Genomic DNA, 109,203 nt, shown 5'->3' with positions numbered 1-109,203 from the left:
CGCCCCTGCGCTCGGCGGCCGCGGCGCCTCCGGGAGGGAGCTCGGCTGGGGGCGGCCGCCGCCGCCGCCGGTGCAGCGTCACCCGCGCGGAGAGGAGCGACGACACTGTTTCCACCCTCTCTCTCTCTCCCTCCTCTCCCCAGCCGCGTCTTGTGCTCTGTGCCTGGCTTCCGGAAGGGTGGCCGACTGTGCGAGGGTTGCGCCTCAGCCAGAAGTTTGTCCCGGGTCGTGAGCCGCTAGTAGTTTGTGCGAGCGGCGGGCGGGACTAGCGGCCTGCGGCCCCGTGGGCGCGGCGAGGCAAGCTCCGTCCCCGCCGCCGGGGGCCGGACGGCAGCAGTGTTGCCGAACGGGGCCGGCTGCGCCCCGGCGTCGCAGGGCCCGCGCTCCCGGCCGCCGCGGGGGGGAAGACGAGCGAGCCGGCAGATCCGGGAGGCTCCGAGGGGCCGCGGACGGAGGGAAGTTGGCGGGCTCTGGGCGCGGAGCGGGAGCCGCGCGCCAGCCAGCCCGGCCCGCCTCGCGGGACACGCGCGCCCGTCCCCGGAGCCCCCGCAGCCGCTAGGCAGCCCCGCGTGGGCCGGAGCGAGCCGCGGGCGATGCACCGAAGGCGGGGGTCTCGCCGAAACGAGGCTTTGGACATAACCCGTGGTTTCTGATGGAGGTGCAGAGTGTTTGGGAACGGGTGAGGAGGAGGCGTGGGTAAATTAATCACACCATGTCTTGGAATATTTCACTCACCATTTTGTGCCTGGGATGACTATTTTATTAATCCCAAAGATTTCGGTTTTTCAGTCAAGAGGTTCGCTTTGTAACATTACCAAGGGGGGCAGGGGGAATGTGGTTCTTGTATCTCAGAACAAGCACGCTGAGCCAGCAGCACCAAGCAGCTGGAGACGCCACTCCTTGCTAAGTAAACGCAGTAAAGGGGCTTGGGACGAGGTTGCATTAGAAACCAAAGTAACTAAGGAAAGTAACGCGGTGTTCTAGCAAGGGCAATGACGCTGGCAAAAAGGCAAACCCATGAGGCAGGTGCGCCTCGGAGCGCCCCTGCGCTGCTTCCACCTGGTGCGTGTTTATAAAGGCCCCAAAAGTACATCGACCCCATGCAGACCTCCACTTGGCCTCCCATGGACCCCATCGACAGACAAGGACCTCTTTGGGGTAAATTTAGGGAGGAGAGGACTTTTGCTTTTGGTGTCCCAACCCAAAACTCCCCTTTCTTCAGGAACTCCACTTAGTGGATCCTTATCAGGAGTGCTCTTTAAAAGGCTCTGTGTTAATCATTTACTTCTTAATATGACTTCACATCATCTTGCTACCTCTCACGAATAGGCACTTGTTGAGCCTTATCTTTATTGCAAAATGAACGGTGAAGTATCAAAGAAGGGAGTCGCATACCTCAGAGGATCAGCAAGTGAGGATGGCCCAGTCTGCAACCTGGGCTTTCCGTTTACTGAGGTCATGTGTGCATGTGAGGGAGCCCAAATTTGCCGGTTTTGAATGGTAATGTGCTTTCCAATGGAACTTTTCTGCTAGTAGGTACGTGGAGCTTCCAAATAAGGAGGTAAATCCAATCTAGTTGCTTTCCTTCTGAGTAACTTCTTTAAAGTGGGTGAAGTTAATATTCGTGTAGGATTTCATTTGCAAACTATGTTAATTCTTTCTGCAAATATCTATTAAGGCCATACTGTATGCCAGGCACTCTGGTGCATGCTGGAGGTTGTCCTTCCTTAGGCTGGGCTCCCCCAGAAACAGACCTTGGAGGTAAGGATGTACGTACAAGTGGTACCTACTGGGAAAGTCATCCCAGGAAGCAGTCCAAAAGGAATTGGAAAGTGAGACAAGAGGGAAAAATAAAGTAAAATAAGCCAATGCCGGTGTATTAATGAGCAGGGTACTACTGTGGGCAAGTGGGACTCAACCGCCTGGAGACTTCAGGAGGAAAGTGTGGAACAGCCTCAGAGTGGAACACCCCCAAGGGGCAAGAAATGTGGAAGATGGCTTGGTGGTGGGTTGGAAGGCAGCTGCACTTACAACTTTTCCTTGTACCAGAAGAGAGAAAACCCTGCAGAGATTCCAGCTGCTTCTACCCTGGTAACCTGAGGACACCCTGTCCCTTCTTCCTGTTCCTTAAAGCTTGGTGGGAGGGTCAGTGAAGTTCCATTATGTCTGTTTCCTAAACATTACAATGATACTCTGATTCTATCCTTATTAGCCTGCAATCCACATGGCAAACAGCTGACAGGGGTTTTACACCAGCCGCTCCTTCCCTTTCCAATTCTTGACAACAGGTTATTTGCTCCCTCTTAGGGATAGGTAACTCGCCAAAGCAACTTTGAGCCCAAATAGAAGGCCTCTGTTGGAAATGAATGGATTAGATTTTCCCCGAGGAAGGGATGCTGTAGGAATCCTCCCAGTGGGACATTTGCTTTCACTTTTTTCAGCAGGAGAGATTTTTTATTTTAGTCACGCCACAGGATACTCGCGGCTCTCTGGGGACAGTAGTGACATTTGCAGAACGGCTGGTCTAGAGTTAGGGCTTTCAAGCCAGCCCCTAATATTCCTGGGCTTGGAGCAAAAGTATAAATGGAGACACATCATACTAAATATTGCAAAGCTATTAATCTAGCTAGCACGTAATTATATATATGTCGTATCTTCCTATCCTGACAAATTCAACAACAGTATTGAAAGATAAGAAAATCTATAGTTTTCATATGACAAAAGTCAGCAAAATGATTATCAAAGACATCTAAATGTCATTGTGTATATATAGATTTTCTGTTGATTGTATGGATAAGTGGTAAGAGCATAGGTGATTCATACATTATTATATATTTACCTTATAAAATTGACTTTCCCCTTTATTTTAGTAAAATCACTAATATGTTGCTATAATCAAGATTGTCACAGGGGCACTTGGGTGGCTCAGTTGGATAAGTGTCCCACTTAGGCTCAGGTCATGATCTCGCAGCCCATGAGTTCAAGCCCGGTGTCGGGCTCTGTGCTGACAGCTTGGAGCCTGGAGCCTGCTTCGAATTCTGTGTCTCCCCCTCTCTCTCTGATTCTCCCCTACTTGTACTCTCTCTCTTTCTCTTTAAAAAATAAATAAACATTAAAAAACAAACAAAAGGATTGTCACATAAGTTGTGTTCCAGTGTCAGCAATGATCTGATACTATGCTGTTCTGTATGTAGAACCTAACCACATCTCAGTTTTGTTCTTCAGTGACACAAGTGCTCAGTGGCCACATATGGCTAGTGGCCACTGAATTGGATAGCACCGATACAGAACATTTTCATTATCACAGAAAGGTCTATTAGACAACAATGCTAAAAGATTAGTGTATTTGAATTATACAAAATTTGAGTATATATTTTCATCAAAAGTGTAAATTAAAATTTCCAAATCAGAAAAATAAAATTACTGTCATGTAATTGTTGAAAGTTCTTTTCTCCCAAATGGCTCAAAGTTATGAGAATTAAAATACAAACTACAGATGCTGATCAGAATGCTGATATTTAAATAAAAATTTATCAGAAAAAGCTTAAAATTTTTACTTCATATTTAAAAATGCAATTATACCTTATTAAATTTCTTACTAAAATGGAAAACTTGTGGCAATTCTAGCATTCAACATCCCCCATATGTCAATGTAAAGAATCAGTATCATGTTTCACATATGTTATAACTACATGTCTACCATTTTAATAGCGATATTATTTAATTTTGTGACACGTTCCTCAATCACCATGTTCAACTATTTGCAAATACTATGCTAATGTGTGAGTCTTTCCAGAACCGTGGATTAGAACATGAGAACAAGCAAGAAAATTGATGGTTGGCACTCCCTGGAAATGCTACTCATTATTTTAGATGAATATACTTGCTATCTGAGAGAAAGGACTTGATTTGGAATTAATTTGACTTTTAACTAAATGTCTCCACCAGTAGGACTGTCCATCTGCCACGTTAGGGCACACCAAAAACCTTCACAGTGCTGTTTCAAGGCCGTGGGACACAGTTGTGATGTTTTTCTGGGGCCTGAACAGAAGTTCATTTTGAGATTGGATGTTTAGGGTTTTGTTTTATGCTCTCTCAGCACCGAGCACCAGATCCCTAGCGACCAAGGTGACCATGTGTCCCTTAATAAATTCATTTGTACACGTTGTGATACTCAGGGCCCTGTGAGGTGCACACCCCGGGGCAGGAGCTCACTTTGCCGGGTCTGCAGGGAGAATGGCCAACCATCCATATACAGTGATGATGTCTTTAGCAGTGATAACATGAGACGTGCCCAAACCCCACCAAAGTCAAATGTATATTAAAAAAAAGAAAACTTATCTTGTCCCAACTCATGTCTACCTATCTGAAATGTTATGCTGAATTTGGAGGTCAACCACATGCAGAAAGTTCCTAATCCATCCAAAGTGGCCACACTGGCCAAAAATCCTGGACAGAATCATTTAAATACTCCCCAGGGTCACTTAATTGGGGCTATCAGACCTCACAGAAAAGGAGAAGACTGACATTGTTTCTATTACTCATATTCTCATTTGTGGGCTTTACTACAATGATTAATTCCCATTTTTAGAGATGCATTTAGATTATGAAAGTATTTTGAAATAATAGGAAATGTAAATAAGCATGCGTGTATAGGTTTCCACAATGGTGTGCTGTGTTCTCTTCCATTGATCAAAGATAGCATGTCCTTGAAAAAAAAAATGAAAGGAAGGAAAGAGGGAGGGATGGAAGAAGGGAGGGAGGAAGAATGGACGGAGGGAAGGAAGGTGGAAGAGAGGGACTCAGAGAAGGAGAAAGCAGCTCAGAATTTGGAGTCCACTTTCATGGAGGCCCACCTGTGTGATTTAAATTAGTTACTTTCTGTCTCCTGGCTCGTAGAAATGGTATTACATGTGAAAGCTCTGTGTGAACTCGGAGGCACTGACCCTGATCACTTACTGCATTGATCTCTGGTTAAACAAGGCTTGAAGTGAGCATCACATTGCAGAGCCCTGTGCTGCACACACTCTACTTCTTTTCAGACGGGAGAGGAGCAGACACAACTTTTCACCCGGGACTTCACTTCGCAGGTGTGCTCACTTATGAATGTATATACAGAAGTCCCCCCTTATCCCTGGTTTCTCTCCATCATTCCAGTTGTCGGGGTCAAACCCCCCCACCCCATGGCCCCAGCAGAAGCAGATGATCCTTCTTCTGACATACGGTCAGATGGTCAGTAGCAGCCTAACACTGCACCACATTCCCATGCCCTTTCCTCACTTCATTCCGTCACGCAGGCATTTTCTCATCTCACAGCATCACAAGAAGGGTGGCACCATAAGGCATTTTGAGAGGGGCGCCTGGGTGGCTCAGTCGGTTAAGCGTCCCACTTCGGCTTAGGTCATGATTTCACAGTCTGTGAGTTGGAGCCCCATGTCGGGCTCTGTGCTGACGGCTCAGAGCCTGGAGCCTGCTTCAGATTCTGTGTCTCCCTTCCTCTCTGTCCCTCCCTCACTTGTGCACTCTCTCTTTCTCTCTCTCTCTCTCTCTCTCAAAAATAAACATTAAAAATATTTTTTAAAAAGATACTTTGAGACAGAGACCACATTCACATAACTTTTATGACAGTATATTGTAATAGTTGTTCCCCTGCTATTATTGGGTTTTGTTGTTAATCTCTTACTATGACTAATTTATAAATGGATTTTTAAAATTTTTTGAAATTTATTTATTTATTCTGAGAAGACAGTGACAGCATGAGCAAGGCAGGAGCAGACAGAGAAGGAGAGAATCCAAAGGCTCCATGCTGCCAGCGCACAGCCTGACGCAGAGTTCGAACCCACAAAACCATGAGATCATGACCTGAGCTGAAACCAAGAGTCAGAAGCCCAACTGGCTGAACCACCCAGGCACCCCTATAAATGGAATTTTTAACATAGGTATGTATACATAGAGAAAAAAAACATGGTATACGTAGGGATCAGGACCAACTGTGGCTTCAGGCATGCACTGGGGGGTTCTTGGAAGATATTCCCATTCCCAGAAGATAAGGGGCCGGGGGGGTTGCTGCTGTACCCGAAACTGGAGAGAATAGGATGAAAATCACTAGTTTTTCGCAGGGGTCAGAAGAAACCAGGTCATTTAAACTTTCACCAGTGAAGCCCTGTTCTCACCTGAACAGAAGAAAAAAGAACGAGGGCAGGTGCCCTTTTTTGTAGCTGTTTATATCCCACCTGAGGTCAGAACCTGTCACTGACAAAAGGCAAAGCTCATCCAAAGCATAGTTCAAAGCCACTTTTGTATAAAGGCTTAAATCACTAGGATGAATTTTTAGATGCCCCAGGAATTCCTTCTCATGGCCTAATTAAAAGGAGAGAAGTAATAGGTTTTCATTCTTTGCTTTGCCCACAATACCCTCGGAATATAAATTAATCTCCTGAAATGTTGATACTAGGGCAGTACATTTGCTTATTCTTTTTAAAAATCTTAACCCTCACACTGTTAGTCTGTGTGACATTGAGCAAGTCATTTAGCCTCTCTGTTTCTGCTTCCTTATCGGTAAAATGAAGATAATAATTGTGCCCATTTCGCAGAGTTATAAGAATTCAATGGTATAATAATGTGAAGTGTTTAATACAGTCCCTGCTGCCTTATTAGTGACATATAAGATGTTGTTAATAACCACTGACTTTTAAGATCAAAAACTAAAGAGAGTCTAGTAGGCAGGGAGTTCTATGCTGGGGTTCTGTGCAGGTGGAGATAGGGTAGAAGCATCTAACCAGGCCCAGAGACCAGTTAGCTGGGAAGACCTTCAACAGATATTCCTGTCCCTGCTTATCAGAGTCTTCTTTGAGCTTCCTAGCTGATAGATCCAAGAGCTGACTATGTGCAATAAAACTACTCCGTGTATCATGGCAGGCCCTTCCTGTGTGCTTATCCGCAAAATGAGAACAGTTTCTGTCCTGACTACCCTACTGCACTGTAAGGGAGTAAATGTCAGTGTGCACAAACATCCTTTATAAACGGGGCCCTCCGTGACTGGGCTTCAAGTCTCGTTGGTAGCCCTTCTACTCTGTTTTACCATCTGAGGCCAAAAGTTCACGATTTGCAAATAAGTCATATTTTTTTTAACCTATTTCTGATTGGAACGTTTACCTTTTTGCTATTTTATGTCAAAGAGGTCGGCAGGTTGATGTTCTTGACAAACTCCTCCCTCCTTCGTCATGGGGTCCGTAGCGAGGTGGACCCTCCATGGCCGTCTCAATGTTCTAGAAGATAGCATTTTTACAGCCAGGGCCAACCTGGAGGTCCCAGGAATAGCAGATACAGGAAGGGGCCCGCTGGGGAATCCCTGGGACAGTCTGGTCTCTGTGGCCTCTGCGGGTTGTTTTGTATACGGTGTGGGACACAGCTCAGGGCGACTTTCCTGCCCTGTGCGGGCAGGACACTAGGGCTACTTTACCCTGAGGCACACTCTGGGGAAACAGGTCATGCGGTACCCTTTCCTTCCGCTCCTGCATCCTGCTTGAGGAGAGACAACTGTCTGCCCACGAAGCACTCCTCTGACCAGAATAGCCTGTCAGTCCTGCCCCTCCCTCCGGGATAAGGGAGCCAGCCACTGGCTTTTTCCTGTCTGGTAGCTGGGCTCTACAGACCAGCGGCACAGACAACATTACAAACACAGTAACCACCCTCCCACCCACACATCAGGGGTGGTTGTCAGGCTGGTTCCTTAGATATGGAAAAAGACAAAGAAGGAAACTGATCTGCAAAGATTTCATCGCAGTCCCCTGGTGGTCACTCGACAGTCACTCTACTTCTTATGTGTAAGTCAAGAAGTCCTGGAAGAAAATGCTTTCTGTAATCTCTTCTCGGAGCTGAGAAGTTTCAGAGGTCTGCTAGCTCACTCAGAGAGCGTGAAATGACACTTTGCTGTCTGAATCACGGTCAGTTCAAAGGCACAGGCACCAGCTCACCCGCAGCAGCTACTTTCCACGTGGGGGTTCGTTAAAGGAGAGAGTGACTGTCTTTGTGTCCCTCTTTTTTTTCCCCCAGAGGCTTTGAACTAATGTGTTATATTAGTCCTTGTGCCTTCGTATTAAACAACTGTTTTTCTCAGAACACAGTTTGGAGGCTAGTGAGATTTTCCAAAACTTGGGATGGCAATCATGGTCCTGTGTCCTGTCCCCGTGGATTCTTATTTCCTTTTTATTTCGCTTTCTTTAAAACAAATCCTTTGAAGTCAATAGGTATGTTCCTTAAAGCTCTGCTTGACTAATACTATTAAGAAATGTTACGCTACGTTGTCAGTCCTACCTCAGATTAAATTATTGCAACAATGGAGTCCTAGGCCCTGTGATCTGTAACAAGGCTGAGTTTCCCGTAGAATATGAAAAAAACATTTCACTGCGAACATCAAAGAAAAGATCATCTTTTCTTTCTCTTCATCTTAGATATTTTAAAGTTTCCAAATGTTGCATTTGAATTGAAGATTTCTAGACAGTCATTACTGTCAAGTTGAGACAAGCCTTAGAGGAAAACATTCAAACTTATTTCAGTGTGATTTGGGGGCTAACATTTACTGGAGGCTTACTATGAAAAAAGTATTTTGCCAGGGCATCGAAACTCTGAAACCCATGTATGTTTGTTATGCCCGTTGTAGAGATGAGGAAGCTGAGCATTAGAAATGGAATGATTAGGGGTGCCTGGGTGGCTCAGTCAGTTGAGTGTCCAACCTCAGCTCAGGTCATGATCTTGGAGTTCGTGACTTTGAGCTCACGACTGGCTCGGTGCTGACAGCTCAGAGCGTGGAGCCTGCTTCAGATTCTCTGTCTCCCTCTCTCTCTGCTCCTCCCCTTCTCACTCTGTCTCTCAAAAATAAATATTTAAAAAAAATTTTTTTTTTAATAGAACGACTTAGGGGCACCTGGGTGACTCAGTCTGTTAAACATCCATCCAACTTCTGCTCAGGTCATGATCTCGAGGTTCATGAGTTCAAGCCCACATTGGGCTCGGTGCTAAAAATAGCTCAGAGCCTGAAGCTGCTTCAGATTCTGTGTCTCCCTCGCGCTCTACCCCATCCCTGCTGGCACTCGGTCTCCGTCTCTCAAAAATAAATAAAAAATGTTTTTAAAAAAATTTTTTAAACATAGAATGACTTAGATCTCACGCAGATAAGACAATACAAGTAGACCACGGTTGTTCAGCTACTAACTAGCAGTGCTGCGATTTGTAGGCAAATATTCTGATTTCCTGAGGTCCTTTTCCTGACCACTCTGTTGCATTTCCGTCTTCATCTGTGTCTCTTTTCCTACCATAAATTCATTATCAAAAATAAATAAATAAATAAATAAATAAATAAATAAATAAATTCATCATCAAACTGTTGTCTAACTTGCCATTCTTTGGCTGCTGTACCCATCTTTGTTTATATGATGATCTAAAAGCTTCCGTCTAAGTGTCATCTCTTCCTCAAAGATAATAAATAGAGTCAGGATTGCAATCATCGGTAGGTAACAGAGAACCCAGCCAACACTGGCATATAGAACAATGGCTAAAGGTAGAGGTTTGAGTAGCACACTGCCTGAGGTCCAGTCCAACTTCTGCACTCACTGAGTATCTTGGGTACATTTTTCAACCTTTCTATGGTTCAGTGTGCTCATCTGAAAGCTGGAATAACAATGGTGCTCACTTTTTTAAGCTCTTAAGAGGATTAACTATAAATTCAAGTCAACCTCTTAGAAAATGCTAATAAAATAAGTTGCCATTTTATAGTTTCTCACATGGGGGTAGACAGCTCCGGTGGTACAGCCACATCACCATGCCATCGAGGACCCAGATTCCTCCTGTCTTTACTGCTCATTCTCAGCCTTGCAAAACATAAGTGGCCCCCTCTGCATTCCAGGCAGAAAGAAAGGAAAGGCGCCAGATCAGATGACTTCTTCTTGTGGACTTTTGGATTTTATTTGGGAAGGGCGGGCCCCCTAAATGACTTCCTCCTATAGCCTGTCAGTAAAAATGGTGTTATATGGCCAGCCCTCACTTCCATGGTGGCTGGGAATTTTAGCTTTGAGTTTTCCAGGCTTTTTGGTGGAGGAAGGCAGGGTAGAATGTTTGGGAATGGTTGTTGAGTGGACTGACCCCTAATACCACCCAAAAGTCCCAGCTCATGCCCCACCTGCACATCTATCCTAATTAACAACTTCAAGGACATGACTTATACTATTCCTTTGCTATTATTTTATGGTTCTTTCTGCCTGGGAACCGTACATTTATATGGTTGGTTTTACCTGAGCCTTCAGGTTCCAGTTACCGCCTTCTCTGTGGAAAACAATTCTCTAACCACCCCAATAAATACAGGTCTCTCCTCTTATCTTTTTACGTAGCACGTTGTTTCCTTCAAAATGCTTCATTCATTTGGCAAGGTTAGAGGGATGATATTCTTTATACTCCCAATAAGCAGAGTTTTCTCCTTGCCTTTTCTCCTTGCCACACCACTACAAACCCTACTAAGAGGGCAGAATGGTGTCACCTCAGAGAGGAGGAAGATATACTGTGAAAATTCATGTCAAAGAGAACAGGAGGTGGAGAGCCAACCCCTTCCTGCCACAGCTCTGCTCTGAGAGCAGAGACGCCCCAAATTTAACATGGCACTAATCTAAGTGGGTCAGCCATAGTCACTGAGTAGCTACCCAGGAAAGTACTTCAATTTTGTTGAGGGAGTGAATGAATGAATGAATGAATGAATTGTTTTGAATAACAAATTTTGACAGGATGTGAATATCCCATATTTTATTGGGTTTGAGAGCTTGAGCTCACTACAGTATAACTATGACATGATGTTTTGTTTCCTCAAAAGATGACGACTCCTTCAGGGCAAAGATTGTGTTTTTCTTCTTTGCGTCTTCTTTGGGGCCCCCACTGGGGTACTCCATGGGTCTTTGTTAGTTGATTGAATAAGGGGCTGAAGATAAAAAATAACAGAATTAGAAAGCGACAAAGGATGATAGATTCCAAAGTTACCTGTATTTTTTTCCTCAGCAGAAAAGAGAGATCCTAGTTGATGTTGTCTGTTCACTTTAGGTTTCGGTGCTACTTTAATATAGAAGAATGGTCATGAAGGTACTAAGATTCCCAGAGGACAACTAAGATAAGGAAATCAGTATTTAACCTTAAGAAATAAGGCTTTGTGCGTAGATAACGGCTTATGTCATATGCATCCTCACCAGGGAATCCAATTGGGTGTCTTGAAATCTTGACTAATTTCCAGGTTTCATTCTGTTTCCCTAACCATCGATTTACCTGGAATTTTTTAAACTGTCGGCTTGAAAGAAGCTGGGATCTCTTATTCTTGTCAAATACTGTCATTTTTGTCAAATTATGTGGACATTTTCAGCTTCCAGAATAACTCTGGTGCTCCCTTGCTCTCCCTGTCCTCTGTTCATTCAAACAGCTCCATTAGGCCCTGTGGCACACAGAAGCTCTGCATCTAATGCCACCCCTTGCTGGCAGGGTGACCGCTGGGCACGTGCACCTCCACCATCCGAGGTTTCTGGGTTTTTTTTTTTTTAATGTTTATTTTTATTTTGAGAGAGAAACAGAGAGAGTGTGAGTAAGGGGAGGGGCAGAGAGGTGGAGGGGGGAAAGGGGGGAGAGAGAGAGAAAATCCCAAGCAGTCTCCACACAGTCAGCACAGAGCCCAATGTGGGGTTCGATCCCACAAACCACGACGTCATGACCTGAGCCAGAATCAAGCCGAATCAACCGACTGAGCCACCCAGGAGCCCCAATCCTAGGTTTCCATTTAGATAAAAGGACCAACAATATCTGCCTTAACTGACTCATGAAAGTATCAGGCGAATGAAGTGAGATTCATGTGAAAACTTTATATGGTGTAAAGAGGTATACAGATGAAAATTATTGTATCTTATAAATGGTATCACGAGCCTGTATCTCATTTCCTTTTTATAGGAAAACATATTGAGAGCAGAAAGGCCAACAAATTTATCAGTGCTTTGGGTCAAAGCTGTTATATCAAACTCACACTTTTACTTTTGCCTCTTCCCGAAGCCCCAAATAATGATAATCATAATAGACATAGGCAAAAGGGAAAGAAAATGGGATTAAGCCACAAAGACAATAAATGGGAGAACAAGCAATGGCAACTAAATTTTGAAAGTTGGGAAGCAGGAAGAAGGCCGGCAACTTAGCCAGCAGGACAAGGGAAAACAAATTGTAAGCTGGCATTTGAGAAACCCAAGAACCAACCCCAATCTGTACCACTAAAGACCCAATGGCTTCAAGAAGTGGGGTAAAGTGGGCTGCAAACAGAAGGATTGGTTAAGTTGGTTTAAATGGAGCTGACAGCCACCTACCCACGTCATCCTTTCCTCACGTAGCCAGCTGATCTGCTCTGGCTAAAGGCTAGAGGTTAATGCTCTGGCAAAGTCATGACAGTCAGTGTCTGCACTGCTTGGGGACATCAGGTACAGCTAAGGGTGGGAATTACCATGTTGAAGACAGAGCTTATGCGGCAGTGTAGGGCATGAATTTCGAAACCCATTTTTCCCATTCAGCTTCCAGAACATGGACAACGAGGCTTTTACTCTCCAGATAGAAGGTGGGAAGATTCTTTGAGGACTCTGACCAGACCAAGAGATAATTCCTGGGGTTATTCTGACTTCGGGGTTCCCACAATGAAACCATACAGTAGCTAACTAAAGGTGACAAGCTTCACCCGCATTCTTGGAACTTCCTGTCAGCTTCATAACCCCCCTTCTTTTTCTTTTGCCAGTTTAGAGCTCTACTGAGGTACAGTTTGCAATCCTAAAATAATGCCCCACTTTTATTTATTTATTTTTCCCCCAGGATTTATGCGGTTCATTTCACTGTCAGTCTTACAAGTAAGTCACTGAGGTTGGGCAAAGCCAGGGGATAATAACTTTTAAGTCCCAAGCACTTTCATCCAGTGACAACCCAATTAGCAAGACCCTGTTGCTGAGCGGAGGGCTGTGAGGCCACCCCAGGACCCACAGCACATGTACTGATGTTAAAAATCCTTTCCCAGAGGCATTAAGGGGGAATCAAATGCCCCACTTTTTTTTTTTTTTTTTTTTTTTTTTTTTGCTGAAAATAACTAAAATTTATTTAAATATTAAAGTTAAAAAAAAAAAAAGGTGAGGAAGATTCATGAGATTTAGTTTGGCCAGTCTACGGCCATAGCACCCTGAACGCGCCCGATCTCGTCTGATCTCGGAAGCTAAGCAGGGTCGGGCCTGGTTAGTACTTGGATGGGAGATTTAGTTTGGCCAAGTCATCCAGATGGTGCTGCAGAGCCGTTTTCGGGTTTCGTGATGAAAGGGGGTAGGGGGAAGGCTTTCCACCACACAACAAAGGAGCACATTTGTTACAAGGCTGAGACTACCCCCCCACCCCCCACCCCCACTGCAGCTAAAGGCCCACAAAGCAGTGAATCGAATGCCCGCTTTTAAATATGAGCAGAGAACCAGAGACTACCAGAAAGCTGAGGAAAATCTCTAATATGAAACATTATATTAACCGAAAAGAATAATAAACAGAAAACACCAACACCAGTTATTGGAGAAAGACATAAAAACTTAAAAAGAAGCTACTGCTAACATTCTTAGAGCAATGAGATAGAGCCTCTTTCAAATAAGAACAGGATGCTACCGTATAAAAGGAATATCCAGAGAACAAAAATGAATTCCTGGAAATTAAAACTACAATAGCCGAAATTAAAGATTCAATAAGAAGGATGGGAAATAAAGCTGATGAACTCACTTGTGAAAGGAGAACAGATTTAATTCCTATGGAAGAACGACAGAAAGACAAAGAGATGAAATAAAGGAAATGTATTAGGTGAGGAACATTTATCATCCAGAAAATGAAGTTCCAAAGGGAAAGAAAAGAGAAAACTGTGGGAAAGAAATCCTCGGCAAATAAAGCCAGAAAGTTTCTCAGAAATGAAGGACACAGCTCTCCAGATTCAAAGAGCCCTTTGAGTGCCAAGCATAATGGAGGAAAATAGACCTAGACCAAGGCACATGGTGGTGCGATTCCAGACCGGTGAGACAAAGAACAGATACCACAAGCTTCCAGAGAAGGAAAAAATGGCTTCAGGAAATGGATTGTGAAACAGAATGACTTCAACCTCTCAGTAAGCACTCAAAAGGCTAGAAAACAATAGAACAAAGCTGTCAAAATTCTGCAAGGGAATTATTTCCTGTCTGGAATTGCGTTCCTGGCCATACTACAATGAAGTGTGAGGGTGAAATTAAAACTTGTTCAAATATGCAAAGTTTCAGAACAATAAACTCCTTCTAAGGAAACTACTGACAGCAAACCCAGCATCAAAAGGGCATAGCATTTGAGATACACGAGATTCAACACAAGAAAGAGAATTCTCAGGACTATAACGTAGGGAGATCTCAGGATGACAGCTGTGAGGAAGACCAAGGAAGACTGGATGGAGTCAGCAGGTCCGTAAGAGGTGTCTCCAAGAAGATAAAATTAATAGAATAATGTGTTTAAACATACTGAGAGGAGATTTAGATATTGGTAAGTAGGGTTTGGAATAAACTAGCGATAGAAATTAGCTGATCAGAACAATAAACACTTATCTGACCAAAATGAGGACATAAGTGTGTTGAGAGAATGGGAGCACAGAAGTGTAGTGGTTCCACCGTGTAGGGGTAAAGGGGTGGTGGTTGTGAGAGGTAATGATGACAGAGAGCTGAATGTTTATCTTCCAAGGTGGACAATCAATAGCAAAGTCTTAAATTAGCAGTATGGAAACATGGTATTTAGATATGTGAAGATCAATATCAAAAGAAATGGCCAAGAGTTGAACGCAATTGCCCCTAAGAATAGGAAGTGTGTGTGTGTGTGTGTGTGTGTGTGTGTGTTGTCATAATGTGCTCATCATTACAGATTTTGTGCATATGGAACTATAACACAACTATAAACTCAATTCCTTAAAGTCAGCTAAATTGCCAAACTATATTTTTGTTGTAGGGGAAAACATTATAGTTTCTCAACCCTAATTTGTTCTTGTTCATTGGAATATACAATTTGCCCCATTTCTAAGCATTTGAGACACTGAATTTACAAATGGGCAGTGGCCAGACCAAATATAAAAGCAGAACTCTGACCCACAACCTGTAGCAGCCAGTCTAGGAAACCAACCCATGACCTACAGTAACCAGCCCAGGGAGCCAACCTGCTATAATTCAGCCTTGTAGAAAATCAGGCTCCAAATGGCCAGAACTTGATTAATAACTGACAGCTGTTCTAGTTTTTATTCCTGCTTCCAACTAGGACCAACCAGTGAAAGCCAAATTCGCACTCCTAACCAATCACAAAGGATGCCTCTCTTCTAGTTAGTCTGCTTATGGCTCCCCCATGCCATGATTCTCCAAGCAGGGCAAACCTGAAGCCATGTCTTCTTCCCACCATAAAGCTTTCCCTGTCCTCTACCCACCTTTGCGTCCTGGGCAAACACAAGTGATGGTACCTGCCACTCTTGCTACAGCAAGATCTTAATAAATACGCTTTATTCTCATTTGGTTGGTCTTCATTTGTTTCCACGCACTATTTTGAGGCATGGCAAATTTTCAAAGATTGAAAAGTATTTCATTTGTCAAGAATTGATGCCAGCTTGACATTGGCCTTAGCAACATGTTTCTGATATGTCATTTCAGGCAAGGGAAACAAAGACAAAGAGAAACTAGTGGGACTATACCAAAATAAAAAGCACAACAAAGGAAACGATTAACAAAATAAAAAGGTAACCTACTGAATGGGAGAAGATATTTGTAAATGATGTATCTGATAAGGGGTTAGTATCCAAAATATATAAATAACACCAAAAAAAACACTAATAATCTGGTTGAAAATGGGTAGAGGATCTGAATAGACTTTTTTTCCAAAGAAGATATACAAATGTCAAAAGATACATGAAAAGATGCTCAATATCACTAGTCATCAGAGAAATGCAGATCGAAACCACAATGAGATATCACCTTACACCTGTCAGAATGGCTGGAATCAAAAAGACAAGAAATAACAAGTGTTGGAGAGGATGTGGAGAAAAAGGAACCCTCAGGCACCATTGGTGGGAATGTAGATTAATACAGCCACTGTGAAAAAACAGTATGGAGATTCCTCAAAAAATTAAAAACGGAAATACCATATAATCCAGTATTTCCACTATTGGGTGTTTATCCGAAGAAAATGAAAACTCTAACTCAAAAAGATATAGGGGCGCCTGGGTGGCTAAGTCGGTTGAGCGTCCAACTTCAGCTCAGGTCATGATCTCATGGTCTGTGAGTTCGAGCCCCGCGTCGGGCTCTGTGCTGACAGCTCAGAGCCTGGAGCCTGCTTCGGATTCTGTGTCTCCCTCTCTCTCTGCCCCTCCCCTGCTCATGCTCTGTCTCTCTCTGTCTCAAAAATAAATAAAAACATTTAAAAAAAAAAAAGATATATACACCCTTATGTTTACTGCAGCATTTTTTAAAATAGCCAAGATATGGAAGCAACACAAGTATCCACTGACAGCAGAGTAGATAAAGAAGATGTGCTGTATATATACACTATGGGATATTACTCAGCCATAAAAAAAAAAAAAAAAAAAAATGAGAGCTTCTCATTTGGGACAACATGAAGAACCTAGAGGGTATTATGCTAAGTGAAATAAGTCAGACAGAGAAGGACAAAGAGCATATGATTTCACTTATATGTGGAATCTAAAAAATGAACAAAGAGAAACAGACTCATAAATACAGAGAACAAACTGGTGGTTGCCAGAGGGGCAGGCATGGTGGGGGAGGGGATGGGTAAAACAGGAAAAGGGGACTAAGAGACACAAACTTCCAGTAATAAAATAAATAAGTTGTGGAGATGAAAAGTACAGCCTAGGAAATATAATAAATTGAGGGCGGACGATGGTGACACTTGTGGTGGGCATGGAATGACATGTAGAGTTGTTGGGTCACTGTGTTGTGCACTTGAAGCTAATGTAGCATTGTGTGTCAACTACACGTCAATATTAATTAACCAATTAATGAATAATCCTAGGAAAAACAGTAAATCTCTGCTGTATCTTAAACACCTATAATGAGTATTCAATCAGTACGTATTGAATTAAATAAATTAAAAAATAAAGGGTCATTGTATCAATGAAAAAAAAAAGTGTGTCAGCTAAACCTACAATCCAAGTTCAAAAAGTCTTAACTTTTTGACAAGTTCTTACATTTATTCACTCATATATTGTACTCTGTCTCCACATGTCAAGAACTGCACTGTGTGTTATGTATTCTGGAAGATACGAATTAAATAAGTTGAGTATGTCCCTTAATTGGATTTAGTAATTTTCGAGTTTCTTAAATTCAGATAAAGTTATCTCAGGTTTGGATAAGTCACTTTAAATTGTATTTATGCTTTTGAGCAAATGAACATAATTTTAAAGAGCCAGTTGCCAAAAACAGAGATCAAGTTAGTGTTACACTGTTATGCTTTCTTATTTTACCTTTTTTTTCCCTTAAATTGCCCAATGTAAAATTTCTGACTGAACTGTCCTGGCATGTGTCTAAAGTGTGCTTTTTTAATTTTAAGCCCCTTGAAGAAATCTTCTCTTACGTTTACTAATATAAATATAAATGTTAAGTGTATTTCATTTACACACATTATCCTCTTTGTGCTTTAGAATTGAATTCCAGATGTCCTATTAAGGGGCACATATATGATTATGGAAAATTATTCTATTGAAAATAACAGTAGTTTTTATAATGATGTAACTCTGAGAAAGCAAAAGAAATTGAGGTTGGAAAACAGATGTAGTCACTAAAAAACTGTGTGCACATGGTAAACTGGTTTTTAGCAAGATTCAAATAATGCAATCAGTGGGAATTTGACTAGTCCGTGGAGTTGTCAAAGGCATGTGGGATGTACGAATAATAGCTAGAAATTTGTTGTGGACACGAGGCTATTAAGCTTGTCTCCTGCTGCATTCAATATGGTAGTAAAAACTATTATTAAATAACTGATTTTATAGCAACTGTTAAAATTATTTGGCCAAAGTATAAATTAAAGTTTATGACGGATGCAAATGTATGTCTTAAGATGTAAAATACTAATTTAGGTTCCTTTCCCATTTTAAAATAACCACTCAGACGAAAGAACAGTGATTACCAAAATAAGAGCAAATTAATAAGGCTGCCAGGAAGGCTTCACAAAAGTCTGAAACAGTAAATGTGACTTTGCTTTTCAAACACAGAATCCCACAATTATCAAGGATCTCTTCCCTAGCTGAGTGCATATAACTCACATCAGCAGTAATGGGGTTGACACACGTGAAATCCTGAGGACCAACTAAAGGGCACAAATGATAGATCTGATCCCCCAGACCTTTCTGTGCCACATGCAGATGTGTAGAGGGTCGGTGGACACCCACCACATATGGAAATGTGGAACTGATTTGGGCCGCCTGGGTGGTTCAGTTGGTTGAGCTTCGGCTCAGGTCATGATCTTGCAGTTGGTGAGTTCCAGCCCCGCGTCGGGCTCTGTGCTGACAGCTCAGAGCCTGGAGCCTGCTTTGGATTCTGTGTCTCCCCCTCTCTCTCTGCCCCTCCCCCGCTCAAGCTCTCTCTAACTCTCAAAAATAAAATAAACATTTAAAAAAATGAAAAAAGGGGCGCCTGGGTGGCGCAGTCGGTTAAGCGTCCGACTTCAGCCAGGTCACGATCTCGCGGTCCGGGAGTTCGAGCCCCGCGTCGGGCTCTGGGCTGATGGCTCGGAGCCTGGAGCCTGTTTCCGATTCTGTGTCTCCCTCTCTCTCTGCTCCTCCCCCGTTCGTGCTCTGTCTCTCTCTGTCCCCAAAATAAATAAACGTTGAAAAAAAAAAAAAAAATGAAAAAAATGAAAAAAAAAAAAAAAAAAGAACTGTAACTCATTAACCAAATGGTGTTGGTTAACCTTTTAGCCTTTGTTGATACCTAAGCAAGGCCTGAAATAAAACCTGTCCATTTACAAAAGACAAAGTTCTTTAGCAAATGAAAGGGCTCACTGAATGTGACATTCTATGTATCATTGAAGCTTTCCGGAAATGACAGATTCTCAGGCCCCACCTTGTATTTTCAGTCTCCAGGGCTGCTTGCTGGGTGTGGTATTTTCTAAAGTTCCTCAAGTGAGTAGAGGTTTGGGGGTCAGGGCAGGGTGTGAGAAACTGTAGCAATCCCCTGGAATCTAACTTGGTATTTGGCAAAAAGTAAACATATTATGTATATTTAAGGAGAGATCCATTATAAGGAATATTTTTAAGTACATGTACAGTTCAGGAAGCGAAAATTCTTAGGAGCATAAAGGAAGTTAGAAGATAGTCCGGAAGTCCTAGAATCTGAGTTTTAAGAATTAATCTGTCTGATTGTTGCCTGGGAGAGGTTTGAAAAGATTCGTGAAGGCTCTCACCTCACTACTGAATCCAAATTTCTGAGAATGGGGCCTGGAAACCGTATAGTTTAAAATTTTGAAAACACACTTTAAGATTTGAGAATTCTAATTTTTCTCACTAAACGTCCTTGTTCTTTCAGTACTGCCTCAAATGGCATGGTTTCCTGCCATTCATCACCAGGTCACTGTCTTTTTGGACCAAACATCGTTTACTTGAGTCTCACTGCAAGTACAGTGACCGCTCTGGAGATGAGGTCCAAGGTCGTTCCTGCAGGCCTGGACTCTGCTGATCTGTCCAAAAACCATGATTCAGTTAACTCTCAGGGTAACTTTTTCACATTTTTGGCTCATGTCGATCAAGAAATTAACCAAAATTAAGTTGTTTGTTTGCTTGTTTTTTAAGAAAGTGCTGTTAGTCCATAGTTTCCTCATCTTGGGTTTGTGAAGCTACATGTTAATCTACAGTAGAGGCCACTTCAAATTGGTTTCATTAGATTTAGTTCAAGATCCAGCTTGTCGGTTTCATTTTGGATTCGGTCATTCAATATATAATCTTTGTTTCTCCCAATTCATGTTGTTAGGATGTCCTTGGAACCACAGTAGAGGGGACGGCCATCTTGCCAGCGCAACCCAATGAAAAGCCCCTAGCAGCGTGCCAGAACGAATTGGAGGTCAACCAATCACCCAGGGACAGCACGACCTGACACGAAAAAGGCCCACCCAGACCTAAACCCGGAACCGCTGCAGCTTAAAAACCCCACCCCACCACACCTGGGGGCGACTTCCCTGACTCCTCTCTCTCTCTCAACCTGAGTCACGGAACCTCGCCCGAGACCTTAGTTCCCAAATAAAGCCTTTGACTGCTAAAATTTTTTAGCCTCTGACTCCTATCTTTACCCTGCCTTACGCCTGACCCTAACACATGTCACACTTGAACTTGACAAATATACCATTCTAGCCTGATTTAAGTTATTAATCAACATGTCAAAAGAAAAACAGCCTAGCGACCCCCCTCTGGATAAACATTGGTGGTGAGCCCCCTTAATCTAGTTTTCACCTGGTCACAAACCTGCCACACATCTACCTGCCTAGCCCAGATTCCTCCATCTTGTCAATAGAAATGCTGGAAGAAACTTTTTAAAGGCCATCTTCTAAAAATTAAATCTTGAAAGCTACATTGCTTCACATTATTCCAAATCTCTGTCCCTGCAACATATATTTTACCGTATATGCTCAGAATATTTTATATCACAAATATTCATTGTCAATAGGTAGAACAAATACAAAAGGTAAATTAAGTCGTCAATGGATAATTTTTTAATTTTTTAAAAATTATCTTCTTATCCTATAGAACTTTACCAGTGTGAAATTACTTACGATTCTTTTTTCTAAACTTTCACCAACGTACACGGTCTCCTCTCACGACAAGATTCTAGCTGGTCGAAAGGTTACGGTGTCTGACAGTAATTCACTGAGGTACCACATTTCAATTGCTTCGGCACATTTCAATTAGGAAACCTTTGAAGTGAGAAAGGAAAAGAAATCGAGTGGGAGTCAGGTGATGTGGAAAGAAAAACAGCATGAAAGGAGAGAATAAGAAGCATTTCTGAACAATGGAAAAAGTAAAAAAAAAAAAAAAAAAAAAAAAAAAACCCAACAGAACTCAGGAACAACTTGATTCTACCTTCCACTCAGAGTCAGTGTTCCTAAAAGGCACGCACATGTATTCCAAAATATTGGGTTTAAGTAGAAATTTTCCAATCCCCTGTGATTATGAAATGGGCCTAATGCGAGGTATTTTTCTGGAAGATACACTTTAATAGTGGAGATGCAATTTATGCTAGTCCTTCTCTAGGCAAAATTTAAAAAAAAATCTGGCTTAAGCAAAAAGGGAATTTACTAGCTCAAATAACTTGATGTCGAGAGGCTGGCCTACCTGAGACCCTGAGAGACACCTGAAAGTATATCGTTAGGTCCCCACTCCTTCTGTATTGGGCTCCACTTTCTCCTTCTGGTCCTTCTCAGGCAGGTATTCCCTTGGTGGCAATATGTCTGCAGGATCATACACTCAGCGCCTGAGTCCAGAATAAAAATGACGTTTCCTTTCATTACTTCTGCCCAGCTGTAGTAAGCTGAACAATGGCCACCCAAAGATAAAAAGGTCCTAATTCCTGAGACCAGGAAATACTATTTTATAATGGAAAAAAAGTCTTTGCAAATATGATTATGTTAAAATTTCTTGGGGCGCCTGGGTGGCTCAGTCAGTTGAGCGTCCGACTTCGGCTCAGGTCATGATCTCACAGTTCGTGGGTTCGAGCCCCGCGTCAGGCTCTGTGCTGACCGCTTGCTCAGAGCCTGGAGCCTGCTTCAGATTCTGTGTCTCCTCCTTTCTCTGCCCCTTCCCCGCTCACACATTGTCTCACTCTGTTTCTCAAAAATAAATAAATGTCAAAAAAAATTTTTTTTAATAAATAAAATTTCGGTTTTTTTTTGAGAGTGCGCGCGCACACACACACACACACACACACACACAAGCAAGTGGGGGAGGAGCAGAGAGAGAGGGAAAGAGAGCATCCCAAGAAGGCTCCACGCTCAGTGTGGAGCCTGATGCCAGGCTCAATACCATGACTGTGAGATCATAACCTGAGCTGAAATCAAGACATGGATACTTAGCCAACTGAGCCACCCAGGTGTCCCACGAATCTTGACATGGGAAATTACCCTGAATTTTCCAGGTGTACTTTAAATACAATCACAAGTGTCCTTATAAGAAGAAGGTAGAGGGAGACTTTGCACACACAGAAGAGGAAAAGTAATGTGACCATGGAGGTAGAAATGGAGGTGATGTGACCACACGTCTGGGAATGTCGGCAGCCGCCAGAAGCTGGAAGAGGCAAGGAGCAGATTCTCCCCTAGAGCCTCCAGAGAGAGCACTGCCCAGCTGACACCTTAATTTTGGCCTTAGGGAGATAGATTTCAGAGGAACTGTGAGTGAGTTTTCTGTTGTTTTCACCAGGTTTGTGGGAATCCTTTAGAGCGGATGCAGGAAACCAATACAACAGGTTCACTTTGATTTGACCATCCTGAGTCACACGACAAACGGAGCCAATCACTGAGAATGGACAAGTCGGTCCGGGTCATCCCTTTTGTTCTTAGAACGTGGGCAAATGAACTCCAAGTGCAGGAGGAGGGGAAGACTGCTCAAAAGCAAAGCATGTCTGCAAATAGACACTGGTTGGGGAAAGGAGGCCAAAAACAGCAGATATCCATTTCAGGTTTGAAAAGAGAAGACAGAAGGAGGTGCAAATTAATATTTATATGAAAGACTATTATAACAGTGCCCTTGAACTTGTTTTGTTGCTGTGATTATGTTGTTAAGCAGCATACAATCACAGATACACTTAGTTGAACAGACATCACTTCCTAAGAGCAGATTTGTTTTTCCTGCCAATCACTGGACCTTCTCCAGCTCCAACATATCTTTTTTGGAAGAGATGTGCGTTACGATCACACATATTATACTCCATATAGAAAAATACTATGATATTAAGATTAAGATTTATTTGCTTTCAAATATTCCGTCAGATTGTGTCTAAAAAACTGTATCAACAGTGTTTGCTAGAGTAGGAGCTTGTTCCAGAGTATGTGGTGTGAAGTCTATGATACTTTCCACACCTCTTTGGGGATTAAAACTGACAGGCCTATGAAGACAGTTCAAGGATGGCTGGGCCTCTTATTAGCTCTCTGACCTTGGCTACATGACTTACACTGTCCTAATCCCAATTTCTTTATATGTAAAATGAGAATACATAATTGTGCAGGATCTATTTTGAGAATTATTTTTAAAATAATGTGTGGAAGCATCTAACAGGGTGCACAGCACGAAAGAAGATTCTAATAGAGTTCCCTGATAAATCTGTAACCTGAGCAGCACAGTTTAGGTCACTATTCCTATAATTTGTACTTCCTCACCCAGACTGAAGCTCTCCCAATGACTCATTTCAGCTTCAAAAGATCTACCTCTCATTTCCATTTGGCTTAGCAAGTTGATTCATAGGAGAGCCCGATGTCAAGTGCACCTTTAGACATTTTACCATATTTCCACCTTTTTGAAACTTTGTAAAATTTAAAGTAAGATCAGTTTCAGTGCTGAACCATGCAGAGCTCTGCCAGCTTATTTATTCCCAAACTGTTTTCAGCGCTAACGAAATTTCTTTGCTAGGACGGAATATCAGTCTCCCCAACCCGAGATGGCTCATTTGCCTTTCTTTTGAAACAGCCAGATTTTATTTTGAAGGTTTAAATTAACTGAATCTATTAATTTTCCCTTAGCCTTTTCATTATTTACTCTCAAAAACTCTTGTGGATAAGTCAGGCAAAATTTCCCTTTGTGTAATTTTGCTGGAGGGCAGAGGAAAACTGGCATTGTTTGATCCATGGGGAAGAGATGTCCTCACTTAGGGCACAGATTAGCCCCTGCATTCATTTGTTCCTCTGCCTGTGAGCCAGCGTCTCCCCTAGTAAGCAATACTATGGCAACTCTGAATTTGCCCTTGGGCCATTTGGGGAAATTGTGGCCAGTTTGGGCAAGTTTGGGAGTTCGTATTACTACATCTTTGCCCAGGAAATTTTAGGAATTAATTGCCAGGCCCTCATAAGCATTTGATTGCCAACCACTGTTAGCTGATGAATATCTGTTTGTATTCAGAGCCGTCGTCATTTCAAACATAAACCATATCTAAAATGACTACATTTTACTGGGCTTTAGGGACTGAGGGAGACACAGAGGTGGAATACAGAAAGAAGACTTTTATAGACATAATTTAAATGTTTGCTAAAATTCAAATAATGGAAGCTAGAAACTCCTTAATGAGAAATGTTATCTACCTAATATTTATGATTTGCACCCTGTTGAGTATCACGATGTTTCAACTGTGAATACCATGCATTCTGGAAATAAATAGGCCAGCACCCCAAATTTTACAAGTGACGGGATTGTGAGCAATTTTCTTTTTTTTATGAGCAGTTTTCAATTTCTTCTTTTTCCCTAAGCATAGTGCCTAACATTTTCATATTTAACAAATATATTCACAATATGAAAAACAGGCATACCTCATTTCTTGTGCTTTGCCTTTCTATGCTTTGCAGATATTGTGTTTTTTAAAGACTGAAGGCTTGTGGGAACCCTGCCTCCAGCAAGTCTGTTTGCAGCATTTTTTTGCCCGGATAGCATTTGCTCACTTTGTGTGTCTGTGTCACGTTTTGGTAGTTCTCATACCTCAAACTTTTTCATCATTATTATATTTGTTGTGGGTGATCTGTGAGCAGTGATTATGGCTTACTGAGAGCTCAGATTATGGTTTGCACTTTTAACAATAAAGTATTATAAAGTTTTATATTCATACAATAAATGCAATTGTCCCTTACTTAACTAACATTTGCATTTATTTTTTTGGTGGGAGGGGAGACACTACCTTAGAAATTTATACCCATTTTCCCAATCATCTTTTTTTTTTTTTTTCATCGTTTGGCCAACAGGCCATCCTTTTGACTCACTTCCAGTCCTCACCAAAAACTGTTGTATTCTAGTACCCAGATGGAAGGCTTACATCAATGGGAAGCAAGAATGATGTTAACTAAAAGAACACCAATTTACATTTTCACTTGGCTCTTCTAAGAGTCTGACTTTACTGCTAAGAGCCCAGTTGAGACTGAGATGAAAGAGCCCTTTGAATGGTGAGGAATTAATATCATGGACATAGAGACATTCCAACCGTAGCCCAAAGTGTCTGGAATTCACAAGTGAATGTGAGTTTGAGAGGGTAGAATATTCATAAGTATGTTATCTCTAAGGTTAAATAATACAAATATGGTTCAAAGGGGAAAAGGGCAGGGCAAAACTCCCTTAGATAAAAAGGGATTCTGTAAAGCACTGTGAATGATTGTAAAATATGGGAACTTAGGATTTAACAAAGCAATTGCCATGGTTAAGTCCGTTTCCAGTGAATAAGTGATACACTCATACGGTTACCAAGGAAGCAAGCCAAGTAGAAGGACAGTACCATTTCCATGGAGGGATCTTGGGGTTGTTGCCTTCTTAGCTGGGTAGAAAAATTCCAAGCCCTAGAAGAGAAGATATCCAATGTCTTCTGAATGTCAGCCAGTGTCATCTGAGACCATGACAAGAAGGACAAGATTAGCCAGTGGCAAGCACAGATAAGAAACCATGCACAGTAATTAAAGTTAGCAGATAAAATAGGCTTTGTTACTTGAAGGCACAACAGACCAAAATGACAAATTTTTTTTCTTTTTATTTATTTAAAAAAAATTTTTTTAAGTTTATTCATTTTTGAGAGAGACAGAGAGACAGAGCATGAGCAGGGGAGGGGCAGAGAGGGAGGGAGACACAGAATCTGAAGCAGGCTCCAGGCTCTGAGCCGTCAGCACAGAGCCCGATGTGGGGCTCAAACCCACAAACTGTGAGATCATGAACTGAGCTGAAGTCAGATGCTTAACTGATTGAGTCACCCATGTGCCCCCAAAGTGACAATTGTTTATATCCTATCGCTCTAAAGTCTTCCAGTGTATGTAATGACTGAGCAGAATGGAAAACTTTTTTTACTTTTAAGTTTATTTATTTTTGACAGAGACAGAGACAGAGAGAAAGGCAGAGACAGAATCCCAAGCAGGCTCCACACTATCAGGGCAGAGCCCAATTCGGGGCTTGAACTCACAAACCATGATCATGACCTGAGCTGAAATCAATAGTCAGAAGCTTAACCAACTGAGCCACCCAGGTGCCCTGAAAGGTTCTGAGCAAAAATGGAAACTCAAACTGATTGGAGAGTTTATTTTCTATTTAGTCATGATGAGAAAAATAAATTTCTATTAAATGTATTGATCAAAGTTTGATGATTATAAAATTTACTCTGCCTTGGTGTGAGTATTTTTTAATGTTTTCCCACTTTTATTCCAATAAATTAATATAAACAAGTATACATATTTATATCATTATTTTCATAGAGTTACATACATAAAGAAAGATCACAACTGGATACATCATGTACATTATTCTTGCTTATTCTTACCTGTCCACACCTGAAAAATCTTAGTCGGTGATCTTTGTAACCAAAGCCTGACTCCATCATTCACCCAAAGGGAGTCTGGGCCACATATAAGAAATGGAGTGTAGTTAATCTTCCTGGTTTTATCAGTGTGGTCTCTAAGCTAGCAAGCCCCTTAGGAAGGGATCTAAGTAATTCATTCTCTGTGATCTTTTTAATCAGAACTAAAAGACTTAGACTTGAAGAGAACGGCATAGAATTTTTAACCCACTTTGGCCATTTTTTTACATTGTTCTTATATCCTTTATATTCTGACTCAGAATCTATTCCTTTCCATTCGATCGGGCTGCAAACCAGTAGACCTCTAATGTGAAATAAGAGTTCACCGCAGCATGGAGATAAAGCTCCAAGTGTGGCATGGTTCCAAAGAGAAACTTCTATTCAGTTTAAATATCAAAAGAGACTAAACTTGGCTTCCACATATACCACATCTATAAAAGACACACTTCCATATTAAGTCATCTTTTGTAATTTTAGGTGAAATTCTTTGTTACCGAAATAGGCTCAGAGTTCTAACACTGGCCTTACAGAGGGCCTTTGTTTCTTCCCAGGAGCTGAGTCTATAACCCATATGGGTGCCCTTGACTGCAGAATGATGCCTCCTTTAGGATGCACACACTCTCAAGGCCTGTTCTAGCCATGGGTAACAGGGAGGACCACTAATGTACCACCTATAGATCTACTTAATCATGCTTCAGGTTTTTCGTTTGTCCCTGTCCACACTTCTTTACCTCCTTTCCTTTCTCCCTTTGTCCAACTGGCTAGGAGTAAGTCTTTACATAGTAGGCATACCTAAATTAGGCCTCATTTCCAGGAATGCTTATAACCAACCCTCTACTACTGAGCGGTCTTCTTACCATATGGTTTCTTCATAGAGACAGAGCTGTTATCTTTTTAAAACTGTAAAAGCATTATCATCAAAATAAATAGATAGATAGATAAATAAATAAATAAATAAATAAATAAATAAATAAATAAAATCCGAAGGGTTTCCTCTTACCTTATTATTGAATGTTATCACTTTTTGGAGGTGATTGTGTCCATTTGCTCCTTTCTTTTTCGTTCCTACAATATGTGCAAATACTGGGAAGACACATACAAATAAGAGTAACACAGGTTGAAAAGTGATATGAAAAGGGCATGACCAAGCGAAAGGAAGGAGAATTTAAATTAGCAGAGGGAAGACAGAATTGATGAGAAAACCAAAAGGGGTCACTTGAGGTAGGCCTTAACAAATGGATAGGGATATTTAAGTCACCATCTGTCTTTGTATTTTTCTGATGTCAATGTTGGAAACATAAACGGGGTGTGTGTGTGTGTGTGTGTGTGTGTGTGTGTGTGTCAGGGTATAAACGGTCAAACTTTACACTTGATCTTAGCTAAAAGGCCGAGAAGCGATAAAACGGTCAAACTTTAAATTCAAAAGCTGAACTGTGTTGTTCTTTCATCTCCCCAACTCCACAATAACCTCAAAAACGAGCTGCCTTATAGGCCCCAGGGGAAGCACACTGGATTTGAAGCCCCTCATAAAGTCCTATTCTCCTAGTTTTCTCCCTTTTTGACTTGTCTCTCAGCTTCCTGGAAAAGCCCTATTCACAGGGTGTTGCCGTTATTTTACCTGACACAGAACCCCAAGAGCAATTTTCAAAAATAACCATCAGTAATTGTCTAATATCACCTCTACTTGAGGCTGTGATACTTCATAGTTGGGGCAGACAAGAGGTGGCAAAAAAGTGAAAAGGCCGTTCTGGGGAATGAGATGTCCAAAGGGGCTTTGAAACACTTTGTCATGCCCTTGGGGATGTTGAAGGCCACACACAGGGGTAGGGCTGTGAGCATGTCTAGCAAAGATCTGAGAGAATGGTAGTCTCTAGCCTGTGGTTCTTGAGGCTTTGCATAAGCAGAAGAACAAGGCTAAGGCAGACTGGTGGAGGTGTTCCCAAAAGACACACACACACACACACACACACACACACACACACACACACAGAGCCCCTCATGAAAGGGTGGAAAATCTGTTGGTGCAAACCAATTGTTTCAAGCCAATTGGCTGAGAAAGTCTCTGACCAACATCACCTGAGCACTAAACTAATTGAGCAGAGATTTCAGTGGCTGTGCCTCACAAGGAATACAGAATTAGTCCAGGAAAGTCATTAAACAAGTAGAAAAAACAACAATGACAAGTACAACAAAAAACACTTTGTAACAACATGAAATCCTGCTGGGAGTGGGGGGGATAGCTTATTTCCAGAGTTACCAGATTATAGTATATAAAATGTGCAGGTGTTGATAGAAAATTATAAAACAGGAAAAGAAACAGGAAGGTGTGGCTGTACATAGAAAATAAAGCAGTCAACAGGACTGCCCCTGAGAGGGCCTAGATGTTGGCCTTACTAGACAAAGACTTTAAATCAGTTACAGTAAGTATGTTCAAAGAACTAAAGGAAACAAAATCTAAAGAATTAATGTAATGTATGACAACTATATGTCAGTACATAGAGAATAACAATACAAAGAAATTATCAAAAGAACCAAACAGAAACCCTGGAGTTTAAAAATACAACAAATAAAATTAAAAATCCATTAGAGGGTTTCTACAGTAAATTTGAACTGGAAGAAGAATCAGTGAACCTAAAGATATGTCTATTGATATTGTACAGTCTGAGGGACAGAGAGAAAATAGAAGGCAGAAAAGTTAACAGAGCTTGAGAGACCTGTGATACAGCAAGAAATGTACTACAATGCATAATAAGAATCTCAGAAAGAGAAGAAAGAGAAATGGAGCAGAAAGAATATTTGAAGAAATAATTGCTGAAAATTTCCAAAGTTTGATTTAAAAGCTAACCTTCACATCAATAAAGCTCAGTAAATTCAGACTTGATAAATTCAAGGAGCTCTATACATAGATACCTGGTCAAATTGTTGAAAGACAAAGACAAACGTGAGAATCTCGAAAAGAGCCAGAGAAAAATGACTCATAATGTACGACGGATCCTCAATGTGATTAAGGGCTGTCTTCTCATCAGAAACTATAGAAACCAGAAAGCCCTTGGAAAATATATTTATGTGCTGATAGAAAAAGATTGTCAATGCAATCTTATATCCAGCAACACTCTGCATCAAAAATGAAGGTGAAATTAACATATCTTCAGACAAACAAAAACCGAAAATTTGTTGCTAGTAGACAACTTCCTGCCCTGCAAGAAATAATAAAGGATGCCATACAGGCTGAAGTGGAAAGGCACTCAACATTTATTTGAATCCACACGAAGAAATAAAGAGCGTGAGTAAGTGTAATTGTATAGGTAAATATAAGAGGCAATAAAAGTGTATTTTTTGTAACTCTTTTCTTCTATCTGATTCAAAAAACAACTCCATAAACAATATTTACAAAATTGTGTTGCTGGATTTATAATGCATAAAGATGTAATTTATATGCCAATTATAGCACAAAGGAAGGGAAAAGGAATACAGATATATTTGAGCCAGTTTCTCTCAATTTTATTGAAACCGAGTTAGTGTTAAAACTAACTTGATTTAAGTTAACATCGAACTTATGGCATATAGTCAAAACAGTGCTTAAAGAGAAATTTATAGCTGTAAACACCTATATTTGAAACAAAAGAAAGACTTCAAATCAATGACCTAAGTTTTCACCTTAAGACACTGGAAAAAGAAGAAAAAACTATACCCAAAACAAATACAAGGAAGAAAATAATAAAGATTAGCACAGAAATGAATGAAATAGAATATAGAAGAATAATTGTGAAAATCAACAAATCAATAGTTACTTTTTTGAAAAGATCAATAAAATTGACAAACCTTTATCAAGACTGACAAAAAAAAGGAAGGAAGGAAGGAAGAAGACAAGAAAGAAAAAGAAAGAAAGAAAAAGAAAGAAAGAAAGAAAGAAAGAAAGAAAGAAAGAAAGAAAGAAAAAAAAAAAAAAGAAAGAAAGACTTAAACTACCAAAATTAGTAATGAAAAAAGGGACATCACTGCTGTCCTTACAGAATTAAAAAGGGTTATAAGAAGGGGTGCCTGGGTGGCTCAGTTAGTTAAGCATCCAGCTCTTGGTTTCAACTCAGGTCATGATCCTACAGTTTGTGAGTTCAAGCCCCACATTCGGCTCCACACTGACAGTGCAGAGCCTGCTTGGGATTCTCTCTCTCCCTCTCTCTCTGCCCATTACCTGCTCATGCTTTCTGTCTCTCTCTCAAAATAAATAAATAAACTTTAATTTTTTGGGAAAAAAAGGTTTTTTTGTGTTTTTTTTTAATTCTAGGAACTATGGGGTGGGTGACAGTGGATGACACACATGGAAACAGCGTGGACAGAAAACTGCATGATGATGGGGGGCCCTCCTCTACACACACACACATATATACACATTTACGTAGCATAAGGCTCAGAAGCTTGATTCAACATGGGGGTTGCTCCAGACTATTTGAGGTAGAGCCCGTGCTAGATAGGGCTGATGCTTCTATTAGAGTATATGAGAAAATAAATAATTATATTATTTCTTCCACATTTGAGACCCACACATATTCCATTATTTTTACAAATGAAAATTCCAAACAATAAAGTCAATATCACTCATAATGATAACACCTAGAGTGATAGCTACCATCACTGTTATAGAATATCTACTTCCAGTCTTTGTTCATGTGTTGTGTGTAGAAATCTCAGATATGCAAGAAATGCAATTTATTTTCCATAGTTCACCTTAATTTTTATTTCTCATTCTACTGGTAGCAGAAACTAATCTCAGTCAATTCATGATTTTTCCCTGCCCTAGGATTGCATCTAAAAGTTCCAGGGAGCCTGCATAGAATTATACTCCTACCTGCCAGGTTCTCAATTGTTGGTCCTTGTAGGAATCATGACGACAAAGTCTCTCCCGGTCTGGCTTCTCCCTCAGGAAACTTGGGCAGGTTGCCTGTGATGTTCTGGAGTTTTCAAGACCTGTTATGGTCCAAGGTCTTTCACCACAACTATGTCCCACCAGGGATAAGGGAAATTATGCTTCTTGATTTATACTAGAACTTGGCCCAGATTCACCATGTTGATATTTCTTCTTTTGTTTATTGGGCAAGGAAAAATTTGGGCCCTATCTAGCTCTCCCAGGTTTGGCCTGATTTGGGGACACAGGTTCCCTGTGAAGTCAGATCTCCAAACCTGTCAACGAGTTTTGTCATAAGACATCATTTCATTGTATGGAAGAAGCATAATTTGTAACCATTTTCGTATATATTTATATCGTTATTTTTTTACTTTACATTCATATATGTTCATTTGACTATATTTGTAGTGAAAGCTTTATCCATAGCTGCTGTTATTTCTTTTTTTTAAATATACATTTTTAAGATTTTTTATCTTTTAAGTAATCTCTACACCCAATATGGGGCTTGAACTCAAGACCCTGAGATCAAGAGTCACACATTCTACTGACTGAGACAGCCAGGTGCCCCTCCATTGTTATTTCTTTCAGAGAAATTCCTGGAATGACAATTTATGTCTTAAAGACTATACATATTTGGGGGCTTTTCTATATGTTGCCAAATCACACTCCAGAAATTTACCTTTCAGTAGCAGTGTATGAGAATCCCCACTTCCCCACAAGGTAGAAGATTTAGCAATAAATTAGTTACACAAGTCATATCCTTATTATATATTTGTGTGCAATTTCTGTCAGCTATTTATGATTCTATAAGCTAAAAAATACACTTTGATAATTTTTTAAATAACCAGTAGAAAACTACTAACATAGTTCAGGGTTGGAAATGAGTTTTGCTTTTTGTTTCGTTTTGTTTTTAATGGCTAAAATGTGAGGTTGTTCATGAAACCTGTGGCTAAGAGGTCACTTCTTGGCAGGGCTTCGACAAGGTTACTGAGCAGCCCTCCTCCTCCAGTCATTGAGATAGAATTTATTGAAAATAGAAAAGGTCCATAGCAAAAATAATTACTGTTGGCTTTGGTAAGCAGAATGGCCCTCCAGAGAAGTTCACACCCTGGATGTGAATGTGTTACATTCATAGGGACTTTGCAGATATAATGCAGATTATGAACCCTAAGATGGTGTGGACCATTTCCTGAATTATCCTGGTAACAGGAAGTCGGAGAGATTCCAAGTATGAGAAGGATGACTGCCCAGTTGTTGGTTCCTATATGTAGAAGGCCATAAGCAAGGATCAGAGACGGATATCTAGGAGCTAAGGGAAATCTCCAGCTGGCCGTGAGAAAGAAAGTGAAAACCTCACTCTACATCTGTAAGGAACTGGATTCTGGCAACAACCTGAATGGGTTTATAAGTTTACAAGATTCTTTTCTGAGCTTCCACATGAGATCCTAGGCAGGTGATACTTTGATTTTCACCTGTACTTCTAACCTACATAATTGTAAGGTACTATATGTGTGTTATATTAAAATACTAAATTTGTGATATTGGTTACTGTCGTGGTAGAAAACTAATACATAGGCTGGATAAATAGATGAAAGAATATACATAAATGTATGCAAATGAATGAATGAATAAATGAAACAAATGTTGTGGATTCCCAGATGCATTTTACTTCCAAAGTCCTTTGAATCATTCCTTTCACTCTGCAGATCCATGTCAAAGTTTTGTCCCATCAGTGGCTTCCAAGAGGAGACAATTATTTCTGACCTGTTATGATAAGATTTATTAAAATTTCTAGTATGTAGTAGGTATTTTGTGCTTGTGATTTCTCATAATTATCATTTGAAGAATGTGAGCATTTCCCATCCAGTACACAAACCATTACTAGTCTCACCCAGTGAATTCAGAATTAAGCACCTGCATACATTCATTTTTTTTCCCCAACAGGTATTTACTAGATTCCTGTTCTACGTATAATTTTCTGCTAGGCTCTGAAGCCATTACAAAAGAAATATAGATAGCTTCCAAATGAAAAAGTGACTTATGTTCTAGAAGTCTATTTCTAAGGACTTTGACACTCAGAACATATTTCCACATAGAAACTATTCTAAAAACATTGATTCTGCACCTAAATCAGCCTACAAAAGCTCATTCAACTCAAAACTTACTTGAACTAAACCTAAAAGAATTTAGCCGGTATTTATTTTTTCCATGGGGGGAAAAAGTTTCAATTCTTCAATTTGTAACGTTAGGAGCCCAACATTCTTCCCAGAAGAACTGACTCTGTCAGCAGTGATATTGTGCATCACAAGTTCTATTGAATAATTCACTTAGAAAAATCTTTGTTATATGTTTGCACCATCTTATTTTGTTTTGTTTGTTTTAGTTTTCTGTATCTATATAACCAGTTATCCTCATGTTGGATCACCTTGTTCTCTCTTCCATGTCCACTATCTTCTCTCTAGTTGCTTTTATTACCTCCAGATTCTGTAATTATCATTGTTAATTCTGACTATCTATACATCTGACACCTTAGATATTTCATTTCCTAGAAATTCTAAATGAGAAATAAATGAAAATTAGTGCTACTGAGAGGTCAGTGCTCAGACACAGATTCCAAGTTTCCTTTACTTTTCATGTATTACCATTGGTTAAGGTGGTGATACTCATCAGAAATTATCTGTGATAAGACATCCCAAACATGCCAAGCAATGTTTTCCTACTTGGAGACAAGTCATGTACGTGTACCTGGACATTCCAATAGGTAGGTTGATACATAACCTACAAAATGTGGTATATAGAGAGAGGTGATATGGTATAGACAGAGATATCAGTTACATACTAAACTTGTGGAACGGACAACAAATATTTTAGGAGTTAAGAAAATAACTTTTAGGAGTTAAGAAAATCAAGCTTGTGCTTGATTCAACCACTCAATAATCCCCAAATGTATGGAAAATATCTTTGCCTATAATTTTATCTCTTCCTATAGACTGCTTTTCCCCCATCTTTGCCATCCCTATATATATATAAATCTTACCTGCCTTTATGACCCAACATATATGCACACTTTCTAGGAAGCATTCTCTGACAGCCCCATCTTGAGGTATTCCTCTCATTTCCCCTGGCAACTCATCACTACTTTTCTTACCATGTAGTAGAATGCAAATGGATAGATGTGTTCAGAAAACTGCAAGGATGGACTGTAAAAACAATTTTTTAAGCAAATTATGAAGTAAGTTGAGATTTCTATAAAAGAAGCAGGGAGAACACTTTAGATGTGATGAAGGTGGTAAGAGAAGATGTTGACAAAGGCATTGAGGCTGGAAGTCAGAGGGGTGGCTTTCTGGGAACAGAGGATTCCTACTGAAAATGGCAGGAGGTAAAATGTTCAAAAGTAGTTGGGGAGCAGATGGTGTGGGGCCTTTCACAATGCCTCAGGGATGAAGAGCTTGGACTTCATCCTGAAAGCAATAGGAAGTCATCAAGTGCACTGTTAAAGTAGGCATTTAGGAAGATTAATTTGACAGTGGTATGTAAGATAGAGGCAGGGAACTTATTAAAAAGATATTTTAGTAATATGAAAGTAGCAGGTACAAATTCTAAAGGTCTTAGTCAAGTGTGCAACAACAAAAACAAGACCCATAACTGTCTTCATTTTCTATAATTCATTTTAATTTCTGGAGCTCAGCTCCATTTTTCTTGCTGGATAAAATTTACTCGAGTCACTTCCAGGTAAAACAAGTCTTATTCTGTGTTGTTGTTGTTTTTTTTTTTTCAGGGTGTTTAACTCCATCATTTCAGGATAGGGTGAAAGGAGTGGGCAGGTAGACAAAAGAGATGTTCCATTTAACTTTCTCCCCACTATGGTGAAGCCTGTTCACGATTTCACTCATCTTGTGGTCCTCTACATAGGCATGGGACAGACATTGGGAGCAGAGACTGTCCACAAAGAATCTTCCTTCTGAGATGTGCCCTTATTCAGATGGTGAGGACCTTTGCAGGTCCCTGTCTTAGACGATCTCAGTGTTCAGAACTAGAGGGCCATGGGAGATTTCTGATACCATCCACACCACTCCAGCTCATGACACTAGGTAGACTGTCTCCGGCTAGCATCTAAATGCATCCATGTCACCATTTTCACCTGGCAGGTTCTTCTTAATGATGGCAGCATGAGAGGAGGAAGAGAGGAATTTGTCCCCACTCTTACTGTCTGCTATCTCCCAGCCCTACTCCAACAGAACAACTTTCTTTGCATGGGTCCCCAAACATAAATAAGAGGATTGGCAGTGTCCTTTCTCAGGCCTCATCGTGAGGGGGCAGAAGCAGGGCACCACTCTTACACTTGTATTTATTTCTTTTTTTCTGGTAGCCCCTCCTTTGATTGCCTTCTTTTCCAGCTTGGAGATTCTTTCTTTAGACTAGGTGGGAAAGTCACACATGTGGATTGAATCTATCAGTATCACCTCTAAGGTTTTGAAATTAAGAATAATGACTTTCCACTTTTGCTGGTTCTGCGTTAAGTCCACAGTGGCAATGGGTACCTGTCTAACGCTCATCTGGGGGGGGGGGGCTCTTAGGGAGTAAATGAGTGACTGAGGTGGAATAGGAGTGGGGCGTGTGTAATCACATCAATTTGTACTTGGAAATACTTTGTCACCACATAATTGTGATATCTTCAAGGCCCAGACTTAGGTGAAAGGAAGAATAAGAAGGAAAAATTAATTGGATGGGATTATTGTTAGACTATGATGGAGATAATTCAAAGAAAGTTTTTATGATTTCAGGCCTGAGTGGATGGAAAATGAACAAAGTTGAGGGGATTAGGAAAAGAATGACAGACAGACAGACATACTAGTTGTTTATGTCTCATGGCTAACATCCCTGAATCTGAATGAGAGCGACGCATGTAGAATGTACATTAATTTTATTAGTGATCTAAGATGAGCAGGCTCTAGAGTCTTAGTGAGTCCCCTAAATCCAACTCACTAAGTGGTTTAGCCATGAGCATATCCATTCATTAATTTACCTTGAGGATAATATCTAACAGGATGACCATTAGTAGTCATTTGTGCCTGACTACTGGGCCAGTTCAATGGGAGTTTGTGCTTGGCCAACAGTTGGATCAGCAAGTTAATTAGTGAACATAGAATAAAGAACAGACTCAGCTGCAATTAGGGGTTATCCAACTACCAAATGAGACAAATTGCTCTCCTCGGTCCTAGGAATATTGCTAAGATATCCCTTACTAGCCTTTAGAATCAGCAAGATTCCTTCCCTAGAGATTGTGAGGACACACTGGCAAATTCTACTGTACTATTCATTTTCATACTTTTTTATCTGTCATCCAAATCCTCTATCATTTCCTTATGACAGTTTGCGATTTCTTAAATTACTACTAATCTTCTACTAGTTACATTTTAAATTGATGGCTTCCCTTTTAGGGAAGCATGCTAAGACCCCTGGTGATATGTAGAAAACACCCTTGAATTGCTAGCAATACATTTGTGAATCATCTCTTGGGTGGCTTATTTCCTGCCATGATTCCTGCAGATGGCTAATCATACCCATTTTGTGTTGATTCCTGTTTGCACTAACCTCTAAGCATGATAATATCTGACTGTGTCCTAATTTTAGGTAAAGCTTTTGGGGTTTTGTTGTTGTTTTCGCTGTTACCCTTAGTCTTCCTTTCTAAATTTCTTATTTCTCGCATTTGCCAGAATTTTAAAAAGAAGGTGGTGGGGATTACTGCTTTCAGTTAAGGGTATATTGAGAATTTGATATGTATTCCATATTGAACTACTTAAAATAAGAATATGCTAATTACAGTCCTGTTTCTGCTCATACCACACTATCCATCAGTTATAACGTATTGAATGTACTCACTGGTGTTTCTTTTTTCCCTACTAGACTTGGAGCTTCACAAAGACTGTTGTTCATCTCAGTGACTTACTTATCACAGGGACTCAATATATATTGAATAAACAAATATTAATCAATTCTACATTAAACAAAGAATATGTTAATTGTAGAGGCTTAAGGGGTTCAATACATAATGGATTGAACATTTTTCTTTCCTTCCCCAGTTTTGTTTTCCTTCCCTAATGAAGCATTAATACCCAGGAACTGGACAGATAGAGATAAAAATAATAGCTTCATCACTCTGTCCCAAGTGCTCAGAAGAGTTGGAACACATAAGTAGTCAATGAATATTTGGCTAATGAACAAATTCGTAAAAGCTAGGTTGAAGAGGGACGCCTGGGTGGCTCAGTCAGTTAAGTGTCCGACTTCGGCTCACGTCATGATCTCAGGGTTCATGGGTTTGAGCCTTGCATCGGGCTCTGTGCTGACAGCTCAGAGCCTGAAGCCTGCTTCCGATTCTGTGTCTCCCTCTCTCTCTGCCCCTCCCCTGCTCACGCTCTGTCTCTCAAAAATAAATAAATGTAACAAAAAAATTAAAAGAAAAAAAAAGTTAGGTTGAAGAATGCAGCATGATAGACAATCCAATTGGCTTCCTGGTATTTCATTTTAGAATTCAAGTAACCCATCCAGTTCAAGGAAAATCTGGACACCCTGAAACATCTCCTGTAGAGATGGAAAGACTTCCACAGGAGCCTTCTCCAGGCCAGCTGGATCTGAGGGTGAGTGAGAGCTCGCCTAGCAGGGAAAGTCATCTTTCCTCTCAAGGAAAGGAGTGGGTGAGAAAGTGGGGAGAAGTCCCCTCATAGAATAAAAATAACTTAAAAAAAGAATAGAAGTCCCCTCATCAAAGGGGGATGAAGCGTCCTTTGTAACATTTCCAGCTTCTGGTTCCTGTAAGTCACTGCAAGTTAAGTGTATGATGTGTCCAGTCCTGGGGGACATAGGCAAAGAAACTGGAAGGAACTTGTTTTTTCCATTTACTTTACTGTGTTAAAATATATAACATAACATAAATATAACAAAATACATAACATAACACAAAATACACATAACATAAAATTTACCCACCTAAGTGCATTCATTTTGTTGTGTAGCCATTACAATCAGCCATCTCTAGAATCCATTTCATCCTGCAAACCCAAAACCACATATCCATTAAATAATAACTTCATATTCGCCCTCAGGCACAGGCCTTAGCCACCACCATTCTACTTCCTGTCTCTGTGGATTTGACTGTGGCAGGAGATTTAAAAAAATCAGTATTATCACAAATAAATACTGGATTGGAGGGGTTAAGGGGCTATGGGGATGCCACTTAGATGTGTGCCTACAACAGGCTTCTTAACTCTAAATAACTCCAGAATTAAACTCACTCAAGCACCTGCCAACCACAGGTCCCTCCCATGCTCTTGGCCTCCCCGAAAGAAGCAGAGCAGCCTGGGATGTGAAGGTGCAGGTTAACCCATTCAGTGGACAGGCAGACCCTGAAGGACGTCCAGAGGGGCCTGACGTGAGCATGTCAATCTTTCCCTCAAGCTATCCAGCGAGGTGTGACAAGTCTTCCCATGGAGGTGAAGGTGGGAGAGGCCAGGAGCCCAACTCTGATGGAAGTCCCTCCATGGGTCCATAAGGCCAAAGAATGTCAGGAAATGTGGACAAGAGACCTGGGAACATGATCCTACCCTCACTCTAATCTTTGTCCAACCAGAAAGAGGAAGCCAAAGCCGAAGCTAGGATGAGTTGGGAGGGCAATGGCATTTAGCTGGAAGTTACATCACGCTACGTTCATCCATCTAATGCTATAAATTAAAAAAAACAAAAACAAAAACAAAACTGACCACCTTTGAAGTTTATTACTGACAACTTTCACCTATGTTTGTTTCTAAGTTGACTTTTTTTTTTTTTTTTTTTTTGGTGTTACAGAAAGAGTGAGTCACAATTCTACAATCACAGACTAAAGAGATTACTATCCTCAAGAGGTCACTTTTTCAACCCAGAGTGAATCAGTGGCCCGTGTCAGCTGCTGTCTAGATAAGCTATGGTAAAGCATTTGCAGAAAACAGCGACAGAGCTGGGAGAGGGAGGGAAGAAGCCAAGCAGACTTTCCTTCTCTATTTTCAGGCCTTCCTTTCCCACCAAGAGTAATGGATACCTGAAACACTGCCTCGCACATCTTCAAAGTTATTCAAGATTGAGGCTGGAAGCTGAAGCCAAGAGAAGACATGCTCGGGAAAGGCATTTTGTATGGGCTCTAATGAAGCAGGCATCTCTTTGTTTTAGAAAAGCTGATTGCTTCTGTTACCAACACACTGAGAACGGATAACCTAGGCCTTTATTTGAGTTTTGCTTTACTTTAACAGGCTGTCACTTTTTTCCGAAAGCTTTTAGGGTCTTAAAGATTTTTTTACACTTGCATTAGTTGGAATTCTCTAAAAGTCTAAGGTTGGGAATCTGACAAGCCAGCAGTGGGAGGACTGACTTTTCTGGGAAAATGCCCAATGACCCTGTATCTCTCAGACAATACTTGCACAGGTATTTAATCAGCTCTCCTGAGGTTTTTCTCGCCTCTTCTCAAAAGATTGTATTGCATTTGGCATTCCAAGAATCTTAAAGAGAATAAGTACCTTGTTGAGGCAATGATGTAAAAAAATATTTTGCATACGAGGAAGGCTGCTTCCACGAAATCCACTTTTGCAGGCCACCCATGGTGTCACAAAAAGATTTTCCTGACTGGTGGCCCTTAAATATAGTTCTTACACTCTTCTATAGAAACAGAGGATATTTTATCTTTACACAGAAACCAATGCTTTTATACCTTGAACATAACCCTGGGGCAATAAGAATTCTTGCCTAAGACCTACTTTAAACAAAACCAAGTAGAGTTTGCAGCTTCTCTGCTGTTCCATGCAGATTTTCTGTCCTCCCCCTAGAGGATTCAGCTCTGTCAGCCTCTTTGTTCATTTCTCAGGCTGGGGAGGGAGGAGGGAGTATAATCTGATGAAGAAGCCCCTGCTGGATATCCTTCCTCCTATCCCAGAAGTAGTTTCCTGTTGCCCATCACCCGCTTATTTTCCAAGCCTTAGGCCCTGCTTATCGTTCTTTGGGCCCTTCTTAGGAAAACTCTAGAAAGCTGCAAGGATGCTGACCTGGTGGGTCCTGCTGGCAGATGCGTGTTGGCTCGGTAGGCCTGAATTTCAAAACTCTCGGAAGACAAATCTTCTTAGAAAGCATTTTATTCTCTTTAGAAGTACTGATTTTGTACAATTCCCTTATTCCCAATAAGGGATTATTTCACCCTTAGTGGACTTGTGAAGTGATCTGTAATTCAGCTAAATAAATAAGTGGTGATAGAAAGCAGGCTTAACACACGTGACTCTAGAATCACATTAGTCATTTGAAAACTGTGGCTTTTAGGAGCGTGGCCTTTGCATTGATGTGGCCTATCAAGCTGAGACCAAAACTCATAAATAAGTAAATTGAGTAAATCAATAAAATGATGTCACTGATGACATCGTTTTAACTGTATAAGGTATATTTTTTTTTTCTAGGCTTGGATCTATTCTTTCTTTTGCAGGTAATTAAAAGTTGTCATTTAATGTGAACATTATGCTCAGAGGGTTGGTATATTTGGGTCTCAGCCACTTTCTGCTGACTGTCATGGAGGCAGGTGACTTTTTGCTCTGATGAGCTGGAATAAGCATGGCAATTTCAGTAAAAAGAACGGCTTTGAAATTTTGCCAGTTTACATACTTTCTGTGGATATCAGTTTCCCTATTACTAAAATGAGGAAAGCAGGTTTTTCAAGAGTTAAATGGTATAATACAGGCAAAAGCAGTTAACTTCACTTCATAATCAAATCCAATAAATATCAATTCCAACAGTGAACCGGGAGTCAGTTTTCCTGTTCTACTGGCCTCTCTTCTACTTCCTCACAGTGTGACTTTCAGACTTAAACATATTAAGCCTCCGTTTCCTCACCTGAGAAATGGGAACCTAGAAATGAGATACTGTTAGGCACAAATTGTTAGTGTAGGGGTGCCTGGGTGGCTCAGTTGGTTAAGAGTCTGACTTTGGCCCAGGTCACGATCTCACAGTTCGTGTGTTCGAGCCCCGTGTCAGGCTCTGTGCTGACAGCTTGGAGCCTGGAGCCTGCTTCGGATTCTGTGTCTCCCTCTCTCTCTGCCCCTTTCCAGCTCATGTATTCTCTTATCCTTATGCTCTGTTCTCAGCAATACCTAATCTACTGCCTGTGCCTACAGATCTTCCTGTTCTAGTCATTTCTTAAGAATGGAATCATGTAATATGTGGTCTTTTTTGTGTCTCTGTGTTCTTCCACTTAGCATACTTTAATCAAGATGCACCTAAATTACAGCACGTATGGGTACTTTAATCAGGCAAAAGAATATTTCATTGTATGGATATACCACATGTTGTTTAACTGTTCTCCATGTATCCATTCAAATGTTGGGTTGTTTCTACCTCTTGGCTGTGATGAGTAACACTACCATAAACACTGTGTAAAAGTTTTTTTGTGGACATATGCTTTATTTCTCTTAGATATATACCTAAGGAGTGGGATGGCTGGGTCATACGCTAACTCTACATTGAATAGTTGAAAAAACTGCCTGGCCGCTTTCCAAAAAGGTTGCACCGCTTCACATTCTCACTGGCAATATGCAAACGTTCTTAAGGGGTTTGGAACAAGTCGCCCAAGAATGTGCCACTTTGGCACGTGGATTATTTTGAGCAGAAGACAATCAAGGCCCAAAGGGCTCAGGAAGAGCTTTTAACCTCCCTTTTAATTGCCTAAGAGAATTTAGATAGAGGGCTTTGTTCAGGAAGAGAGCTATCACCGCAGGTAACTGCAAAGAGTATATGCTAGGGGTGCCTTGGTTTATTAAGCATCTGACTTCAGCTCAGGTCATGATCTCATGGTTTGTGGGTTCGAGCCCCACCTCAGGCTCTGTACTGATAGCTCGCAGCCTAGAGCCTGCTTCGGATTCTGTGTCTCCTTCTCTCTGCTCCTCCCCCACTCATGCTCTGTCTCTCTCTCCTTCTAAAAAATAAATAAACATTAAAAAAAAAAAAAAAAAGAGTACCTTAAGCTGGAGGAGCTCCATAGGGCCTGTTTGTTAAAGTCCTTTCTGTGTCCCATTGTCTCTGCAGGGCACGGCAAATATTTGCTTGCCAAACATTTGCCCTTCCCATCTTCCTGTGAATTGTCTTCCTTGCCTTTGAAGCCCCAGACCTCTTTACCCTTCTCCTTAGCTCAGGATGGCCTATAAACCTTAATTGCCTCATTGTCTTTGAACCCCTCATGTCTATGTGAGGCTCCCATACTTACAAATTTAAATTTGTTTTTCTCCTCTGTTAATTGGTCTTGTGTCAATTTAATTAATAGGCCAGCCAAAAGAATCTACAAGGGAAGAGAAAAATTTTTCCTCCCCCACAGCTCCAATATCTTCACATCCTTGTCACCACTTGTTATCTGACTTTTGTGGGTTCAGAGGGGTCTCTCATTGTATGTACTCTTAATTTGCATTTCCCTGATGATCAATACATCAAATATCTTTCTATGTGCTTATTGGCCATTCTTCCTTGAAGAAATGTCCATTCAGATACTTTGTCCATTTTTAAATAGGGTTATTTGTCTTTTTGTTATTGAATTATAAGGATTAATCATATATCCTGGATATAAGTTCTTTATCAGATATATACTTTGTAAATATTTTCTTCCATTTTGTTGGTTTTCTTTTTACTTTTTTGATAAAATCCTTTGAAGCACGAAACTTTTTGTATTTGATGAAGCCCAATTGATTTATGTTTTTGTTTGTTGCTCATGCTTTTGGTGTCATATCTAAGAATCGTCTGCCAATCTAAGGTCATGAAGATCTGTCCCTATGTTTTCTTCTGAGAGTTTTATAGTTTTAACTCTTACAATTAGTCTTTTGATCCATTTTGAGTTAATCCCTATGTATAGTGTGATGTAAAGGTCCAATTTCATCCTTTTTATAGGAGTATCCAGTGTCCCTAGCATCATTTGTAAAAAGACAGTTTTTTCCTCATCAGATTATCTTGGCACCCTTGTTGAAAATCCATTGACAACAAATGTATGGGTTTACTTCTAGACTCTCATTTTTACCCCGTTAATCTATGTGTTTACTCCTGTGTTAGTACCATACTAGCTTGATTAATGTTGCCTTGTAGTAAGTTTTGAAATTGGAAAGTGTGAGCCTTCTTAATTTGTTTTTCTTTTTCAAGGTTTTTGTTTGTTTGTTTGTTTTGCTATTCTGAGTCTCTTGCAATTCCGTATCCATTTTAGAATCAGCTTGTCAATTTCTACTAAGAAGTCACCTGGGATTCTGATTGGGATTGCACTGAATTTGCAGATCAGTTTGAGGAGAGTTGTCATCTGACAATATTGTCTTCCAATCCATGAACACAGGGTGTTTGTCCAAGTATTTAGATTTTTAATTTCTTTCAACAACATTTTATAGTTTTCAGAATATAACTCTTGCTTTTCTTTTGTTAAATTTATCCCTAAATATTTTTTTATAACGCTGTTATAAGTGGAATTGTTTTCTTCGTTTCATTTCAGATTGGTTAAGTGAACAGAAATACAATCAATGTTTGTATATTGCTCTTGAATCCTGAAACCTTGCAGAACCATTTCACTGTTTTTTTGTTTTATTGTGTTTTTTAGTGGATTTCTTAGGATTTGTTTTTTGTATACAAGATTATGTTGACTCCAAGTAAAGACAGTTTATGTCTTCCTTTTCAATCTAGATTATTTCTTTCTTTCTCTTACCTAATGAGAATGTCAGGTATAATGTTGAATAGAAGTGGCGAGAGCAGACATCTCGTCCTATTACTGACATAGGAGAAAAGATCCAATCTTTCACCATTAAGGATGATGTGGGTTTTTCATATATGGTCTTTATCATGTTGAGAAAATTTCCTTCTATGCCTAGTTTATCAAGTATTTTTATTATAAAATGGTGTTGAATTTCTGTCAAATGCTTTTTCTGCAACTATTGACATGATCATGTGAGTTTTTAATTTTTATTGATACGATGTATCATGTCAACTGATTTTCAGATGTTAAATCAACCTCACATCCTTGGGTTAAATTCCACTTGGTCATGGTGTATAATTCTTTTTATGTGCTGCTGTATTCAGTTTGCTAGGATTTTTTGTGTCCATATTCATAAGACATATAGGTTTTTTGTTTTCCTGTGATTCCTTAGCTTGGTTTTGGTATCAGGTAATATTGGCCTCATAATATGATTTGGGAAGTGTTCTCTACTTTTGAGAAGAGTTTGTTGAGAATTCATAATAATTCTTTAAATGTTTGGTAGAATTCAGCAGTGAGGTTGCTGCTGGGTATGAGCCTTTCTTTGTGGGTAGTATTTAATTATCAATTAAATCCCTTCACTTGCAATAGGTTTATTCAAATTGTCTATCTTTTTTTAAAGTCAGTTTGAGTAGTTTGTATCTTTCAAGGAATTTGTCCAAATTTGTCCAAATTTAGTTGGTTTATCTAATTTGTTGCCATACTACCATTCATAGTATTACTTTATGATCCATTAAAACAATTCTGTAAGGCCAATAGTAGTGTCTTCTCTTTTATTTCTGATTCTAATAATTTGAGTGCTTGCTTTTTTTTTTCTTGGTTAATCTACCTAAATGTTTGTCAATTTTGTTAACCTTTTCAAAGAACCAGCTTTTTGCTTTCATTGATTTTCCCCTTTGTTTTTCTATTCTCCGTTTTGTTAATTTCTGCTTTAATTTCTAGTATTTCCTCTTTGCTTTAGTTTTCTCTTTTTTTTCCCAGTGTCTTAAGGTGAAGGTTAAGGTCATGATTTGAAATCTGTTTTCTTTTTTACTATAAGCATTTACAACTATAAATTTCCCTTTAAACTGTGCTCTAGATGCATTCTGTTAGTTCTGACATGTTGTATCTCCATTTCCATTAATCTCAAAGTGTTTTCTGATTTTCCTTGTGATTTCTTCTTTGGCCCATTGGTTATTTAGAAGTGTGTTGCTTAATTTCCACATATTTGTGAGTTTCCCTAATATTTTCCTGCTATTACTTTCAATATTATTTCATTGTGATTGGATTGTGATTGGATTGTGATTCTTTGCATTTTATTACATTTATATACTTTGTATTATTTCTATCCTTCAATTTGCCTTGTTTTTACTTCAGAATACTATCTGAGATTGTGAACTGTTGAATCTTATGTCCCAAATGATTACAATACCTGTTTTATAGCCGAGCATATAGTTTATCTTGGAGAATATCTTATGTGCACTTGAGAAGAATGCATATTTTGTTGTTATTGGGTGGGATTATGAAAAATGTCCATTAGGTCTAGTTAGTTTATAGTATTCCATAAAGAAGTCTTGTTCAAGATTTCTTGACATGAACAAGACATGTTCAAGTCTTCTATCTCCTTGTTGATCTTCAGTCTAATTTCCTACCCATTATTGAAAGTAAGATATTAAAATCTCCAACTATTGCTGTTGAATTGTCTCTTTTTTCAATTATGTCAATTGTTGGTTCATATATTTTGGGTCTCTGTTTTAGATAGATAGATATATATATATATATATATATATATATATATAATTTATATTTCTTCCTGATTCATACATATCATTATAAAATGTCCACGTTTATCTCTAGCAACATTGTTCTTATTTTAAAGTTAATTGCTCAGTATTGTCACTCCATCTTTCTTGTGATTGTTTTTTGCATGTTATTTCTTTTTCTATCCTTTTACTTCAATTTATTTGTATCTTTGAGTCTAAAATGTACATCCTAGGGGCACCCGGGTGGCTTGGTCAGTCCAACTCTTGATTTTGGCTCAGGTCATGATCTTGCACTTTGTGAGATCAAGCTCCATGTCAGGTTCTGTGCTGACAGTGCAGATCCTGCTTTGGAGTCTCTCTCTCTTCCTCTCTCTGCCCTCCCCTGCTCATGCTCACTCTCTCTCCCTCTCAAAATAACTAAACTAAACTAAAATTTATATCTTATGGTTAACATATAGTTTGATCATGCTTTTTAATTTTTTTTAAGATTTTGTTTTAACATTTGTTTATTTTTGAGAGACAGAGAGAGACAGAGCATGAGCAAGGGAGGGGTAGAGAGAGAGGAAGGTACAGAATGCGAAGTAGGCTCCAGGCTCTGAGCTGTCAGCACAGAGCCCTATACAGGGTTCAAACCCATGAACCGTGAGATCATGACCTGAGACGAAGTCAGGCACTTAACTGACTGAGCCACCCAGGTGCTCCTGATCATACTTTTTAAAATTGAGTCTGGCAATCTCTGACTTTTGATTGGATTCTTTAATCCATTTACATTTAACATTATTATTGATATAAATGGATTCATGTCTGCCATTTTTGTTTTGTTTTTATGTTTTGTGTCTTTTTCTTCCTCTAGCCCTCCTCTACTGCTTCCTTTCATTTTGTAGTGTAGCACTTTCATTTGTCACTATATTTCTTGAGTTTCAGGAGTTGCTCCAGGGTTTACCATATACATCTTAATTTATAAAGTGACACTAGAATTGCAGTGGTTTTGATAAGGCTCTATTACCCATTTCCCTGACCACACCCAGTTGTTTACCTTTAGTAATTGCTGATTCATTGCTATCGTGCTTTCAACAATGCCCTATGGCATAACAATTTTGCTAGTAGTTTGAATCTTCTTTCCAGTGTCTTTTACTACAACTTCCACTGTTCTTGGGAGCAGTTTAGGCTTAAACTTTTCCATCTTTGTTGCAAATGAAGTCAATATATTTAGGAAGAGATTGAGACATATGGGTTTTACAGCCTGCTTTTCTCCCCCCTACGTAAAATCTCTAAAATAGGGTTCTGAAACTTGAAGTGGGGATTACGACAATCTTCTCTCCGATTCTGCTGCTCCAGGAGCTGAGTGCTGGGTGAACTGAGAAGTGTGCAGAGAGGGGCAGCGGCCTGAACTTCTCTTGGCTTGTTTCTTCTTTCATGGAGCCACAAGGTGAAGCAAGAGCTATCAGGGCTCCAGAATTCTCAGTGAGCTGTGTCTAAGATACAGCTTCCATCCCATGCGTTAGAGCTGTGAACAGGAAGGGAATCCCTACTTCCTGACCACACTTGTCTAGGATCTAGCCTCAGCAGCAGGCAGTGAGAGGATGGGGAATGAGAAATACTGAGGTTCTGCTCCTCTTGGTAAGAAAACTCTCCTACTGGGAGCTTCCGGGAGAGACAGCCCTGCACTCTTGGCTGCAGCAGACTAGAGTGAAGTCGCCTTGCTAAGCAGGGAGACAGAAGGGAGAAGAGTCTTGGTTCACACAGCACAGACTCTCATCTTTCTTAGCAAAGTTTCATAGATTTTCTTGCATCGATGTTTTGTTCATTTGCTCTTTGCCCTTAGGACCATTTGCAGAGGCTTTAAATGGTTGTCTTTTCATGGTAAGTGTTTAATAAATGATAGTTAGCCTTCCCTTTACCCCTGTTTCCTCACAAAAGACAGAAAGGATCTTGGAAGCCTCTTCTAGCCAACAACATTTATTTTAGTGTTTTGTAATTATTAACTGCTTTATAAAGACTTTTTTGATCATACCTTATTTTCCTGTGATGCCACTAGGGATCAGCTTCCTCCTTTATACCAGGTAGAATCAAGAACACGGCAACAGATGATGAGGAGAGCTGATTTAATACTATCTTTTTCCTGTGGTCCAGAATCCTCACTATCCTCTTATCCTTTTCATTTTACCCAACTCCTGGGGGTATTTTTAAATAAATAATGACTCACTGTTGCTCCTGGGTCCTCTCAAAAGCAATGCTGGTTGGTTATTTATTCATAATGGCAAATTCTCAAGAATCTTTGTGAACCATAATAACACTCCATAAGTGCCTTTTCCTTACTCCAGTGTCACCAGATTGTTTTTTTCCAACAGTACAATTAATACCACTTCTTTCCCACCAATTCAGGTTTCTGCTGATGTTATACCAACATCTAAAGTTTGTACTTTGGTGTATTCGAACTGCTGATACAATTTTCCTACTCTGGCTGGGTGGTTTCAAGTTCTACTCATGCTCTAGTCCTCATATCCACTTTCTGCACAAACGTGGGGTCCCATTATTATGTGAGGAAGCCATAGCTCTGAGCAATGGTACAGCTCATGTAAAATCACATCACTGGCATTCCGTGTTGGGGGTATCTTTGGATTCCTGCAAAACACTTTGATGTCTATAACAGCTCAAATGGGGCTATTGCAAGTATTCCCTTTCTCACCTCCAGATTTGACAATTTGTCATGTGTTTGCTTCAGAATATCATGAAGACTACTTGAGATTATGGACCGTTGAATCTTATTTCCCAAAGGGCTACAATTCAAGGATCCATTACAATTGAGAATGGGGAGAAACATAGAAAGTAGATTTATACATGGTTGGTAGAGATCCAGTCTCAGAAAACAAGTGTAGTTCAGAGAATAAAAAAAGAAAGGAAGAAAGCTCATGAATAATAGAGAAAGAAAATGTTATATCAGCTGAAAAGCTAAAATTAAAAACAAAAAACCTCTGAAATTTTATAATAATTTTTAAAATATTGTGAAACCAAACCTCCTGTCAGATCAAAATGAAATCCCTTGTAATATATACTGCACGATCACTAATGTTTGTTTATGGTATTTATCTTTATGAATTCATTGAGTTCATAAGGGAGGAAGGCTAAAATAGTATTGGCTTTATCTTACTTCTCTTCATGAAGAAAAAATGTCAATGTCATAATAAAGATGAGGTATTTTTTACTGACACTGCTTTTATATTATATTATGAAATTATACATTTTTTAAAAATCAGCTAGGTTTTAAAATGTTCTGATTAACAAATGCATAAGGAAAAATACCTTTATTTTTATTGAAAGATAATAGCATGGATATTAAAGATTATTTCTATTTGGGTTTGGAAAATAAATTTTGAATTGCAATATGAAGTTGGATATATTTGTTATTCAGGGAATTCATATCAAATGAAATACTGAGGTCATGTTATGAAGATCTACTCAGGAGGCATTAATATTAAGTCTTCAAGTTTTACTTCCGGTTCCCTGATAGGCTTCAGTCTGCATTTCCGCATGTGCAAAACGTGCCATCACCTTTCCCTCTTAGGCGAAGCACATTTGCCTTTTAAGCTTGATTGGCTGTCAAACTCTCAGTTTTCCCTGGGGTTTGAAGAGATAAATAAGTGTTTTTTGTTTTGAAAAGACTTTTCTGGTCGTTGGAACAAGTAAGAGCCTGGACGATCATTCGTTCTAGGTTCTGCAGGCTGCATATGTAATCAGGGACAGTGACAAGTTGATAAAAGAGTTCAAAAGAGAATAGGGCTAGTGGGAAAGAGCTTAATGCTTTTCTAGGAACGAATAGTGGATCATTGCTCTCCAAGCTGGTCTGTGACATTTGTTAAGCCGCTCTTATATGTACACTCACATTTCTGGTTATGTGTTCATTTCTTCATTTCGGATAGTTTATGCCTTCTACAGCCATGGATGCTCCTCACAACAATGGGAGAAACAGATAGATACAGACACAGTGACCTGCAAAGAACGGCAGAATCCTTCACCATGAGGCTGCCTTCTAGGGGCATTCTTGCCGAAGAGCTGTTCTGACTTCAGCTAGCTGAATCTCTCACTGCTTATGAATGACCCAAATCAAAGATATTTCCCATTTGGAGTTGAGAACTCCAAAGTCATCGTCTCAAGGACAAATTCTAGGATTCTGTGGAAAGCTGAGTATTGTCATGATATCAAAACAACGAGAATACTGTTACTAAGTTTGATTTTCCTACTGATGGGTATCTTGCCATGTTTTTTCCAGGCTATTTCCCGCAAGCATATGCTTTTCATTTGCATCAGAAATTCCCTCATTAAGATGATCGTGTCCAGTGTTCACTCCAGCTGGTGTTGAGCAACAGACCCACTGACTAACTGCATGAATGAGGCTTCACTCAGGGAGAAAGATGAGTTCCTTGTTATTTTCTCTTTGCTTTTGTAACTAAAGGAGGAAAACAGTGATATGCAGCTTATGTTCCTGGTGATTTGAAATTGAAGCACATAACACAGACAGAAGTTGAGTACAAGAACAGAGACAAAGGGTCTATAAAGCATACATGGATCAAAGGAGAATGTCAGCGTGAAATAGATCGAAAGTAAAGAAGAAAAGGGAGAGGTGAGAAGAAGAGGCACCAAAGGAGATCGGCAGCAGCCTGCCTGCGGCTGGGGAGGGCAAAACAGTGGGGGCAGTGAGTATTGCTAGTCGGAGGTACATTTAGACTTGGAGCAATCAGACAGAGGCGTGGGGTAACATACCATTCCTCCATTTTACTAGCCCACTGAGCGAATAGTTAGTCCATTGACTTAGACTTGCAAACTGAACACCGTGTATCAGATTATAATAAGGACGGAAATGACTGTATTAAAACTAAGACTGGGCCTACAGGACGGAGGGGGAAATACTTAAGATTGTAGAGATCTAGATTGGCTCCGGGAGACGGAGCATGAATCAGTGTTTCCTGACTTTGTCACTTTCAGAACTTGTCCACATGAAGTCAAGATGGGGAACGTTTTGTCTCCTAACAAATGTGGGGAAGTGATTTACCATCTTCAGTTCCTGAGAACAGATGGTTGTAGATCATGCACAGCAGGCATTATGAGGAGATAAAGTGAGTGGTACCTGCATAGTTCAGTTTGAGAAACCTAATGGGTACCCTATTTCAAAATACCAACTTGAAGCCTTTCCATTCTTAAAGCTGCACTACGCTGGTTCGTGATGTATTTTCCTTTGCTGTTCACAGGAAGTGATGGACAGTCCAGTAGAATAAAGCGCCAGGTAGTAGGAGCGCCAGATTGCATGAAGTCTTGAAAGTCAGGCTGAAGTTTTGTTGTTGTTTGTTTACCTATTTGTTTTTACTGCACCTTGTTGAAAAGAGAATCTACTGAATGGTTTCAAGCAGGGGTGTGCCATGATCAGAGACCTGGAGTTGAAACACGCTCCTAGCAGAAGCGCATGAGTGGTGGCCTTCGAAAAGCTCCTTGAATGTCCTCACTGCTCCCTGCGCTCCTGGTCCAGTGAAAGAGCTCAGCAAATGCCCTGTTCGCAGCCTTGGGGCTGGCAGGCCTCCTCTGCCTTTCCCAGACTCTGATCTCAACACGTGTCTCCCATTTCCTTCCTTTCCTCACTGTTAGGATTTCATCTTTATTACTATTTTTTGAGCCATAACTCTAGGTCCTTTTCATAACAGAATTTGTTTCACATCCCCTGTGGTTCTCACATGTCAGCATCAGAACCACGGGGGGATAGTGATGGGGGGCCGGGGGACAGAAGGGAGGGATTACCAAGGGGTGATGAAGATGTTCATTATTGATTGATCTGGTAATGGTTTGATGACATGTGCCTATGTCAAAACTTACCAAATTTTAGATTTTAAATAGGTGCGATTTACTTTATGTCAGTTCTACTTCCGCAAAGGTATTGAAATAAAAGAATCCCCTGGAGGGCACGAGATTTTGCATTTCTAACACTCTTTGAGAGGCACTATTGTATACTGACCTTGGATAAACCAATTTCCTTCCCCTTACTGCACGATTTCCAGATCTTCCTGTCATGATTCCTCTTGAAGGGCTGTCTGGCACATGATGACCTTACTCCATCAACTACCATTTATCTTTGATCATGGCAGTCTGGCTTCTGCCTTCTACTACTCTAACAACATTGCTCCTTCAAGGGTCATGGATGATAATGATAATCAGCATGGAGACAGTTGTCACATGCCCGTTTTGTTCTAAATATTTTACATGTATATTAATTCATGTATCCTTGTAACAAGCTAATGAGATAGACACTATTACAATTTCTACTCTAAGGGGGGAAAATTAAAGTACACGGAGGAGGTTTACCAATGGACCCGGGTCACAGAGCTAGTAAGCGGTGAAGTCCAGACTTGAATCCGGGTAGTCTGGTTCCAGAGCCATGTTCTTAACCACTGCTTGTCTTCCCCTGACATTCTGAAGCTGGCTTGGCACTCATGGCTAGGTCATGTTATCCTCCTATTGGACATAAATGGTCTTAGAGAACAGTGACCTCATACAATGCCACCCTTAGACCATGGTAAAATGAGCCCCAACAAGGCTACGTCATAATTTTCAGAAGAGACAATAGCAAGGTAACTGTGCCACCACAAAATGCCAACCATCCCCTCTCTCAGCCAAAATGAGTGATGGCTTCTTGACCGATTACAACTTTATCCTCCTTCTAGTTCTTCCTCCCTGTAGATAAGACTCGTTGAGATATACGATCATAGAATTGACCCTACTCTCTGACACCAACCAGTCCACAGTGAGCCCCTGCTTCCTTAGACTCCCCCCACCCCAATCATTCATCCAAAGTCCAGATCCAATATAGCTTCTAACAACATTTTGCTGAGATACCCCATGGTTCCCCATGGTGTGTGCCTTCCCTCCTGCAACAAGTAATACACCCAATTTGTTCAACTACAAGTAGGTTCCTGGCAGGCTTTGGCTAGAGAGCATTGACACCTCTATGCTATGTATAACTTCCTACTTTTTGAAATCTTCTTCTTGGATTCTGGACACTACGGTCTCCTGGTTCCCTTCTTATTTTTTTATGAGTTCCAGTGATTTCCACCTCTTGGTGTTCATGTCCTTGTGTAATCCTTTCTCTTTGAGGAGAGTTTCGACCTAGTGACTTCCTACTGATGAACAGAACACATCAAAAATAACATGATATCCCTTCTGAGATTAGGTTGCAAAAAGAGAACAAGTCTTACTTGTTCTCTCAGTTTCTCATGCTGATGGAGCCAGCTGCCATATTTTGAGGCGCTCTGTGGAGAAACCCACGGAAAGTGGGTATCCCATAGAAAAACCCAGATAGAAGTGTCAAGGAAGTAAGGTAGGCCCCCAAGCAATAGCCAGCCAGTGAGGAATTGAGTCCTCCAAACAACCACTTGAGTTACCTTAGAATTGGATCCTCCCCTCATTGAGGCTTGAGAAGGCTGCCATCCTGGCTGACCCCTTGATTGCAGCCTTGGGAGAGACTCTGAAGAGAGGCATTCAGTCAGGTTGGGCTGGATTCCTCACCCACGGAAACTATAAAATAGCAAATTTTTTGTTATGTTCAGTGTCTACATCTTGGAATGATTTGTTAATATGCAACCACAAATAACTATTAGAGACCTCGTTAATACAGAGATTATTCTACAGTGTTGACCTAGTTATGTCACTGTCAGGGAATGTGTCATGACTGACCTCTGCCTGTAGGATAAAGGTTCACAGTCTGACCCATGTTGCACATATCTTTGCTTCAGCCACAGTAAACTGCTCATAGGTCTCAGAACATACCAAGTGACTATATTATCCTGTTTCCCGTTTCCTCTCCCTAGAATATTACACATTCTGTTAGAATTAATTGCTCCTCTCCTAGGTAGGAACAGGCCCAAAGGAACGGGTAGGAATGGGCAGGAAAGATAGAGAAAGCACACAGACATGAGGAAGCAAAGAAAAGTAAATATAATAACACAGGAGACGGCCGCTGTAAGAATGATAACAGAAATTCATTGGCTCCAAAGAGAACAGACCGTGCACTGTAGCAAAATGTGGACTTGCCCATGAAGGGGATGGAAGACGTTCCCTGTAAGAGAAATCACTTTGATCCTTGGGTTGGGAGTAACATTTGTAGCTGGGGGGAATGATGGTAGAAACCTAGGTGAAAACTTGCTGTTGCTATTTCCAGTCAATCAACATAAGCAGCCAGAGGCACAGGCAGATGCCTAGGGCCCTGCTCCTAAGGGTGCCCATCACGCCATAGCCTCCGGGTACATTTACAAATATGATTTTTAGATGTCATTTTTGGCTCTCAGAACTTGCGGCTCTCAGAGTGACTTCACTCTCTGCCTTTAAATTAGGTTTCCCTGAGGAATGTCAGGCATTCTATGACGAAACCCGATCAACCCGGCTGAAAATTTCTATTAAATCTTTCCAGAATCTTGTTTTTATTTTTCCTGGCTCAGTGGCCCTTTGCTCTGAGCAAGTTTGTAGGGGAGAAACCTTTGCTAAGGCAGCAAAGCTGAGAAATATTTAACAGTGTGCGAATCCAGCAGACAGCTCCGGGACTGCGAGGGAAGGGAGGGAGCCGTTCTACTCTTATGAAGACGGAAATGTATTAAAATGCAGTCATTAACTGGTGGAATCTTCTAGAATTGGCGGTTCCCTACTGGGAATTTGGGTTAAGTTTCTCGGGGGGGGGGGGGGGCGGCGGGGAACAAAACCGTGCATCCTCATGGGAAGCCAGAAAAGAGGACTCAAAGCAGTAGAGCGTGGACTTCTCCGCGCAATGGGGCTGACACAGAAGCAATGCCTTCCCCCATCATTATTCGGATGGAAGGTGGGAAAGGTTGCCTGTGGCTGAGACAGGTAGAAGTTGTAGTTAACAGCGGGAAAGCAGTTCTGCCAGGGCTAGCCAGCGGCCATGTGTTACTCATTTATCCTGCAAGAGTTCTGACACAGTTAAGAGTCTGGGTAGGTTTTAAAAGAGCACCCTAATCACTGTCTAGGGCTCCAGGTAGTTGATTAGAGGGATAATAGATTAAAGGAGAGTAAGATACACGTTGTATCTTGCTGTCACTGAGCCATGGATCTTTTAGGTCCTGGAAGAGGTCCTAGCACTGATGATAATAAGATTCCTTACTTTGATTGTCTCAGGTCATAAAGAGACTTTTTAATATGAAATCCATGCCAGCTAGCATTTGATCTGGCTTATGAATTTCTAGAACTAATAGATGTAACCCAGAGTTGTCACTTTAACTTTTATTTATATGGCTTGTTGGTTTGCCTGCCTGCTCTGCTTGCGTGCTCTTTCTCTCTCTCTCTCTTTCCCTCTCTCCTTCCTTCCACCCCTTCCTCTGTGTTCCAGGAACACGTTCAGGAATTTGGTAGTGCCTGTGCTGTGCGGGATGACCCCAGATCAGATGCTAGCAAGCCCAGAGCCCAGAGATGTTTACTGCTGCGGGCTCCCAAGCATCAGCCGAAGGCAAATCAAGCTTCCAAGGTCTTCAGTGGCTGCAGGCTCCCAGAGCTGCTTCAGCACCTCCATGCATGGGAGGTCCCCAGCCTGGGGTGTGCTGGAGATCCAGCTCATCGCACCTTCTCACCTCCCTGGCTGCCTCAGTCACCATCCGAAGCCTAAGCCTCAAGATCACCATCACTGGCCAGGTTGCCCTAAAATGCCCTCATCTGACCTCATCTTCCACCTTTCTCCCTCCTCCTAAATCATTCCCAAAGTTCCCTTTGAAATTCATAGTCCATTATCAACAAAGTCCTAGTGTACCAGAACATTCCATTCCTCTTCTTGCTCTAACTCAAACATTTCCTGTGTAGGGCCAGGAAGTACCTATTTTAGGCTTTGGGGGCCATACAGTCTTTGTTGCAACTACTTAACTTTGCCATTCTAGTGCAAAAGCAGTTGGAGAAAATACGTCAACAAAGTGTTCCAATAAAACTTTATATACAAAGCCAGGGGCAGGCCAGACTTGGCCTAAGGGTGGTAGCTTTCCAATCCCTGATCTAACAAAAACCTGGCTACCCCCCACAGGACTCCTGTTTGCCTCAGCTTTCAGGCGAAGGTGGTTTCTCCCTCTTGCAGTTGTCCTAAATCACAGCTATGAATTGCCAATCTCTCTGTTGTGTGCCTTATTCTTCAGTGGCTTGAACACGTAAGTCACTTCTCTCTCAACCCTCACACCATTCTTGGAGACTTCAGAATTTCAGACACCATCCACCCAACACACTGGTCTCTCAGTTCCTGACTCTTTTGCAGCCGCTGATCTCTTATTCCACCTCATCTCAGCCACCCAATCACAAAGCCACGTCCTAGACCTTGTTATTACCCAGCGCATTTCCACCATCTCAGTTTCAAACGCCACCTCTCCAAACATCACCTCCTAGTCTCCTGCATATCTAGTAATCCCAGCCCAGGAATTCCCGGATTTTAATGAAACCTCAAATTACACACCACTTCCTGAATGTCCCTCCTTCCCTCCTACGCTTGATCTTGTCGCGTCACCGCTCCTCAGAAAACACACGGCCTGTCTGCCCTGCTGCCCTTCTCATCATACGCCAACCCTGGCTAAACCCAGATATGTTCTAAATCTGTACCTGCTGCAGAGTGAGTTAGCGTGGCAGAAAGGAATCACACCGCCACACACACTGGATTCGCTGTGGGGTGAATATAGCAAAACCACAAAGATCCCAGTCCTCGTGGAGCTATCGTTCTAGGGAGAGAGAAAAAACAGTAAGTAGGATAAAGCATTAAAGTATAGAGTAAGGTATAGCATGGAGTTACAGATGAATTCCAAGGAGAAAACATAAAGTAGGGAAGGAAGTTACGGGATGAGGGAAGGCTGTAAAGTTCTAGATAAGCTGGCCTACTGAGAAGATGGCTTTTATGTGAAAACAAGAAGTGTGTGAGGACAAAGAGCTATGTGTACATCTTAGGGAAGAACATCCCAAGCTGAGGAACACTTCACACGCAAAGGTCTTGTGATGGGCACGTACCTGGCTCGTGCGAGACACAACGAAGAAGACTAAGTAGCTCAAGCAGAGTGTATGATGGGGACAGTAGGAGGGGATGTGTTCAGAAAAGTAACAGGACTACGTTTGTTACCTGTTGCTGCTAACAAATGACCACAGACTTTGAGGCTCAAAACAACACCCATTTATTAGCTTACAGTTTTCTTGGGCCAGGAGTCCATTCTCAGCCTAACGTCCTCTGCTGAGGTCTCACAAGGCTCTAGTCAAGGTGGCAGTGGGGCCGTGTTCTCATCTGGAGACTCAACTAGGGAGGGATCCACTTTCAAGCTCACTCAGGTTGTTGGAATTCATTCCCTTGCAGCTGTAAGACTGAGAGCTGTAGGGGTTTCTTGTTGGGCCTCAGCAGAGCCCACTCTCAGTTTTGGAAGCTGCATAGAATTCTCTACCAGATGGCCTACTCTATAGACAGGTCACAACATGGCAGCTTGCTTATTTAAGGCCAGCAGGAGAGTGAGAGAGTCTGCTAGCAGAGGAGTGCTACATAAAGTGACATAAATGTAATCACGGGAGTGACATCTGACACCTTTGCTGTATTCTGTTGGGGGGAAGCCAGTCACAGCTCCCACCAGCAGTCAAAGGGGGGGGGATCACACAAAGGCATGGACACACAAAGGCATGAGGACTCCTGGGAGTCTGTCTGCCACAGAGACTCAGATCACATAGGGAATACATGGGCCCTTGTAAGGACTTTGACTTTTTCTCTGATTGAGACTGGGAGCCGTTGGAAAGTTTTGAACTGAGGAATGACATAATATGATTGTGTTTTAACAGGGTTGATTGGGTTGAGATGACACGTTGAGAATAGACTTCGTGGGGCTAGAAACAGAAGCAGGAAGACCAGTTAAGGACTATTCCAATAATCCAGATAAAAGTTGACAGAGGTAAATTTGGAGTGGGAGGTGAAAATGGGGAAGGAGAAGCCATATTCTGGATATATTCTGAAAGCTGAGCCAACATGATTTGCTAGTGCATCAGCAGTAGAATGTGAGAAAAAGAGAGCAGTCCAGGGTGTTCCCAAAGTTTTTAGCCTGAACAACCAGGATAGAGTTGCCATAAGTTACTATGGGGAAAATCAAGGAAAAGCAGGTTTGAGAGAGAATATCAGGAGCTCTATTTTTGATATGTTTGAATGGCCAGCCACTTGATGGCAAGTAAATTACACTGGACACAGTCCATTCTGGAAGGAGGAGCAATCTTTTCCTATTGGAGCTGACAGCAATCCTGGATATGGGTTTCCACTCCACACCTGCTGTGCGTCTGTGAGGGCAGTGGTCTGAGTGCTTACAGAGTGCTTCATTTATAGGCATGGGACCCCAGATTAACATTGTCTTGCACCAAAAGACCCATTTTATGGCAAAGGAAGTATGACAAAGGGCACCCATTGTCCCACCCATACAGTGGGTTCTCCCATTACCTGGAAGCAGTAAGAACGTTGGGATGGCTTATTCAAGGTTTCAAAAAGGCATGAGCTTGGGGATTCTGTCCTTCAGGATGAACTGCTGGCTGGTGCAGAGTGCTGTGTCTCTAATAGCCAGACTTCATGGGTCCAGGGATGAAGGGATAAAAGTAGGATTGCCCTTCTCACCACCACCATCAGCACCCGTCAGTCCTGTGACTCTAAGTTCTAATGGATTGAAAATTCTGGTTCCAGATGATTGCTTTGACCTGAGCACAGTAAAGCTTCCATGGAAGCTAAACTGTAGCAAGTCGGCGGCCTGGGCATTTTGGTCTCAAGATGGGAGACTACCAGGCAAGGAAGGAGTTCCCGTACCGGCAGGAGAAATCAGTTCTGATTATCATGAAAAGCTGCTTGTTGCTGCTGCAATGTGACAGGGAGACGCATATCTGGAATTCAGGGAATTCACTGGGGCATCACGTAAGTGCTCCAGGATGGGCGAGTCCGACTCAGTTGGTCCACGGTGGACATGACAAGATCTGACAGCTGCAAGAGATTGGCCAGCAGACATGAGTGGTGCTCGTTATCATACCCCACCTCTTGCCTCCGATTCTCGCCACAGGAGCGGTGGACAGTTCGATCTATGCTGCAGGGTCCTGTCTCAAGCACCTTTTAGAACTCTCTCTACCTCAGAACTCTCTCTGAAGCTGCGCGAGCTCACTCAGGAGGGGACGTCGTAGCTGGAAAACTCGAGGGATTTAATGCCTTCAGAAGCCACCCCAGAGTAACAGAAGATAGAACCTAATTGATAATGCCCAGCCTCCTATGTTTGCTTTTCTTCAACTTTTATTGAGATATAAAGGACATGTAACATTATAGTGGTTTTAGATTTACAACATAATGATTTGAGATACAACACAATGATTTGATTTCACATGTAGTGAAATGATTACCACAATAAGTTTAACATCCATCACCGAACATACACTTTTTTTTCTTGTGATAAAAAATTTTTAAGATTGATTCTCTTAGCAACTCTCAAATACGCAATACAGTATTGTTAACTATAGCCACCAGGCTATACATTACATGCCCAGGACTTATTTATCTTATAATTGGAAGTTTGTACCTTTTTCCCACTTTCATCCATTTCTCTCACCTTCCCCCCAAACCCCTGCCCATTTCCAGCCACCACCAATCTGTTTCTATATTTATTTTTTTAAGGTTCCTGTATTTATGAGATCATGCCATATTTATCTTTCTCTGACATTTCATTTAGCATAATGCTCTCAAGGCCCATCCATGTTGTTGCAAATGAATTTCCTCCTTTTTATGGCTGCATAATATTCCACTGTCTGTATATGTGTGTGTGTGTGTGTGTGTGTGTGTGTGTGTGTGTGTGTGTGTGACATCTTCATTATTCCTCCATTGATAGATTCTTAGGTTATTTCCATATCTTGGCTGTCGTAAATAACACTGCAATGAACACAGGAGTGCAGATATCTCTTTGAGGCTCTGTTTTCATTTCCTTCAGGTATATACCCAGAAGTGAACTCCTGCATCATTTGATAGTTCTATTTTTAATTTCTTTGAGAAACCTTCATACTGTTTTCCATAGTGGCTGCCTCAGTTTACATCCCCACCAACAGTGCTCCTGGGCTCCATTTTCTCCAACTCTTGTTATCTCTTGTTTTTGGCTGTAGCCATTCTAACAGGTATGAAGTAATACTGTCATTCTGATTTGCATTTCCCCGGTGATTAGTGATGTTGAGCATCTTTTCTTATGTCTGTTGGCCATCTGTATGTCTTCTTTGGAAAACATCTATTCACTTCCTCAGTTGAATTATTTGGGTTTATTTTGTTTTGTTTTGCTTTTTGACTATTGAGTTGTATGAGTGCTATATGCATTTTGAATAGTAACCCCTTATCAGATACATGATTTGCAAATATTTTCTCCTATTCAGTAGTTTGCCATTCATTTTGTTGATAATTAAATTTGCTGTGCAGAAGCTTTTTAGTTTGAAGTAATCCTCTTTTTTTTTTTTTTTTTTTTTTTGCTTTTGTTGTTTTGGCTTTTGGTGTCAAATTCTTAAGATCATTTCCAAGATCCATGTCAAGGAGTTTACCCCCTATGTTTTCTTCTGGAAATTTTATGGTTTCAGGTCTTAACGTTCAAGTCTGTAATTCATTTTGAGTTTATTTCTGTGTATGGTGTAAGATGGTCCAGTTTCGGCTTTTTGCATGTGGCCCTTCAGTTTTCCCAGCATCATTTTTTAATGCTTATTTATTTTTTGAGGGACAGAGAGACAGAGCACAAGTGGGGAAGGGGCAGAGAGAGAGAGGAAGACACGGAATCTGAAGCAGGCTCCAGATGAAGCATGGAAGCATGGGGCTCAAACTCGTGAACTGTGAGATCATAACCTGAGCGGAAGCTGGACGCTCAACCAACTGAGCCACCCAGGCAGCCCTAACTTTTTTTTGACATTTATTTGGTTTTGAGAGAGAAAGAGAGCATAAGCAGGGGAGGGGAAGGTAGATAGGGGGACAGAGGATCCAAGGCAGGCTCCGTGCTCCCAACACCATTTATCGAAGAGACTATCATTTCTATTGTGTATTCTTGGCTTCTTTGTCATAAATGAATAGACCAGCCTCCCATCTTTGGGTGCTATGACTTAGAGTTACTTTCCGCATGGGGCTTCAGGGCATTTCCTACAATAAGGCTGAGCTTAAAAGTCCAGAGAAGCAATCAATAGCACACCCCATAGTGGCTTGCTCCTCCTGTCTTGCCCACTTTTTTCCCCTCACGTCTGCTTCTGAGGGTCACCCCCAGAGTAAACTACTGTGCCCAAATCCAGTCTAAGACACTGAAAGCCTCAGGCTTTCAGCCTCGGGTCTGTGAGTACACACAGGTGAGTTCCCCAGGTGCAAGAGTAGGCCATCTCTGAGCAAAAGAAGGGGACTCTGTCTTCTCTTTGACTCTAAGAAGAAACTATGATGACCCTTTTCTCGGGTCATCATTTCGAATCATAGTTTGCTGTTTTAGGTACACAGTCAAGGAAAATTCTGTATTGATTATAAAGAGTTTAAAACTTCTCCCTCTTGACTAGAATTGAAATTGTACCCCCAAGCTCCCCAGTCCTACCCCAGATAGACTGCTATTCATAATCCCTATCTTTAAATCATTTTTGACTTGGAGTTGATGTAAATAAGGCACTGCATATTCATGAATTGGTTTATTACCTTTATGCCAAAGTTCCTGTTTCATTTACATGATTTCCTCTCAGAATGGGCAGCTCCTCAAAGACAAGAAACAAGATGTGTAAGTCTCTTTGATATGCAGTTAGGTGCTTACCAAATATACAGCTTTTTTGCTAATGGTGAAAATATTTCTTTCCTCACTTGATGACGAACGCCCTTTCTTCTTCTCATTCAGTTATGACGATGGATAAATATATCATGCATGATAAAAGAAATTGTTTAAAATTATATGCATTCTTTCTTATCTAAATCAGTTCAGAACTATCATTAGGACAAATGTCCCAAAGTAGTAACGGACCTAATTTTCCAGAGGTCAGAATGTGGCAGAAAGAAGAATGAGCTGGAGGACATTGGGCTAATGGCCGCACAGGCTCGCGTGGGAAAATGGAGGGCCTGGTAGGCAGCGATGACCCAGAGGTGTTTGTCTTCTCACACTCCATCCCCGCTCCGATATTATAAAAGATGCCAACTTTCATTTGATCTCTAATGGATTGTTAGGAGTTCGAGCAAGGGAGTGTCCCTTTTCATGGTCTTTCCTTCAAAGAGTACATTTCTTTTCTTTCTATCTAATTGCCCCACCTCGTAAGAATGAAGTCGAGTCAGTGGTTCACAGAGCAGTGTATCTCCTGACCAAATTAAATCAACAAAGAATCAGAAGATTTCCTTAGGGCATTCCAATAGCCTCTCCAACTAAAATAACTCCTTCTGATAACTGACAATGCTTGTACAATTTTAAGAGCAGAGTCCTCAATTCTAGCTCGGCACGTTTTCTCACGTCTTTGACATATCACGCTGGCTCGCTGGATGTGAGAAGTGAGAATAGTACCAGGCAGCATACCCAGACAGTCCTTTTGTCCACTTAAAAGCACAGATTCTCTGAACTAAGAATGCTGTCCAGCTAACTGAGACCTATTATTTTTTTTTTTTTTTTTTATTATGCGACACCCTGATTAGGGTAAAAGAATTGTTAAAGCACTGTTTCTGGGGCCGCCTGGCAGGCTCAGTCAGTAGAGCATGTGACTCTTGATCTTGGGTTTGTAAGTTTAAGCCCCACATTGGGTAGAGAGATTACTTAAAAATAAAATCTTTTTTTTTTTTTTTTAAAGATTTTTTTTCCTGTTTCTGTTTCCCCCCCTAATTTAATGCTACAGTTTATTAGTTGGTAAGCATATATGTACTAGGTTAGGCATATAAATACTAGGTTCATTTGTGAATCAGGATAAGAATGTGCTATTGGGCTTTTCCTAGTTTTGACTAGGAACATTTAAAAACAACAAAGATTAAGTCAATGAAGAAGGCACTGACTTTTATTATAGGTGACATCAAAGCAAACAGATGAATTGAGTTTCTCTGACTACATAAGTGAGAAAAGTCTTATTAGAGATGAGGGCTCTGTAGCCTTGCTGAGATTAGGTCAGATTGGCACTGGAGAGAAGCTCTCTTATGTGGAGCCCAGGGCTGGGAAAACAATAGTAGTTGTTTGAATGGATGGATCAAGGAGGGAAGAATGAATGAAGGAGACTGAGAAATGGGGTGGCAGAGCTTTGTGGCAATTTAGCCAGTTCAAGGTCTTTTCTTCTCAGATGAGTTGCCCTGGGAATGGTAGAGAAGGCTCCGTGCTCTGAGGCCACTGGTCGTTAGGAAGATACTACCCAACAGATGGTTTACTGTCTATTATTGTATTAAAGGGACCTGCATTCAGCATGTTTTCAAAATGAAATCTAAGTAACCATCAAAGGAAACAGACCAATTCAATTTCTTTTTCCAATTTGGAAAATTCAAATAATAGGCACAATAACTTTTCCTACTGTATTCCTCGTATTTATAAAAGATAAAATAAAATTCAGAAGAGCAAGAGTTCAGACATTAGCACTAACTTTCTCCTAAGCCATCATAGCACACTTGGAAATGTTCAGTGAATGGTCCTGCTCTCCTGTTATCATTGGTTCATGAATTCAAAGTGTCTATTGTTTGGGGATCACATTGGTTTCAAAAATTCAGGGCTTTAAAGATTAGTTCTTGATCTCAAATTCCTATGACTCTTTGCTTATCCTAGGGAAATAAATTTGGCTTAAATTGCATACATCACTCTAATTATTTCTTAAATTATTTTTAATTATTTTATTAAAATATGGGGAAAAGATCTGCAACAAATACATGTGATCAAATGAAATATTTACATAGCAGTTACTGGATTTTCATTTTTAAAAGATGATGTGATGGTTTTTTTCTTTTTTATTGAAGTATAATTAACATACAGTGTTATGTTAGTTTTGGGTGTACAATATAGGGATGGAACAATTCTATACGTTACTCAGGGCTTATTACAGTAAGTGTAACCTTAATTCCTTTTACCTACTTCACCCATCCCCCCATCGCCCCACTCCCTCTCTGGTAACTACCACTTTGTTCTCTGTATTTAAGAGTCTGGGTTTTTGCTTGTCTTTGTTTTTTCCGTTTGTTTGTGTCTTTGTTTGTTTTGTTTTTAAATTTTTTTTTTCAACGTTTATTTATTTTTGGGACAGAGAGAGACAGAGCATGAACGGGGGAGGGGCAGAGAGAGAGGGAGACACAGAATCGGAAACAGGCTCCAGGCTCTGAGCCGTCAGCCCAGAACCTGACGCGGGGCTCGAACTCATGGACCGTGAGATCGTGACCTGGCTGAAGTCGGACGCTTAACCGACTGCGCCACCCAGGCGCCCTGTCTTTGTTTGTTTTGTATGGAATTTCAGAAAGAAAACAAATGAACAAAACAGATGAGATGAGTTTTTAATTAAACCTTGGTCTCCTCCATGTCCGGTTTTGGTTCCATTTCCTCCAACATTACTAACTAAAACAGCAGGAGTTTAAGGGCGCTAATGAACATTTTTAGGGGATCTTACATATTTTGAGTTTGAACTACTTGAGGAGGCACATTAGGTCTTCAGCACATTACTAGGATTAAAACTTTTATCGAAAAATAGCACTTTGCCATATTACTCATGTTTCAGTCAGGTCATGCTTAGCCTACATTCATTCTGGATCCACAAACCAAGGGCCACTGGCCAAATCTGGCTCACGGTCTCTTTTGGTAGGCCATATGGGTTAAGAATGACTTTTACAGTTTTAAATGATTAAAAAGAATCTAAATAATAATATTTTGTGACACGTGAAAATTATATGAAATTCAAATTTCGGTGTCCTCAAAGAAAGTTTTATTGGAACACATCCGCACTCATCCCTTTATACGTTGTTTATGGCTGCTTTCACACCACAAACACAAAGCTGAGTAATTGCCACCAGAGACTGTAGGGCCCATGAAGCTTGGGATCTTTTCTATCCAGACCTTTCCACAAGAAGCTTGACAACTTTGGGGCGCCTGGGTGGCGCAGTCAGTTGAGCGTCCGACTTCAGCCAGGTCACGATCTCGCGGTCCGTGGGTTCGAGCCCCACATCGGGCTCTGGGCTGATGGCTCGGAGCCTGGAGCCTGCTTCCGATTCTGTGTCTCCCTCTCTCTCTGCCCCTCCCCCGTTCATGGTCTGTCTCTCTCTGTCCCCCAAAAAATAAATAAACGTTGAAAAAAAAATTAAAAAAAAAAAAAAACAGAAGTTTGACAACTTCTACTGTATTCTGTTAGCTCTTTTCATGCCTATAGCCCTGTCCACCTCCCCTCATTTGGCAGCCCCTAGCATTGGTTACCTTTGAGCCTGAGCTTAGCTCCTAACACTGTGAAGCTTTTGTTCATCTGTTAAGTCCACTCTGAGTTTTTCTCCCTTGACACCATAAAAAGCTATCCCCAAACAGATAGGCTGCAGCATGGGACTTCTAGCAGCCAACCCTTAGGATGGTCCCAGCGATCCTGGCCTTCACACCCCCATGTGGTTCTCTTTCTGTTGTATTGGGGCTGGTGTTTGTGACCAGAACACTACGGCGGAAGTGACTGTCTGCCATTTCTGACATTACATCATTAAGACACTACTGTTTCATTTTGATCTCTTTCTTGCCCTCTGACTGGGCATCTGACTCAGATCACTTGGCTCGGGGGAATCCTGTTGTAAGGAACCCCATGGAGAAGCCCAGGTGGAGAGGAAGCCACCTGCCAATGCCATGTGAGTGAGCCTGGAAGCGGATCCTCCGGCCCTGGTCAAGAATTCAGAGAATTCAGAGACTGTAGTCCTAGACAACAGTTTGATTGCAACCTCATGAGAGACCCTGAGCCACAAAATCCAGCTAAGTCATTTCAGCTCCCTGACCCTGAGAAGGCGTATGAGAAGATAAATGTTTGTTGTTTCAAGCAGCTAATTTTAGGGTAATTTGTTATATAGCAATAGATAACCAGTATAGAATGTGAAAAGCCTCATATGGTCCACCATGACACTATCTTTATTCCCACTCTCATACCCAGTCTATTTCTGATCGGTTTTTTTTTGTTTGTTTGTTTTTAAATTTTTTTTTTCAACGTTTATTTATTTTTGGGACAGAGAGAGACATAGCATGAACGGGGGAGGGGCAGAGAGAGAGGGAGACACAGAATCGGAAACAGGCTCCAGGCTCTGAGCTATCAGCCCAGAGCCCGACGCGGGGCTTGAACTCACAGACTGCGAGATCGTGACCTGGCTGAAGTCGGACGCTTAACCGACTGCACCACCCAGGCGCCCCTCTGATCGTTTTTGAAACGTGACTTTCTCTCCCTTTTACGGCCTCGCCTCCTCTGCAGAACTTGACTTTTGACAAATTTTTCTTGACTTTGAACTTTTGCTTCTCTTCTCAAACTGGAATCCAGTCTGCCCTTTGGTTGTTGTCGTCCCCTCAGTGACTTGTCCTCTCAGACTCCTTGGTTCACTCCGACCCCAGCATAGGACTCATTTCTAGATTGTTGATGTCAAGATCTCTTGATCAATATTTTCAATAGGGAAACAAAGTGAAAATTCCTTAGGGAAAAATACATGCTATGTTTTTATAAGTTATTGTTACCAATATCATTATCTTATTTTTAGCCTCTCATTTGAGATAAGTAAAGGACATAAAAGAATTTTAGAAGCAGGGAGAAAATTTAGAAATGGCATCCTCTGACTACCTGATTTATTTATACATAATAAAAATTTTTTTAATGTTTCTTTACTTTTTGAGAGAGACACAGCATGAGTGGGGGAAGGGCAGAGAGGGAGAGACATAGAATCTGAAGCAGGCTCCAGGCTCTGAGCCCAATGCGGGGCTCGAACTCACAAACTGTGAGATCATGACCTGAGCCGAAGTCAGATGCTTAGCTGACTGAGCCACCCAAGTGTCCCTATTTGTACATAATAAAATGAGGCCCCCCAAGGTTAGGTGATGCTCCCAAAGTCACTCAGCTAGTTAATGGAGAGAAACACTATTTCAATGAAGTGAAGGGTAATTGAAGCTAAATGGTGCTTTTTGAGGGGTGGGGGGCTAAGGTGGGGTTTTGCTAAGGATATCTACCAAGCTCTTCTGTCTGAGTCCTGGTTCAATTATCAGAGACTGGACACTGAAGACAGTGGACCATTGGTATGACTCAGCAGGTCTGGGTCAAGTAACAGCTGCTAGATGTGAGTATCCAGCCTCCACGGGAGGACATAAAAACCTTTTATCTACTGATGATGAACTGTATTTTGATTCTATAGATCTGTATTCTACTGTTATACAGACAGAGAAAATAAATCCTGCTTAAGTCTTAGGGGGGAAAAAAAATCAAAACAGGCTGACAATGTGTAGGAACTGGGTGGAAAGTATAGACAGTAAATGGCTTAGGAAATCAATGTGGTGAGAGGAAGTGTATCTTCTACGGTAAGAATGTATTTCTGTATTTCTTGTGGAATTTTTACAAGGTTTTACAAATTTTTACCAGCAATTTCAGAAATTGGGCTTGGAAGTAGAATTTGTGGTTATGTGTTTACAAGCACACGACTCCAACAGTCGTTTCTGTCAAACAAATAAACACAAGTGGATTACAGGCAAGGAAAAGCCAAAATAGTCCAGAAACTGAGACAAATGCCCAGACCGAAGTGAAAGTCACAGGCAATAGATTCAAATACATTTGATTCCCGCAAGAAATGGGGTGAAGATGTGGCTTAAGAGATTTAAATGAACTGTAATGAAAAGCTTCTTCATGGTAGAGCTATTCAGGGCAGGAAGGAAATACAGTAACAGATTATTTGGGCAAAGTAGGAATGTTTTCCCTTGCATATTTTATAAATGGAATTAAAAATCACTTGCTTCTGACTAACTGGGTATAGTTCAGCCTATGGGATGAATTAGTCAACATCTTTATTTGGTTAGTAGAGGAAAAAAATAGGAGCAACTTTGATGCTAACAGTCAACATGAAATCATATTATTTATTGATATTTTTAAAAATTTTAAGTAACTCCATGCCACCCGTGGGGCTTGAACTCACAACCCCGAGATCAAGAGTCATAGGCTCCACTGGCGGAGCCAGCCAGCCGCCCCTACATTAAATCATTTTAAAGTAAAATAAAGGTGTCTGATAAATCTGTGCATTCTAAATACCTAAGTCTTGGTAAACTAACTCAAATTTCATTTTAATATCTCTGTTAGATATCTTCACTTTATTTCTCACCTCTGGTTCAAGTTCAGACCTCCAAATCTTATAAATATTTTAAAACATAGCTATTTTTCCCATTTTTTCCCCTACAATGGACACATACCATGTGTAATTAAAAATGTATATAAGAACTACAAGGAAAAAAAAAGGCAAATTCCTGGAATACTGGATGCAGTAAAAATCTCACTATTTTGGACTGGTTGGGAGAAAACCCAGAACATTTCATTTGAAACGATGTGAAAGCGTTCAGGTCATTATTATGCATAACATAAACACAGATTAAAAAAATAGTTGTTTATAGTGAACAAATAAGAGTTATCTGACTCCAAAAAATAAGTGAGGCCAGCTTGTTATTATAAATGTTCACAACATTTTATCTTGATTGAACTATTAAGTTAGAGTAGCTGTAAAAGACGACTGAGTTGTTTGGAAAACCAGCCCCTAGCCAGCCACACGTAGTCACGGTCCTCACACAGAATCTGAATTACCCTGGCGGCTTGACTTCCTTGTCTTCCCTCTCTCTGTGAAGTGACAATCTTAGTTTCTGATTTGTCTAATAGAAAGAGGCTGAGTCACAGAAAGAAAGGCGGGGCAAGCATCTTGTCTAACTTCTACAAAGGAGCTCAGCAAACCACATGCCAACAATGCAATGAGACTAGGCTTCACATATGATAATTATTTGGCACAGCTGATATGCTTTAAAATTCAACCCTCAAGGAGTATATTTATCACTCTCAAATGCTTCCATCCTGGTCAAGAAAGGACGCGGGGTAAGGGAATCTTGAGTTAGCCCAAATATCACGTTAGAATCTTGCTTATTAAAATGACTAAAATAATGGCTATTCTCATTTGAGACATTTTCACCGCCCCCTTCTTTGTATTGTGACTTTGAGATGTGGTGTAAACTCTCCTGTTTTGTTTGCTTTAGTATCTTTTCAATTAGTAGCTCAGTAGCCATATTAATATTTAAAAATGAACCCCAATTCTATAAATGGTAGAATGTACACATATTCAGACATTTATTTTTATTTTTCATATTGTGATATGTTTTCTGCCAGTTTTTTAAATGAATGAGCATTTATTACTTTTACAATAAGAAAGAAACTCCACATTAAGGGTTGATAAAAGAACAATGGATTCAGAACTTTGTATCTTTTAGGGGAGGAGGGTTCACTGGCTGTGCCACCCTGAAATCCTGTCTGGAGAGGACGTGGAGGAGATTTGTGGCTAGCAATCTCCCCCAAATCATAAGGGAGGGATGTTCTGGGAAGGCCCTAGGCTAGAGCGAGCAGCCACTCCTTTTTAGACTGTGCCTGGGGAAGCCAAAGATCTCTCCTGAATTTCTCAAATATTCATGAGAAAGCAAAGAACTGGTCAGATATAGTAGTCATGCTTAGCTGCAGGGGGTCCATCCCTTGACCTCCAGTTGATGACTGAAACTGCAGATGGTACCAAACCCCATTCAGTTGACCCTTCACCAACATGGGGGATCAGGAGGGCTGACCCCTGCACAGTTGGAAATCTGCATGTAACTTTAGACTTCCCAAAAACTTACTAGGAATAGCCTACTATTGACTGGAAGCCTTGCCAACAACATAAAGGTCTTAACACACGTCTATTTTATACATATTATTTACTGTATTCTTATAACAAAGTAAGCTAGAAAAAAGAAAATGGGGTTAAGAAATTCAGAAGGAAGAGAAAATACCTTTATATGTACTGGACTGTATTTACTGAAAAAAAAAAAAATCTGTGTATAAGTGGACCCACAGAGTTCAAGCTGGCATTGTTCAAGGGTTAATTGTACATATCTATGATAAAGTTTAATTTCTAGATTAGGCGCAGTAAGAGGTTAACCACAACAATGTAAAACAGAGCAACTATAACAATATACAACAATAATATGTGAATGTGGTCCTCTCTCTCTTTCAAAATAACTTATTGTCCTGTATTCATCCTCCTTCTTGTGATGATGTGAGATGACAACATGCCTTCATGATGACAGGAAGTGAGGTGAATGATGTGGGCATGTGACACAGCGTTAGGCTGCTATTGACCTGGTGATATGTCAGAAGGAGGATCATCTGCTTCTGGACTGTGGTTGACCGTGGGTAAATAAAACTGCTTCCTCTGCCCTCTCCATGAAGAAATTAGTGTGATTAAAAAAAAATTCATTAGGCACAGCGAAGGAAACCATCAACAACAACAAATTTCTGCCTACCAAATGGGAGAAGATATTTGCAAATCATACATCCAATAAAGAGTAATATTCAAAATATATAAGGAATTTATACAACTTACTATCAAAAAAATGAACAACCTGATTAAAATTGTGCAGAAGACTTGAACAGACATTTTTGTCAAAGAAGACATCCAGATGGCTAACAGACACATGGAAAGCTGTGCAACATCACTCATCATCAGGGAAAAGCAAATCAAAACCACAATGAGACATCACCTTACACCCATCAGAATGGCTAGAAACCAAAAGATAAGAAATAACAAGGGTTGACAAGGATATAGAGAAAGAAGAACACTTGTGTTCTGGTGGTGGGAATATAAGTCAGCACAGACACTTTGGAAAATAGTGTGGAGGTTCCTCAAAAAATTAAAAATAGAAATGTCATATGATTCAACAATTCCACTTCTGGGTATTTAGCCAAATGAAAATGAAAACACCAGTTTGAAGAGATAGATGTACCTCTATGTTTATTGCAGCATTATTTATAATCACCAAGACATGGAAGCAATATATATTATATATTACAATATATACATGATATATATTCTATGTATATAAAGGAAAATTACTCAGCCATAAAAAGAATGAAATCTTTCTATTTGCAACATTTATGGACCTAGAGGGTGTTCCGCTAAGTGAAATAAGTCAGACAGAGAAAGACAAATACCATATGATTTCACTTACATATGGAATTAAAAAAAAAAAAAAAAAACAAAACAAACCAACCAAAACAGAAACAAACTCATAGACCCAGAGAACAAACTGGTGGGTACCAGAAAGGGGGGAAGAGTTGTGGGGCTGGGCAAAATAGGTGAAGGGGCTTGAGAGGTACAAATTTTCAGTTATAAAGTAAGTCATGGGATGAAATTCACAACACAGGGAAAGTAGTTAATAATATCGTAGTAATTTTGTGACAGATGGTGACAGATGGTAACTAGACTTATTGTGAAGACCATTTTGTAATGTATGACAATATCTAATCTCTATGATGTGCACCTGAAACCTGAAGTATGTTAATTATACTTCAATTTTAAAAATCCATTAGGACGGGGCACCTGGGTGGTTCAGTTGGTAGAACAGCTAACTCTTAATTTCAGATCAGGTCACGATCTCATGGTTTTTGGGATTGAGCTGTGCGTAGGGCTTTGCGCTGATACATGGAGCCTGCTTAGGATTCTCTCTCTCCCTCTTTCTCTGCCCCTCCCCTGTTCATTCTCTCTCTCTCTCTTTCTCTCTCTCTTTCAAAATAAATAAATAAACATTAAAAAAATCCATTAGGAAAGTATTAGAAGCAAAAAAGTGTATTCATTCATTCACTCACTTATTCATTCGTTCATATCTGTTCCCTCCGGAGAGGAGAACTGGGTGGTGGCTGGAGATGGAGGGAGACTTACCTTCCAGTGTAGACAGACCCTGTTGTACCTTTTGACTTTTCGACTGTGTGCCTTTAATACCTAGTCAAAAGGTAATTTCCTGAAGAAAATGTGAAAGAAAAAGTACTTTCTAGTTTTTCTTTTTTCCTGAATCACAACACAAGGAAACTAAGATAAAGGTATAAGTAAATACATAAGTACCACAATGAGATATAATTATTTCTTGGTAAAGAGATTGAAATCTTTTTTTTTTTTTTGTCCTTTTTGCTTAGTTGAGATTTACTTCTTTTCTAAAGTGAACGTATTTTGCTTATATTATTAAAATAAAAATAAAATAGGGGCGCCTGGGTGGCGCAGTCGGTTAAGCGTCCGACTTCAGCCAGGTCATGATCTCGCGGTCCGTGAGTTCGAGCCCCGCGTCGGGCTCTGGGCTGATGGCTCAGAGCCTGGAGCCTGTTTCCGATTCTGTGTCTCCCTCTCTCTCTGCCCCTCCCCCGTTCATGCTCTGTCTCTCTCTGTCCCAAAAATAAATAAACGTTAAAAAATATATATATTTTTTAAATAAAAATAAAAATAAAAATAAAATAGAGAAAGCATTACAATGGTAAACACAGAGAACTGTTGTGAACGTTTCCTCCGCACAGGGAGACTTCCTTAATTTTGTGAGGTAGATATTGTTCATAGCAAATAGGAAATTGAAGAAACGAAGTACGTGCCCAAGGTCAGAGTAAGTCCAGTGGACACAGGCAGTCAGGCCCCAGAGTCTGTCCTCTTATCTACTCATCTTATCTAGATAGTATACTATCTCTCAGCAGTGTACTATAGTAATTGATAATTGAAAATTATGTAAGAAGAAAAAAAAAAAGAACGTAATGTGACTTTACAAAATGATTATAGGGGGCTTGTAAAATAGACCAGACCAATATATATATTTTTTGTAAGAGGAGAGAAAACCCAAAGTGTACTGCGCTCAAAGAGAGAGGAAATTTTTCTTTTACTGATTGCACTAATTGTGTATAAGTGACACACGATCATTATAAACAACTCAAATAATGTGGGAAAAGTATGAAGGTGAAATGTAAAATGCTATCTTAAGTCCTAAAAGTACTGCTGAATGCCATTCAGTGAACATTGCTGTAGACACCTGTCCATGCGTGTGCTCAGAATGGTGGGCAGTTGGGAAAATGCTGTTAATACAAATAGTACTCTTAATTTTGTTAGGATGTCCCTGGAAGGGGACGGCCCTCTCGCCAGCACGCAGGAAGAAACGTCGCCAGCGCACCGGAAGAAACTGAAGGGCAACCAATCACCGAGCGCCAGCACAACCCAATGGAGAGCCCCAAGCAGCGCACCGGAACAAACTGAAGGTCAACCAATCACTGAGCGCCAGCACAATCCAAAGGAAAGCCCCGATCGGCTCTTCAGAAGGAACTGAAGGTCAACCAATTACCGAGCGACAGCACAACATGGCACGAGAGAAAGACCCACCCGAGCACTAAACCCGGAACTGCTACAGCTTAAAAACCCTACCCCACCATACCCGGGCACGATTTCTCTGACTCCCTCCTTGAGTCACGGAACCTCGCCCGGAACCTTAGTTCCCAATAAAGCCTTAAACTGCAAAAATTCTTTTTGACTCTAACTCCTGTCTTTACCCCGCACAACGCCTGACACTAACATGTGGTGCCGAAACCCGGGAGGAGGTGGTAGCTCGCCTCCCTCGGCTGAACTCCCCCCTCCTCACCAAGCCAGATGCCAACCACCCTACTCTCAAGAGCCTACAGGAGCCGGTAAGTAGGACAGACCCCTCCTTCCCCCCTTCCGGCTACGGCTGACACCCACGAGAGACGTCTCCCAAGTCAGTCTCCTCTCCTCCGCACGCCGCAAGGCCCCCTTATCGAAACTCGAGGGACGCCTCGCCTTGCCACGCCAATGGGGAGTAACGAGTCTAAACCGCCTCGATCTCTTACTCCCGTCCAATGCTGTTAAAAAACTTCCGGCTCCTAGGCTTACAAGGCGAACCTCGTGGTAACCGACTCGTCCGCCTTTGCACTGTAGTCTGGCCTCAGTACAAATTAGATAATGATTCTCAATGGCCACCTGAGGGGTCTTTACAATACCAGATCTTAACCGATCTGGACAATATCTGCCATCGGCTGGGAAAATGGGGAGAAATACCCTATGTTATGGCCTTTTGGGACCTCAGGTCTCGCCCCCACCTATGTTCCTCCTGCCCCTCTGCATGTGTGCTCCTTGCCCGCCCACAACCTCCCGATGACCCCACCTCACCAACTTCCCCGATCTCCCACCTGTTAGAGGATCTAGCCATGCCACCCACCGGCCCTTGCCCCCCTCCATACCCCAAACTTCCAGCCATCCCGCCCTCGCCTCCCATATCATCCCGAACTCAGGCCCCTCCCAGCGAACAGACCCCAAGGGCCATGTTACCCCCAGCGGCCATCTTACTTCTCCGTGAGGTGGCAGGGCCTGAAGGCCTGGTTCGTGTTCGCGTCCCCTTCTCCCTCCAAGACTTGTCTGCCATTGAAAAGCGACCAGGGTCATTCTCAGCAGACCCCACCCAATACATTAAGGAATTCCAATCCCCCGCCCAAGCCTACAGTCTCACATGGCATGACATTCATGTGATCCTCACCTCTACCCTCACCCCTGAGGAGAGGGAGCGCATCCAGGCCGCAGCCAGAGAACATGCAGACCAAACCCACGTGACCGACCCCACTATGCCCTTAGGAGCTGATGCCTCCCGGCGGCCCCGATCCCAATTGGAACGACCAACATGCAGGCAATGGTCACCGGCGCCAGGACCAGATGATCCAATGCCTACTAGCAGACATGAGGGCAACCTCAAACAAATCAGTAAATTTTAACAAACTTTAATAATACAAGACCCCCATGAAAGCCCCGCAGCTTTCCTTAGCCAGCTCACAGAGGCACTTACCCAATATACCAGACTAGACCTTACCACCTCTGCCCAGGGCCACGGTATTGGCCACCTATTTTATTTCCCAATCAGCCCCTGATATTTGAAGAAAACTAAAAAGGACCGAAGACAGCCTTCAAACCCCTATGGCCAACCTGGTAAAGATGGCTTTTAAAGTTTTTAATGGCCGAGAGGAAGCTCAAGAACAACAGCGACAGGCCCGTCTCCAACAAAAGGTACAATTACAAACCCAAGCCTTGGTAGCTGCCCTGAGGCCAGCCGCAGTAAAGCCCTCTGGACCACGGCCCCCTCCAGGGCCTTGTTTTAAATGTGGCCAAGAAGGCCATTGGTCTCGTCAGTGTCCCCATCCCAAAAAGCCTACCAGTCCATGCCCATTGTGCCAACAAATGGGCCACTGGAAATCCGATTGTCCTAACCCAAGGGACAACAGACTTGCAATGCCTCCACGTGACGAGGCTTCACCCGGATTGGACTCTGCCTTCCAACTGTTGGAGATGGAGGATGACAACTGACGAGGCCCAGACTCAGTAACTCCGGTGACCCACGCTGAGCCCAGGGTAAAACTCCAGGTAGCGGGTAAGTCCATCTCCTTTCTGTTGGGCACCGGGGCTACCTATTCCGTTCTGCCGAGCTATTCCGGCCCCACCACGCCATCCTCCGTTTCGGTCATGGGCATAAATGGCACTCCCTCCATTCCCCCATGCACACGGGTACTCACCTGCTGCCTGGATGGCCTCCACTTCTCCCACTCCTTCCTAGTCATCCCCTCCTGCCCCATCCCCGTTAGGCCGAGACATCCTCCGTAAATTAGGAGCCTCTATACATTTACCAGCTATTTGCTCCTCTCCCTCCCCCACTCATCTACTGGCTGTTATCATGGACGACACAGACCACAGCCTTAACCCACACCCAGACCTCCCAAAAGACCCAATCGTATGGGATACATCCACCCCAACAATTGCCACCCATCACCAACCTGTCCTCATTAGACTCAAAAATCCATCACAATTCCCGTCTAGACCCCAATACTCAATCTCCCACACCCACCGACTAGGCCTGAAGCCCATCATCGATCGCCTACTCAAGGAGGGCCTTCTAATCCCATGTCATTCCCCCCGCACACCCCAATCTTGTCTGTAAAAAAGCCAAATGGCTCATATAGACTAGTTCAAGACCTCCGAATAAGCAATGAAGCTGTAATTCCCATCCATCCAGTAGTGCCCAACCCATATACCCTCCTCTCCCAAATCCCCCCATCCGTGACCCATTTTACAATGCTTGATCTCAAAGATGCCTTTTTCACCATTCCCTTACATCCTGAATCCCAATTCCTCTTCACCTTCACATGGCAAGATCCAGTCACTTCTCTGGCCTGCCAACTCACACGGACGGTACTTCCCCAAGGATTTCATGATAGTCCCCATCTCTTTGGGCAGGCCTTGGCCAGGGATCGCCTCAAAGCCCCACTCTCCAGTCACTGTACTCTACTACAGTACGTAGATGACCTTCTATTATGTGAACCTCTTTCGACCACACCAAACAAGATACAGTCCAAATCCTAAATTTCCTGGCTAACCTGGGGTATCGAGTCTCCCCACACAAAGCCCAAATCTGGACTAATGCAGTCACATTCCTGGGAGTCTCACTCACACCTACTACCAAGGCCCTAACCCAAGATTGCCTCCAAGCCCTCCAGACCCTGTCCCCACCTACCAATGCAGACGAAATCCTCTCCTTCCTGGGTCTAGTAGGCTTCTTCCGACACTGGATCCCTAACTTTGCTATACACGCAGCTCCCCTATACAAAGCAGCCAAAGAAACCCCCCAAGGCCCACTCTCCAGCCCGGGATCAGTTGCAAGGGCCTTTCAACGGCTGGTCACATCTCTAGTCACTCAACCAGTCCTTTCCCTCCCTAATGTTTCAAAGCCTTTCCTCTTATACACAGATGAGAGGGCTGGAATTGCAACAGGGCTCCTAACCCTGTGGCCCTAAGGCCTTAAGGCCACCCGTGTGGCCCTAAGTTACAAGCTGTCGTCTACCTTTCTAAACAACTGGACCCTACCATCAGGGGGTGGCAACCCTGCCTCAGAGCACTTGCAGCAGCAGCCACCCTAACCCAAGACGCACTCAAACTCACCCTACACTGCTCCCTAATGGTACTTTCATCGCACCGTCTATCTGATCTCCTTACACATAAGGCCCTGGCACACCTCTCCCCATCACGCGTACAATTGTTCCATCTGCTCTTTATTGAAAATCCTGAAATATCTCTCCAACTCTCCCCCAGACTCAATCCTGCCATGCTACTTCCACAAATCAACCCCAAAGACACTTCACAGCCACCCTTCCACTCCTGCACTGAACTTATAGATATTCTCTCCAAACCTCCATCTAACTTACAGGACCTTCCCCTCACTTCCCCTGATCTCACTCTATTTGTAGACGGCAGCTCACTAGTTGACTGCAAGGGCCACCGACGAGCAGCGTACGCTGTAGTTACATTAAACCAAACTCTAGAGACCCAGACACTACCCACAGGAACCACATCCCAGAAGGCTGAACTCACAGCCCTCATTAGGGCTCCCCAATTGTCCAGAAACAAAAGGGTCACAATATACACAGACTCAAAATACGCTTTCCTTATTGCACACACACACTCCCACTTATGGGAAGAAAGAGGATTCCTCACAACGAAGGGTACCCCCGTCATCAACAGGCCACTCATGGCGAAACTCCTTGAGGCCCTCAAACTCCCACAGGAAGTGGCCATTGTCCACTGCAAGGGCCATCAACCCCTAACCACAGAGATAGCTATAGGAATTCACAAGGCAGACAACACTGCCAGACAAACAGCTCTCTCTCTTGACCCAGTTCCTATGGGCATCCTCACCGAAGCTACAACTCCCGATTGTACCCCAGATGAACAAAAACAATACATGGCCCATCCCGATGCCCACACCAACGCAGGCTGGATCATGCTGGGCCCCCGACTGGCCCTCCCAAATAGTCTAGTCCCTTCCCTACTAACAAAAATCCACAAAACCCTACATATTGGGCCGGAGGCCACCTTCCGCTTCCTTGAGCCCATTGTGTACCACCCCCACCTACGACAGCTGATAGCCAAAACACACCAACAATGCACCACATGCGCCGCAGTCAGTCCCCAAGGGAGAATGAAGCACCCAGGCCCCACTCATCAGATGCGGGGCCATCTCCCGGGCGAAGACTGGCAACTAGATTTCACTCACATGCCAAAACACAAAAAATTACGGTATCTCCTTACTATAATTGACACCTTTACAGGGTGGATAGAAGCCTTCCCCACCTCATCTGAAGGGGCCTCCACAGTGGCTGAGATCCTACTCAAGGACATCATTCCCTGCTTTGGTCTACGGAGAAGGATACAGTCTGACAACGGGCCCGCTTTCATCTCAGCAGTCACCCAACAGGTCTCCAAAGCTTTGGGTATTACTTGGAAACTCCACTTACCACACCACCCCCAGTCCTCGGGTAAGGTTGAAAGGGCCAATGGCCTCATAAAAGACCATCTCACTAAACTCCCCATAGAGACTCGGCTTTCTTGGCCTCAACTCCTACCTATAGCACTCACCCGACTCCGAGCCGCTCCCCGAGGACCCACAGGCCTCAGCCCATTTGAACTCCTATACGGGCAACCCTTCCTGTTACCCCAACCCCTACCAAAAGATCCGCCTCCTTTGGCTGCCTATCTCCCTTACCTCAGCCTGCTCTGACACCTGATTCGCCAGTACGCTGACCTCACTCTACCAGCTCCCATTGATCTCTCCTCTCCCTCACTACCTGTAAACCCAGGAGACTCAGTGCTCCTTCGAGTAAGACAAAAACCAACCCTTGCCCCCCTGGCGGGAGGGTCCCTACACAGTCATACTCACAACCCCCACGGCTGCTAAATTATCGGGCCACACCCCGTGGGTTCACACCTCCGACCTCAAACGGGCCCCCCCCTTTACCCCCTATACCAGAAGAGTTGTGGACCTCCCAACCAACCGGCCCCCTCACCCTCTAACCTGACAGGCCCCTTCATGACGGACCCTTCCCCTCGGTTTCCCACCTTCACACTCACAATATTACACGAGCTACAACTCTCCCGCTCATCCGACCCCATCACCCTCCCCTTATTTCTCTCCTGGGTCTCCGACTGTTGGCTTCAGGGAACTCTCCAATGTCTCCCCTGTCGAAATCTCCTTTACCTTTTTACCAACCATACTTCTATATCATGATGATACTTCCCTTGTTACTCCTTGTTAATATCATCCCCCTTATGCCCTCACAACCCTCCTATAGGTGGGGTGTTTTTACCTATCCGGAACTTTTAATGGACACACCTCTATCATATCCTCTACCCCTTGCCCCATTGTTGGGTGCCTAAATCAAGTCACCTTAAATTCCCCTCTTTCAACACCCTCCAAGCCTCTACGCGGATTACTCCCACCATTTGCTTTTTATATGACCGAACCGACAACATATGCTCCCAAACCTCCCCCAACCAATATGGAGGATGCCCCATCACTATTGTAACAGACACTGGCTCAACCTATACTGCTTCACAGGACCAAGGATGGTCCGCTTCTGCTTAAAAAATGGCAACTTTACCCTTACTGTCCCTGATCCATGGGATCCCCGCTGGCAAACCGGAATAAAGGGCAAACTGTATCAAAACAGCCATTTCTCTAACCCCATCGCCTCTTCAACCATCTATCGAACCTATGAGCCCTCTATGTCTCCTTCCCTCTCCAACCTTAAAGATCTTACCCAAGTAATCACGGACCAAGAAGACCAGCTCAACACACAACTACAGACACCCCCTGCACAACATCCCTTCTCATGGCTTACATTAATCAGACAAGGAGCGATCCTGCTCAACCACTCAGGCTTAACCAACCTGTCACACTGCTTTCTTTGTGCATCCCTTCAGCAGGATCCAGTAATAGCCGTCCCATTACCCACCCCCTTTCCCAACACCACTAACTCCATCAACCACCCCAGAAGTCAAATCTCTCTACAGATTCCCATCCTCACTGAGACCCCTCAAAGCAACACGTCTCACCCAATATGCTACTCCTCTCATGCCTCCCCAACTTGCCCCTCCCCCCTGCCTATGCCTAGCCACCACCCTCCCCCAGGGGGATTCTATTGGTGTAATGGCACAGCTTATAAACAAATGCCCCAAAATGCTTTTATCGGTCTCCCAGTCACCATTCCCCCAACTCACCCTATACGGACAGGAAGAACTCCATCAACTCCTCGAATTCCGTCTCCAAAAATGAGCCGTTTTCCTCCCACTAATGGTCGGACTATCCCTAGCCACGTCCCTATGGGGTTGGGACCAGCTCCCTTGCACACTCCATTACCTCCTCCAGGGACGTGTCAGATAGGCTCCAAATCACAATAGAAGCCTCAGCAACCTCCCTATCTGCCTTACAAAGGAAGATCAAGTCCCTATCACAGGTCACTCTACAAAACCGACAAGCCTTAGATCTCCTAACGGCAGAAAAAGGGGGAACATGCCTGTTCCTGAGGGAAGAATGTTGCTACTACCTCAATGAATCAGGCTTAGTTGAAACCAATATAGAACACCTAAAGGAAATCCAAAAAACTATCCACCAGCCCAGGATCCTCAGACCCCCTAACCTCCTGGTGGCAATCGCCCCTCTTAACTTGGCTCCTCCCCATAGTCACCCCACTAGTTGCTATCTGTATAATATGTTCTTACCTTGTTTTCTCCGTTTCGTACGGAAACAAATTCAGGAAGTTTCCCGGGTCGCATTTCATCAGATGGTGGTCCGGCCCTATTCCCGCATTCCACCCTCAGAACCCACATACTATGGCCTCGCCCTTACACCGCAGGAAGCAGCCAGATCAGATCCATCGCCCATTATCACCAATAAGAGGTTGGAATGTTAGGATGTCCCTGGAAGGGGGCGGCTCTCTCGCCAGCGCGCCGGAACAAACTGAAGGTCAACCAATCACCAAGCGCCAGCACAATCCAAGGGAAAGCCCCGAGCGGCTCTCCAGAACGAACTGAAGGTCAACCAATTACCGAGCGACAGCACAACATGGCACGCGAGAAAGACCCACCGGAGCCTAAACCCGGAACTGCTACAGCTTAAAAACCCTATCCCACCATACCAGGGCTCGACTTCCCTGACTCCCTCCTTGAGTCACGGAACCTCGCCCGGAACCTTAGTTCCCAATAAAGCCTTAAACTGCAAAAATTGTTTTTGACTCTAACTCCTAACTTCACCCCGCAGAACGCCTGACACTAACAAATTTTACCTGAATATAATAGAACAAAGGAACTGCAGTGAACCCGCAAAGAATCGTTAGCTTTTCTATAAATATGTCCTTGTCTCAACATACATTGTTTTAGAAAATTTTTCTCTGGAATTCAGTAAAGTAATGATGCTAACCATTCAGCATCATTATGCTATTAAACAACCATGTTTCAGATTTAGGACTTTCCCCTACTATGTATCAGGCTGAGGATTAGCATTGTCCCATGTCCTCCCATGTCTGCTCCACATCTACCAATTTCATCCCAGCAGGTGTTCTAGTAATTCTTCAGTCAAAAAAAAAAAAAAAAAAAAGATTTATGATACTGTTTCCTTCTCTCTAGATCTGGAGAAATTTGTGAGACTTTTCAGGGATTTACTGACTTTTCACTGTGGTTTCGGGTGTATTGGGCAGGATTGCAAGCCTGGTTCCACCTCTCTTCCTTACTCTTCTGGCCAATAGATTTTAAAAGTTTTGCATTAGTTTGTGATTATGCATGCATGTATGCGTGCGTATATGATTATATGTATGAGTATATATGCATATATAAAGTATGTATGCATATATGATTATATGCATAATGTGATTATGTGCATATATGCATACTCATGGTTTACTTACGTGTGTGTGTGGGTGGGTGGGTGTTTAGTAAGTGGCTACCATTGAACTATTTTCCCATTGATTCAATTTAAAATTGCCAATTGAGGGGCACCTGGGTGGCTCAGTCGGTTAAGCATCCGACTTCAGCTCAGGTCACGATCTCGCGGTCCGTGAGTTCAAGCCCCGCGTCGGGCTCTGTACTAAAGCTCAGAGCCTGGAGCCTGTTTCAGATTCTGTGTCTCCCTCTCTCTCTGACCCTCCCCCGTTCATGCTGTGTCTCTCTCGGTCTCAAAAATAAATAAAACGTTTAAAATAAATAAATAAATAAATAAATAAATAAATAAATAATAAAATTGCCAATTGATGTTCATTTTATCACAAATGTACAGGTCTTTGCCTTCTTTTTTAATGTTTGTATATTTAATTGCTTTAAATTTTTTTTATTATGCTGGCTAGAGCCTCCAGAACCCCCAGAACATGCTTAAGCAAGTAACTATTGTTTTCCAGTCTTTAAAGAAATCTTTTAGTAGTAGTGCAAAACATCTGAAGGTTGCAGTGAAAAATTAAGGTTCCCTTAACATCCTCCCATCCTAGAGGTAGCTGTTATCTTCACGGGTCTTTCTTACATATATACATGCACAGATAAACATGCTTCTAGTTACTTTTTACAAAAATGAAAACTCACAAGATACAGTTCTATGATTTGCTTTTCTTACCCAATATTCCATGGAGATCTATATCCCTCTACAAAAATTGTCATTCTTTTTAAAAACTACACAGTATTTTACCATATAGATGTTCTATAAATTACCTGTTTCTATATAGATGGGCATTTCAGTTGTGCTTAATACCTAGCTGCTAAAGGCAATGATGCAATGGTCACCTGTATACAAGAACCTTTGTGTATACCCATCAATATTTGTGTAGGGGAGTGTCCTAGAAATGGAAATTTTGTGTTACAAAATATACATTTGAAGTTTATACACATAATTTTGCTATTGCCAAATAGTCCTTGAAACTGGTTGTATCAGTTTACATCTTCTCTGATTTTGCAGAAGTAGGCCTGTTTCTTCATCGCTTCCAATACTTCCATATTTTAACCACTGAATAAATAAAAATTAACCAAGTGCTATTAGACATTAACCCTCTCAAGGGGGGGAAAAAAAGAGTTGCTCACAGGTAGTTAAATTGACTTACTCATGATTTACCTGAAGGTTCCTACTGACAATCCAATAACGACGTTAACAGTTAATGAAATCATCAGTGACAAGTTACTCAAATAGTTGGTGAAGGATAAGAGACAAAGCATGGGTAACAAGCCACTACCACCATTCATAGGAGAGTGTGTCAGGGAACATTAGGGCCGTCACTCACCACTTAGGTGCTATCACAGCATATGTCTTTCCTTTATAGCTCTCCCACTGGTCTGATATTTTGTTTGTGTGTATGATTCCTGGATTTGTAAGTCTTTGAATGTAAATGTCTGTGTCTTCCACTGCAGCGTAAGCTCCATGAGAACAGAGACATTCTCATCTTGCTCATTATTTTCCCCCAGCATCCTTCCCAGTGGCTGTCACAGGGAAGATGGATGAAAGAGTTTGGACTTTATTCTGTGTATCAATTAGAACCTTTTATTGTTATTATCATCCCCGTTACAGACAGAGTTAGGCATCACATAGTTTGAGAAAAGTTTAAAGCCTGAACACACGAAGAGCCTTGGGTGTTAAACTTCTTGGACAGAATTGTGATTCCTTTGCGCAGGGTGTTCATCAGCATTGTATAACAAGCTCTCCAAGTTGATTGCCTTCTATTCAAAATCACACACTTTGCTATGTTATGACCCTTTGCCATAATGAGCTATTCTTAGGAGTTACTATGACCGAAAAAACCTATTGCCCTTCACCACTACTCACCTCCCGCCATACTTGTGAATATAGACTTCTAATCTAACAGCCAGTCAAGGAAAGAGAGGGTAATGGTCTCCTTGGGTCTGCCTGGAGAAGGCTTCCTCCTGCCCTCTGGCATTCAGCTGTTGGTAAATGACAAAATCTTACTGTATACTTTGAGTCTGTATTTGTTTCTTTATTTCCCTCAAGACATAGGTAATAGAAAATCCAACTCATATGGGCTAAAACAATGAAAATTAATTCTTATAACTGACTTAAATGTTGGCTTGATCCTAGTAACTCAAACGTGTCATCATAGATCTGGTTCCTTCCTACCTCTCTTCGGTCTTTCTCAGCTTTATCTTAAGATTGACTCCCCTTATGGATTCAAGGTGACTTCCAGATGCTTTCTTCCTAAAAGAGAAAGAGAGAGCTAGAAGTAGAATTAGTACTATCAAAACAACATGGTTTCTCCCCAAAGGGAAAGAGTTGGAATGAATGTCCTATAAGTCGATAACAGCTGGCCTAATATTGCATTCGGTGAGCACCTACCTTCGGTCAGGGAAGTATTACTACCCCCATCTTACAAATGAGGAAATTGGAATATGTCCGAAGTTGTACAACTAAGATTGGAAGAGGCATTGGTAGATAAACTGAGGAGTTTCACAATTAAAACAAAACCATTACATACTGACAGTGACTGAGGTTTTTTAAGGTGGTGTGGTATGTGTAAAGCAATGTTTTGGCTTCCTTGGAAGCACTCCACCAGACAACTAGATCAATCATCCAATTTCTGTATATCACCAATCAAAGGACATTGATATCCCTGAAAAGTGTTCTTCACTCTCCCACATCATCTCCCCACCACTATTCTAAAACAGGCATTCTAAAGCATCTAAAACATTAAATTTTTTCATCATAGTTGCCAACAAGAAGCATAGATACAAATTCAGCTTAGTCAAAAATAGAAAGTAGAGATAACATTCAGAGACTCCATTATTAACGTGACACAGGAAACAAATAAAACTGAAATAATCCCTCAGATTATAAGATAAAATTGTCTTCTTTAACACGGCCTCCAGTAGTTCTCTGGATCCTATTGCCTTCTACCTATTCAAGGAGTTTTCTGCTGTAATTATTTCTTCTTACTCTTGCGCTGTCAAATTTCCTCCTCTAGTAGACCACGCCTATCAGTATAAAAGAATGCTATCATATTTCTCATTAAATTGTCCTGTAAACCCCACATTCCCTCCAAGGAATAGTGTCTGACTTGTGGGGGGTACTATGTATTTGATGATGGATAAATGAATGAATGAATGAATGAATGAATGAATGACTTGATAGTCACCCTTCTTCTTGCATCTGCTAAGTCACTAATATCTATAGATTCTTCATGATGACTTTCATGTCTTGTCTTGCCTTCTATTTTCATTACCATAACCCCAGGGAACCTTCTCCCAACTTCTAGGTGGGAGTCCAGTCCAGTCCTCACATCTGCCCTGAACGTTAATGTCAGTTTAAGCTCCTAAATTTCACTTACCGTTGAAAGTGAACCCCACTCTCTCTCTCACTCTGTTTTCAGCTTAATATTCGAAAAGCCAAGGATTCTCTGTTGCCTTTTATATAAGTACAAAATCCTTAGCTCAGTTTTCAGTGGGCTTCACATTATGATATTAAAATATCTTCAAACATTATTTCCAGTTATTCTTCTAACAGAAGCTCTCTTTCCACTCTCTTTGGACTACTGCAGGTCCGTTTTTTTTTTTTTTTTTAATTTTTTAAATGTTTAATTAGTTTTGAGGGAGAGAGAGACAGAGTATGAGTGGGGGAGAGGCAGAGAGAGGGAAACACAGAATCTGAAGCAGGCTCCAGGCTCTGAGCTGTCAGCATAGAGCCCGACGTGGGGCTCGAGCTCATGAACCATAATATCATGACCTGAGCTGAAGTCAGATGCTCAACCTACCGAGCCACTGAGGGGCCCCTGAAGGTCCACGCTTAACTGCAGATCCTTACTCACATTCTTGCTCCAGCCTCTCCAAATTTGGCCTAAATTACAAGGCTTACCTTAAAGCCCACCTTATTTTATTAATCTTACTCCAGCCCTGCAGCCCAGTGACACCTCTTTTGAACTTGGAGCCCTTACTCACTCACTGTTCACTTAGTCACCTCAAGAATTTTTTCTTCTGTATTATTTAAAATTTATTTATTTTTGAGAGTGAGAGAGAGAGAGAATCCCAAGCAGGCTCGTGACTGTCAGTGAGGAGTCTCATGTAGGGCTCAAACCCACAAACTGTGAGATCGTGACCTGAGTTGAAATCAAGAGTTGGATGCTGAACCAACTGGGCCACTCAGGGCCCCCTCTTCTGTATTTTTAAAAAAATTGTCACTTAACTTTCCAATGCCAGTTATCTTTTAAATTTTGTTTTGTTTCTCCCAAGATGGGATAAATTAGGTTATTTGTTAATTAAGCCATTCAATTTGAATATTGGTCAGTATAGACCAGGTTATGCTGCAATAATCAAATATGCCTCATATCTCGGTGTCTTAACAGAACAGGGGTTTCTTTCTCATCCACCCTCCTTACCCAGTGAGGAGCTTGCCCGTCATGGTTTCTCAGAGACCCAGGCTGACAGACGCTCTAATGACTCACAGGTGAGCTCCATACAACAGGTCTTAAGTTACTTAGATCAGATGTGACTCTCATCACTCCTACTCACAGCCTTTTGACCAGAAAAACTGGTTCCGCCTAATTGCAAGGAACTGGGACATTGGAATAGCACATAGATATTGAAGCAAACTATTTATACCGTGAATAATATGACAGATAGTTACATAAATGGGGACTTTACCTAGTATGGGACCTCACAGAAGATAGTTTTAAGACAGTAGCTGTTGCATGCAGCTGAAAGATGTCATACAATTTATTTGCATATTGAGAATAGGGACCTTATCGCTATGATTTAATTTAAGATGAAACCTCGATTCAGTGCCAAACCATAACAAGCTTATTTTTATGCCTTGGCATTAAGTATCAACCAGTGGTGATTCTTGTGTACACAAAGCCATTATTTTTAAAACTTCTCTGCAAAGTCTTAAAAGATTTTCATCGATCCCAAGATGACTATGGACGTCATTTCCTTATTGAATATGTGTTTGATGTCTGGTTAGAAAGAAATGTCACTTTTTTAGCATCTCTTACTAGCAACCCATTGTGACACTTGGTATGTCACTCCATCTGTACGGAAGGATTTTCAGGTCAGGAGTGCACGTCTCAGTCTCCCCCGGCCCCCCCCCCCCGCCCGACAAGATCTACCATCCGTTAATGAAATGTTTTCATGAATCATGACTAGAGTGTCTCTCTCAGATGTAACTGAAATAGCACAGCCTATTCGGGTTTGAAAAGATAAAGCTGTGTGTGAACTTATTATGCAATAAACAATAGCTTCATGTTCATTATGTTCAAATCAGGGTTGGTAGACTTGCATTTGGACACATCAAAGAGTGGGGACACATCACAGCTGGGTTACTTTTTAAGATGTAGATTTGTGGGAAGTTAGGCAGGCTTTTGATAGGCACTGCTAAAGTCCAAATAGCTGTTCTTTTTATGGGGGAGGGGGGGATTTAAATGTAATTTTTATTAATCAAGAAAAAGTGTTTTAATCTGAAAAGTTTGACACTCTCCCAATCTTTATCTATCCATGGTACCTTCTTCTCAGTCAGGCTACATCTTTTACAGCAAAGAGCTGTTCCTAATTAGGGTTCAAATAATATTCCTGTTGCCTTTTAAAGCCAGAATTGCTAATGGAAACTTTGAAAATACGTTTTCTTGTTCTGTGAAATAAGATTTTAGAAAGAATCTCTGTAATTTGTATGTGTGGCAGATACCTGGAGTATCTAGAACTCTTTCTTCCTTCTTACCTCCTCCTTCTTCCTCTTCTTCTCTTCTTTCCCTTTTTTTTTTTTTTTTTTTTTTTTTTTTTTCTTCTTTTTTACCTTGGGCACAGATTGGTGATGTAAACACTCATTAAGCATTAATGTTCAGGGACATCATTATCATTGGCCCTCAAATGGCTTTTGTCTCGTTTGTTGGTGAGCAGGACTTCCATTGATGCGTGGACTTCCATTGATTCTAACTGTCACACAGTAGACCATGGTGCATATCTGCTGTGAATTGCCTTCCCAGCAACGGGAACCAGGTCATCTCCAACACCCTGCCCCCACAAACAATGCTTCAGCGAAGATCCTCATGCATGTCTCCTAATGGCCATGCATCAGAATTCCCGTGGCATTAGTTCTAGAGTAAAAATGTAGGACTTCTCCGTGGCATATTACTCTCTGAAGTTGGTGTCCAGCTCTGTATTGCAACCCCCCCTCCCCATCCTTCTGAATGCTTAGGCGGCCATCGTCTTAGCATCACTGGATCTTGTCTCCTGGCCTCGGCTGGTTTGATCAGGAGCCAACATTGACTTCATGATGGGCCAATGAGTTCCATCCCAGGGCATTAAGACTCAGTTAAGGAGGGATTCATTTGAGGGAAGAAGGAATTTCAGTGCAAGTCAGAGCAGCAAGATAAAAGCCCAGCTCTACGGACAGAACACCCTTGTCAAAAATTAGGAAGACGAAGAAATGTGATGAATATGAGGATGCCCTGGGCTCAGTGGATTCCTGGCTTAGAAGCCTGCAGACAGGCCTCCCCCATTTCAAAACCCCCTGTGCCACAGCAGTTGGTACCAGAACCATGTGGCGAGCAATGATCCAGTTTCAGCAAAACATCATCATCTCTCGCATGAAATTAATGATGTTAATTTGAATGTTATTGCTTTTGTAGTTCTCCTTGTAATTAATTTGTAAATTTGTTTTGGTTTCATAACTGTAAACGAGCCATGATCATAAGGACTTCATACCTAATTTTATGTTTCTTTATATTTGAGTAGCAACGCAATAACAAAACAAAACAAAACAAAACAAAACAAAACAAAACGAAACGAAAAAAAACAAAAAAAACCAACTAAGATCAACCCTGAAGGGGGTCCCTTTGTTTCCTGAAAGTGTATTTTCCAACTCAGGCCAGAGAAGTACTGCTCAAATCTGATCTCAGAGTTGGCTCTTGGGTCCAACGTCAGGGCACATGCATTTATTCCTGTTTGAGATCACCCTTTTAGGTTTCAGTCCCGACGATCTTTTTAATCTTCATTCTGTCATCCAATAGATTGCTTTCCTTCCAGCTTCATGCCTTTGGCAGATTTCAAAGGCATGCTACCAGCCAATGTTCTCAGTTGCGAGCAACAAAGTCAACTCTGGCTGAGGTAAGTAGAGAAATGGTTGATTGCCAAGATGGAGGGTGGCTCACAGGTTCACTGGGAAGGCCACAGAAACTGGGGCCATGGCAGAGAAAGAGTAGTCTGAGCACCAAGAAAGATGCCGTCACAAACCAGGGGGCAAAACCCGACTATGGAGGATGTCACTGTTCTTATGCCTGGGTGGCCCAACCTGCCTGGCCCGTGGCCTTGGATCGTGGACACAGGCCCCGTGGTGTGCCAGTGCTGCCCAGAAACCCAGAGGCTGCTGCCACGGCCCATCTCCTGCCACCAGAAAGGATTTGCCTCTGTCACTTCTCTGAGTTCCCATGCTCTGGCTCAAAACTAGGGGTGCATTAGCCTGAGTGGCTCGGCCTAGCTTACCTACCTGCACCCAAGATGGGAATGCAAGTATCTGGTACTTTCAGGACCTAGTATTGGAGGTGAGCTCTGCCTCCCATCAGGGCTTGTTATGGAAGCAATTCCCCTAACATAAGAAGGGGGTTCAGATGCCAGGCAGGGAAAGCAGGAAATTTACACTCTCCATGCCTATTATATCTTTATCCAGGTAATTGTCAAAAATGGAACATAGGACCAGGGCGAGACAGGACAGCTAGAGTTGGCAAGAGGCCTTCCTCCTGCCACTCTGTCCATATTGATGACCAGCAGGATGAATCCAGGGGTGGGACCAGGCAGCATCTGATGTTTGCCCAGTGCTATCAGCCTTATGCGCAAATCATAATTTTGGGTTTTCTCCCAAACTCACATTCCCGAAAGGAGGAGGAGTGAGGAGATAGGGGGGAGAGCGTGTTAGTTCTTGTTTTGTTTGAGTTCTTTCATCTGGCTAGATGCATTGCCAGTATCATGTAAATCAATGGCTTTTTTCATTACTGCAATAAAATTTGCCTTTGTACCTGACTCCCCAAGGAGTTGGAACATAAGCAGAGCTCCAAAATTCACACTTCACCACACTCGGGCGCAATGTCTTTGTTAAGACTCTGTTTGATCATTTTGCTTTTGATCTGCCTGCTTGGATGGAAAGAACCATCCAAGTCTGCCGAGGGCCCTTCTATAGCAAACTCTCTGAGAGGGTCCTCTTAGGACCCATACAAGTTCCCCCTGGAAGTATTTCTTGTTAACGTTGGCTCATCACTCAATCATGCCTTGCTCTATGGCAAAACTGCCAGACTTTGCAAAGCTGGAATGCATGGGAAGTTCAGGGTATGCTTCAGCACACCTGTCTCTGAGCAATGAGGTGTAGGGTGAGGTGGGAGGTAGCTGGTTGATGAGGGGTTTGGGAATTACATCGGCTGGTAGCTGGTCAACTAAAGACAAGTTCTTCCCCCCTCTGGAGAGCAAGAGAGAGAAGGGAGCCCAGGGAACACTATTTTCCTTCACTTTCACGAGGGAATGCTAAAGTTACAGACGTGAAGGGAGCCCAGCAGATGTTAATCAAATGCATGTATCTAAACTAGTTATCTATATATTTACAGACAATAATGGATCACCGAGATTTATAACAGCAAATGTAATCTCAGACCAAAATGCAGGCAATTGCTCGGCTTTCACTTGGAATGAATTATAGAAGCCAAAGTCTAAATATGGTAGGGGAAGATCCCAAGAGAGCTGGATAGTATCATAAACATGCTTGAATTATAGCTCCTCCGGGGCTGCTTACCCGGCGGTCCTGCAGGCCAGCAAGAACCTTTATACGGTAAGAGGCAGCTGCCAGCACTCAGGGCTTGGGCGAGTCCAGCCTGGCATCCTTCCTTCTCGAAGAGGTGGTCCCATCCCCTCGGGCTGCATTGAAGTTTGGGGCAGCCCACAGAGCCCCCTTCAGGCTGAGATGCTCTAGTTCCCAAACACTGAATTAAAAAGGATCTGACCCATCCTCCCCCTACCCCATCCACTTTTTTTCCCCCCATATGGATAACCATTTATTGAATTGCCCATTCTTTCTCCAGTGATCTGCAATACTGTCATATATCAGTTTCTATACATTTGAGGCTGTTTCTAGGCACTTTCGTTCTGTTAGTCAATTTTGCTATCCTTAAGAAAATAAAATATGTATGGAAGGGTAAAGTCCCAAGAAGAGTAGAGGAACACTAAAAGAGACTGGAGTGGGAGTGGGGGATTGACTTTTCCATTAGATTAGCAAGGAAGTCTTACAAAACGATGGTAATTAAGATCGTATGATACTGGTACACGGATAGAAAAATTGACTAACACCCCAACCACTTCTACTCAACTTGAAAAGGAAGATGGGTCACCTGAAAATGAACATGCCTGTGTTTATTCAGTGGATAACTGAGGCATCTTCTAAGATGAAGTGGACCACAATCGGTAGAGAGATGTCCAGGCAGTTGTTAGCATTTAATTATTTTTGAATGATAAAAAGTTGCCCCCAAATATGATTTCTTAATTATGTTGTAGAAGCTGCACTTGGATTAGGCCTTTACATGTGGATAGAAGTTTCCCTGGAAAATTTCTTGCCTTTTAAGCTGGAAACAAAAGCGGTTCAGCATTTGTTTGTTGCATTCACCATCAAATACTAAGGTACTTTGATAAGAAATCCTTTTATCCGTCCATGTTTAATAGAATTGGAAGTGGAGAGATAGGAGAACTGAGCCTGCTCAGGGTTGCAACTATCTCGTGTCAGAATACTTGGATAATCAGAATGATTATTATTACATATGTGATAAACAAATTAATCACGTGTAAGGGAAATTAATCACGTGTTGTTCTCTCTTCAACAGTAGATGATAAGAAGCCAGGTCAGAAATGTTTCTTCTAGTTATTTGGGTAGCCATCTGTCCTGGGTCTTTTTTTTTTTTTTTTTTTAGTTTTTTAAAATGTTTATTAGTTTTGAGAGAGCGAGACAGACAGAGCATGAATGGGGGAGGGGCAGAGAGAGAGGGAGACACAGAATCCGAAGCAGGCTCCAGGCTCTGAGCTGTCAGCACAGAGCCCCACCCAGGGCACAAACCCATGAACTGAGAGACAATGACCTGAGCTGAAGTCCGACTCTCAACCCACTGAGCCACCCAGGCTCCCCTGTCCTGGGTCTTTGTGTGCATGCCTTTGGTTCACTCTCATTCATTCTAGGCAGTGGAGAAGGAGCTCAGAAGGGTTTTCTGGGTATAAGGTTGGTGAGAACAGGATCCTCTCTCTGAGATTTTCTCAACTCCACCTTTAACTTGTAGTCAGGTCATTTACACTCTGCTGCCGACTACATGGAGTCATAGCTAAGCAGTCAGTCTCAGACAGGAGTCCCATCTATTACTGAGGGGCTGTGGACCCAGAGAAGTTAGCCCCCACATTTCATCTATTTATTGTATAATGAGAGCATAAGTGGCACCTTACCCATAGTTCACTAATCTAGAACGCATGGCACATACTAAATTCTCAGTAAACATCCTTTATTATTATTTAATCCTCCGTTACTTGGCACAACGATTAAGAAGACACAGATATATTAGCGATCATTCATTTCTGTTATAAATATGAAAAGACTCTCAGATGTTTAATAAAAATAATATTCAGTATTGTTTTTTTATGCCTTAATTTAGGAATAAGTAGTATTCTTAGATCATGCTTAGTGCAAGAAGGGTGAGAACTCTTTTTTTTTTTTTTTAAGTTTATTTATTTTTGAGACAGAGAGAGACAGATCATGAACGGGGAGGAGCAGAGAGAGAGGGAGACACAGAATCGGAAGCAGGCTCCAGGCTCTGAGCCATCAGCCCAGAGCCCAACGCGGGGCTCGAACTCACGAACCGTGAGATCGTGACCTGAGCTGAAGTCGGACACTCAACCGACTGAGCCACCCAGGCGCCCCGGGTGAGAACTCTTTTAATGCAACAGTTTAGAAGCATTCAAAAACTTTTTTTAACCAGAACAACAAAACCCTCTGCTTAAAACCAAAGTGATATATTTTTATTTTTCAGTCTTCAGAACATTGGAGTTGATAAATTCAGGCACGCTAATTTCTTTTAGGTTTTTGCTATATTCCAGAAATATGTATCTATCAAACTTCCAAATCTAAGGTCAAGTCTGCTTACAACACAGTTTTGTAAGGCTATCTTCCCAACAGATGGATTCTCTTAGCATGGGCTTCGGGTTATGCCTTTCAAATATACATATTTCAAATATACATATTTCAAATATACATATACATATGCTTATGTATTTGAGGGCTTGGAGGTTCTAAACATTTATTTCCCCCACCTAACAAAATAATTTATTCCAATTCCTATTCATTCCCCCAAATATTTTGATGGTTTGAAAAGAGCTTTTATTAGAGATACAACTAGGAAAGAGGAATGAATACCATCAAATGCAACCTAACTGCTTACAATGTTACTGCTTTGAGCCTCCTTGCAGTGTAAACGAAAAGGAAAATGAGATTAGTTACAATCTGCACATTGTTTTAAAATCTAAATGCCCACTAGCTGTTTACGAGGAGCACATTTTGTCCTGGTCCTGAGGCCGGAGAGAAACTTCCCCATTGGGTCTCATAAGGATAAAATTATGTAATATAATTTTTAAATATTAAAAAATATCCCTGAAATGAATGCAGTATTGAATTTTATATGATTGTCCTTACATAAGTGGAAGGCATGATACAAAACCACAGTTCAATAAAACTAATGCCATAAAAAGCCAATGCAAAAACAAGTGATCTAGGACCCATGTGCCACGTGAGGCTGCCCTTCTTCTATCATGAACCAAAATCTAGTTCCAGAAAGCATTAAGTAAGGAGATGACTTACCCCAATCCACAGCCAGATTGGTGACAGAGTCAGAACAGATAGGGCTTTCTTCCATTGAGACCAACCTAGCAGCACTCCTTACCCAAAATCATCAGCTGTAGGACATATAATACTTTCTGTCCACGAGGACTTTCTCCAATGACTGGGATGACCTTCTGCTCTTCTATGATCTTCTGCGTGGAGCTACTTGATACTATTCAATATGGCAGCCACTAGCCCCGTATGCCCATAGAGTATGTGAAATAGTTAGACTGAGGAACTGAGTTTTAAGTTTTATCTATATTTAATTACTTTAAATTTGAAAAACCACAGTGGCTAGTGGCTACTTTATCAGACAGTGCAGCTCTAGAGCACCATGAGGTGGCCACCAAACTTAGCTTATTCCTGCTCTGACTCTAGGCCCCTTGTGTTGCAAGGATGATGGGGAATGAGAAATGTTGGGGCACATGAGTGAGATGCCTTAATTGGTCCAAACATCTGCACTGGTCATGGGTCATAGGGCCCTCAGAGCCCTTCAAGCCCTCAAAAAGGGCTGCTTCTGCTGTACCCATCCTGATGGCTATGCTTGGAGAGAGGATATGAGGAGATCAATCTGGGATTGAGGGGCTTGACAAGAGCCGGCTAGGGTCCACAATGGCGGCTCTGAGCTCCAGGCTCAGCTTCCTCCTTGTTTCCCTTTGTCCTCCTCAGGCATGAGACGTGGAGTTCCTCCGCTGAGGAATAATACCTCCTATTTCATTTTTGTTAGGCTGCTTACACTACAATTCATAAGCTTACAATTTTTCAGAAATTTAAAAATAATATTTTAAATAATAGTTTCCAAAATTCTAAGTTAACAAAAAATAATGGTAAGAGGTAATAAGCAAACCTCATTTCATAATACAGTTCCAGTTAAGGGAAGTAAAAATAAACCAAATTCCATAGTGTCTTACTCAACAACAAAATGTGTTTAAAGGGCAACAAATGACAAGTTACTCCAGAAGGTACCAGTAATTTCTGAAATCTTAACTCCCAAAAGGATATTGTTTGGTGATGCAGAAGTAATGAGAGAATATTTGGGAACAGTGGCAAATATTGCATCATTATTTGAAAATATATAAATTTAAAATGCTTGTAACATTTTTTTTTCAAAAATATTTTTTGTCGTGCAGAAAAATGACTTGCTCAGAAATGGACCAGTGTAATGCAGCTCAGGTAAAAACCTTTTTTATACTCTGGCTGAAACCAGGGATTTCCCTAAATATAATTATGTGATTTTTCATAATGATCGTAAATATTAAAGTGAATGAAAAACCATTACTCTCCCTTTTGTACTAATGTATTGTGTTAGCTAAAGAAAGGGATGTCAGATTCAAGTCTAATTACTTCTATTTCATTTCTGCTATATTTCTGTTTTCTTTATTGTTTTGTTGTCTGGGCTCCCAACCATTTCCTAAAAGATGCAATATTTCTTTATCAACTAGCAACAGAAACGATGAAAATAAATAATTCCTTATAAATTAAATGAAGTCAGTCATGAGAGGAGAGTGAAAGAAATTATTGCTCTCTTCTAACAGCAAGCATGTGGGGTGAGGGAAAAGATGTATTAAATAAGAATATTTAGTACAGGCCTTTCTGACTGCAAAGTCCTCCTGCTGAGAATTTCACACGCACCTGGGAAATAGTCAGTTAGGGCAATAGTTTCCTCAACTTGTCCAAAGAGCTTGCCCCTATATATATTTCCTGCCACTCTCACTTTTTGGGTAAGGGTTATACAGGTTTATCATGGACTGTTGAGTACCGCCCCTCTTTTTTGTTTTACGTTGAAATAGAATTGACATTTACCAGTGTGTAAGTTTACAGTGCACAACATGTTGATTTGGTACGATTCCCACCATAGCATTAGTAGCACTTTTATCAGGTCACAGAATTATTTGCTGTTGTGTGTGTGTGTGTGTGTGTGTGTGTGTGTGTGGTAGGAATACTTAAGATTTAGTCTTTTAGGTACTTTGAAGTTTAAAATATAGTATTTTTGACTGTAACTGACTATATCACTGTATCTCATTTGTTCTCAAGTTTTAACGTGCATCAACTTTATCGACGACACTCACAACATTTAAAATTATGTTCATGAGGGGCGCCTGGGTGGCCCAGTCGGTTAAGCGTCCGACTTCAGCTCAGGTCACAATCTCACGGTCCGTGAGTTCGAGCCCCGCGTCGGGCTCTGGGCTGATGGCTCAGAGCCTGGAGCCTGCTTCCGATTCTGTGTCTCCCTCTCTCTCTGCCCCTCCCCCGTTCATGCTCTGTCTCTCTCTGTCTCAAAAATAAATAAAAACGTTAAACAAAGTTAAAAAAAATTTTTAAATTATGTTCATGAGGTCTTGTGTTTGTATTTTCTTTTCTGGATGGAAAGTCCTAATCCTCTCCGTATTATTTCTGGGAAGGGATTCTGCTTTCTGACATTTTCTTGAGCAGTTTGAAATTGAAGAAGTAGATATTTGGAATCTATTTTTGCACGATGGGGGTCTCAGCTTTATGAGGAGGCCAGAAGGTAGTGTCCACCCCAAAGTTTGGTGGGTACAAGGTTAGTTTTGATAATGCTATGTAGCACTGAATCCTGGTTCTGCTACTGCATACCCTGGGAGGATAGCTTCACCCCTCTCTGCTTTGGGTTTCTCATGTATAAAACAGGGCTATCTTTCTCATAAATGAGAGTGTGAGGTTTTCATTGGGTAGGAAGTCCCAGTGAAACGTCCTGACCCATAGCAATCACTCACTCAATAAATGATAGCCCTAGAGTCCCAGGCTAGAGTGATACAACCACTCTAAGGGAACAGAGACATCACTGAGCAAACAATGTGGTCTTTCCTTCCTACGTGCAATTCTCAACAGAGTAGTTCAGACAGTGGTGGCTGACAGGCCAAAACGGTGTCACTGAGACTGACTTCTCAAGCCAGGGCTTAATATATCAGCTAATTGCAGTCTGGACCTCCCCCAGAAATGTGGTCTTAATTGATCGGTCAGGAATTTTTCAACCAATGCCAATGAGTCTGCCACTTGGGTCCTCTCCATCTGCCCCCCACGAAAGATGAGGTCATCGGCATGATAAGACCCCTTGCCTTTCCCTTAAGAGAAAGCAGCCTTGTCTGAAACAGTCCTTTCCTTTTGCTAATAGCTTCCTAGCCCCACCCTCCTTCTATAAAAACCTCCCATTTTGTACAAGTCCTTGGAGCACCACTCTACTCGCTAGATGGGATGCTGCCCAATTCATGAATCGTTTAATGAAGCCAATTAGATATGTTTTTTAAAGAGAAAGAAAAGAAAGTGATGGCCAGGCCGTTCCAGTTCCTGTGGGTTCTTGGCTGGTTGAGAGAGTGCACTGCCTTTATACACAAAGAACAACGTCGCTTCTTGTACAATACGGGTGCCGTGCTCTCTCTGCTTCAGAATGCAGTAGGCATTGCCCACTCTGCTGGCACTGATGGTGGGGGAAAAGCCGATGTTCCTCTTCTCTCCTTCTTCTCCCCCGTAATGTGTTTTCTTCTCCTGCCTGGATCTCCATAGGATTCTTTTTGAAATTGGGGTTCTGTAAACTTATCCAAATGTGTCTCAGTGTTGTCCATTCTGTATCATTTTTCCCCCAGGATGCAGGTTTGTTGAATGAATGAATGCATTCATTCAGCAAGTAGATATTAAGCACCTACTGTGTGCTGTGGATATGTCAGTGAACAAAACAGACACACACACACACACACACACACACACACACACACATCCTTACAGAGATGATATTCTCATGGAGAAAGCCGATCAGTAAACATAATATAAAGAGGGTATAATAGTGTTTTGAAGGGGCATCAGTGCTCTGGAAGAGTGTAAAGGGCCTGCAGGATAGAGGTGGGCTGCAATTTTAAATAGGTTGGTTCAGGTAGGCCTGACTGGAAAGCCACATTTGAGCTAAGACTTGAAGGAGATGAAGGTGAGAGCCATGTTGTTATCCTGGAGGATGACAGGCCAAGCAGAGGGAGAGGGAGAGTGGAGGGGGAAGCATCAAGGAGGCCTTCCTGGTGGCAGTGGCAAAGAGGGGAGGGGAGGAGAGAGAGGGGATGTTAAAGAGTCCGGGAGGCTCTATCCCACAGGACCCTGGGGTTAGTTTGACATGAGTGACATGAAAGCCACTGCAGGATTTTGAGTCAAAGAAGAACCTGATCTGCCTTGTGCTGTAAAAGGAACATTCCGGCAGCTGTGTTAAGAATAGACTAGGATACAGGAAGATTCATCTCCTCCTTTTCTTCAGAAACACTTTTTAAAAATTCATTATATCTTTCATTGCTTTTGTTCAATTTATCCTGGCATGTTCTTCAGAAGTAAGAGTTACACATATCTTGGGTCTCTTGGTCAGTACCTCATATCTATCATCTATCACTTCTACAGACCCCTGCTTTCCCAATTTTTTGGTAACGATTTCTCACATGTCTTCTCTGTTTATTTACTCACTGACAGGTAGTTCTCCAGAGATTTGAGTATGTTAGTCACTGCACTATGATTGAAGGTACAGAGGGGAGCAGATGACAAAGCCCCTGTGGTATAGACGCTCACCTACCAGCGGAGCCGACAGACAACTCACCACGGAGATAAATACACATGGTGATTTCATACTCAACAGTGCCGTAGAAACACAAAATGGGAGGAATATTCTAGAAGGAGATGGCAGAGGAGCTTTAGACCCTTGGGTCAAAGGGGGTCTCCCTGAGGTGATCTCCAAACTGAGACCCAAGTGATAAGAAGAAACCAGCCATGTCCCTTGGCAGGCAGAGATCCATGGAGGCAACCGGAAGTAAAAAGAAGGGAGAAACGGGAATGGGCTTGCCATGTTTGAGGAGCAAAGAGAAGCCAGCAAGGACGGAGCAAGGGAGCGGCGGGGCAGCAACATCAGAGAAGTAGGCAAGGAGGGAAATTGGACTTCATATTCATGGTGAGGGTGGTCAGTGGGGGATTTTGAGCAGGACATCAATGTGCTATGATTTACATTTGGCAGAAGGCCAGGGAAGGGCAGGCTTTCTTAAACGAGACACGAAAAGCAAATCATAACAGAGAAGATGTATACATCGCACTGCATTAAAATTTTTAAAAAAACCCACTATCAAAAAACATGATTTAAAAAATGAGTCTACAACCATAAAACCAACCAGTGATGAGTATGTAGAATATAGAAATATTTTTCCTAAAAATCAACAGGAAGGAAAAAAGTCAACAGAAAAATGGGTTGAAGATATGAAAAGGAAAATAGAAGTTAATAAGCAGGAAAAGATGCTTCCCTGTGACTGGTACTTAGACTCAAAAAGGTACAAGAAACTACTTCACACCCATCCGACTGTTAAAAATTATTAGCCTTACAATATAAAGTGTTGGAAAGGATATAGAGCAATAGGAACTCACACGCTGCTGGGGGATAATAAATTGGTGAAACGTATTTTGGAGAATTGTTTGGTAAGATCAAGAAAAGCTAAAGATTTTGATTCTCTTCAATCCAGAAATTCCACCATAGAAGATGTACCTTAGATAAATTCTCGCATGTGATGCAGGGAAAATCTTAAGTATGTTCACAGCAGGTGCCTCAGGTTTGGCTGACATAAGAAAGCAGGAAAGGATGTTTGGGCCACTGTAACAAAGCATCCTAGACATTGTGGCTTGTAAACAGGTACTTATTTTTCACAGTTCTGGAGGCCGGAAGTTGGAGATCAGGGTGCCTGCCCAGTCAGGTTCTGGTGAGACCTTTTCTGGTTGCAGACGCTGACTTCTTGCTGTATCTTTACATGGAAGAAGGGACGGGGAGCTCCCTGGGGTCTTTTTTAAAAGAACATTAATCACATTCATGATGACTCCACCCTTATGACCTAGTTGTCTACCAAAGGCCCCACCTCCAAATAACATCACCTTGGGGATTAGCTTTCCACATACGGATATTGGGCGAGACATTCAGTCAATAGCAATAGATAGGATTGTTTGAAATAATGTAAAAAAAACGAATATCCACAGAAAAATGGATAAATTATCTTATATATTTGGAATGCTATACAGTGGTAAAAAATGAATAAATAAGAGTCATCAGTATCAAAATGTCAAAATGGCTTAATCTCATAAGCATACTGTGGCAAGAAAGAAACTGTAGAAAAATATAGCTAATATGATACTCATAAATAAAGTTTAAATATATACAATTTTTTAAAAATTTTTATTTAATGTTTATTTTATTTCTGAGAGAGAGAGAGAGACAGAGCATGAGTGGGGGAAGGGGCAGAGAGAGGGAGACAAACAGAATCCGAAGCAGGCTCCAGGCTCTGAGCTGTCAGCACAGAGCCCGATGCGGGGCTTGAACTCACAAACGGTGAGATCATGACCTGAGCTGAAGTCGGACGCTTAACCGACTGAGCCACCAAGGCGTCCCAAAATATACAAAAAATTTATGTTGTTTAGAAAATCAACACAGGAAGCCTGGCTGGCTCAGTAGGTTTAGGCTCAGGTCATGATCCTGGGGTTGTGGGATCGAGCCCCACAGCACTCAGCATGGAACCTACTTGAGATTCTCCCTCTCCCTCTGCCCCTCTCCCCCACTTGCATGCTTTCTCTCTCTCTCTCTCTAAAAAAAGAAAAAGAAAAGAAAATCAAAAACAAAGATAACAATATATAGAACTATATGTGAATGACAAACACAAAATTTAGCTGCACGCTTACCTTTGATGGTGACGAAAGGGAGAAAAATGAGAGAGGACTATCCAAAGGCTTTCACTCGTTTGAAATAGTCTATCTTTTAAGCTGCTGTGTGGGTATATGGGTATAGATGTGGGGGTTTGGGGGTTGCTGTTGGTTTTACATTACAGAATGTTATTATGAAATATTTAATATCCCCAGACAGTCATAAACAAAAATCATTCCTTAATCTGCTTGTGGAGAGTGGCAAGCAAGCAAGAGGGAAAGCAGAGATAACCAGTGGAGGGTTGACTAACGCAATCCAGACAAGAAATGGTGGAGACGGGGAAAAGTTAAGGTGGTGCCAACCAGACTTGGTGATGCATTGGTGGAGTGAGTTGAAGAGAGGAATCAAGTACGACCCCTCGACATGAAGAATGGAATGACATAGGGGCACATATGAGATCAAGAACACCAGGAGATAAAGAGGTTCGGGGGGTGCATGCTGTTCCTGAAGTTCAGTTCAAAATACATTAAGTTTGAGATACTTAGGAAACATCCAAGTCAGAATGTCAGGTTGATAGCAGATACGAGTGAAGCGCTCAAGGAAAGACGTATGCCTTGGGGAGGCATTAACATGTGGATGGCATGAGAATACTTGGAGATACATGCTAGGTAAAGTAGAAGAAAGCCAGGAATGATGAATGGGCATTCTACTGTTGGCTGAGGGGCTAAGACGGAAGCTTGAAAAAGAATCAAGTAATATCAGAAGTCAAGTGACAGAACGGTATCAAGAAGGGAGGGGTTGGGGGAGCCTGGGTGACTCAGTCGGTTAGGCATCCAACTTCAGCTCACGTCATGATCTCATGTTTCCTGAGTTCGAGCCCCGCATTGGGCTCTGTGCGGACAGCGCAGAGCCTGGAGCCTGCTTCGGATTCTGTGTCTCCCTCTCTGTCTGCCCCTCCCCTGCTCACACTCTGTCTCTCTCGCTCAAAAATAAATAAACATTTTTTTAAAATGTGTAAAAAGAAGGGAGGAGTCAATCCTGCTGAAGTCAAGTAAAATTCAAACAGAAATGTCAACACAGAAGTGATTGGATATCTTCACAAGAGCTGTTTCAGTGTTGTGGTCAGGGCAAAATATGGATTGAATTGAGCTCAAGAGTAGATGGAAGGTGGGGCGCCTGGGTGGCGCAGTCGGTTAAGCGTCCGACTTCAGCCAGGTCACCATCTCGCGGTCCGTGAGTTCGAGCCCCGCGTCAGGCTCTGGGCTGATGGCTCAGAGCCTGGAGCCTGTTTCCGATTCTGTGTCTCCCTCTCTCTCTGCCCCTACCCCGTTCATGCTCTGTCTCTCTCTGTCGCAAAAATAAATAAAACGTTGAAAAAAAAAATTAAAAAAAAAAAAAAGAGTAGATGGAAGGAAACAGGGATGGATTAACTCACGTATTAAAAACTAAACAGAATACAAATACACCTGAGGGCCTTCATGATACCCTTACCTTTCTCATTTCCCTCCCATCTCAGAGTGAATCACTGTTTCCAAGTTGGTGAATATCCTTTCCACCACAGTTTTGTATTCCACTACATAAGCATATTTATATATTTAAAATGCTTTGTGTTTCTAAAGTTTTTACAAATGCAATCATATTTGACATGTTCATGTGCAACGTGACTTTTTCACTCCATAATATAGTCACATAATACCTGCAGATTAGGAGATTAGCTATTTCTTACTGCTTTATGGTATGATACTGTATTAGTGTAAGACAATTTATTCCTTTATTCCTCTATTTATGAATAATTAGTTGGATTTCCATTTTGACACGACTCCTTGGATTTCTTGAATTTCTGAGTTTCTATATTAGAGGTGTCTCAGTCTGCTCAGCCTGTCATAATAAAATACTGCAGACTGGGAGAGGCCCAAACAGTGGAAATTTATTTTCTCGAAGTTCTGGAGACTGGAATTAGGAGATCAGGCCAGCATGGTCACTTTCTGGTCAAAGCTCTCTTCCTGCCTTGCAGATAGCCATCTTCTTGCTGTGTTTTCACATGAGAGAGATCTCTCAGGCTCCCTCTTCTTCTCTTAGAAGGCCATGGTCAGTCACCTCCCGAAGACCCTATCTCCAGCTACAATCAATCACATTAGGGGTTAGAGCCTCAACATATGAATTTGGAAGTGGCTGCAGACACAATTCAGTCCATAGCAAAATGTTATGGGCGTTTTCAAATTCACTAAATACCACCAAATTGCTCTCCGGAATGGTTTACCCATTTACGCGCTCATAAACAGGCTATGTAGTTACCATTTCAAATAGGAAATCAAAGAAATCAAAATGTTACACTTCTGTAACATTGTGGGGACACAAATTGATACCTGAAATTAGAAACTCATAAGACATGAATGTGAACGGGATTCCAGATTCTAGAAACCCTTAAATCATAGACCATAAGGAACCACACCCCCGGAAGTCACCTGAAGTGATGTGCGGGCAATGTCATAATCAGGCAGAGAGACTACACAAACACCACACGACTGATGAGCATAGCATTTCCCAGACATCTCCATGGAAATGAGTTCAGTTGGAGCACCTATATCATCTCATGAAGGTACTGTTCTGTGGAATGCAAGCTGGGAATTACTAGACCAGAGCAAAAGCGGACAGCAGTGTGGTGTTTCAGATAGTCACTTTCTCAGCTCCTGGGGCAAACACCACCTCTTACTAATGGCGTAGCGTAAGAAGGCCTTGGTCAAGAACTCATGAGGTTCAGAGTGCGTTGAACAGAGGTGTTGATCCTTTTCTGATCTGACATTTTGGTTTCTATGACTGTTTTTTTGCTAAGGTTCCAACTAAATGGTACCTTGTAGCCTTCTTTTCAGTAATTGTGTCCCTTGGGTGCGTATCTGTTACTCCAACCCTCTAGAACGGGGCCTACTTTGATCTTGCCTTCCTTTCATGGGATGGTCTTGCCCATCTAGCTTGATCTTCTGTCAGCTCCCTCATACAGCACACACACACCTGCCTCAGTTTCCTCCTTTTGCCATCAATGCATTCTGGCTACCCTTGGTCTGACCCACACTGCTGATGAGAAGACTGGGGACAGGGGCCGAAGGACAGACCCAGCACCAGGTGCTACCAAAAAAAAAAAAAAAAAAAGCAAGCATAGATATAGCAGGTTAGCATGCATCCACAGAGTTGCTGTAATATTGGTGGCAACTGAAGGAAAGGCAGTGCCCAGTCAAAAGGACTCTGGTTTGAGATGACATACACAACACAGCAACGGGTCCCAAGAAGCAGAGAAAAACAGTAATGGCGGGACGCAGGGCACGTCATCCTCAAGGAGGTGAGGCAGCAAAGTCAATGGCATCGAGCAGGTCTGTATGAGGGAGCAGTCTCCACCACCCAGCTGGGGCTCAGGTATAGAGAGATTCAGGCCTTGGAAGGGGAGGTGGGAAAGACAAGGTCCTTTCAGGAGTCAGAGGCAATGAGACAGCTCACCGGGAACCCAGCATCCACGTATAAGAGTGGGAGGTGGGGTAAGAGCCCTGGGACCTGGGCCAAGTCGAACCTCAGTATCAGAACCAGAGCACCCTGGCGGGAGTACGACTACTGTGTAGTCCCCAAAGATGGACTTATGCGTCATTGTAGATTTGGATGGTCCTGGGGAGATGAGGGTGGCCTTCCCTGCAGGGGGAGACCAGTGGGGTCAGCCATGGCTGGGAAGAGATGCCATGGCGGAAATGAGCCAAATGGTATGATGGGAACCAGCTCCACTCGGGGGTCTCACAGACCTCCACCCGGGGATCCTCAGTCCTCCCATGAAGGGAGCTACGTTTGCAGTTGAGAGAAGCAGAAGGAGACAGATGTCAGCAAGAAGAGAAAACACATTGATCAACACGCTTAAAAGCAGCTAAATGGAAAATGTTGGAAGCCGAATTGTTTTCAAAAGCAGTTTGCAATGTTTATATACGCTGCCACAGTCTTATGGTTGTTTTCCAAACGTTGTGCCCTGACCAACGTAGATCTAAGTAGGAATCATATGTTGTATTTCTTAAACTACAAAAGCAGGGGCATTATGTGGGATCTGTTGACAATTGCACAAATGTAATGAAATACTGACAAGTTCTTTGTTCATGTCAGCATGCTGGGCTGCCTTGCACGGTCATTTCAAGACTTCAATTGACCTTAGAGTAAACTAAATTGAGAGCACTTAAAAAAAAAAAAAAGCTTACTAAAGAAATACTGTCTTCGGGTTATATCAACCACAAACTTCTATGAGATTCTGGTAGCTTCTTTTATCAGCACCTCTCACAAAGGGTGGAATAGATGTCACATGAAACAGGGGGGTGTTTACTGGGGACCATAATAGGGCTCTTGACATATATGAGCCTCTTTGCTCTTTTCTGCAAGTCAGGAGGTTCAGTGACTTTAAATAATAATAGTAATTATCGTCTATGTCTAGACTGCAGCCTTCCCCCTTTGTATGATGAGAGCTGCGAGTCTTTTGACTCGCATGCTCACGATTGCTCTGGAAACAAGAGGAAATATTGGTTGCCATGCAGAGGTTCTCGTATCTTTGGGTGGGGGGTGGGGGAGGCAGCACAGCTCCCTGACTCCACAGCTATGTTCAGGTCTGGATGCTCTGTCCCAGGGATACGGGGTGCTGCCCCTGTGCCCAGGCACTACTTTGCATCTACAGATGGGCTGTATTTGATTAAATCGAAGATGCCGCTAATTGTAGAATGTGCCATTATCCTACGTACCACTGATTTTATTTATTTATTTTTTAATATGAAATTTATTGTCAAGTTGGTTTCCATACAACACCCAGTGCTCCTCCCAACAGGTGCCCTCCTCAATGCCCATCACCCACCCCTCCCCTCCCTCCCACCCCCCATCAACCCTCAGTTTATTCTCAGTTTTTAAGAGTCTCTTATGGTTTGGCTCTCTCCCTCTCTAACTGTTTTTTCCCCTTCCCCTCCCCCTGTTAAGTTTCTCAGGATCCACATAAGAATGAAAACATATGGTATCTGTCTTTCTCTGTATGACTTATTTCACTTAGCATCACACTCTCCAGTTCCATCCACGTTGCTACAAAAGGCCCGATTTCATTCTTTCTCATTGCCAAGTAGTATTCCATTGTGTATATAAACCACAATTTCTTTATCCATTCATCAGTTGATGGACATTTAGGCTCTTTCCATAATTTGGCTGTTGTTGAAAGTGCTGCTATAAACATTGGGGTACAAGTGCCCCTCTGCATCAGCACTCCTGTATCCCTTGGGTAAATTCCTAGCAGTGCTACTGCTGGGTCATACGGTAGATCTATTCTTAATTTTTTGAGGAACCTCCACACTGTTTTCCAGAGAGGCTACACCAGTTTGCCTTCCCCCCAACAGTGCAAGAGGGTTCCCGTTTCTCCACATCCTCGCCAGCATCCATAGTCTCCTGATTTGTTCATTTTGGCCACTCTGACTGGCGTGAGGTGGTATCTGAGTGTGGTTTTGATTTGTGTTTCCCTGATGAGGAGCGACATGTACCACTGATTTTAAAAGTTGCCGCCAGTTCGAATTGTGAAACTGCTATCAACCTAGGCACGTCCTGCTTTTGGAGATGTGAATACATGAACATGGGAGGAGGTGGAGAAGTATCTTAGAGTAGACGAGAAAACGTATTTATGCTATTCTGTGCAGCTTCCCGGAGGAAAATGAGCGGGAAGCTTAGCAGAGCCTTGAACTTTTAAAGGCAAAAATAACATTGCAGGAAAAGCTACCTTTCAGTGAAAGTCTATAGGAGCCTGCAGAAAGGACTCGGCAGGTAGGATGAAGGGGTTCCTGGGGACGTGCCCTAGGAAGGCCCCAGGGTCAGTGTCTACCGGGGTTTCTCCGTGATGTGGAGGATGGGCTTGCACGAGGGTGGGTGGGGAGGTGTCTGGGCCCTAGCTTGCAATCAGATGGCAGCAGGCGGTCTGCTCCTGGGAGCAGTGATCTTCAGGCTGGGCTTAGGCTGGGCCCCTGTGGCCCATCTCATCACCTAACATCTCTCCGGGAACCTGTTTCCAGTTCTTCCTCCCTACGACCACTCCAGTCAGAAGCCATCTCTCCTTATAAATTCAGACACTTTTGAAAAACACTTTGCAAAATTCTTTCTCGCTTATTTCTCATGGCATCTGACCCCTTCTCTCCCCGGATGTATTGATGTAAGTCCCTCATGAGCTTCCTCACTCAGGCACCTCTGTTCTTAGCTCTCGCTCTACGCGGGGCAGGGGCTCAATAAGAGTCTAGTGTGTTGAACTAATGTTTTCTTTGCAACCTTCCTATATCTTTCTTTACAAGACTTGCCATCAGGCTGACCCATCTATGAGTCCAATGAGTAAATAAACCAACGGGACTGACCTTCAAAGGGAAAGAACCAGAAACCTCTCTCCATGTCAAGGACATTATAATCATGGCCTTGGAAATCTTCCTTCTCCATGATTGGAGCTGCTGGTGCTTCCAGTCAAGGCCAGGAAGAGGAAATGAATTCGTGGGAAAGGTGAGGCTGTTCCATTCAGGGTACTAATCTCACGCCCAGGGAACTGCCAGCTTGCAGACCCCCTGTTTGTGCTGACTCTCTCCAGAGATAAGTCTCATATTCGGAAAGCCTGTTAGCAGGTGACCTTGTCCATGGTCTTTCTGATACAGGGGCTGTGTGTTCTCATTTAGGGCCGAGGTCTGGCCCGTCTGTTAGCTTTTTTTTTTTTTTAATGTTTATTTATTTTTTTTTTTTTAATTTTTTTTAAAAATTTTTTTTAACGTTTATTCATTTTTGAGACAGAGACAGAGCATGAATGGGGGGAGGTCAGAGAGAGAGGGAGACACAGAATCTGAAACAAGCTCCAGGCTCTGAGCTGTCAGCACAGAGCCCGACGCGGAGCTCGAACTCACAGACCGTGAGATCATGACCTGAGCCGAAGTCGGACGCCCAACCGACTGAGCCACCCAGGCGCCCCTTAATGTTTATTTATTTTTGAGAGAGATGGCACACTGCTTAGTTCATGCCCCGCATTGGTCAAAACAAACAGAACCAGACAAACACAAAAGCTAGGTTTCTATGTGGAAAAGACAGTCCAGCTCCAAGTGTAATAATTTAGAGCTTCTTCGGGGAGAAAAAAAACCCAGCAACCTAAAACCTAACCCCCAAATAAGAGGCTGCCTGCCCCCAATATGAAAATCGCTGGCCTCTATCTGCAGGAGTTTCCATCAAGTTCTTTCTCAAGGAGAAGGTGCACTGAGTCTGGAAAGCAGCGGTGTGAATACCTGAAAAAGATGAGAAAGGGCCCGCAGCCCTCAGGGAGCAAGGCTCCAGGGGTTCAGAGCTCTGGCTTTGGGCTCAGAAAGGATTGGATTCCGTCTAAACTCTGCTGACTACTGCCTGAGCAGTTTTCGGAAGTGCCTTAGTCCCTCCGAACCGCAGTTTCCCCTTCTGTGGTGACTAGATTACTTATTCTGAGAGCAGACTGTGCGAGGCCCTAGGCTGAGTGGACAGGTTTCATCAAAGCCTAGGAGGTAGGTACCATCGTCACCCTCATTTCACAGAGAAGGTGAATAACAGGCCAGGTCATCCTGCCTCAAACATAGTCAGTCCATGTTTTGGGGGTTATGACCACCACCCCGATGAGCTGCAGCAAATCCATCTAAAGCACCTAGATCCCACTGGACGCTTGACCAACGGTGGCCGTGACTCACCAGCTAACACTTGTCCCCAGCTCCGCCACTGGCCAGTCCCGTCTTTTGACCGATCGTGGCATTTGAAGAAAATGAGGAGCTATGAATCCGTTAGCACTGATAATCAGAGGCGCTTCCTCTTGATTATCTATAATGAATCAAAGGTGTCACTGATTTATTGCATGCAGCTTAAATTCCATTTAGGCCACCAAAAATTAAGCATTGTGAAGCCGTTCCCAATCACATTGTCTCTTGTGTGGCTAAGAAGTTATTAATTTCCTAATCCCGTCTGATATTTCAAACACGGGATGTAGCTACTTTGTCCACACAGAGAGCATCTTTGAGAGGCAGGTATTTCCTTCTTCTGATGGAAGATGACACTCTGTTTTGTCTTCAAAAAGGATGTTCCTGGTAAGTAGCTCTTAAGAGTGTATTGTGAAATGAAGCCAAGGTAGCAGGTAGACTGGCAGCCCAGATGTCTGTGGAGAATTAACTTGTCAAAATACAATCCCATTATTAGACACACTGCTTTTGTTTCTCTCCTTTGCCTTTATACCGTTCCAAATTTAGACCAAGTTGGGAAACAAGAAAGGGGGCTGACGGGTGACATGAAGAAGTTGGTAAGTGAAAGTCTATCCTACCGTTGCCGAACATTCTGAAACTCTTCTTTTTAAAATTAAATCATTAGGGGCGCTTCGGTGGCTCAGTCGGTTAAGCGACCGACTTCAGCTCAGGTCATGATCTCACGGTCTGTGAGTTCGAGCCCCGCGCCAGGCTCTGGGCTGATGGCTCGGAGCCTGGAGCCTGTTTCCGATTCTGTGTCTCCCTCTCTCTCTGCCCCTTCCCCGCTCATGCTCTGTCTCTCTTTCTCCTTCAAGAGTAAATAAACATCAAAAACAATTATAAAAAATAAAATTAAAATTAAATCATTAGGGGGCGCCTGGGTGGCTCAGTCGGTTAAGCGTCTGACTTTGGCTCAGGTCCTGATCTCATGGCTCGTGAGTCTGAACCCCACATCGGGCTCTGTGCTGACAGCTCAGAGCCTGGAGCCTGCTTTGGATTCTGTGTCTCTGTCTCTTTGGGGGGGGGGGGGGGGGGGGGGGGGGGGGGGGGGGGG

The 109,203-nt window shown here is 42.1% G+C and overlaps 1 long non-coding RNA gene across 1 annotated transcript; it reads right to left on the bottom strand.

The window, feature by feature from the left end:
- Positions 1 to 10,776: 10,776 nt before the first annotated feature.
- On the bottom strand, positions 10,777 to 94,082 carry LOC121033170 (uncharacterized). Its single transcript, XR_005791737.1, has 12 exons — positions 93,714 to 94,082; positions 83,985 to 84,062; positions 61,697 to 61,752; positions 56,626 to 56,741; positions 53,430 to 53,562; positions 38,479 to 38,540; positions 31,435 to 31,553; positions 27,589 to 27,671; positions 25,527 to 25,634; positions 21,401 to 21,539; positions 20,842 to 20,982; positions 10,777 to 10,963 (listed from the first exon to the last, which is right to left on the bottom strand). It is a non-coding gene; the product is annotated as an uncharacterized LOC121033170 (long non-coding RNA).
- Positions 94,083 to 109,203: the final 15,121 nt, after the last annotated feature.

This window comes from Herpailurus yagouaroundi, unplaced genomic scaffold (genome assembly GCF_014898765.1).
Source record: "Herpailurus yagouaroundi ecotype Mexico unplaced genomic scaffold, PumYag 142, whole genome shotgun sequence".
Classification (NCBI taxonomy): domain Eukaryota; kingdom Metazoa; phylum Chordata; class Mammalia; order Carnivora; family Felidae; genus Herpailurus; species Herpailurus yagouaroundi.
The sequence above is the reverse complement of the archived record's forward strand: the minus strand, read 5'-3'. Positions and strand labels throughout refer to the sequence as shown.